The 144179-nt window shown below is 38.0% G+C and overlaps 1 protein-coding gene across 2 annotated transcripts; it reads left to right on the forward strand.

Annotated features, from left to right (window-relative positions):
- The first annotated feature begins 1023 nt into the window (after positions 1–1023).
- VPS13C (vacuolar protein sorting 13 homolog C) lies at positions 1024–103573 on the forward strand. 2 transcript variants are annotated; one of them, XM_068410787.1, is made up of 83 exons: positions 1024–1183; positions 2237–2280; positions 6209–6251; positions 7036–7131; positions 7880–7981; positions 14930–15039; positions 15902–15961; positions 16533–16592; positions 17323–17403; positions 21371–21428; positions 21757–21884; positions 22789–22895; positions 23551–23722; positions 24181–24243; positions 25438–25573; positions 26162–26256; positions 28127–28269; positions 29670–29862; positions 30019–30133; positions 30456–30592; positions 31306–31432; positions 32081–32198; positions 32537–32666; positions 32924–33002; positions 33980–34119; positions 34717–34870; positions 35303–35379; positions 35539–35598; positions 36178–36331; positions 37669–37785; positions 39089–39192; positions 39494–39661; positions 40470–40774; positions 41076–41223; positions 42051–42159; positions 42596–42729; positions 44737–44893; positions 45649–45728; positions 46605–46664; positions 47852–48017; positions 49065–49181; positions 49731–49834; positions 50300–50467; positions 50903–51207; positions 51598–51742; positions 52846–53002; positions 53897–54027; positions 55076–55245; positions 55796–56034; positions 57549–57778; positions 58560–58652; positions 59667–60032; positions 61293–61382; positions 61803–61958; positions 63008–63272; positions 64088–64248; positions 64761–64882; positions 65131–65425; positions 66790–67179; positions 68211–68315; positions 69099–69263; positions 69617–69745; positions 71330–71463; positions 71834–71960; positions 73417–73652; positions 73983–74133; positions 75190–75330; positions 76942–77023; positions 77123–77192; positions 78036–78147; positions 79195–79308; positions 80844–80980; positions 81243–81324; positions 81772–81885; positions 82138–82213; positions 82868–83031; positions 84313–84358; positions 85616–85739; positions 93322–93436; positions 98558–98649; positions 99922–100045; positions 100300–100383; positions 103052–103573. In XM_068410787.1, exons 1-83 carry the CDS (start codon positions 1084–1086, stop codon positions 103151–103153), a joined length of 11160 nt encoding a protein of 3719 aa, XP_068266888.1. In that variant the 5' UTR covers positions 1024–1083; the 3' UTR covers positions 103154–103573. The 2 variants fall into 2 exon arrangements, with proteins under 2 accessions (XP_068266888.1, XP_068266887.1); XM_068410786.1 differs by lacking the exons at positions 1024–1183; positions 2237–2280; positions 6209–6251; ... (11 more) ...; positions 100300–100383; positions 103052–103573 and adding an exon at positions 94286–94709 and having other exon boundaries at positions 23560–23722.
- The last annotated feature ends 40606 nt before the right edge of the window (positions 103574–144179 follow it).

Consider the following 144179-nt stretch of genomic DNA (forward strand, 5'->3'; position numbering starts at 1 on the left):
AAGTGCTCTTCTTCCATGAATTAATGGAGCTTCTATGAGTTCAGAATGACTTTACATAACCAGTTTGCGATTAGTCCCCCTGAGATTTAAAAACTTGTTCCAGTGTTGACATCGCTACCTGCGGGTTCACCACACAGAGTAGCATGCTCTTATCTACTTTCTCTGCAGTGCTGTTAAATACAAAAACTTATGATCAACATTCTTACTTGTGTTCCCTTTGTGAGTTTTCATGTCACTTGAACGGCTAGATTAACAGAAATGATAGTTTTCTTACGAACCACAAGCACGAGCCAGGTTCTGTCTAATCCCAGCTGAACCAGCGCAAACAGATGTTCATCCTGGAGGCTGCCTTCAGCATGTGCGCAGATCCTACACGACGGAAAGACGGCACTACCGCATCGACGCGCAGCGGCTGCACATCCAAGCTGTGAGGCTGCACCTCAGGTGCAAACGCGGCTTTCGGCGGGAATCGCCGGGGGGTGCTGAGGGGTACCAGGCCGGGCGCCTCCCCCGCACCGCCCCGTCAGCCTCCGGTCAGACCCGCATGCCTTTCCGGGGGTGGTGAGGAGGCGAGATGGGGGTGCCGGTAGGAGACAGGACGGTTTCCGAGGCTGCGCTTAGCACACGGCGGCCGCTTCGCCCCCCGAGGCGCCGGGGGAGCCCTGGGGGCAGCCGCGCCCCGGCGGAGGCACCGCGCCGCCCCGCGCCCGTTTGCCACCGCAGCTCTGAGGCGCCACCGGCTCTCCCAGCCCGGGGCCACCCTGCCCCGGTCCTTGGCCTCGGGAAACGCGCCCGCGGGTCAGTCCATGCCCGGGGACTACCGCGCAGCCGCGCCGATCCCGTCCGCCGCCCATCGCGGCGCGATACGGGCCCGCCGCCCCCTGTGCGGACCCGGCGCGAGGAGGCGCGCAGCTCCGCGCAGGCCCGTCAGGCGCTGGGCCGCGCCCCGCCCCCGCCCCGTCACCTGACAGCCGGGGACGCGCCCGGCGCTGGTTTACGCCGCGCCCGGCCGCCCTCACTTCGCTGCTCTCCACTGCCCTGCCGGTGGGCCGCGGCGGGCGTGTGGTGGGGCCCGCCACCGCCATGGTGCTGGAGTCAGTGGTGGCGGATCTGCTGAACCGCTTCCTGGGCGATTATGTGGAGAACCTGAACAAGTCTCAGCTGAAGCTGGGCATATGGGGGGGTAAGGAGCCCCTTCCCTCTCCCGTTTCCTCGTGCCGCGGCGGGAGCGGGTCTCGTCGGCTGCGGTCCCCCGTGAGGGGCTGGAGGGCTGTGAGACCTCTGTGAGGGGCCGTCAGTCACCCTGTGGCCGCGCACCTCCCTCCCTCCCCTTTCCCGCCTTGAGGGGCGGTCGGTCTGTGGGCTGCGGCCCCTTGTGAGGGGCCGTCGGTCAGTCTGTGGCCGTGGACCTGCCCCCCCTCCCTGCCCCGTGATGGGCCGTCGGTCATTCTGTGCCGGTGGTCTGTGGCCCCCTCTTCCTCCCTCCCCGTGAGGGGCGGTCGGTCGATCGCGTCGCTCTGTGGGGCTGCGGCTCCCCGCGGTGGCGGCGCCTTCCCCCCACCCCGCGGCGGGCTCTCCCCGGCGGCGGGCGGGGGCTCCGGCTGCTGGGCCGCCGGGAGGTGAGGGTCTGACAGTGAGGGGAGCTCTTGCCATGGTAGTAAGTATTTTAACATTTATAAATCATTAATACCTCTATTAAAAAAGGAATATAGCTCTAAGGAACCTGGCATTAAAGCATTAAGGGGTATATTATATGTGCTTTCCTCAGGTGGTCCTTCTGGAAATCCTATGATATTGACTGTGTGAGGAAAAGTTAATGTGTTTGTGAAAATAGGCATGTGTTTTTGTGGCTCTATGACTCATGGTTCTTCTGTTATGTAAAATCATCAAAAACAAGATACAGTTTTCCTAGTCTACCTTACCTTAATAGAACTGTAATTATCATTCACAACAAAGTCAATAATAAGAAAGGTTTCCTGTTATTGTAGGTGTATTTAATAGAGTAGAAACATGCAGATGTGTAAGTTGGTGATATTTCTGTAATCTCTTCCACCATAAAATTTTGTCTGAATAATCAGTGTTTAATGACTCTTACAAATCAGACATTTATTGTGTTATTCTGTAGCTAGAGTAAGGTTCTCAGATTTTATCCATGTGTATCTGGGAGGATTGTAGTTGTGTTCCTTGTTCCAACTCACATAATAGTTGAAGTCACTTGTTCTTTTTTTCTAAACAGGTAATGTGGCACTTGACAATTTACAGATCAAGGAGAATGCGTTAGTAAGTATTCTAATAATTTAAAAATTCTTTTTATGGGTCTAAAGACTAAGCCATAGGATAAAATATTACTTACTGTAGTCTCACATTACACAGTATGATTTCTTTACTTGTTATTGGAAGTAAGTCCTTGGTTAACTGCTTCTAATTTTGCTCATGTTACTGGAACAGAAGAGAAACTATGGGTGAAAAGGTAAGTGTGCTCCTTCAGAAGGGAAAAATAACTTCTGAGAAGTTAGCAGTAGGGTTTCAAAGTAAGTTTCCCAGTGTTTTGTGCATATGTGCATATACAACCTTTCCTAGTGTTTGAGGCTTGAAATGATAAAACTTTAAATAAGATATTGATGCATTTCTGTTACCATTTTGGTCATCCAGTAAAACTTAAAGGATTTAATTTCTGCTCTGACTGCTACTGTATAATCATATTTCTGTTAAGTCATAAGGTCTTTTCCTCGCTTTTATGTCCACGCAGTAGATGTTTGTATGTTTCTGAACTATTTACTCGATCTAATGGGTTTGCATAGGCCTACGTGTTCTTTTTTTTTTTTTCCAGCTTTTGTTGAATAAATGGATTTTCAAGGCCTGACTCCTGCAAATTGATGGATCTCATTAAAGTCTTCTGAAAGACAGTGGTTCATTTCTCAGTTGTTTGTGGGGGGATGAAGAGGGAAAAAGTTCATCCTGCCACACCAGCTAATGAGATTGAAACTTATGCTATGACTTTCTGTGTAAATTGGTGCTTATTTAAAACTGTCAGGGAAGACATTTTTAAAATGTCTATTCCCTGAAAGTAAATATGGTTATTCAAATGCTCTGAACCAAGAAATAACTTGCATTAAGTACCCATGTTCTTATCTGAAAAAAACTTGGCTGATTTTTGTGTTCTTTAATTGAGCTAATGAACATCTGTACTTCTGTGAGAATCTTACTGCAATCTTTAGGGTGCTTCAGACTTCACTAAAGAGAATAATTACCCTTCTGTGAATTGAAAACATATTGGATCTTTGTATGACCTAATCGTTGGTTTCTCTTCATTGTTCTGAAGTTTCATATTTTACATGCCCATTTCATCCACATACATACTTCTTTGTCTTTTAAAACTCTGGGTACAAATATGTTTGTAATCTGGTAGGTGAAAAGGAAGGAAGAAAGTGTTATCTCCTTTGTACATGTCTTTGCTTCTTATGATGACAGCAAGGTTGGTTATGGTTCTAGCAGTTCTGACTTAAAAAAAGTCATGTGGGTGACTGACCAGAGCTGAAAGAGAGCTAAGACAAATTCAAGAACAGAAAACGAGGGGTGTTTCTGACTGCTTTACAATTGCAATATGTTAGATTTCTATGCAAAAGTAATTAAAGGAAGGTTGATATTGAACACTGTTTTTAGAGAACTAGTCTATACCTTCTTGAAAAAGAAGAAATTAAAGGAATGTGGTATGGTCAAATGTTTTCTTTTCTAATTTGCCTGTCTGCTGCTATCTGGATTGTTTTTCCTCTTCAGGTTTTCCACTAGAAAATAACTAGCTTTTAATTTCTGTATATACAGTACTTCTCAAATGTAAGAAAAGAGAATCCTTAACAAAAGAGAGATAAGCAAATAGTTTCTTTCAGTGTTACCCTTGCTGAGTCTATTTTTTTCCTTAGTCATAGTAAAAGAACATTTTGTTAAAATGGAAGTTTGTCAGACCTCAGTCAAAATTTAGGCTTCAGCTCATGCAAAGTCAACTTAAGAAGATTAGTGTAAGATTTCTAAAATAAAATTGTACAAAATTATTTTACAAACAAATTCTTAGGCACCTTGAAAATGTAACCATTTTTTCCCCAAAATATGTTAGAGAGAGAGTTTGCTGACACAAAGAGCTGAAGTGTCAATCTGTGAAATACATACTTTTATCTTTCGAAGCTGTTGTTTTGTTTTGTGTGACTTCAGGTATAAAAATACAGAAGTATAACAGAGCAGTTGCTATTAGTGTTCCTTTTTTACTTTGTTAAAAACTTGTAGTAGTGATAGTAATGAATTCTTTCCAATGGATTTCTTCAGCTTTTTTCTATTTTTCAATCATAACGAAAAATGATTGGTGACAAACTATGACCTAAACTCTTTAGCAACCTGTTACATGTTTCTCAGCTTACATTATTGGAGTCACTACCATGAAAAAGCTTGAGCTCCGAGTTCTTTACTTGTGAATTTGTATCCAGTATCCAGTTTGTCACAGTTCTTAATCTTCAAAGCTAACATTGCCTCTTCCTTCTCAGTTATAGTCTTGAAGTATTTTCAGTAAATCATCTTTTTTCATGTTAACATCAAACCCTGGTGGTCTCATGGTTTTTAATTTATGCTAATCTGTTGTCTTTACTCAAGACCTTTAAAACATCTTTAATTTCTAGCCTTTCCTTCATTATTTTTTCCTCCTCTGGAGTTTAATCTTCTGAAAACTAGTCTTTCAAGGTCAAACTTGTGGTCCTGTCCTTTCAGCAGGCCGGACTGAGCTGGTCCCCCTTACAATTCAGCTGTGGGTCATAAATGCAGTATTAAATGGGGTGGATTTGGTTCCTGGTATCTGGTTCTACATGACTGCCTCTGGCTCTGTCAAGAGCAGAGATCTTTCTTTGCTCTCACAGTTTGTTTCAATCTCTTCTTACGTGTGTGTTCTTACTACTAAAAGTCTGGAGATCAAACTGTTTTAAATGAGCCTATTTTCTCTTTCTCTCCTGATATATTTCAATGAGAAACAAAAAAGCTTTCAGTTAAGCTTATTGACCAGATTTTTAACATGCAGCAGCCTGCAGGAAGAAACATTTGAGAGACCCTGAAGAGCAGTGGTCACCAGGAAGAATTTAAAGCATAAGAAAAAGTTTCTAGGACTATGCAGTTATAACCAGAAAGGGGTTAAAATATTCCATAGCTCTTGCTTTTCAATTGTTTCTTGGAGGTGCTAAAAAAGAACAAGCCGTAGAAATATTGTCAACAGTTTAGTCAATTAAAGTTGGATGATGTTAGCCTCCTAATTGCAGCTCAGAATGCTTTTTAAAAACTGTGGAAATCTGGCAGAGATGTTAATTTGGATATTAATAATTTTTTTTGGAGCAGCCCTGTGTAATGTTTTTAAGTCATTGGAAAAGTGGTGGTCAAGTTTGTTTTCTAGTATATTGGAAGAGAGAAGTGGTTAATATCTTTGGAAAAATGGGTTTGCTTTTTATAATCTTTGCGATTAAGACTTCTCTTCAGGTCTTTGAATTGTGGTTAACTTATCTAAAAAGAATACTGAAGTGGAAGACAGTTCTGGAACCTTGATGTTTTAACTTATTTTTTCCATTTATTTATGTATTTATTTAATCCTGCTTCCTCTTTACTTTGTTCCTCCTTTATGTCCTTGATATTCCTGTGGTTATATTCTTGTTTTTGCTGTACACTATACAGGAGAGGTACTTTGTGAGGTTTTAATTTATGGTAATAATGGTTCACTTGTCACATGTTCCTCATCTTCATGAGCCTGTCTTGTTTTTGATGTTTGGCAGACATTTTGCAAAGAACTTTTCAGTATTGTTAGTGAGACTTCTTATAAGTTTGTAAATACTAAGTGCTATTATCAAAAAGAAAAGACCTATGTGGCAAATTAATAAAAATGTAAAACTAAATTCTTGTATATAGATAAAATTTTACTTTTTAGTAACCTTTGGAGCAAGGCGTTATACTTGTAGGAGAGAATTGCCAGAAATGTGTGAATGCTTTGTTTTAAGGCTTTCTACAAGCCTAATCATATTTATGGATTCCTGAGTTCATGTGAGTGTTGCTCATGGAGAACTGTTCCTGTTCTGGAACTTCAGCTCTGGGAAAATAGTTTTAACAGAAGTAAAGATAAGCTGGTTTATACAGCAAAATTATTATCTTAAAAATACACAGATCTGTTGATTTTTTTTTTTCTTTACAGAGTGAACTGGATGTACCTTTTAGAATAAAAATTGGTCAGATAGGTAAGTTTTTGTTTCTATGTAAGTACTGAAATGAAAATTTTAGTACAGCCCTTAAGGTCAGTCCTGCCTGTGAATTTCTGTTATCAAGCTTTCTTAAGTGATCTCTGTAATTTTACTCGCTGTTGAAACTAGCACAGAAGTCCAATGTAACAGCCCTGGATAAATCATAAAACGTTATCTGGCAAACCCTGTTTGTGTAACTTTGTATGCTGGTATGAAAAACATGTCTGAGAGGTTCTTTCCAGATACAGGGACAATCAAGGGAGCTGTTTAGTATAGGCAGAATGTGTGTGGCTCTTTAAAGGACAGATTAGGAATATGACGAATTTAAGTAAGATTCCTGAAGCTGGAAAATATGCCAAGGGTTTAGGACCTCTTAGGTGTATGTTTTTTTAAAAATTCCTTTCCCTTGTGGTCAGCATTCCTTTTTCACATGAAACCTTTGTTGGGGATGAATGTGTGTTGTGTTTCTTCTTCTACTTCGCCGGGAAAATCATGTTCATCCCAGTGAATTGAACTCCAGTCATGATCTAAGGTTTTGATCTGAAGTTTTCTAACTCAAACTGCATCTTCTTGCTTAAATCTATGGCTTATATTTTCTTTGCATGTATTTTATCACTTCAAGAGTGTTGTAACATGTTTAGGCTCATACGGTTTCTCCTTACCTTCTAAGGTGTTTAGGACATCAAGGTATAGGGCTAATGCTTTTTGATGCCTGAGGTGTTGTTTCGACTAAGTGCAGCGTAGATTTTTGTTTTGATGTAACTGTATCTGCTTTGTTTAGATAAACTTACTCTGAAGATTCCTTGGAAGAATCTCTATGGTGAGGCAGTTGTTGCCACTCTAGAAGGCTTGTATCTTCTAATAGTTCCTGGAGCAAGTACGTAAACTCTTTTAAATAATGGAAGAGAAAAATATCTAAGGGTACCATGTAATTGAGTATATAATAGCAAGTAGTTCCTGTAAGCTGCCATTTCAGGGAAATTTCTAGACAAATGCTGGCAAGTTAGTGGAGAAAGGGTGGAAGAAAACAGCACCTGTTGCTTTTATGGAAATCCTTGGTTGTATCCATTCCAAGTTCAATTCAACAGCCAAGTTTCTTCTGAAGTGTGTTTATCCTGAATCCACTTTTCTGGCATGGTTTAGATCTTTTGGCTGTTGCATGATATAGTTCATCTCCTTCTAACTGACCGCAGTCAAAATTAGTAATTCCATTAGAACTGTTTTTAGGGAGAGGGAAGGGGATCAGAGAACTTGATTGGTTTTCTCTGAAACCAGAACCTCTGGTATATTAAGAAAACTTGCAAGTTTCTAGAGCGTGAAATGTATGTGTAGTAGAACTTACAAACCTGTATTATATTGCACAGACCACACTTAAGGGTCTGAATTTCCATGGAAAGATTCTCCTATGAAGTAATGCTTAAATGTTGGTATGATCCTTTTGTGTCTTACTGTGTAAAAATAACCATTTCAGAGGCTGGATGCAGCTTTCAGCAATTAAACGTAGAATAGCCTTTATCTCAGACAAGGTGTTTTGCAACATAATGCTGAATATGGTGTGTGTTGCTTGATTATGCATTTATATAACTTGAAATTTAGGATTAAAGCTGTCCCAACTTGGCTTACAGGCATTAAATATGATGCAGAGAAGGAAGAAAAATACTTACAGGATAATAAACAAAAGGAACTGGCAAGAATTGAGGAAGCCTTACAGAAAGCAGCAGAAAAAGGTACTAAGTTAATAATACAAATCTCCATTGGAATTTGGGGACTTAGACTGTGCTGTGAAAGAAAAGTCCTGTTTTGTGATTGACTTAATAATTTTGTTCTTTCGAGTGTCTAGCTAATCTTACTACAGTGCTTTGAAAAGCCTTTTTCCTCTGCAGCTTGAAAGAAATGTTATTTGTTTTGTTTACCACTCATTTATCCAGTCAGTTTCCATTGGAAATGGGAATTTGATAATCTGGTATGTCTCTTTTTTTTTTTTTTTTTAATTCTTTTTCCTTAAAGCTCTAAGGGAACAGGACCAAAGATGGAAACTGCATTGCGTGAGACTAGTGTTGTTATCTTGCTTTAGAACTTCGGTAATAGATGTTTAATAATGCATTTTACAGGTGCATGTGACAGGTTGTTCTTTGCTTAAAGGAAATTTTAAGGAGAGTAGTAAGGCTTGTAAATTTTTACTTGAACAATAATGCTTTTGTTTCAGTTTCTGCTGTCCTTACATGATGTACTGTGTTTTGACTGGTTTGAGAAATGGGACTCTCTTGAGAAGGAAATAATTCATGACATAAGAAAACAATTGAACATGCACATAGGAAACTTTACTTACACTTTTGATCTAGGTCATTAAAAATTTTTAAACTTTCAATTATAGGTTAAAATAATGGATCGTTTCAGTCCAGTTAAACTGATTTGTGGGTGTTTGGGGTTTTTTATTTGTTTGGTTGTTTTTTTGTCGTAACAAATACCTTTAACAAAATTATGGTATAAATTAGGTTTGTTTGGACAGAAACCAAGCTCAGAACCAATGACAGGTAACTACATATGGTAGAGGAAAAGGTTATTACTGAAGCTTTTGTCTGAAGTGAGACCTGTTTGTTGGGCGGTATAATGGTTAAGATGCATCTCTAGGATACGTGTAATGCTGCAAGTCATTTGCCTTGGACAAGTTACTGAAAATGAAATAATGCTTAGAACACCTGGAAAACAAGATAAGTGACTACAACCAACCTATTGAATTTTCCAGTTACAGGACTCTCTACTTCTTTGTTCCTGTTTTGCTAGTTTGAGGCGTACGTTTGCAGTTTCTTTCAAACAGTAATCTGGCAGTCCGTTTACAGTGAAGAAAGAAGCCTTGCTTTGTTTCTTGTCTTTAATATGCTGGAAACTATGAGAGCTAAGACAACTTCAGTGAATGAATTTTGCAGCCATTACTTCATATTGGGGCAAAGGAATGTTCGTAGATGTTTAACCTGGGTTGTGTAGGACTTGGATACTGTAAAGCATCAGTATTTCAGCCATTATTCTTTGCACTAGCAGCAATGGGATGAAGGGATAGTATAGCAAGAAGAATTGAACCTAATGGGCACTGCTTGAGGAATTCTAATTCTGGAACTTCATGTAATTAAGAATGAGTCTGTGCACCTGTGACAGTCATATTTTTTTTGAAAGAAACTTACTACATCCGGTATTTGTAAGGCTTTTGAAAAAAAATATATAAAAATGATGCTTCAGTAGCTCAACTCCTTATATAAAGAACTAGAACTAGATTTAGTCATGTTTTGCAGTTTTAAACTTTCAGACTTGTGAAAGAAAAGCTAGAGGAACATTCAAGCTGGATTATTTTAAAGTGTAGTTATCCTCTCATACTGCAGCATGATCCTTATGGGTCCCTTCCAACCTGAGATATTCTGTGATTCTATGATCATATTTCAGTGGTAGCTATTTGTGTTTCTGGTGTTGTAGTTGAATATTGTACTCAGGAGGACTTGTGTAGTTCTTGCATGAGCAGATCCGTTGCTTTTACTAGGTATAGAAGACTTAGGGCCCAAGTTGCTCTACTGCACCTGAACTTCTAAGAAATTCAGCTCTTTCTGTAGGCTTTAAGAGCACACAATAGCTGGTGAAAATCTAGGAAATATATTGAATAGAAAGTTATCAGGGTCCGTGAATTCTCAGCTGTATTTGCTTTTCTGATTAGTACTCAACTTACCTTAACCTGTCTAGAATCTTGATTCAGTACTTGCATTTATTTAAGTCTCTTAGCGTAAACAGTCCTGGGGATATTTTCTTTAGACATGCTATTCAAATATTCAGCAAGATGGTCATGTCACCGTGTGGTTAGTGTAGTGTCATGGGGAAGCAATAGCAAGCTCTCCTGACGCAAGCTGACAAAACATTATTTTCTGTTTTCTAAGGTATTAAAATCTATCAGTATCAAAACTCATATATGGAGACCAAAGCTTGCAGCTCTTGTCTTTTGCTGGTTGTAAGTAGAAAGAAAATTGCGTAACTTGCCTATGTAGATAATCTTTGAAACTAGATATTCTGAAGTGACTCTGGCTGTCAGATACTGTAATGGAAATACTAATGTATCATATGAGTTTTACAAACTTAACATTAATCAGGAGCTGATTTCCTTCTTTTAACCAAAATGCGTTTTTTTGGTTATTTGCTGCCATGTGGACCAAGGCACTCATTCACAAGATTCCTTGTATGGGTTGGAGAGTCTGGTTTACAAGGACACCAAGCCTGGTGGGTATGCATGGTTACATTTTGCACATGCATGATGGGTATGCAGCTTCCATTTTGAAAAGCAACACCCCTCCAAAGCAGCTAAATGTAGAAATGAGAAAACAATACTTGTTTAGTAAACATCCACATATTGGTGGTTCTAGAAATATGATTTTAATGACCGTGGATTCAAGTGGAAACTTGCAATGACTAGTCCTGTCTTAATTGAGTGTCTGCTCAAGAAGAGTAAGAGACCATTTAGAAAGATTTCCATCAGCCATGGCGAGCTCAAGAATGTTATAAAATGCTGACAACATTCTACTGTAGTTTTAAAACACTATCTTTAGGTGTTTTGAGAACAGAGGGTAATTACCCTTACTTAAAGCATCTGGGCTTAAGACAGTGGAAGTTCAGGCTGTCTGTAAACAGTGGACAGGCACAATGAACCATAGCAGATCGAAGGTGTTTAGCATGCTTTTCCCTGGTTCTGTTTATTTGGATTGCTCTCAAGTTAGACAAGGAAACGGTTTCCACTGATATTCAGAGGAACTGGTATTATGTTGTACCTGTTGTATTTTTATCTTCTTGAATTTCAGAAATTTATTTTTATCTAAAATTACTTCGTGGACTTTTATCTGAGTGCAGGTTTAAAATGAACTTAAAATCATACATTTAGTTTTTCCATAGTAATGGATGCGGGTAATCAAAACGAAAATCATATTGCTGAGTTTTGTCATACATGGGAGTGAAAGCCTGAAAACTACAAATTTGATAGTAAGTGAAGGAAGCTGTCTTTATTTAAAATATCATTTATAGTAGATTACTTGTACTGTTAAAAGGAACTATCCGAAAGAAAATGTTGTTTCTATTTGGCATAGTTTTTCCTTTTTGTTATTTGTAGGGTGATCACTTTACCTGCAAGACAGGTTGAAATCTTGGCAGGCACTTTTGCCTTCTGTGTTCAAACAAGCATGCAAATTACATAAAAATCAAGTTCTTCCCCGGAGTTAAATACAGTGTTGCACTTGCTTCCTTCTTGCTTTAGTAGCATACACCCTTCTCGTGCTACAACCTCTTAAAGTTAAGCACAGACAGCACTATTGCTGTTTTTTTTTTTTCCTGGTACGGCCAGAGAAGGGAAAGAAACAACGCAACTCGCCAAGCTGGTTTTCTTTAGAAATGCGGAAAAATATGAGCTTTAATTTAATTCATGAAATGGTTGTGATTATGTGGGTCATAATTCGTGTGTAAATAATAGAATTTAATTTCATATAAAGCTTTTAAAGTCTCGTCATTTTTGTATGCCTTTTTTGCAGTTAGTGATAACATTCTTTCAGATCACTTTCATACCGTACTGTTGATTAGCATGAGAAGCATATTGAAAAGAGCTCTTTGGGTTTCCGCGTACATCTTGAATATCTTAACTCGGTGGTTATGCCCCTGTATGTTAGAAGCCTCTTCTGGATTTAAACTTCCATGTTGTTTTTTTTTTTCCCCCACATGTGTATATTATTAACTGTTCAGTTATGACAATTATGCCTTTGCCTGAGGTCATTAAATAAAAACCAAACACTTGGATTACAGAGAAACTTATTCACCAGGTTTTCTAATAAGCAGTCACCACTCTGTTTTTAGATTTGTTTTGTACATAAGTGATCTGGAATTATGTTATGCAATGCATTCATGAAGAAGTCTGGGTATATATTTGCTGAGTAGCCTGGTGATTATTTGTAATTCCTCAAACTCTTGAGACATTACATAAGGAATATATGAAAGTTGAATTAAATGCCTTGACCTTACAACTGGCAGGACGATTGATCCAGTAGGAATTTGGATAGTTAATCTCAGGTTTTTACTGGCTACTTAGTTTACTTGGACTTTGCACTTCAATGACTTTAAAAAAAAAAACAAACCACAAACAAAAAAAACCCAAAAACAAATAAAACAAAAAAAAGGCAAGGCTTCTGTTGCTTCTCTGAAATAAATAGATTATGAAAAATAAGGCTCTGTACTGCGAGAAGTAGCTGATTGCTTCCTTAACAGATCTGAAATTCTTTAAAAGCTTTTAATGAGACCTTACTAAGGCATTCTGCTTTAAGACAAACTAAACTTTCTTTCATCTTTTCTTATGCTTTCATACATTTCTGCTTTACTAACTAGAATTTTATCCTTTTCCCAAAACATTGCTTGCACTGAAAAAGGACGTAAGCGTAAAAAGTATAAAAAGCATTTTAAGAGACCCTTTAAAGGTCACGGTCGTTCAAAAGGTGGGTGAAAGTTATGGCTTTTAGCTTTCTTTAAATACTTTTTTTTTTGCTTTCTGTTTGGATTAGTTTTTCTTAGTGTTGGATATACATCCATTGATACCTTTTTTCTCCTGTTTGAAAGAGAAGATGTAAATTGGAGAGCGCTCTTTTTTGCTGTTTATCCATTCTCTGAATCCAATAAAACTGAAGAGAGTCCTTATTTCTCTCTACTTGGGTAGCTGTGCCTGTTTCCTCAACTTGAGCTATCTGCAGCATTTCCAACAAAAATGTAGATGTTTAGTAGGCTGATTAGTGGCACTTCACTGTGACTGTTGGAAAAACTGGAGGTGGAAGAGGTATCTGTTTGTCTAATTTTTGTAATATTCCAGTAACAGCTATGTAAGGTATATCTGATACTATACTGATGGTATAGTAGTAAACAGCCTTTTTCAGCACTTTTTGGCTGCTGTTCTAAATAGCTAGAAGAGTGTTGTGACTAATAGTTTGACAGCAATGAAACTGATGTTTTTCCCCAAAAGGATAATTATTGTCCATAAGAACCAAACCATGCAGGTCTTTAGCATTAGCATGTGACTAAGAATGGGTTGCCATGTCCCATGTGGTTGTACTGTTAGGTATTTCATCTTGGAGGAAGCTGCAGAATAGGCTTGTAACTGGAGTGAAAACTTTGAGGGGACCCTAGATAAGCTTTGTAAGGTATCAAACTTTTATCGCTGCTGGTAGCTGCATCTGACTGGAAAAGTGTTAATGGGTTGCCTGCTTGCGCTTGAAGGTCATGAAGCTTCGATAAGCTCTTCTGCCCTTTTTTTTTTGTCTTTATCAGCGTTTTGTTAGTTTCTGTTAATAGGGAGTGGGAGTTTTGAAGAAATTATTAATAGGAGGAAACGTGAGTTGCGTGTAGAAGTGGTATAATGTTTTCATTTCTTCTCAGTTCCTAAGTTTTTTTTTTTTACTTGAAATCAAATGCTCCCTTGACTAAAATAGTGTTATATCATGTTCAATAGCGAAGTCTTTTTTCATTTTAAAAGGAATCTCCTGAACCTTTTGTAGAGCTTAAAAAAAAATTATTCTAATTTTTATAGCAAGATGTACAAAGTTATATATCTGTGGTGTTCAGCACGCATTGCATATTTAAAAAGTTACAAATGTTAAAGTGAGCCGAGAAGTCAAACTTGGAGCGCAACTCTAAACTTAATCAAAACCTGTAGTCCTTATTTCTCTCTACTTGGATAGCCGTGACTTTCTTCAACTTGAGCCATCTGTAGCATTTCCAACAAAAATGTACGAGCTTGGTGGGCTGATAGTGGCATTCCCTGGCATAGTCACTTTGTAAGGTGAATACTGAACAAGACAAGGCAGCCTGTAAAGACAGCTAGAGAACAAGTAGCTCATCTAGCTGTATTTTAGGTAAAATGTTAAGATGCTCAGCCTGAGATAATATTTTTAGCGTTATGTCAGTAAATATTCCCCCCTGCCTCAGCATGCATACATTTATTTTGGGTGGAATGCTGAACTTCTGTGGGTATTCAACTTCTGCTACCCTATCTTGTTCAGTGTAAGTTCAAGCATCACTATGTGGCGTAGCGAAGTCTGATATGAACCTAGCTTAAATGGTCACAGTATAAGTCCAGTGTGGAAGAAATGGAGTATTTCAGAGTAACCGTTCGTTTTCACTTATGGTGTGCCAGCTTTTTAACTTTCTCAGGCAGTGTTGTATGAAAGGCTCTAATGGACTGGTCTCTTACTCTGCAAATATCGTCTTCACCTGGTTATTCAAGGGTATTTTGTGCTAAATCAGAGTCTTACCTATTTGCTTGTTGAAACCACTAGTTAATTGCTGAGGGACTCCTAAGAGAGAACCTTTTACCTTGTAAGGAGTGTGGAGAAGTATATTAAACAAGAACTTGGTGTAAGCTAAATTGTTTTGACTGAAACTTAGATGTAAATTTTCTTATGGTTGTGTTCTGTACACACAGCTAACATCGCATCTTCAGAATATGGATGTACAGAAAAGGAAAAAAATGCAAATATGTGATCTAAATAAGTGAAAATGTAAATGTTAAGTATTCACATTAGAGTAAACATAAAATTTACATTAGTATAGCTGTTGGTGTGGTTAAACTCAAGATGCAACTACTACACTGAATGCTGACTTTTTAAAAATTATTGTTTTAGACAAACCAAAGGAGGAGAAGAAAGACACTTTCTTAGAAAAGCTTGCAACTCAAGTTATAAAAAATGTGCAAGTCAAAATCACAGGCATTCATGTTAAATACGAAGATGACGTAAGTATCTGAAACATATTCTTTTCATTTTAAATTGGACTCCAGTGCAGTTACAATTGTCTAGTCCATAGAAAGAAACTGTTATCTGCCACCTTGAAAAAGTTGCTGTGGTTTCTTCTGCACCTCTTCAAATAAAGTACCGCAGATATGACTGAAAGCCAGAAATATTTTGGGTATATGGAATAGATATTTTCTCTTTTGCCTTTTCAAGTGGTGTATTGCTCACTAAATGTGGGTGGTGGCTGTCTGTTATGTGTTAGTGTGTGCAGTTGACATACAGACTTTTTCAGTGTCCTGGATAAAGTCCAGAATGGCAGAAACTGATGGGGTTTTGGATGCATTGGAAGGCAAATAGTTGAAAACACTTAACTGATAAATGAGAATATTTATATGATCCAAACTGGTATTATAATAGCTTGTTTCCAGCTTCCTTCAGGAAAATGATCAAGCAGTTTGTGATAACATAATTGAATGTAAAAGAAAAGCATTGGATATAGAGTATTTATCAAAGCTATTTTGGGACTATTTTCAGAGACACTAAATTTAACAAGGTGGGAGGAATGGAAGTCATAAAATGATATAGCTGACTGAGATGTGGTACTCTGTAGTTCTTAGTTCTTTCCTGTATGAAGATTTTAGAAGCCAAAAGAAAATTTCCAGCCTGAATTAAAGTCCTAAGTCTTTACACTACAGCCATATTAGTTTTGGCCCAACTTAGGGGGTACCAAGAATGCTCCAGCTACAATAATTAAGCAAAGGAGGATCCTCAAAACAGCTGAGCATTTCAATCAACTTTGATTAAATGATACATCTCTGTTTGCAGCAAGAGAAATAAATTGCTGTTATTTTTCTATTTTTGTAGATCACAGATCCCCAGTGTCCGATTTCCTTGGGAATGACATTGAGCGAGCTTAGTTTACTGGTAATGTGTATGCGTGCATGCTCTTATGGTTTCGATTTACTTATCTTTGGAGTAGCAGGAAGGAAAAGTAACGTATGAAGACGATATGATTATTCGTGCAAATAGAAATTGAAGTTTGTGCAAGCAGAAGGGAAGGCGACTGAGCAACATTGCACTGTCTGAGACTAGTGATTTGTTCTTATGATCCAAGTGATCTTTAAAACTGAATATGTGTACTTTTCTAGGGCAGGTTATTTCCAGGACTAAAAAATAAATTAGGGCAAACCTTACATCATGATGAGAAAGAATGTGGTATTTTGATAGGCATTTTGAGAAGTGGGGGGAGAAAATTTCAGCTAACCCCTGTTTTCCTTAGATGTTAGGGATTTTATGGGTAGGATGAGGAGTTGAAAATCAAAATAAACTGACCCATTTTATATTGGATTTTGACTTGTGCGTATGCAGTCTAGAGAAACTGGCTTCTGTAATCGGGTAGCACCAAAAAGATGCATTCTCTGCTTGAAAGTATATGATAAAATTGCAAATGTGTTAAATCAGATGTGCAGAATGACTTATCACTTTGAACTTTTAGACAACAAATGAGAACTGGACACCTTCTATTCTGAATGAAGCTGCAAAAATAATATACAAGGTAATGCGTTTTTTTTTTTCCTATACAAGTGAAGAGAGCAACTCATCTTGGAGAGAAATAATCTGGGGTTCTAAGTAAAAATTGGAAAAATAGTTTGCTTCGCAAATTCTCCTGTTTTTCTTAATTTTGCTGCGTGTTTAAACAAAAGTAGAGCACAAATAACTGGCTTTATGTAAGGCATAACTTTCAACTCCATAGTTTAAATAATTTCCCTTAAATGCAAAAATTGATCCCCTCATTAAATGCATTATACAGCAAATCTGCATGGTAACTGTGACTGTGAAATTGCCATTTCACATTCCAGTTTGTATGCCTAATGTAACTGGGATTCTGGTATCTAAGCAGTATTTCTGTTTTCCCCGCCTCCCAACCCCATGCTGAAAGGAGTATGCAAAGATCTAAGAAATTATAGGAACAATATCAGAAGGGTTTAATAGTCCTGGCTTCTTTATTAGGTCAAATGTTGGTTTTGTGCACCCTTGCCCTTGCAATCCAGAGTAATATTAAACAGATGTGCATGAATTTGGTGTGCTTTAAGAACCTGCTTTTTAACAACTCAATTTTCACTTCAAAAATAGTATTATAAGATTAAATACATCTCAATGTTAATGGTGGATTTACTGTCTAGTCTGCTTTTGTTTGTTTTCTGTTTCACAAATGGAAAGCTAAGTTCATAGAATGGGTTGAATACTGACCGTGGAATCTGTTGAATGTTTTCTTTCCCGCGCAGCTTTTGTGCCTGGACAGCCTCAGTGCTTATTGGAACGTACACAGCGAAATGTATTATCATGGCTCCCGCGATCAAATACTGGTAACGTGGAAGACAATGCATTAAACAGTATTATATTCTGTAGCTGTTGTACTATTCAAAACTACACCATACTAATTTCCACCCTACTCCTCATACTTATGGTCAACTGTATTCTGATACCAGGGTCATATGTCAATCCATTGCACTGTTGATAGTTACTATTTGTGAACTTCATATGTTATCAGCCCCTATAGGTTTTACAAATGGTCAGAAACTGCGTCTGTAAAATCATGTTTTGTTGGCATATTCATCTCAGCTTCATGCTGCTTACGCGGTACTGTTTACTAAATATCTGGGCTGTATGAGCTATTACATAGCTACTGTAATGAAAAAGGTGATAATGAGGTAGTAAATGAGCATAGAATTAACAAAAATTCAGAATATTAGATCTTTATCAGAGCAGGAACTTACATCACATGTTATCCAGTTTACCTAAGGTGCATGGCTGAAGCTAACCAATAGAGTGAAGCCAGACAGAAGAACAAGAAGTTAAACCAAAAAGTTTTTATTGCTTTTTAATAAACCAAAGCGTAGGTAGAGATCCACTGTCAGACCTACCAAAAGGAACAAAAAATTGCGAAGGGGCTGATGTAGTAGTTCTTTAAGACAGCAACCCTTATTATGGGAAGTAATTTTAGCAAAATTTTGAAGAGCGTTAGTAGAATAAGTTATATGGATGGGTGAATGAGTATGCAGCTTTAAATGTGGGACTGAATAATGAAGACTTCTGAAAATGAGGTTGGGTGGAACATAATTAAGGTAGACGGTATGGAAAAGATGATGCTGGAAGTACTTTTTTTTTTTCCAAGTTGACTCAGGTTGTGTAGAGACTAGAGAAATAGATGGTGGTGCTCCAGTGCAGAAGATGAGAGGCAGCATGAGGGCAGTGTGGGTAAACAAAGACAGAACAAGAGGCAGATATCTTAAAATGGTAATTACAGGGAAAGAATAAAAATCAAATTTGTGGAGGGGAGCTTCCTGGAGGCTACATCTAGTTTTTCTGATTAATTCACATTTTGAGTAGCTGTTAGCTAGATGAGTAGTGGAATACTGCAACTTGTAATATTGTAAGTGTGTGAAGTACTTCCTCACTTTCATTTCATTGCTGTGCTATCCCCTAAGTCTTACTTTCCCAGAAGAGGAAGTGGGAACTTTGACAGTATGAATAGGGCAGTTACACAGACATAAATTGTGGCTGAGGGCACACATTCTCTTTTTGTATGACAGCAGAGGACTTCTGGGTTGCAAAAGCACCCATTTCATTTTACTGTGGAGAAGGCTAGCTGTGCAGTGTATGCTATCTGTATCTCTGTGTTCTATTTCTGGTGTGAGAAAATGCTCTCTGTACAAAAATGGTACATTTTTGACCCATTGTGTTTATAAAGGTAATACAGGTGTTCTGCGTGTCCTTGTACAATACTGCTTGTTTCCTTTTTTCTTTTGTGTTTGTCTTTTAGAAGTATCTTTATTTTTGTTTTATTCTCTCATTAACAAAATGTACACTTAACCTGGTGAGCTTGATACTAGTATGGAAGGTTGAATCAAAACTGTGAAGTGTTTAAAACCAGCTAGTCATTTAATGTTGTTTGATTCTTGTCTGTTAAGTGGGGCTTGAAACCTGAGTTATTTTATTTTTGTTCTAGTTTCCCCTTGTAGGGCACTGTTTATTGTCTCAAAATTTGGGTGTAAGTTCACCATGTGTAGAACATATTATGAATATGTTGATTTCTCTTCCTGTCTCCAGTCTCGTGCTTTGTTCTTTAAAGAGAGCAATTTCCTCAGAGCACTTCCACTTCTGCCTTTTTAGTTTAGCAGAAATGCTTACATATTTTTAATAATAGCCAAGTTACTTTAGCTATGAGAGTCTTCAGAATTACCTGTCTGTGGATGTTTTCTCTGTTGTATCTCAGTCTGAAGTGAAGTGTAAACACAAACCAATACACAGTTAGAATTGACAGCAGGAAAAGTCTTCGTGCTTTGAATGTGTCATTCCAGCACTGTCAGGAAGGTCCTTTGTGAAGGAGTCCTTAACATGCTTGTGGACAGATGGCTTTGTGGGCTTACCTGACACTGTCTGGCAGTTTAGATCTCAGTCCTTTTCAAGGAGACTTCAACTTACTATTGACTAAGCTGCAAGTGAAGGTGCTGATGTGGTTTTGTTGAACTTAAGTTTTATGTATCAGGAAGTACCACTTTATATTCTACCACCAAGCAAGTTTCTTACAGGTTCTTTCTGAAAGAACTGGGAATTTTGCCCTCCATGACTGTAAAATGGAGTTGCCTGTTTCCAAAGCCTGTGGCATGTCCTGCATGTAAACTTTTCTTTGAGTGCTGAGGTAGAGCAATTCCAGTGTAGCAAATAGTATCCAGTATTCTGAGCACCTATTAACTTGAAACATCTCACCACCTGCATTTTTTCCAGTTCTTGAAATCCTTAGCAATTTTGGTGCTGTATACTAGTATCACACTGCATACTGGCATCATCTCCATTATTTGGATTTTTTGCATCTTTTGACTGTTTGATGACTTGTTAGTTTAAATTTATCAGTTGTGATTAGTTGTCTTTGCATCCTGTGCCTAAAAGGGGAAGAGAGGGAGAGCAGGAACAAGCTTTGAACACATCTGCGAAGATCCAAAGAAGCACACGGGAAGAACGGAATTCATAATGGGCATAAAATTGTGCAAATCTTCTCTCCCACTTAAAGTTCTCTCTGCTTCAGAATTTTAAAACCAATACAGGAACTGAACAAATAGCAAATAACAAGTCTTACTGGGTAACATTATCTGCATTAAATACCTGAATACGTTTTATATGTAATTTTTAGTGTAGCTTGTTTCCTGGAAAGCTGTGTTCCATCCAGACAGGCTGTTTTGGTCTAAATTTTAAGCAGCATTATCGGGAAATCAGATTTGCCGTAGTAGCTAATTGGTCTATGTTGTAGTAGGAATAAGCTGTGTAATCTGTAGCAATCTGTTACTTTCCTGCAACAGTCTTTGTATTTAAATAACATGAGTATATGGCTGGTTATGAGATTAGCTGTTTTATACTTAATGTCATTGAAATTCAGCTTTTATTAATATAGATCAGCAGACAGGAAATAGGTTGAAATAGAAATATTTTTAATAAGAAAGTGTACCTTCTATAAAATACAAACCAATTTTTAAATAAGTAACTGGGAAAAGGATTAGATTGAAGAAATTTGTAGTTACAAAATTTTTTCTGTGTAAAAACAACTCTTAATAGTCTTTATAAAATATAATGGGAACAAGCACTTCATCTGCCTTCACGTAATAGCTAATATGTACATCTTCCTAAAAGCAGTCCTCCTGCTTTAACTGATTGTGCCATTGCAATTCTGAAACTAGATAAAATGTTTGGGCATGAATATAGCATTCCCAATATATTGCTGAAGAATTATAGTATTAGACAGACCTCATTTTGAATTAAGACTTGTTTCTAGCATGATGTTTCTCAGGCCTCTTGGGCTGTTCTGTTATTTTCCTGACTTATTTCTGTCTTTAATTCCTCTTGTACCTGCAGAATACTAGAAGGCTCAAGTGGCCTCCTTGTGTGCTAAAAATGAGGAAGGGTAGAATGTGAATAGATACTCCTGGTACCTTAAAGAAGTTTAAAAACAAATGCTTGATCTATTATGCTACATGTTTGAGGGTACATATGAGCTATATGATTCTAAACTAACACACATTAGTTGTTACTGCAAGATTTAGACAGAAGTTGAATAAAAACTGTACTAACCTTCCACTTGTTTTGAGAAACTTAGAATTCTTTTTAATCTGACGTATTTAAACCCTTCACTCTTAAGTGCTTGTGCTTAGCTTTCCCATTTAGGGGAAGGAGGCCCTTGTAAAATACACGTGAACTTAAGTTGGTCTACTCGAAGCTTAGAGAACTGTAAACAAGTAATGCTTTTCAGCAGTTTCTAGACAGTATCATGTTCTTTTACAGGATCAGCTGAAGAGAGGAATTCCATGTAGTGGTAACGAGCCTCAAGACTACCAATATAGTAAGTAAGCTAGGACTGAGTGAATATAAACTGTTCTGAACATGTTGGTATACAACAGCCTGACCTGATCATGCAGGCATGCCCATACTAACTTTATTTTAGAAAAACCTAAACATAATGGAACATATTAAAGCTTGTATGCTTTTTAACTACTGTTGGGCTATCTTAATTTTTGGTAAGAATTGCATCCTGGTTCTGTGACTATTGAGCATACACATTATCAGTACAAAGTGGTTGATATATCAGGCAGTGGAAATAAGTACTTGAAGATTGCTTCCCATACTTTAATTGTAAACATAAAATTAATCTCAATTTTTTTATCTTTAAGTTTTTAGACCAGTATCAGCCTCTGCAAGACTGTATATCAACCCATATGCCGAAGTAGAATTAAAAACTCCCAAGCTTGATTGTAATGTAGAAGTACAGAGAATTGTCATTGAATTCACTAAGCCACAGGTAAGATGGCTTGGTATCTGTTATCACTTATTTCAGAGTTTGTGGTGAACTGTAGGATTTTTTTTTTTTTTGCTGGAAAACATTCTTCTTTGGGAACTTTCTGCTTATATGCAAGTAGACTGTCTAAACTGTTAGGCAGTAACTGTGGGAAAAGTGTAGGATCATTTTTCCATGGTATAACAGTCACTTCCTGGTGCTAGATCCTGACACTCTGACCCTGTTATCTGGGGACCCTCTGGGGACCATCTTATCTGTATTCAGCCCTTCCAGTAGCATTGCTTTCACATAGAGAATGGAATCATGCTTATAAGTAGCCTTTATCTTATAAAACTGTAAGCCAACATTATAACTGCAGAGATGTCAAGATATAAGCAAGGGTGGGAATGAATGGAGTGTACTGGATTTGGCAACAAAGCACGCTGAAGTATCAAGGAACTCATTTAGATAGCTCCCTAGCAATGTTAGTGTTTTCATTTATTCTGTGATAATTTATAGTTAGTTTTCTAGATAGCTTTTTAGCTCTCATTGATGTCAGAGTGTAATCTGAGTTCAAAACAGTACCTAATAATGGTAACTAATTCAAAGGCAGTTCTAAAAATGGGGAAAATGTATATTGACAAATGAAGAGAATATGGTTGGTTTGAGAAAGCCTGAGACTTTATGCTGAGCAGGCTAACAGAAATACAAATTGTTTTTGTTCTTCAAGGAAACCAGAAGTTCATATGGTGGTGTCCTGTGAGAGCAATGGATGTAGTTGATTCACTTTTACATACTAATGAAAATGCATAGGCTTAAATTTCTGTATAGTTTGGGGAATACTGTAGACCATGGTATACATGTACTTTAAGCACTGTGTGCAACAAAATCTGAACCTCTGCTAAGAAACTTGTTGTTCTTTGTTTAGTATCTCAGCATGATAAACCTTCTGGAGTCCATAGATTACATGGTTCGCAATGCACCGTACAGAAGATTTAGGCCAAATGTCTCTCTCCATAAAAATGCCAGACAGTGGTAAGCTGTGTACATTTGTACATTCTTTGGGAGATGCTGGAGTCCTCTCCAGTCTCTTCGTACTTCTTTGTGGTTAAATGTGGTTTTAAAACTAGATTGCATATACCATTATGACTTTCACAGAGCTTTGCTTAGACAAGTAGAAAAGACTTGCAGAAGAGAACACATGAACGAACCAAGGGATGAAAATCTGACTTGCAAAGCTAACCCTGGTCCCCAAAATCCCTGAACAAAATGCTGATGTTATCTCTAGAGGTTAGAACATAATTTTAGAAGGACTAAAGAAAAAAAATAGCAGATATATTACAAGGGAAACATGTAAGTCAACTGCAATGTTTAAAGTTTTGAGCTGATGCACATTTTTGTGTTTTTTTTTCCTAAGTAGTAAGTGTACTTAATGCTGTTACAGTCCAAATTTGCAAACATGCAGAAGTCAATAGAGAGTGCAGATTTATAGTTCTTCAGGCGTTAAATACAAGCCCTCAGTCCGTTTTTCAGACGTGATGTTGAAACCATTAAAATTTTTATAAACAAAGTTACTCAAATGACAAGTGGTAAAGAAAGTATTTGCATATTAATAAACTACCTCTGCAACTTTTAAGTTGCAATGCACAAATGAAATGGAAAGTTGCTCACAAGCGTGGAATTATTGTAGGTGGAAATATGCAGGTAACAGTGTTCTTGAAGTTCACATCAGAAGACATACTCGAATGTGGTCATGGAGTAACATAAAAGAACACAGGCAGCTTCTGAAGAGTTACAAAAGTATGTACAAGAACAAGCTGACACAGAGTAAGCTGTCTGAAGAAACACAGAGGCAAATTCAGGTATGTGTTTTTTCTCTTTGGAGAAAGTATGTTTTAGTCCCTTTATTAAATAATTTTTTAAATATACATGACTAACCAAGGTTGGTGGCTTTACAAAAGCACAAGAGTTCTGTGGAAATACCATTTGAAGTTCAGTGTAACCTGTTGTAGAAAGAAAGAAAATACTGTAAAGTACAATTTAAATAAATCCTTTTTGGTTGTGGGTTAATGAACTTGCATGCATTTAATGAAGTGCAAGATTAATCTGTTTAAAAAAAAATTAGACTGCCTGACATCGGGTTTCATCTTCTAGTGAACTTCTGGTATACCCTTAAACTTTTAGTATATCCTTGGAAGAAAGGAACAGGTCTAGAAAGAAATTGGAGTGTAAATACAAAGGAGCTACTAGAGAATTTGTCGTGGTGAGCCTTTCCTAAATGTGTTTTAGAGGCAAATGATTTCATCATACACTTTTACAGGACCTAGAAAGAAATCTTGATGTCTTCAATATAATCTTAGCAAGACAACAAGCACAAGTTGAGGTAAGAAATATTTTTTTTTTTCAATAATACTGTAATATTTCAAATAGGATGGTTTTGTCATGGTAGTATCTTGAAAAAATCTGTGCTGATGAGTATGATAGGATAGGGAGGTGAGAAGGCAAGTTTCCTGTCCTTCCAGGACAAGAGTAAATCAATTTCCAAACTGGAAACCAGTTCCAAAAACCTGCCAGTGTGTGTGCACAGTGTTAACTGCTACTCACTTTGTACCATTCAGGCAGTTTCTAAAGGTGATGATTGAATGATTCTTTTCTTCCTTTGACTTCTGTTATTTCAAGACTGGTTCTGCAGCTGTTCAGGATGAAACACGTACAGCTGTTCCCATCCTGCACCTTTAGATACTCTTTTTTTAGGGGACAGCCAATCTAATTACAAGGCAATTCTGAGAGAATTGTTAAAAGGTAGATGAAGTCTCTAGCTGCATTTTATTTTGGAAGTTATTTGTGACACTTAACAAGGAGTTGCATGTTATAACATTATGAAAAGTGTTGGATCTGCAGTTAAGATCAAAAACACCTAGCACGCTGGGGGCAAGCTCAGAATAGTCATCTTGTGAGAAGCATGCTACTGGTAGCTATTTTCCTAACATGAAAATTAACCTCTGTAGTTGCATCATGTACTTACTGTTCATGCCAATGTAGCCTCAGTGTTTGTCTACACATCTGGAATGTACGTAAAATAAAGATGAAAAAATAATAATGATGTTTCTTATTTTTGAGATGTTTGTGGTCCAACATTGATTTGTAAAATGCAAAGTGAAAGCCTGTGTACAAATTAAAAGTTTTAAATGTATGTAAAGGTACAGGATCGGTCTTCAGGTTTGTTACTATGAGATTTAAGGAATGTAATTGCTTCTTATATCCTCTTAAATACTGTCTTTTTGTGTGGTTCCTGCCTTTTTGTAGTCTAAATGCTGGTGAAATGTGTAGAAAAACGCTGTCCAAAGTAAAAGTAACACATGCTTGTGTCCACACATGTGCACGCGCACACGTCCCCCGCCCCAATCCTCTTTTTGCTTCTGTCTGGTGAGTCAAAGTGCTCTTAATCCCTTGTGGGGTGGTGTTGCTGTCCATCAGTTAAGTGTCTGTTCAACATACATACATTCATGCATTATTTACACAAAAACAAATTATATAGTAACTCTATTAATTATGTATTTGAATGTCTGGTTTGTAGACAATAAGATCAGGACAAAAACTACTGAAGAAGAAAACCACTGAAGTGGAAAAAAAAGGTGGAGGATGGTTTGGTGGTTTCTGGGGTAAAAGAGAATCTAGGAAAAAAGAAGATGAAGAATCACCTGTTCCTGAAAGTAGGTGTAGACTGTAATGCACTAACTTCTACAGAGACTTCAAGTTTTTATATACATTAAGAAAAAAGTTACAGTATGTTTTGCTTCCTACTGTGCAGAAGGAGGGAGTATGTCATAAACAGTGCAATGCAGTATTGATTCATTTTATAGTATTACTCAGTGTTACTGAATATTGAGCTGGCAAATAAGGCATACTTCTGAAATGGCCATAAGCATTTTGGAACCTTGGTAAGGAGAAGAGTATGGAGCTTATAGCTGTAGTGTAAGAGGCGACGACTGTAATACTGTATTCTGGTGATTTGCTGTCTGGACCAGAGATTTGTTCTAATAGTACTCCTCAAAGCTATTTTCATCATTTGGAATTATGGGTACTCTTGTAATATAAATTATATTGATTTCTGTGCTACGTATGTAACACTATATATGAAGACTGCTTCTGTGTAAATTATTTTACAATATGGAACTTCATGCAATATGAAGAATTAAAGATGTGTCAGCAGAACTTAAGTACAGTAGAAAAGAAATGGAGGGGAAAATGCTTATTGTTACAAATTTAAGTGCAAGTTTTTGTGGGTCTTTGGCTTTTAGCTATTGATGAACTAATGACACCAGAAGAGAAAGCTAAGCTTTTTACTGCTATTGGATATAGTGACAGTTCCCATCACCTTTCCTTACCAAAGCAGGTAAGCAACTTCTTGTGGGGATAGTTTAAAAAACAAAACAAAACAAAAAACACACCACCAACAAAAAAAACCTTTCTGATGCACGTTAGCATTAAGATAAGCAGTAGAATGTATGTCAGTGCAAGTCAAATTATGTTGAATGTACCAAGAATATAAAAAACTTATTCAGAAAACACAAAGAATGGCTGATGTTTTCTTTGGTGTTCTTCTGCCTTATGCATAACCCTAATGTGGAGTGATTTAGAAATAACAGAAACTGGACGATAGATACCTATGCAACTTGGAAGAGAATAAAACAAGCTAACTGTAAATGAAAAAAGATTCTATGTTAGCTTTTTCATTGCATCTATTTCTTGCTACCTATCGTGGTGAAAACTAAATTAGTTTGTGTGGTCTCTTTGTTTTGTTTTGCTTTCTTTTTTAAAATATCCAAAGTCAGTTTGATTCTGATAGTTGAGTTTTGTTTGTATCAAGGTGAACATTAGCATGTGATTATTTCCTGTTTGACCCAATGTTTATAACTTTCAGGGATGCTTTTGTTAGATGGATCATGTTATGTTTCTATTAAAATGTTTGCCCTAACGATCAATGTTAGGAGACCTCAGTTGTAGTACTTTTTTTCTACTACACAAGGGAAAGCAAAAATTAAAAAAAAAAAATTTTTATGACAGATTTTTTTTAGCTTGTTAGAAATAAGAGAGAATTTCACAGGTATAGTATTCTTGAGAGGGCTTATAGGAAGAAAGCTAGAAAGTAGACAACTAAGACTGTGAAATGGTAAGGTTTCTCGCAGTATACTTTTCTGTGAGCACTATTACATTGTTATTTTAAATCTTAACATGACTGGTGGTTCTGCTTTAAGTTGCTCATCACTTACAGAAGCACTTTTTACATTAAGACTATTTCCTTCAAGGAGGATATTGTTTCTGCTCCCAACAGACCTCCCCACTCCCTAAGCCAACACTCCAACTTCCCAACCTTTAATATTTTTGTTAAATTTAATTATTATAAGCTTACATGTGCCCCACACAGGGAAGTTCAGAATTGTTTGAGTGGCAACAGGGAGGCCTGTGCGCTATTGTATGAACTGTGTTCCTGTCAAATTGAAAAGAGCATAGCAGCAGCAAGCATCTCTTACCAAAAAAGGAGAGAGACAGCCCAAACGGTGCCCAGTACTGGTGCTTTGTTTTTTTCTTTTCTGTTTCATGCTTTCCTTGCTTACCTGTGTAGAAAAAACTTCCATTTTTAATTTGGACAAATTAAGTGTAAAAGTGCTTTCATCTCTCTCATGAGACCTGAAGAAAGGTGCAGGCTTCAAATTCAGATAGGAAGTTTTATTTGATTCTTCTTAAGTTGCTGATTGACACAGTCATAAAATGGTACATGTGTCAGGAAGCCAAAACCTGTTCTTCTCAAAGTTGAGAGGTGACATTCAGCAGCAAGAACAAGAGATGATGTTCAGCAGCAAGAACAGCAAAGGCATATAAGCAATGTCTTCTAAAATGTAGTTATTTGATGGGATTATGATGATTTTATTTGTTGATCTTGCTAGCTCTCTACTGAGTGTAGTTTAGCTATGCTTGCTTTCATGGTTTAAAAAAAACTTCCATGAATCCTGAAGAGAGATACAGACTATATCTGCTCTGCATTTTTTGAAATATGCTGTTCTATGTTAAAGAAATGACTGATAAGGGTTGAAAGAAAGTAAAAACTCTTATGCTTTGCTTCCTACATAGGGATATGTTTCTTACCTTAGTCGACTGGAATAGCTTTAAATACCACATTTCATTAGATTTGTTGAAATTAGGAGTTCTGAAAAATTATTCATATTAAGATCACTAATTTCAGTTTTCTTTGTCCTTCTCACTAGTATGTTGCCCATGTTGTGACACTGAAGCTGTTAAGCACTTCTCTTACGATTAAAGAAGACAAGAATGTGGCAGAAACTCTTAAAGTACAGATAATTGATCTGAGTACCAAAATATCACAGCGCCCAGGAGCACAAGCCATTAAGTAATTGAATTGGTATTTTCTTTTGGTAGAAACATCTTCTTCCCCTCCCCACTCCTGACTTTTTACATCTTTTCTTGGATAGAGTTGGATATTAACTTTTAAATTTATGGGTGTTCTGCAATTGCACTCTTTTGAAAAGTTACGGTCATGTAATTTGGTGAATAACGTAGAGTGGAATGAAGAAAGGAATACTGTTTGTTAGTCTTCATAAACAATAATAAGCTCTTTCTTGAATCCAAATGTTGACGTGCTGAATAGTACTTTTGGAAAGTGATGCCTAAGCAGTGTGAAATGGTCTGGCTAGCACACTCCAGCCAAGCTACTCAATGCGTTGCTTACTTCCTACAGAAATGAAAAACTATGTGTGTTGTTGGTAGGAGATTAACCAGCATATAGGAAAGGGAGTCCTTTCTGTGTTTTAAGAGAGGAAACACCAGAAATATTGAACACAAATTATTGGATTATACAGTCAATGAATAAGGTTTTCAGTGTCTGGAAAATGAGTCTGTGTGCTTTTCATGCTTTCATTTTTGCAGTTCCTTCATCTAACTTTATGCATGAGATCACCAGCTCGGCTGCTGACTCTTGAAGTATTTTTGCGAAAAAACGTTTTGGGGAATATTAAAGGTGCAGCCTGGATGCTGCACAAAAATAAAAAGAGCTTTGAGAATGTTTTACACAAATACATGCCATATAATTTAATTGGCAAGACTGAAACAGTAGAACAAATATTTTTGTTGATTTTAGGGCTCTGGAAAAATGCAATTAGTTTACGTCAATGGAGACAGGCTTGTGACACTGTTTATGCCCAAACTGTGTTGCCTTCCAAAATCAGGGATTCCAATGGTGGAGACCCAGGACCGAAAATCAGTTTCCCATCTTATAGGTACTTGTAAGGACAAATGAAGTTTGTGTGGTTTGGTGGTGTTCACATGGCTTGCTCTCAGAGACGTTTTCTTACCAACTCCATGTAACACTATTGTCAGGGAAGCAGTGAGTAAAGAATACTCATTTGCACCAAAACAAATCTGGAACTGATTTTGAAATCAATATGTAATAGTTAACATTCCTACTCTTCTTTACCTATAGCATAAATATTCTGCCATTCTTCTCTTGCAACTCATTCTCTTAATAAACATGAGATGAAAGTTATATTTGGTCTACCTTGCAGATAACAGAAGGTAAAAAGAAAATAGTGCCCTTGTGTTGCTGTGAATAACTTGTCTCCTATTTATTTTTCCAACTTATTAATGTAACAGTTGTTAACCATGTGGTATGTTAGTCCTGTGAAACTAGTCATGTTTGGCTTTGTCAAAAGCTTTCTCATCTTGCTTGTCTTTCCTAGATGGAACTGTGTTCTGTATTCTAATTAAGTATATTTAACTATTCATCTTCTTCAGGGTTGAAGCAAAGCTTGAAAACTGGTACGTTACAGGCCTGAGACAAGAAAACATTGTACCATCTCTTGTGGCTTCCATAGGGGATAGCAAGTCTTCTCTACTTAAGATAGAGTTTAATATTAACCCAGAGGATAGTACTGCTGACCAGAGTCTTACTATTGAATCTCAGCCTGTGGAAATAAAATATGATGCGGTGAGTAGTAACCAAAACTCTTACTTCTTTTTCTGATTCTCCTTTCTCTGCTGTTACTCACTTTGCCCTGTCAAGATCTGTTTTTGAGTTTTTACTGAGTGACTTCTGTGTATATTGATAATTCTCATTTGTCTGGTTTTTTTTTTTTTGGAAAAGAGAACAATAAATGCAATGGTAGAATTCTTTCAGACAAGTAAGGGAATGGATCTTGAAAGATTAACATCAGCCACATTAATGAAGCTGGAAGAAATCAAGGAAAGAACTGCTACAGGTAAGATAATAAAAAAATCTCACCAGAGGTGAACCCTTGAATATCTTCAGATGTTTCAATATGATTTTTCTAAACACTTTGCTTATGTTTTGGTTGCTGGTTGTGGTTTTTTTCCTTGATTTTTTGACCTGGAGTATTAGTGGATGTTTTGTGGGGAGGAGCATTGAGTTTAGTGAGAAATCAGTAGAATGTTACAAAAGTAAGTCTTTACTCAAGATGCATTATCTTTTAGATAGATAGCATCTCTTTGTATGTCAGCTGGCACAAATGTTTCACTTCTGGATAGTATTTCAATTTTAATGTCCCCTCCTTTTTATTTAAGGATTAGTTCATATTATTGAAATGCGGAAAGTCCTTGACTTGAAGATTAATCTGAAACCTTCCTACCTTGTGGTTCCACAGATGGGTTTCTACCATGAAAAATCAGATTTGCTGATTTTGGACTTTGGTACATTTCAGGTATATAAATGACCTCTCTTATAAGCTCAGAGGAAAAAAATATTCTGTTCTCTTAACATAGCTGTCATCTGAAACTATGTTGTTTTCAGAAGGCAAAGATGATCATCTGTGTGAATGTATTTTAACTTACTATACTTCTTACCAAATAAAACTGCGTCAGCAATTTGATCAGTGTTCAGAGCTGTTAAGTTGTCTTTGACATACTTGCACTAGTTAATCTCCCCAGGAAACATTTTTATTTGTAATCATGATTGTAATAGCTTATCATTTAATATCTTTATTTCTTTAGCAAAACACATGAACTTTTGTTTCCTTTTTTTGCAAAATGATAGCCTTTTATTAATAAAAGAGAATATAATTTTTCTCTTGTAGTTTAAAAGTTGATTCCGTTGTTTCTATAAAATTTAAAGATTACAATCATTTAACTTTATTTTAGCTACCTGATTAATTATTTTAGTTGTACTCCAGCAGTAAACTTGTAAACCAATAAGAAAAATTCTTTTTGCATAACTTGAATTAAGTGCATTGATAGAAGTAACAAAACAAAAAAATCTACTTATTTTTGATGAGTGTGAAATTAAGGTATATTCTCTGTTAGAGTCCAAATCTCAATCATAAACTCCTATGAATCATCTTTTTCATCTTCACTAGAAATTGATAGCACGTGTATGTAAGTTTTAGAGTTAACTTTATCTTGTCCTTTATGTGTTTAGCTGAACAGCATAAATCAAGGCAGTAGTCAAGCTTCTAGCTTTTCATCTTTAGAGGAGATTATGGACAAAGCTTATGACAAGTTTGATGTGGAAATAAAAAATGTGCAACTTCTTTTTGGAAGAACAGGTAACAAAACAACATAGTTGGTGTTTACTCAAAAGGTTGATGAAGACTACCTACCTGTAATAAACAAATATGTGTTTTAAACAAAAAAGGCAAACCAAAACCAATGGTTAACTAAAAGATAGATTATAATACATGTCTGGTGTTAAACTGTGGAAAAAAAATTGTTTGTTTTTCTTCAAACAGCTGCTTGCTTTTTATTTGGACTTGTGTATCACCTCTTCACTTTGATGCCAGCAAGCAATATAAATGCATAGAACTATTATGTTTTCCACCATATGCAGGAAAATACAGCTAAAATTGGCCTTAATACTTCATTTGGACTTAAGTTTGTGCAGTTAACAGAATGTTAGGTTACTGTTTTATATTTATCTGTCCATGTATCGATCTGTTTTTTTAGGGTTCTATGTTCAGATACATCTTTTAGTGTAGAATTGGGCTTAAGGCTGCTAAGGCAATAAAGTGTTAGGAACTATTGAAAAGAGATTCAAAAGCTCTTAAAATAATTTACCCAAATAGTTCTAGGTTTCTCTAGTTTGTAAGTGGATTCTTTATCCTGTCCTAGTGATGCCATTTCATTACTTTAATGATACCTTAATCAAAGCAATTATCAAGCAATGTTTTTTCATTTAAATTTACTGACATTTGCAGGTGAAGACTGGAAGAAGGCTCGTTTTCAACATCCATCAACTTTGCACATCTTACAGCCTATGGATATTCATGTACAGTTGGCAAAATCGATGGTGGAAAGAGATACCAGGATGGCAAAGTAATATATTAATGTTGAAAGGACTTCTTTTTAATTACTGTGTACTTACAAAAAGAAAACTGTATTTTCCACAAAGGTTCAGTTACACTTTATAATTTGAAGGTAGAAGTAGCTTACTACTTTTTACGAAACCTTTTTTGGCTAGTAGTTCCCTGGTCATCTTCGCTGGTTACTAACTATACTGTTTAAACTGAGTCCAAGACCTGTTTTTAATACAGAAGCACTAGAGTTACTGTGATGTCCTCTTTATATATGCCTATAGATATTGGTAAGATTTAAATCAAGAATTGGTATACACTTTTTGATCTTGGAGTTTAATAAATTTTTTTTTAAAAAAGGTTTAAAGTGTCAGGAGGACTTCCTTTGGTGCATGTCAAACTCTCTGACCAGAAAATCAAGGCAATTTTTGATCTGATTGATAGCATTCCATTGCCTCAGAAGTCATCTGTGTCAATTCCAAGCACAAAGGTAAGCTGACTATAACTAAGAAAACTGAAATTAAAAAAATAACATCACTGAAGTGATCATTTTAAGTGTGAATTCCTGCTAATGTCTGTGTTGTTTTTCACTTGAAATAAGAGAAGTCTTGCCACGCTAAGTAAAGTGTCTTCATTATGATTTACCATGAGAAGATGCTGGGCTTATTGAAACAAGGCTGGCTTAGCCTTTGTTGTTGATTTTTTTTTTTTTTTTTTTTCTCCCTTCTTTTTTTCCCCTCCCTCTAGGTACCGGCTATTCCCACAATTCCTGTTGTTAGTAAAGGATTACTTAATACACCCCAGTTGTTAGCAGAAATAGTGTCAGGTAAGAAGCTACAGATACGCCTTTGTAAAAGTAGAAGGCCATCACTTATGGAATAGCTAACACTTTCAGGCTGCTATTGATCTTAAAACGTGTTATAAGGACACTAGAGATGAGTATGACTTATCATCTCTAACTTCAAGTGGATAAGAAGATTTGATGAAGATGCTGATGTTACCTCAGAATAATAAACTTGAGTTTTTTAAAAAGAAAAAGAACCTTTTTTGGGTTTAATTAATATTATGCATGAGCAACCTCTTCAAATGTGAACTATTAACAACTGTATTAGGATGTCATTAGCAAACCAATTTAATTATTCAGATGTCATGAGACATCTTTTTAGCAGGGAGTACTGAGGAACCTGTTATTTCAGAATTGACTTAAATCTAAAAATGGATTTAGCCAGATACTAATCTGCTGCTGCCATTTCAGGACACATACTTTGGGGTGGGCACATAAAAAAGGTGAGTAACATGTCTAAAGGATGTGTACACTTGCATTAAGCAGCCAACATGTGGCAAAAATAGGCTGTGTACTGTCCTGAGTGTTTTGCATTAGCAAACTCTCTTTTTTCTGAAAATGCAGAACTAGAATAACAAATGGCAAATGAATGTATTGGCGCTGTGGATTTGAGCGTTTAATTCCGCGGCTGTTCTAGAGAAGAACTTTCCTATAGTGGAACCTGGGAAACTTGTTTCCTGGAGCTTACTTTATAACTGGTTTTCCTTATATGTGTTCTTGAATGTCTAATGATACAGCTAAACTCTAGTGCTTTCCTTAATAGGGAAATTTCCTTAATTTTCTTAACTTTTCTTCCAATGGGTAAGAAAGCAGTATAGATCTAAAAAGTATACTTGGTCAGATCAGGTTTAAATTGCTCATACAGCTTAAACTCCCATTGGAATGGGAAAGAGAGGGTGGGATATTTAACCCTGTTTCTGGAAGAAGTTTACTAAGGGGAAGTCACTTCTCTTCTGTAGACTCTGAAGAAGAATATTATGATTTTGAGGAAAGTTCTGAACCAACTGACAGGTCACCGATTAAAGGAGAAGAAATAAGAAATAAGGAACCTACTAAAGAGGAACTGACAGATCTTCAGATGAAGTTTGAAATTAAAGAGGTATGTCTCTTTAATTCTGTTTTTACCTTCTACATAAAGAATATTTTTTAAAAATCCAGTATTCTATTACCAGTGTTCTCCAGATTTAGTGGATGCAAAAACATAGCCACCAAAAAAAAAACATGCATGTATATACGTATGTATGTCTATGTAGAAGATATTTATATACGGTATGGATATGAGGTTTTTTATATATAGTATATATAAAAATAAACTTGTATACATACTTCAGCTGTGTGTATGTATTTTTAAAAAAATCAGCAAAAATGCCCCTTATGGGGGTATTTCTGGTAGAAAATAGTAGTACCAAGTCATAATTTAGGGGTGGGAAATTTACACTGGAAGAACAAAGTAAATACCTAGGCAGATTATTTGCAAAGAGCAAATCCCAAAATATTTCTATGATATTTATATCTCTCACCATCAATCAATCATTATTTTTTTTCAATTTTTACACTTTAACTCTGTAATAAAAATAATATTTCCAGTAAAGCAGGCAAGGCATGAATTTTACACTTTTTTTTCAGTGTTGGTTTGAAGCACAAGAATACTACTTGTGGAAAAGATGGTATAACTGTGTATTTCTTGCTCATCCAGGTTTTAGTAGAACTCACCAGGCAAAAGAAAACTGAGGAAACGCTGCTTGTATTTGATGTAATGCATCTTGGGACAGAAGCTACTGTCAGAACCTATAATTTAGCAACTGTATCTTATTTAAAGCAAATAAGCTTGGATTACTATGAAACTGGAGGTAATAAGCAGTGGAAGAGAAGTATATACTAGTGTGTGTGTGTGTATATAAATACGTTAGTCTGAAACTGTGGCCCTCCTGTCTCTTGTGCTCACTGAAATCCAAATGTTGTTCTAGTTTTCCAGTTACAATACTTGGTATGCAACTGTCCATTGGCACAGTCCCCTTGGTACAGTTGATAAGCTCTGGACTCCCACCATAATGGTTATTAGATAAATAAATAGCTTACTGCTCAATCGTTGGATGGAGAAGGGGTAGAGACTTGCCGTTTTGGACTAATGAAGGGAAACCAGTGATTCCTATTTGGTAGTGCAATATATTTTAACAAATGGTATTAAAAGTTAATCCCTGTCTTCAAGGCACAAATTCTTTGATTCTCTGAAAGAACAGAAATTACCCTAATTCTTGTGTATTTCATGTGGTATGTTACAGGTAAAAAAGCACCCATTCATCTAATTAGTTCCTCAGATAAACCTGGGTTAGACCTTCTGAAGGTGGAATATATCAAGGTATATATAAAGCTTTTAAATTTTTTTTTTTAAAGCACTTTTACATACCATGAACTCTTAAACCTACTGTTCAGAGCTAGTGGGTTGTTTTGTATCTTCTGAAGAGCACAGTGACTGGTTGGAATTAATATTAACCTTCATGTGAATCATTATTTTCAGGCTGACAGAAACGGGCCACACTTTCAGACAATTTTTGACAACACTGAACAGATGATTCAAGTGAGTGCTTGCAGATTTTATTGCTTATTTTCTTTGTTTGCTTGCTTAGAAGGGAGGAATCAATAAGGGTTTTTTGGCTTTCCTGTTTCTCCCTGTGCCCCCCGCTGGCCTTGCAGCAGGGAGACTTAGAGTTAAAATGTACTTGAAAGTTTTTATACAACGTAATATAAAAGCAATATGTTAGTCTGTTTCTTAACTACAACGAAAAACTGTCTGGCTAGCTCATGTTGGTAAAATTCAAAATCACGAAAGAATGCATCTTGTAATGCATGTGAGATCATGAAGTTCAAATGCCCAGTATGGGAAAATATAGTGGGGTCTAGAAGTCTTTCCCTTTCCTGTCACATAATCTGTTTGTGTTCTGAGCACCACATAATCAGCACTCTTTTTGTTACTTAAGAAGTCTAAATCCATTTATGACTGACTTTTTTTTTTTTTTTTTTTTTTTTTGGTGGGTGGGAGGGAAGAGGGGAGCGTGTTCTAATTCTTCACTCTGAAATATGACTTGGGAGCTTAGACTTGGGAACTCTTAGACTTGTAAGTTATTTTTTTGGTCATATGGAGTCATGTTTTCAACAGGTAGCTTTTTCATCATTGAACCTTCTGCTGCATACAGAGGCCCTTATGTCTGCTCTCAGTTTTCTAACAGCCGTTAGTCCATCAGGCAATGGAAGCAGTGGAGACACACTGACTAAAGACAAAAAGCAAGAAGATGACACTAGACTGAAGAAAGGTACAGTTGTGTTTGTCAAACTGATGGTTCTGAAAGGATGTGTTGCATGCTGGCAAAAGGATCAAATCCAGAGAAATCTGATTAGTTTTGTAGTGTGGGGTGAAGATCAAAGCTCATGTGACTGTGGTTCACCAGACTGGAGGACTGATTTCAAAAAATCAATAAATGAAACAATGATTATGATCATAAGTTATGTCTTCAGGTGAACTTTCTATTCTTGTGTTTCACTGTCATTTCACAAATAGACTTGAATTTCAGTAAATGAGATTTCTGCGAGCTTACAGGACTCAAACAGCAGCATGATCTTAGTGTTCATGGTAAAATCAAGGAGATAAATAGTACTTTGATTATGCTGTGTTACTGATCTAGGCAATTTAAATATACTTTCAAAGAAGTAGTTAAGTCCTTTGCTAGCCTAATGAAAATCTTGCTGTTCCTGAAACAAAAAATGAATTTTTACCAAAATAGGCTCCGAGGGGAGCAGCTGCACTGTCTTTAATACTAAGTGCAAAACTCAAGCGTCAGGTGAGCTGGAAATAAGGTGTCTAGTGAAGAACATTCAGAACCACGTTATAATTTTAAATGGCCTGGGTTTGAATCTGCAGGCTGAAAAAGAAGCTACTACTGTGTACGGTTTAACAAAGCCCATAAATATTTGAGCTCTTGGTTTAACACTTTGCTACTCTTTGTTAGTGAAGATGCAGACCATCAGTGAGGTGTGATGGCTTCTGGTCTTCCTCCACAGATAGTTTTTGACACTTGTGCGTGACTTCACCTTATTCTTCCCAGCCTTAACACTTGCTCCTGTAAAACCTGGGTGTTGGCTGCTTGAAACAGGCTTCCGAGTTTTGCCATTTCTTATAAGCTTGAAGTTTAAGAGAAAACTTCCTACATTAGGATCTTGGAATAGGAAATAGTAATAACCTAAAAACCCACTGTTGTGAACTTACTGAGTTATTGACTTAGTGCTAAAAATAAGTATACTGTGCAATTTATTTCCTCTTAATCCAGCAATTACCCTTCATTTAAAAAAAGTAAAATTGTTCCAATAGAGTAATCAGTAGATGGGAGTAATATCAGACATGGATACAAGCAAATGCTGACATATTTTACTCTTCTCAGTAAAGTTGACTTTAGAGAAAGACTTGTTGCTCTGAGATCAGGTATTACAGACTTAATCATGATAGTGGTAAGAAAGAAACTATAGGAAACAAAACTTAAGTCATCTGAATGCCAAAAAAAACCCCCTAGACCAAAACAACCCTCAAATACTCTCAGGACTTTAAGTGAAAATATGAATTACATGTACCTTGAAAATCTTCCCCTCTCATTTCTAGTGGTTAGACCTTCCAAGGGTAAGGATGTCTTTGACTTCAAGCTTTTTGCCAAGCTGGATGCCTTCTGTTTAAATATTTGCGATGAAAAGAAGAACATTGCAGAGATCAAGATACAAGGTATTAAATTCTTTGTTAGTACTAACTGATCTAGTAGTTTAATTTCAAAGCGACTGCTAATAATTGGACTAAAAGATAATTAAGGTGTGAATTTTCAGCATCTGACTTTTTTTTTTTTAATTGTTATCTATACAAACATGGCTTGTGGTATTGTTTTCAAAATGAGTCTTCTAGACTGTCATAATGTTTTGGCCTCCAGCTAGAAAAGCATGATATTATTCTTCAGGTAATTAGGTTTATGTTTTGAAGGAGTTTGATTATGGGTGGTTTTTCATGTACTAAGCTGCGGATATTTTTCTGCTATACCTGAATTATTTAGGATAAAAAAAACCTTAGAACTGTTTTCTTTTGGTTTTGAACTCTTAGGGTTTGTTCGGATTTCTTGTTTTGTTTTTTTCTTCTTGATTTTTTTTTTTTAAACTCTTAGAGGGGCTATCAATAATTTTGTGAGAGGGAGGAATTTTCATTTCCAAGTTTGGCAATAGCTGCCAAAACTCTCTCTTAGTATGAATATTTAAGAATGTGTGATATAGAAGAATAGTAATGCAGTTCATAAAAAGTCTCTTGCTTGTGCCCACCTCTAAATGGTACGATGTATTCACACAAGATTTGGTATGCAAAAGTGTTGTATTCAAACACAGTATAGTAAAATCTTTTTTGACAGAAGATCTCAGTAACTAACTCGGTAGGTTGGTTATTAAGAGATGGATTATTGTCTGAATGTTTTTCTATAAATACTAACTCATTTCTTTCCAGTAATGATTGTTATTGAGACAGTATCTGTTTGGTTCAAAGCTGTAGTATGGTCACATTCTCAAAGCTTAACAGACAGCATAGTGTATGGACTTGGGTGTGAACTCTAGACAATATGCTTAGCTTCTGTGTCTGACTGATACAATGCAGAAAGACTATTTCCAGAACTTATAATAGTTTTTTTTTGTTTTAGAGAAGTTATGGTAGTTAGAGAATTACTTTTAATTATTCTGATTTGAATACAGGGAGACTAAAATGCCTTGGATTGAATAGAGCTCTTATTTACAATCCCTTCAGCAAGGGATGTGGTAACTGACTTATTTTGTTTGGAAACAGAGGAGAGAATAGAGTGTTTTTAGGTGTTTTTTGTGGGGTTTTTTTTTAAATCTTTGTTGAATTGAACAAACTGTTAACAAAATAATTGTTTGTTGCAATGTATAATTTCTGTAACTTTTCTCACCTTCCCTTCTGGTGTCCTGTGTCCCCATCCTGAAAACGAGTGTTACTTCTGTTTACACAATGCTACTGTTTCTCTCTTCATACTTTACAGGTCTTGACTCATCTCTTCTCCTTCAGCCAGGTCACACTGTATTCTTTGCCCGACTTAAAGACATAGTTGTCACAGATGTTGACGCAAGGACCCTTCATAAAAAAGTACTCAACCACAAGATTTTAAGTTTTATTTGATTTTGGGTTAGTTTTGTGTATATGAAAGTGAAATGTAATACATATTCTTATTCCACCCTTTAAAATATTTGATTTGTCATGAATACCTCGTATCAAATAAGACACATAGTAAAACATAGTTTTCGTATTAGAAGAATGGATGTCTAAAAGGTCTGTTTTTTTTTTAAATGTAACTTGTACATCTGATAGGCTGACAATATATTTAGTTCTTCTTTGTGTTAAGTACCTTTTTAGAAGCTGCTGGTGGGTGCTGTTTCTCTCTTTCTAGGCTGTGTCTATAGTAGGAGATGAAGTTTTCAGTTTCAATCTGACATTAGATCCATATGCTACTGAGGGAGAAGCCTACACTGACATGTCAAAAGTGGATGGTACCGTATCTTTGAAAGTAGGCTGTATTCAAGTAGTATACCTTCACAAATTTCTCATGGCTCTTCTGGTAAGTCTTTTTTTCCTTTGTATGTTTCTGCTGCATTCTCAAATTAGTCTTACTTGTTTGTGTCCTCAGTACAAGTGGTAACTTAAGTTTCTGAAAGAGAAAGAATAGGCTTTTTCATGTGTACTATTAAAAAACTTTGATAAGTAAGCCTTAACTGGGTTGAATTTCGAAAAACTAACACAGTGCAAATGGGTCACTTCCCACCCACTGCTTTGGAAATAGAGAAAAGCTTGGTGCTCTTAGGGTATTTTGGGGGGTTTGTGTTCACTGCCTTCTCCACCCTGGCAAAAAACTGAGTTCATTGCAAACATATCTGAGCTAACATTAGAGGAAAAACTTTCTGCAAGGTTAGGTGCAATGAGGACTGCAAATTAATCACCGTAAGTATTTGTACCTTTGTCAAGTATCTTAATGTTGACTTTTTCAATAAAGCCCTCGTGGGCTTTCTGTCAGTCAGTACTGGCTTTAATAGTAATTAGTATTCACTGGTGGCTCTAAAGAGGGGTTCTAAAAATAGTATGTGTTCCCAAAAGCTAATGAGATAAAGGAATCTTTCAGCTAATAAAGGAAGAAAATGTGGAGGTGGGTTTAAAATGAATGGATTGTACTGGTTAGTATGGTTTTGACCCTCTATTAGACATCATGACAGAAGGCACTCAGTTAAATTTTCTCTGGAGAAAGACAACACAGTAGGCAGCATGACTGGTGGTTGATGTTGGTTGTGGCTGGTATTGTAAAATGAGAGAATAATTTAGATTAAAAAATTGTTTACAGACATTTCTCCTTTCTCTTCAACCGCTTATTCTAGACCTTCTTGAGCAACTTTCAGACAGCTAAGGAGGCACTGAGTGCTGCTACAGTCCAAGCTGCAGAAAAAGCTGCTACCAGTGTAAAAGACCTGGCTCAAAGGAGTTTTCGGCTTGCAATGGACATTGACTTGAAAGCACCAGTTATAGTCATTCCTCAGTCCTCAGTTTCCCCCAATGCTATAGTAATAGACCTTGGCTTGATTAAGGTTCAGAACCAGTTCAGCTTGGTGTCTCCAGAAGGCAGTTCGCTCCCTCCAGTCATTGACAAAATGGATGTGCAGCTGACAAAACTGAAAATGTCTAGGTAAAGTGCACTTTACTAAGTAGTGCCTTAGCTAATTGGTAATATTAATGCTCTACAGGTTATAAATCTACTTGCTTAGAAACCATGATTGGTGACAGTGTCAGATATTTGGTGTTAAAATAGTAAACTGTTACCTTAAGGGCAAATAAATCGTTGGTAAAATAGGATACTGTTCTGCTCAGGAAGCTCTTTAAGCCTAAAGAGATATTACATTTGAGATTTTAAGATGTTACTTCGAAAATGTGACATATGACTTCTAACTTCCTCACTCTGTGGGGTTTTTTTTTCCCTTTGTTTTAAGGACCACTATGGAGACAGGTTTGTCACATCCAGATATTCAGATACTTCACCCTATTAATTTAAGCCTGTCTGTGAAACGAAATCTATCTGCAGCTTGGTTTCACAAATTACCGGTGTTGGAGATCACGGGGTATCTGGATACAATGAATGTAAGTCTTGTGAAAAGAAGGTGGTCAGAAGCTCATGATAATACTTAGTGTAAGGCTAACTTTTGTGTTATTTCTGGACACAAAGGTGCAACAAGCTGCAAATTTTTAGTAGCTGTGGAATGAGTTTCTGCGATGTCAACAGGGTTTAACTTATCTGTGTGAATGTAGAGGTTTGAAAGTGTCATATAAAACACTTGAACTACTGTGTACTTTTATTAAACTGAGAGAAAGAGAAAACTGAAAGGGATGTCAAGGAGCCTTGTTTATTCCCTGCCATGAGGCAGGACCAACTTAAATCAAATGTTTTTGTGACCAGTTCTCTGAGTGAGTCTTTTTTCAGTGTTGTGTTGTGTTTTGTTTTTAAAAAAACAATCTTCTTGAGTCATTTAAATTTATGCAAATATTAGCCTTAGTAAGTCCAGCTTCATAACTTCCTTCCTTGAATGACCTCAAGATAGTTGATTTATTGTGGCAATTTATATACTGTGGAAGAAGATACTGGGTACATCTTGGGTGAAACTGGAATTACAATATGAAGTAGCATGTCATTTACAGGAAAGTATTAAAAACATAGATACACGAAATAAAGGCTGCAATATATATCGATACAGTTTTGGAAGTCATAACCTTCTTTAATCTCCTAATCCTTTAACAATAAGCAGTTAAAAGAATTTATTTCATTGTGTTATTTAAGGGATGATGGTGCTGACAAAATACCTCTAAATAAGCACTCTTATTGCCAGGAAACATTGTTCTGCTTTGCTAGCTAGTGATAAGTTTAAAGAACAATGTGTTCTTCCTGAGAACTGTGATCTGCCGTTTTCTAGGTTGTGTTAAGTCAAGAGGATTTGAATGTCTTTCTCAAAGTCTTGACGGAAAACCTTGGTGAAGCAGAAGAAAAACAAACTCATGCAAAATCAGTACTGCAAAAGGAAGGTCAGAGATGGAATTTGTCATGAATAATAAGTGTGTTAGCTTTCAGGAATAATGAAAAGCATTTGTTATCTGGAAAGCAAGCTTAGATCTGAGTGTGTGCTGTGTAAGTGATAGTCTTTTTTTGGTTTTGCAAGGACAGTGTTCATACTTCAATACTTAAAAAAAATTGAAACATTACAAGACAAAATTTGGTAATCTTGTTGGCTAAATTGTCACAGAATTAGCAAGGTATTGAGATGTCAGAGTCGTCTTGTTGCTGGAACATGTTTCTGTTTCCTTTGCCTGAGATGAAATTAAAGGCTCTGCTTGTGAAAATGTTGCTAGCTTATCTTAAGTGAATGTAAGCCATCTAAATGAATAAACGAATTGGATATGTTTCTTGAGCTAAACAAATGGTGGCAATTTCAAAAGTTAACCAATTTATCGAATGCTTCAGGTAAAACCAAAGAAATGGAGAAATTGATTTTGACACAGGATAAGAGTGTTCCAGAAGGAATGCTGTCTGAAAAGAGAAAAAGAACATTAAATGAGGATGTAATCAACATGCTACTTAATTTTGAAATCAAAGAGGTATGTATCCATCTGTAAAATTTATTGTTACTGAATCCAGTACTCAAGTCTGTTTCTTAGTAATAGCGGGCTATAAAGTCAATTTTAACTGTTTAAAGAAGATGCTACATACCAACAAAAAGAAAACAAACAAAAAAACCCAAGAACCCAGATTCTTCAGCTGTTTCTTTAGCTGTTTTCTTTTGTCTATATTATATGATATTGTATTTATAGAATATTTAACATACACAATACATCTAACAGGGAAAACCAGACTTCTTTTAGATGTTCTGCACTCAGCCTTAATCCTTCATGACGCTGCGTATGATTCTCATAGTAACAAACTGTCTGAAAGAGTTAAGCTAGAACTGGTATTTTTCCCTTAGAGATACTAAGTCTGGAGGTTGTAGGTGAAGTAAAATGCACAAACAATCAATTAACAAAGATAGGTATGCATAAGAAATCATGCAAGTGGGGTTTTTCTCTGAAGATGTCTGTGATACTTAAATGTGAAGAGCTCAGCATGACTTTTCATTTTTTTCAAACGTCAGACCAAATGGCTTAGGTATGCAGGTTACTTTAACTGTGGGGTTTGTTGGGGTTGGGTTTTTTTTGTGTGTGTAATTCTTGTTTCGCTAAATCTCTGTGGATGTTTTTGTCCAATACAAAGTCTGGGTTCCTATTTTTTTAGACAGGAAAAAAAACCACCTTCAAACTCAAAACTATTCTATTGCCGAGTGAGAGTTACATTCAAAGACTAGAAACTTTCTGCTATCCCCAGCCACCAGGGAAACATATTCTGTGTGAGTGATATGAAATTATATAAGAAAACTTAGTTTTAAGGGCATTAGAAATATTTTTCCCACAACTGAAGTGTAAACAGGTAGCAAGTTGATACCACCCCCAGTTTTGGGTTTTCTCAGTTTTTTGCAGAATTACAGTTGCAGTTAGCTGATGACGTTATCTGTCAACAAACAGCACGTTGTTATCCAACACGTATCACTAGTCCCTTTGGCAGCTTCTAACTTTCAGATTTGTTTTCTTGGCCGTGAAGAATTTTTTTTTAATGGTAGGACTGAGGCATATTACAGGCTAGCCTGTAGTGCTCCATGTTGTCTTATTTAATGTATCTTATGAACAATTCTGTCTTGTTTAATATGGTTTTACACGTTTCACATGGAAGTTTTTACTCAAGTAGTGTCTGCATTGTTTGTGGACTGTATATGTTGGGTGATTAATGATAAAATGCTAATTTGTTAGTGTACAAAGAGTATGCCACATAATGATGCAGACAAAGTATTGACAAACTTGAATTCTTTAAATTGCTTTTGTGGTAAATTTTTAGGTTGAGGCACAATTTTTAGTTCCCAAGAATGGAAGATAATTAGCTCATGAAATAATTGCATTGAAATTAACATTGTTCATTAATAACTATATCTAGTTCTTCTATTTTATTTTTCAGCTACATTTAAAAACACTTTTTTTTTCTCATTTTCAACATTCTAATCAGTATAATGCTTAAAGTCTTATAAGGTTTAAACATTTCTGTGTCCTTGATTATTATTTGCTTAGCATCTGATAGTCAAAGATTAATTCATGTGTTGCTCTCTGTTCTCTACTGCCCCTCCTTCCAGACCAGTATGATTTGCAGTATGTTTTTTTCCATATTCAGACTCTGTATGTAGCACTGTGTAGTGTCTGATCACAAAAGTAAAGCATGGCTTGACAAGGTAAAGAGGTACTGCCAGGCCAACAAAATTAAATTCTAGCCAAATTAATAGACTTGGGATTTTTGTTTTGTTGTTGAGGGAGTTAAGAAGTGATTGGTTGCTTGGCCAAGAGGAACAGAGTGGGGCAAAATCTTTAACAAACTGGTGTTGTAGGTTCTCTTTGTAAAAAGGCAAAATGTCTAGATTAATACTATTTTTGAAGCTTAGCTGAGGAGATAATGCTGGGTTATAACAGCATACCATAACATCTGGACAGTTTTACTGAAATAGCGAACTTATCTCCCTTTCCATATTCAAGGTTGTAATAACCCTGATGAAGCAGGTTCAGAAGGAGAGACATCCATTACATATTCTAACACTGCTACGGCTTGGAACCGAAACCAAAATTAGAAATCATGAATTGGCTGCAGCAGCATATCTGAAAAAAATTATTATGAGATGCACTGAAATAAATGGTAAGTCTTCTAGAAAATAGGTATGCAGTCAGTATAGTGTGTGCAATCAGCTTTTGTAGCAAGAGGATGGCATGGTCGCTAATAATAATTAGCAGAGGGCGGGGAAGGGCAGGAGGTTGTGTGCCAAATTCACTTAATGATGCTGTACTGTGTAATTTAGATTCAATTAATCTGTTTTATTTGATACCATGTTTTACTCCTGTTGCTAGTGTTAGCTTGAGTTAATTTGAGTTAGTTGCCTACTTTGAGTAGGAATGGTCATTGCTGAGAAGTATTCTATCTGTTCAGAGTGTTTTGATGAGCTTCTGAATCTGTGCTTTATGACCAGTTCTGGCAGCACTGGAAATCTAATGTGCTTCCTTGGTTGGTCAGGAAACAATTCAAAGTGATATTGAAATAATAACTGAAATAGCCGTGTATTGAAAGTAGAAAAGTATGGTTTTGAATATAAAAACCTAAAGACAGGAATGCAAAACTAATTATAGGAATGCAGATAGCTTTGCAATTTTGATTTTTCTTTCAGGACCAAGATAAGTTAATTATGACTAGTTTAATTAAAAAAAAAAAGGAATACAGTATTTCCCAAGGTAATACTTAATCTGCAGCTTCTCAGTGAAAAGAGATGTTTACCTTCACTGTTTCAGCAAGAATAGTGTATAATTAGTATGTAATAGAGAATTAGAATGGAGGCATTCCATAGGTGGAGTAAAGCTTGTGAGTGGAAATACTTTACAGTTATATTTCTTTATTTGCAGACTCAAAAGGAGATCCTCTTTGCATTATTAATTCTTCAAGTGAGACAGATGAACATCTTCTGAAAATGGAATTTATCAAGGTTTCAATACATCTTAACTAAGATTATATGGGGAGTAAAATAAGGCTTCCATAATTGGCTTGTGTTAGATTTTTTTTTTTGCTTGTTTTAAAACCTGTAGAATTTGTATCTAAAACGTATCTAGGTCTTCTCCCAAATACCTGTTTTTCAACTTACTGTTTCATTTCACTCTCCACTGCTTCCATACAGCACTTGCTTCATAAGTCAACACAATTACTGAAATGAAGCCAAATGTTTGTATGCATTCTTCTCTGTGAACAACACAGATTAGTACCTTTGTAAAACTTAATAGGTGAGATAATCTTTGCCTACACGTAAGTGATAGATGGCTCTCTACAGGTGGTAAAACTAGCATTTGAGGAGTGATATGTTGGTAGCTAGAGTTCTTGAGCTTTTATTTTAAAAAAAAAAAAGCGTACCATTCAAAAACTGCATGAATACTTGGGAATCTGATAGATTGTAGAACCAGTGGGCTACTCATACTCTTATCCATAATGACATAATTTTTACAGAGAGAAACAAATTAATTTGTTCTGACAAAGTACTAAGCATAAATTGATCCAGTTTAAATAGCACCTAGGTAAGAGAAAATTTTGTAGCTGGCCAGTTAAACTTTCACAAAGTATGTGCTATAAAATGTGACTGAGCAGAGCATTGCGAGTACCCCATTCTGGTTGCCTTGATCGTGTGCTTTATTTAGAGAACTTGTTTCTTCAGGCTTCATCGCTTTCATTTGTTTTCTTTTGCAATGGGAATAATCCTTATGTGTGTGTGTGATAAATTTAATCAATTCAGTTAATTCAGTTAATGAATTCAGTTAATTCAGTAGAGACTGACTGTGTGCATGGGCTTTTTTTTTTTTTTTCCTTCCTTCAGGCTGATGCTGATGGACCAGATTTTGTTACTACTTACAGAAGCACGAAGCAAAACATCAATGTAAGTACTGGATGTATTTAATTTTTTTTAAGTCTCTCACATAGTATAACAGTTGTGTTAACTTGTTAGTTGCCCACTTTTTCTCCTCTCATTGAAGAGGAAAAAAAAAAACCAAAAAAACCAAAAAAACACCACCCCCCAAAACCAAAAGCCTGAATCTCTCGTCATTAAAGCTTGCTACTTTATATTTAACTGCTTACAAAGAGAAATCCAGGAGGAAAAAAGATTTTTTTTTTTTTAAGAGAAGTATTGAGTGTATTAATTTTTTTTTAACTAGAAGCAGTACATTTTTAGCTACTTAAAATTTATAAGGCCCTATTTCTAACTGAGTCCTGTAGGATGTGTTTCATTTCTGGAGGGATACACTTAGCAGCATGTGCAACGAAGACCTAGTGTTTCAGAGCTTGAAAGTTCCTAACAGTGAAATTGAGATGCGAGATGAGATGTCAAACAAGCATTCTCAGAGGTCTTGTGTTCAATCAGTCCTTTTTTTACTTCTCCTGAAAACAACTATTCATGTGTGGTTTTCCATGGCTTCAGTGACTCCTGAAGTAAGCAGGGCATTTTGCTTTTAAAATGTTTCCTTTAAAGTAGTAGTGGTAGGTGGAGCTTACTTCTTGACAGCCATATGTGGCATTTGAAGTGGCTGGACTACTTGACAGTCAAGAAAGCTGACATCCCTCAATGTAGCAGTAAAACCAACATTTACCAAGAATTGCTTTGGGCTAAGATAAGTCAGCTAGCTGATGCTAGGCTTCACTAAGTAATATGGGCTAGAGGAGTTAATACTCAGGTGCTTTCTGTTCTGATTGCAAATTTTGAATCTTGTTGTTTTGTTGTATCGTACCTGCTAAAATATCTATACACGATTCTAAAGATGTCAACCGAAGTGCTCAATAGTCCACAATGAAATGCAGCAGAACTAAGAGAGCTTACTGAAAAAGCATAACCGCATGAAGCATCGATTTTTAAATTGGCACAGCTCCTCTGTAGCTGGCTTAAGCTTCCTTTCCATAGCTCCCTCATCTGTTCTGGAGCTTGGGTTGTGTTAAGTTAAAGGAGATAGAAGGGTGAGATACTTGTGAAATTGAATGAGACACTTTTCTCAATTCTATGACAGTAACTCTGAGCTGTTATAGACTGCTACTAAATAACTATGTTACTTTTTCTCCTTGCCCTCATTTTAGGTCGTCTTTTCATGTTTGGATATAGTACTTCACACAGAGGCTTTGCTTTCCATCATGAGTTTTCTCACATTCAGTGTTCCATCAGGTGGTCTTCCCAGTGCTGATAAAGCATCAGAGCATAAGCCTCAAATAAAAGAACAAGAAAAAGGAAGTACTCTTAGACCAGGTAATGAGGTATCTGAAAGGCCATACTTTTGTTGCTTGTTAGCATCTAGCCTTTGGTTTCAAAGGATACCATTTCAAGTGACAGCATTGCAGTCTATTTGATGGAAAAACAAGGCATGCACAACTGTACGTGGGGAGAAAATAATTTCATTTAAAAAGAAGACAGATATTTTTTCTGTTGCTTAATTTTACAAATTCTCCTTACTCAATATAACTTCTTCCTAGGTAGTGGTCTGACATTTATAATAGAAGTCAAATAAATGATGTTGCAGTGAACAGCACCAAAGCCTTTCCAAAGGTTTTGCTTTGGAACATGACAAAGCATGTGTCACAGCTTTGTTGCTTTCTAACCTGAAGGCTCTGAAGAGTGCTTACACTGCTGAAAATAAACATTCTTGAGCCCTGGGGAAGCAAAGAGAAGTTCTGAACTGAAGGGTGTTGTGCTTATTTTAATAACTGGTATCTGTAACCTTGAAATAGTATGAGGTTTTGTATGGAAGCTCCTTAAGAATGTTTCATCAAGTCCTGTGTGGTTGATTCTTGTGTTTGTAGTGCTGTTTGGGAAATTCAAGATTTTCTAATCCTAAATCATTGGGATTCAGTTTACAGTGGCTGGCTGTGACGTTTTGTGTTCTGCAGGCACCTTCAATTTTGCTGCGGAAACTTTTTTCACCTAATATGCCTAAATTGGCCTTGCTACTCTATACAGAAACGAACATTTCTCATGTAGATAGTGTTCCAGATAATGAAATGTACACTGTATTCAGCATACTGTTTGTGAAAACTATACATTAATGAGGAGAGTAAACGTCATCTTGATTGCTGTGTGCCTGCTTTAGTTGGTGAGTGTTCTTATGCCAGAAGAAAACCTAGTGTTAATAGAAGACTTACTTCACATCTTGACTAATAATTAGTGGTAACTTTTAGGGAATAGCTGCAGGTTGCTTTTTGAATAGTTCATATATGTACAAAACAAATAATCTAACATTTGTTTTAAAAAATTGACTTACAATGAAGTTCTTGTATGTCTCTTGTGTTTCCTGTCCAGTGTCTAGTAATGCAGCCCATGATGATATCTGTGAATTAAAACTCACTGCGAAGCTAAATGCATTCGGTATTACAGTGTGTGATCAGACCTGTAGCATTGCACACATTAGAATACAAGGTAAGGGTTTTTTATTTAAATATTAGATTAGCTGGTTGTAGCAAGAAATATGTTATTCCCCTCCATTCATTCACTTCTGAAAGGCTAGTGTGTGCACTTCAGATGTCTGTAACTTATGTTTGAATACATTTTGATTGTATGATATGATTGCGGTGAAGTACTTTAATAGCCAAAATGCCTGCGAGGGAAGAAAATGTTTGACTCGGAAAAATAAGGCAATTAATTTCTAAGTGGAGTAAATTAAAAGAAAAGAAGGCACTATGTTCTGAATAACACAAGCTTCCATTTTTTAATAGCTAGATCCTAGATAGTGTTGGGAATTTTTACTCTAGTTTTAGAGTCAATTTATGTTGGTGGATTTGCCATGTGTAGTAAGGTCACGACTTCTGTCTTGGGCTTAGCATTGGTTGTTACACAGTAGAATGCTGGATTCTAAGCTATTCTTACTCTTTATATTCACTAATAAATAATGCTTCTTTTTTTAAAAAAAGTGTTTACTTAATATGCACTTCAACAAATTGCTGTCTTCTTCCTTTTGTCTCAAATCAGGAATGGATGCATCTGTGGCTATGAAAACTAAAAAGATTAAAGTGTTCTCCAGACTTGAGGACATTGTAATTACAAATGTTGATCCAAAAACAATCCATAAAAAGGTGATGTGTTGTGCAGATTGCAAACAAGCAAAAAGACCTAGTTCTTTAAGTTGTTTAATGACAACACTGTAGTTGATTTGCTGTGTTGTATAATACTAAGTACGATGTAATGCACAAAATATTAAGTAAAATTTCATTGATTGATTTTCTTTATCTCGGGGAAGCAAAACATGCTTCTGTTCAATATTTAATTCTTTTAAATCATGTTTGCATTGATGCGTTTAATTCTGAATAACGTGGGTGAAATATGAAATGGTCTGTAGATAACCAAGTGAGAAGAGACATACCATAAAATAGCTGATTCAATTGCTTTTTATCCCTAGCATATATGTGTCCAAGTATTGCTGATAAGATGCAGTTGATCTTTTTATGGAAATATTTCTTGTTTGATAACTTAAGCAATAATTCTATCACAGATTACTGCCTGGGAGTAATAACTAACTTAATCTGGACTTAATCTTCTAGGCTGTCTCCATAATGGGAGATGAAGTGTTTAGATTTCAGATGTCACTTTATCCAGATGCTACTGCAGGGGAAGCCTATGCTGATATGTCAAGGGTGGATGGTAAAATGTCTCTGAAAGTGGGCTGCATCCAAATAATTTACCTACATAAATTCTTTATGTCTCTATTGGTAAGACATTAGTTTCAATTCTTTTCTTGACATTAAATTTTTTTTAAATAAAATAAAATGTAATCAGCTCTTTGTGACCTGTACCTTGCGGTGAGCTGATATACAAACATATAAAAGTATTTTGCTGAAGAAGTGTCACTTAAGTTGCACTGCTTTATAGAAGAATGCCAAATAAGGAGAAGGATGACAAAATAAGTAATGAATTGAGTTGATAGCTTTAATAATATCTTAAAAATTAAATAGGTAAGCAATGTCTTAGCTTGTGCATGATTTTAACCTTTTTCTCTTTTGAAACTTGCGTGGTTGAATTAGAAGTTTCATATTTCTGCCACAGCTGTACTATTTTTCTCAAACTTACATTTTGCCTGGGGCTTGCATTTTTTGCAAGGCTTATCTGCTCTCACAGAACTCTTATTTTTTACTGCCTATCAATAGAACTTCCTAAACAATTTCCAAACGGCACAAGAAGCCCTGACTGCAGTCACTGTCCAGGCAGCAGAAATGGCAGCTTCCAGCATGAAAGACTTTGCTAAAAAGAGCTTCCGCCTCTTAATGGATGTCAACTTGAAAGCTCCAGTTATAGTTGTTCCTGAATCTTCAACTTCATATAATGCTTTGGTAGCTGATCTTGGCTTAATTAGAGTTCAGAATGAATTCAAGATGGTGTCTTCAGATGAATCTTCTCTTCCTCCAGTCGTTGACAACATGGATGTGCAGCTAACTCATTTGAAATTATCAAGGTATACATGGGGTTTTCTTCTGAATTGAAAAGTGTTCGTAAAGAAAATGGGTCCATGTTCTGTGTGCAGCATTGCGCTATTATTTAACTGTGATAGGCAATGAAAACCAAAACAAAACCCAAACACCTTCCCCGCCCTGCCCAAAGTTTAGGAGTGCTTTTCGATAGGGACACATGTCCACAATATCTAAAACTTCTTGGAAAGAAAGGAGTGATAGGACAGTAACTGAGTTCATCTTAAGTGCGTACCTGGGTATAAGTGCATGTAAGCACACATTATTATTAATTTAAAAATAAGTATACCCATAATTCTGCTACATTAGTATGATAGTATTTGGGATTCTGCAACTATTAAATATTTTTCCTCTGCTGCTTCTGCTGTCTTTTGTAGGTGCATTATGTCCACAGATCCTCAACCAGATTCTGAAATTCTGCATCCTGTGAGTTTGACTTTACTAGTCCAGAGAAATTTAGCAGCAACTTGGTATCATAAAACACCAACAATTGGTATCAAAGGAGACCTAAAACCAATGCAGGTAATATCATGGCAAAGCAGAGCTACATCAAAAGTTACATATATTCTCAGAATAGTACTTAGCCTAGTTAAGGAGCTTGTAAACTCATTGCAATTTGTGTTCTTTACAGAATGTTAAAAAGACTTCCGGCTTGACTGTCCAGTTCATAGATCTGTTAGAGTTTTGATATTGTATCATGAATAGTTTTGGTGTAGCTGCTTACAAATGGAATAAAATAAATCTTTGTTTTTCTGGGGATCTGTTGGAGCTATCCTTTAACTCAACAGTCAGTAAAGTCATTGAGGTTATCTGTTGAGTTAACATATAAAATCTAGATTTAAGATTTTAAATGGCTTAATCTATAATATTCGGGTTATTTGAGTGTTTAGTGGATTTATTAGAAATTAAAAAGGTAGATGTAGGTCTCTAAGATACAACAGTTCAAAATTATGGTTGATATCTTTGCAGAGAGAGGGCTTTACTTTCTCTTTTCCTACATTAACCGTATGCATTCAAGTAGGTGAAAATGGACTGGGGGGCCTTTTTGTTGTTCATGAGCCCTGATTCATTGCTGTATCTGTGCTGTGGCCGAATGTAGTACTGGTAAAGCACAGAGGAATAAGATACTGAAGGACTACCAGTAAAAAAATGTAAATGTATCAAAAAATACATTTTGTCACTTACTACTGCTTATTCTTTTCACAATCATGTTATAATCGGATTCAGATTCATTAACTCTTTTAAAGGCCTACTAAATGACAGTTGCTTTAATGTTATCTGATCATGTTTCTGGATGACTGAATTGTTAAGAAGTGCTTATGATCATCAGTTATGCGTGTTTTTAGCAGACGAAGAGCCTTCTCAAAACTGGAAAGTGTTTATCATGTGGAGTGTTAGTTCTTATCTAACTCCTGTTCATAACAAGTAACAAATGGTATTTTAGGAAAAACAGGCAAATTACTTAGGGTATTTTGGCCAGGATCATTTTGACTAGACAGCTTGTTTATGGTGGAAGCGGCATGTTGTTTCTTCTCAACATTTGCATGCTATTGATAAGGATAGGGTTCTGTGTTGGAAAGAAATACTGTCACCAAAAATGAAGTTGTGGGTATATCACTTTACAGATTGCACTCAGTGAAGATGATCTAACTGTTGTCATGAAAATTTTACTTGAAAACCTTGGAGGGGCTTCTTCCCAGCCAAATACTGTGCAAGAGAACATTGAAGATACACAGATACTTAAAAAAGGGAAAGTTCCAAATGAATCTGATTTCTGTGAGGGTATGTTCAATTTAAAAGCTGAATATGTTTAGACAGAGGGCTCTTTGCACATTCGAACATCACATTTATCTGAAGGCCTTAAACATGTTTAAATAAATTCTTTTTCTTAATTGTTACATATGTATTGTGTACATGAGAAGTTACAAATAAGAATGTATGCACATACATGGAGTGTGAGCTATTGATAGTCAAAAGTTTTTGTAGCGTGTTTTTTGCAATTCATTTTATAGGGTGGTATTCTTCAGTCTGTATCAATGGCTCTTACAAGTTGCAGATGGTTTAAAAAAGAAAAAAGCTAAACCAACTATCCCGAAATGTTAATGCTCAGTTATAACTATCGGGGATGTTATTAGTATTCAAATAGTGTGTTAGTGTAAAGAGTGTATGTCTCTGGATGAAATATTGTTATGCTTTGCCAAAAATCTTTTTTTGTCCAAAACTTAACACTCTTGATATCAAAAAAAATTCCTGTTCGACCAATAGTTTAATTCCTCTACTATGAGAAGAAACTGGAATGAAGAGTAGTGCAAACTTCTTGAGCAGTCTCGGTACTTTCTGTAGTTCTTCCTTAAAACTACTAAAAAAAAAAAGTGAAGAACTGCAGTAAATGAAAGCTGCTTTTTTTTTAAGGTTCTTAAACTACTATGTGCTAGGTGATTTTTAGCATGCATTGAATAGAACAAAGTGATATTCAGTAAAAGTGCGAATTGTTCTGAGTATTCTTCCAGATTTAGCATTTTTCCTCTTTTTTATGACTTTATGATCTTAATTTAAAAAAAACAAAACAAAACAACAACAACAGAAAAACGGCAGAAAAACAACCCCAAACCCAGAAAACCACCCCCAAGCCCAGTGTTCTAATGAAGTGTAAAAATATTTTCTTTTCACTGACAGGTCCTCTTCCTGGTTTTGGACAAAAAGATGTTTCTACAGTTCAGTCTTCTGCAGAATGTTATACAACGCTTAAATTTGACTTTAATTTTGAGTCACTTTCAGTAACTCTCTACAATAGCGATATGAATCAGGTTGGTGACAAAGCTTTTACCATACAGATGGGGTGGGGAACTTAGGCTTCTCACATGGACAGAACTCAGGATAGAAAAACATTGTTTGTGTTGGCTGTGTAATGCTTGCCTTATGGAACTTATGTAGTTTATCCTGGAACTTTGAGGTTTTATGGGCAGAGAATGTCCGTAATTTGAAGGACATAAGTGCATTTCTAAAAATCACACTAAAAAAAAAAAAGCCAACAAAAAAAACGAACCAACCAAAACCACCCACCATTTGATTTGGTCATTCAAGCCTTGATTCCAGTTATCCAAAATGAAAATTTGAAAAGCAGGAATTGCTAGCCTAGATCGTGCTAGTTCTTTGCATGGTACCTATATAGTTAGTAAGCAGATCTGAGGTGTACGTGGCCCGTACTTCCCTCTTACATATCCCCGAGTGCGAACAATAATGAACATCCTTCCTATGCTGAAAACAGACGACAAAGATGTGCAACGTTACCTTGTTTTTATGACTTAATATGCTTTGTCCAGATGTGAAGGTTCTTGCTTTATAAGTCTTGATATATAGTGAACGTGTGGTAACTTTGCATTTAAAATAACTGTAATGCAGGAATTTGTGATGCTTTTTGTATGAAGGGTGTATAATTTTAAAAAGTTCTTGTGAAATGAGCATCTCGGGGAAGAAATGCACTGTAATGGGGTTTTATTTTAATTTCTTCTTACCCTTTCCACTTATTGCTGAGCTACTGGTTGTAAATGAGTTAGCATGATGGGAGCGGAGGAACTGGTAGGAAGTTCAGAGTTCAGATGGATTATCCTTCAGTTGCACGTTCCAAACAACTGTGAGAAATGCGGTGAAGAAACAACTTACTACAATCGAACTTGTTTTTTCTGTTTTCTGAGTGAGTTTCTTGGACTAATTTGTATGATTGGAGGACTGATGACAGCAACAGGCTAATCAGATCCTTCAATTCATGGATCAAAATGCACGTGGCTAGCAGCAAGGGAAACGTTGTATTACTTTGTTCTGTGGTAACTAGTCCTACTATTTCTCTTTATGTAGAAGTCTCTGCTTGTGCTGCATAGTGATACATTACGCCTTGGTGAACTCCGACTGCATCTCATGGCATCATCAGGGAAGATGTTTTCAGATGGCTCAATGGATATTAATGTTAAACTCAAGGCGTGTACACTGGATGATCTCAGAGAAGGAATTCAGAATGTGACTGCAAGGTAAATTTGAGTGCATCAGAAATGAAAGAACTCCATGCAACTTGTGAGGAAGACTGTTTCCATGTCCTATACTTTGTTTCACATGGGATTGATAAAACTTAGTAGGGCTGTCAGTTGCTGCCTTTCATACTGTGAGCTAAAGCAAGGAATGATGTAATTTTAATAGTGTTAAGCAAGTTTCTTCTTTTATATGTTGATTTCCCGGGTTATCCAAAACAAACAAAAAAAATAACTGGGAGGCTCGAGTATTATATTAAACTGTGTAGAAGAGCTGAGTAGAGAGAAAACAGCCTCAGCTAGAGGGTTCTATGCACCGAAACTTTAGTCTGATTGTTACGCACTGCATATGTAGTTCCAAAACTGTAGCACAAAAATTTAAAATTGAAATTACTCTTCTGTTAGAGAAGTCTATACCCTTCTATTTCTGGAGGAAACACTGATTGCTTATGTTGTAATTCTTTTTTATAAATGGCACTACTTACGCATTCTCGTTTTTCTAGATCCATGTGTTATGATGTTTGAAATATTTCTTATAAAACTTGTTTTCCAGAATGATAGACAAGAAAGATGACACAAATGACAGTTCTATGATAGATATAAGCTACAAGCAGGATGAAAATGGAACTGAAGTCGTTGCTGTCCTTGACAAGCTGTACATATGTGCCAGCATGGAGTTTTTGTTGACAGTAGCAGATTTTTTCATTAACTCAGTGCCGGCACCCTCAACTGAAAGATCTGCGCAGTTCCAATTAAAGCATGTTGCTTCTGGAAAATCCAAGCCAGAAACAGGTCTGTAAAACTGATTTCCAACCCCACTCACCTCCTTTACAGACTTCATACTGAAAATAAATCATCCCAAAGTTTTCAAGATGCTATGTTGCTATCAGACTTAAGAAATGAGTTTGTTCTTTATAATGTGTAAATTGGCCACTGATATCATAGACTGTTGTAAGCAGTAGTAGTTCTAAAACTGCTGTGTTAAATAGTGGAGTTGTGTTCTCCAGCAGAGCTAAATATTGAAAATCGCTCATGCTAAACAGGTTTTTTACCCATGTAATATTGCAAAGGAAGCATCCTGAGGGTAAAAAGCGCCACATAGATAGTAGATAAGGAAGTAAAAAGGACAACTTAGTCTTTAAATGTGAGTGGCGAAGAATGTCTTACCCTTACTTCTGCAAGTTGTGTATTTTGAAACTGTAGGTTATTATTTCAGTTCAGTTATGGAAAACTAAGTTTTTGTTGAAGATCTTTCCTCTTTTTGGTTGAAGACTGAAGGTAAAGCATGATGAAACAAGGGCAAGAAAGACCACTTCTGAGTGTTTTGTTTGTTTGGTTTTAAGTGATTGCTAGGCTTGCCTGAGTTATGGTCAGACCTAATCTGTGGCTGGTGTTGTCTAGCTGGTTCCCAACAGCCCTCCATTTCTTTTGGGGAACTTGGCAGAGTGCTAGGAGTGAGCCTTAGGTTTTATGAATTGCCCTAGTGATGTCAGCAGTTCACTTCCTCTCCTCTTTCCTTGTTGGAGATATGCACAAGTCCTGTGATGAGGGAGGGATAGTACACACTCCAGAAAAAAGGCGCTTGCAGGGGCTGCTCAGGACTACCCAAATGTGTTGCTGGCTGCAGCCCATGATGCCTGGCTTTCTTCGCTTTTGCTGTAGTGCACTGAGCCTCAGCTTGGCACCTGTTCCTTTGCATAGGTGTGATGTTCCGATATTTTCAGCAAGTGTTAGGTGTGAGTAACCCATATGAGTCCTGGTGTGCAGGAGGGTCACACACCACTATACTGCCTATCATTGAGAACCAAAGTGACTTGATCCATCACTAGGTTAGAGAGTCGTGCTTTTAACTGAGATAAATATAATACGATTCTCTCTTTCTGTTTGGAGACTGAGTAGATACTCAGACAAGAAATTGTATATCGATAATTTGGTTTCAGTTAGTAAATCTTCACTCTAAAGAAATTAGTTACTTTAGATACTAAGCCAGAAGGTAACTGTTTGCAACTTGGCTTTGTAGAGCCAGTGCTTACGTTGACTACAGTCTATAGCGCTAATGCTGTCTTGTTAAAATATTGCGACAAACAGTTTCTTGAAAACAAAACTCCTGACCAGTTTGCTGCTGATTTCTGGACACTGTGTGATATTGAGTTTCAGCAAAGTATTCCTGTAAAAATGGAGACATTATTTGTTAGATTTGTACCTCTAAATTCCGTAGCAATTTTCATGTGTCATTTAGGTATTATTTACATAATAATGCTTTCAAACCTTTTATGTTCAAGAGGTTTTTTTACTTATTTTCACAGAAATATCTGTACGGCCAAATATGACAGTAAAAGCTGTGATCATGGATCCAGAAATTGTATTTGTTGCGAATTTGACCAACGCTGATGCCCCCGCCTTAAAAGTTTCCTTCCAATGTGACTTTTCTCTGACATCTGGAAAGGTTGCACAAAGGATGACTGCTCAAGTGAAGGGCTTCAAGGTCTTGGCCTGTGCCTTTCTCAAAGAAAAACAGGACAAGAGTGTCACTACGGTAGGAAAACTTGTTTTTCATAATGAAAAAAGTAATGAGAACTGTTGGTAGGTGTGTCCTTTAGTTGGCATATCCATAGCACTCAGAAAATTCAGTTTTTGTATCACTGATTATTATGAAGATAGGAAGCGACTGTGCATTTGTGATGCACCATTTAAAGGTGAATCTTTTATCAGTAGGTGCAAGACTTCATCATGCAGAGCTCTGTCTAAAACCTGTGTAGTGCATTTGTAAATTAAATTAGAAGTTTCTTAGTGAAGAAATTATATGAGGGGTTTTGAAGACTAAGAATACCTCTCTGCAACTTTGTTTACTGCCTGTCAGTTTACTTGTTGCAGTAGAATAGGCTGATCAGCAAGTTGTCTGGAACTTCATCTACTCATTCCTGGCAGGGGGCATGGAGCCACAAAGGTGGCCTGTGTAGTTCATCTCGCACACGGTATCTTTCCTTATGCATTTAGTTTTCTTAAGTATTCAGGACTTTTTTGACTATACCATCAGTCTGTGTGTTGTGTTTTTGTTTTGTCTGGTTTTTAAGCCTTATGTCAAGAGCTTTTATTTCACTAATGTTTAACCTTCCAGTACAAAATGGCTTTTGTGCAAATTTGAATGCTGGAATGAAGCACAGTAAGGCTAGGGAAAGAATGCTGTTACTCTGAAATGTGTCGTTATCTTATGAGTTCAGCATTCCTTTGGCCTCTGGGATTAAAAAATAAAAGACTATTTGGAAAGGTTAGATTCCAGGAGTTACCTTATTAATCAAATTATATTTTTCACTCAGGTGTTACGGCCATGTTCTTTGGTCATGGAAAATATGATGCATGTCTCAGGGTTACAAACTGTGGTAGTAACAATAGAAGAACTCACTATAAAGGTAAGATTATTAAAACTGTCTTTGGAAGAACTGGTGTGTTTCTCAAGCTGTAGCTTTTTTTTCTTTTAATTTACGTATTGCTATTTAAAACTTCCATTTTCCCCATTAGTTTAATTCTAGAAATAGACATTTATCCTTTTTAGAGCTGCTCTGTGCTGGAAAAAATCATTACATGTTCCTTGTTTTGGCAATCTCTTGGAAAAAAAGGACTAATTTAAATACTTCAGGTAGGATTCTTCCTAACAGTTCTTCCAAATTTATGAAACGACCCTTCCCACTGCTGCCACCGCCACTATTTTTCTCTTCAGAGAGACTTACAAGCAGGAACACACACACAAGTGCATGTAAATTTAAGGCTGTTAACATGATTTCCAGAATGATATACAGTGTGAAATATCTTGTTCTTAATAAGTAAATTAACAATTTTATCCATAGTAAAGGTCTTTCTAAGTGTAATTTGCTATTTCTCCTATAAAAAGTTAAGAAATTTGCCTTTGTGATTGGAAAAGGTGGTCAGTGGTGAATTCTTAAACTGTAAGCAGTAGTACATTGTTCCTAAACCATAAAGCTTTTGACAGATGTACTGTACTGCTAATTGAAATGGTGAGGTATATCACTCTGCAAACATGCTTTTTTTGAACACCTTGAAGATCTTAAAAATAAATTCACGTTTTATAGTGTACTAGGGAAAAGGTTGATATTGACTGCTGTTATGGGAGTACCACGTATCAGTAAAAGTGAAATTCCAATCTGAGAGTTTTGTTCTTGAGCCTGTGCAATTGTGAGGGAGGAACTGGGCAATCTTGTAGGAAAGGAAAATAAGAGGATGTCCATGAATGGATTCTGTTTCTTCATTTTGGAATTTAAGTTGCATCTCTTATAAGGGCCTTTAATGCTGTGTACCTGTATGAAGAACCCAAGAGGTATTTGTCATTTCCATTTATCATACATTTTGTATGTTAATCAGTCTTAAAATGTTTTGAGCTATAAAGGATTTTTTTTTCTTTGTTCAAGATCTCACCAATAATTCTGAATACTGTGATGACCATTATGGCTGCCATAAAACCCAAAACAACAGAGGAGGATTCTAGAGGAGCAACTGAAGTTTCTGAGAATTTGTGGCAAGTGAAGCCTATAGATCAGTGCAGTGCTTGGTTTCTTGGTGTTGATGTAGCCACAGAAGCAACAGAAACTTTTAAGGACCGTGAACATATTCTGAAACAAGAGAAATTTGACATTGTAGTGAAATCAGTTCAGATCACCTTGGAATGTGGTCTGGGACATCGTACTGTCCCTTTATTGTTAGTAGAGTCTGTGTTTTCAGGTGTACTTAAAAACTGGTCCTCGCTGATGGAGGTCACTGCTGATATGTCACTGGAGGTACGTATAATCAAATTGTTAGCAGTTTAAAACACTTCTGCACATTTTATAATGTTCAAGTAGCTTTTTAGTACACTTTCCGTGTGGTAAATTAATAATAGGTTTAAATCGTAATGCTCGTAGGAGTTCTTTAGTAGTCAGGCAAGTATGACTAAGGATAATGAGGTTTCTACAGAAACTTTGCAATCAATAGTAGATTTTAATGGCAATTGCTACTGTGGAATAGTTTTGTTCTCTGTGTTTATTATTTTTGCATATTCACTTTTCGCTGTATGAACAATGTGCTTGGCTTAGTTGAATATTCATATTTAACTATTATTGCCCACCTTTTTTTTTTTTGTTTCTCTAGCATTGTGTTTGTTGGTAAGATAGAAGTTACACTGTTTTCTCAAAATCTTCTCTGCATCTTGGTTTGTAATCACACCATATTTGTTTTGCCAGTTATTGCAGCTCTTTTCCCCAAGATACGGTAAATTCTGAGATGGTGTAAGTCTCTTGCAGAGGCAGCATGTTAAAATTTCATACAACCAGAAGTGCAGCTGCTCTGTGCCATAGGTTAACTACATCTTAGTCATATTTTTGTCAGTTTACTACATGTACCTCATACTCCATTCTGTACTAGATATATAATTAGCCGCCTTTCATTGCTAAATGTGCATATCGTAATAGAGTATGGAAGATGCATGCCTAATCATATGCAATGGGGGGAATGCACTGTGGTTCCAGAAGAGGGGGAGGGATGAGGAAGAAAACTGAACGGGAACGTCCAGAACATTTGACCCACAGCTTCTATTCAGATTTGCAGTGGCTGAAGGAAAGTAAAGACTTGGTGTAGGCTAGATGACCAGTGGACCAGATTCAGACTAAAGTTTGCTCAGACTAATTTTTATTTCATAGCACAATGAAGTACTTGTGGTGCTGAAGTTTTTGATCTCTATTCTTAAACAGTGTAGGAGAGGATAGAGATTGCATTATGTTAAGCGAAGGTGTTAAAAAGATAGGAAGTTTCCAGGCTGACTGGTGGCTCTGAAAGCAAGCCAGGTAGTTATTCTTCAAAAATGATGTCACTTGCAAAAAATGTATGATCTCTTACACTTCTGTCTATTAATTTTTGAAACCATTAGAAGTTAATGCTAGACCTCTACAATGTGAAATGAAGATTGATTGTTTTCTTATTAATGTGTTTTGTACTAAATGCTATTGGAAGGAACTCGGTCTTTTATTTTTAGATGTGGTATTTAATTTTGATTCTTTCTTTAGATTCATTATTACAATGAAAGCTATGCAGTGTGGGAGCCACTTATTGAACGAATTGAAGGAGGAAAGAAGCAATGGAGTTTAAAGCTGGAAGTATGTAAACATACTTGAAACTATGTGAAATAGTTTGATTAGACAGCTATTTCTTAAATATGTGACAGAACATTGACCTTTCGAATGCTGTTGCTTTGAGGGAGCTATGCAATTTCACATAAAAAAAAAAAAAATCAGTCTTTAGACATCTTAAGGCTTTTCTGAGTAATGTTAATTGTCCAGTGCACGGGCAGAACATAGCGTGTAACCACACATACAGAGAGGAAAGAAAATAACTTGCTTGCCTTCAATGTTGGTATAAAATTTCGGTGTTTGTGTGAGGTGTCTCAGACTTACAAGGTCAAGTAGGTTTTCTTTTGCTAGGCAAAATTATCAAGTGTAGGTCAAGTTTTTTTCCTGGTTTAATATAGGAGACAGTAATCTATGTGTTCATAATTGCCTAATGAAATTTTTTTTTAGATGAAGACTAACCCTGTCCAAGAAAGAAGTTTGATGCCTGGGGATGATTTCATTGTTCTTCCTGAGCCACAAACTGCAGTTAACATCTCTTCGAAGGATACAATGAATATAACAATATCCAAATGTTGTCTTGCTGTTTTCAGTAATTTAGCCAAGGTAGTCCTAACAGGCAGAAGGTGCCAAATTATGTGGTTCTGTAGGAAGTTCTGATTTCTTTTTAAAAAAAGAACTTCCTGTGCTGCCAGTCACAAACTAGTGACTGTTCTGCGGCCCTGACAAACGTTATCTAGCAGGGCTGAGGAGTCATACTCTTATACTCTTAGTCCTTTGGGGTTAACAAAAAGGTGGTGCTAGCTTTTGAAAAAAGCAATTTCTATGTTAGAAAAACAAAGGTGCTTATGCAGGACTTAAGGAACAGTCCTACAAGCAGGCTGAATGAAAATAAAATCCTCCAGTAAACACAGCTATTTCCTAAAATCCTTTTTCTGAAATAGTAGAAGAGAAATTTACTTCCCTTCCATCTTTTCTCTTTAATAAAATACTAAGAAAAGTGTGCATTTTAGGATTGGCCTTCAAACTGCAGAAGTAGAATGTCCAGTGCGTTAAAAATATTTTTCCCCTATTTTTCTTGTCATAGTAGGTGTGCTTATGAATATCCTAGGCTTTTTTTCCCCTTTTTTATGGGGGGAAGAAATTTTGGTTACTAAATCCAGCTATTTCTACAGAATGTGACTTAGGCCTATTTATTTTTTAATTCTCAATGAGCAATAGTTCTCTAAGTCAGTACTTCCTTATACTGTAAGTCTCTATTGGCAGCCAGTTACCATGGCTTTTGTGTAATCAAACAAATGTTTGTAAGCATAAGTCATGGTTGAATATGAAGTATGTACATGGTGAATGTGCTTGAGACTTCTGTGTCCCGGATCTTATTTTACTCTTCAATCCAACACCTGTAAAAAATTCCCTACGAGGAGCATGAATGCTTATTGTAGCATAAACTTTTGATGCAAATCACAGAATAATAATGAAATTTTCTGGAAGTAACATTTACCTCCTTGAAATACTACTATACAAAGCATAGGTATTGCTGTATATTTTTTTTTTTCTTTAAAAAGATAGTTGCTAGGAACTGTCTTTTAAAGCTTTTGTATATATGTTATTGTGGCTATTTATGTATGATGTATTACATATGTTGTTAATTACAGGCATTTTCAGAAGGGACTGCATCCACGTTTGACTATTCCTTTAAAGAGACAGCACCTTTCATAGTGAAAAATGCCCTAGGTGTTCCTCTCAAAGTGCTTCCTAGCTCCAGTTTTCGGATAGTTGGTTCAGTTGAAAAAGAAAACATGAATGATGTAGAAATTGGTCAGAACATGGAACTGGATTACTCTGTTTTTGAAGCACCCCAACGAGGAAAGTTGTCTGCATTATACCGACAAGAAAGCTCCATCTTCTCTTTAAATTTAGGTATTATGTTAAGGAGCACTGTGTGTTATGACATTGAGAATGGGAAAATGAGGGAGTCAACACGGTTAAATTCAATGTGATCAAAATTCAGGTGAAGTACATTGTGTTGAAACTACTTTAGAATACTGATGACAATTTAAAAAAAATTAAAGAGCTACTGGACTTCCTAAAAAGATGTAAAATTCCTTCCCTCTGGTTTTTCGTAGAGTGAAAAGTACAGTATTTTTTCTTCCCCTTTGGAAGAAATGAAAGACATTCTAGTCATTGATAGCCCATCTTACAGACCCCTGGGATGTAGGCCTGTGGCTTCTGACTCCTGTTAAACAGGGTCTTCATTTCTCATATCCCTACTAATACTCAGATTTCTGTACTTACCCAGTTACTTGAGAGCAGTTATGATTTTCCTGTGTTTTTAGCTTTGCCAGAAAGTACTCCTAGGAGAATAGGATATAATAACTGCTAATACAAAATTTTCTGTGTTTTTTCCTTTCCGTCCCATCCCATATGAAGGTACTTGGCCACAATACAAAGACCATGTCCTCTTGCATTTTGTTAACTCACCCAACGAGTACCTTCGTTTAGTGTCTGGGGTATTTATCATATGTAAAAATCATAAAGTCATGGTCTTCAAAAGTATTCTGACCTTAAAGCTCTCCTTCAATGGTGCTCAAATATAATTTCAAGGTGCTTTTGCCAGAGTGTACTTTGATCTTGGTGGTTGCTGAGTTTGGAGAAGCTAAAGTATCATTCAAATAGAAAATGATAATGTGATTTGTTTTGCCTAATTAAGACTTTTGTGTATTTCTATGGATTAGAACTTCAAGGATATAAAGAAGTGGTAAACATTCCCATAGCCAAACCAGGTCGACGACTGTACAACATAAGAAGCCTTCTTGTTGATCGTTCAGACTCTATTATTGTACAGATAGATGCTACAGAAGGAAATAAGGTTATTACTGTACGATCTCCTCTGCAGGTAAAAAAACGAACCAGACAAACCAAAAGCTTGAAAGCAGTGCTGTTTTCTGAGTGACTTTGCTTTTCTTCTTTAGTGCACTTTTTTGAGATCATACTTTCCCAAAAAGTTACTTAAAGGCAAATGATGAAGTCTTTTACTTTATTTGTCACATGAATTTTTATCTGTATTCTGTATGTGTGTGTCTTCCTGATAAATGAAAAATTTGGTTTTTACTTTTAAGTTTTGGCTTTCTAATATCCTCAACGTTGAGGTTGCAATAGGTACTTTTTATATGACTTGGCATTTTAAGCATGTTTTTCAATTCATGGAACGTAGCATAATTTTCTCACGTGTGCTTGCATATTGTTCTCCTTCAGGATTTTGTTTCTTACTAAGATGCATAGAAGGCTTTCTTCCAGAGGAGTTTAATTGAATCTACTAATGTTGTTTTTCCTTATTGCTATTCATACTTTTTCCTTTAGAAATTTGTACCAAAGAAATGTAATTAAAATTATGCATTTTGACCCTAGATCAAGAACCATTTCTCAGTCCCATTTATAATCTATAAACTGGCTAGAGACTCCAAGTCACTGGAGCCAATTGGCATATCCAAGCCAGAAGAGGAATTCCATGTTCCTTTACATTCATACAGGTACCCTTTTTCTGTTCTGTAGGGCTAATCTTTGTGAGACTGATGTACAAATACAGCATTAGTGTGAAAGCTTAAATTTGCACTTGGAACTCTTTCTGACTGGGCTAAAAAAAACCCAAAATGCTACCTGAATTAGGTAATCAGTGTGCTGCAAAAGCCCTTCAGAATGTTAGCAATTACTTTAAAATGGGTGAAGTTAGCTGTCAATGCAAAACTATTGTGTACCATTACCTGTCTTCTTCCCATAGGTGTCATCTGTATGTTCGACCAACGGGAATGTTAGAGGGTCAGTTTAAAGAGTCCACGACTTACATTGCCTGGAGGGAAGAGCTACATAGGAGCAATGAAGTAAAGTGTTTGTTACAGTGCCCAGCTACTGAGACAAATTTCTTGCCTCTGATAATCAGCTCAACAGCTGTACCTGATGAACTAAATTATATTTCAACTTCTGGAGAGGAGTGGGATCCTGCCTACATTATCCACCTTTACGCTACACTGACTGTGAGGAATCTTTTACCATACTCCTTGAGATACTTACTTGAGGTGAGTTATTTTATGGTTTTATTTGTAAATCCTTTAATTGATTTTAAATGAGACCATATGTACTTAAAGGTGGAGGTGAATGTAGTGTGGAAGACACTTCATGTTGTTTTTTGTGTTTTCTATTGTAAATGAGTGAGTCAGCTGATTGATTCTGGGAGGTTTGGGGATTAATTGTTTTTAATTTTGGTGTAGCTGGTCAGTTCTGCCTTGCTCCTTAAATATGAATCCTGTACTGGATTGGTCTTTCTCTTTTATATTCTTGTGAGATCCTGATTGTGTTTTGCAAGACATCTTTTGTTTCACAGGGAGAGGCGTAAGAAAAAGCATCTGAAATTTCTGGAGCTTTTCTTCTATGTAGAAAATACAACTCCCCTCCATTCTGACATTGATTCTTTACTGAGGACTGTTGTGAGGTCTCCCTTGCACAAATTGGAAGATTTCTTTGTGGGATGCTACACAGACTTTTTTCCTCTTCTTTCAGTATTTTCAGTATTTAGTATTTCTTCATGAAAGCTGAGTGATTTTAGTAAATAGAAAAGGTGTGAGGATTTGAAACTATCATCCTAGTTTGTTCTGTTTTGTCTGACTTGCATGACTGTTTGTGGCATTCATTTAGATCTTTCTTTCACTTCTGTCCAACGTCCTAATGGCACTATTTTGAGTTTTCCTTACCTTCACTGTACTTCAGTACTCAGAGTCACAGAATGTAGAACAGAGTGCCATTGCCTTGATTGAGGAGCTAGAAACTAGTAATTCAAATCTATTTCTGAAGTCACTGTACCTGTAGATCGATATGTGCTTATTGTCTTCACATCCCTCGACTAAACAAGCCCTTGTCACTGTTCAATACAGTAAAATATACTGTTTCTCAGTAAAAATTAGGAAAGGTGCTGTTGTGGGATGCTACTGCTCAAGGAAAGCTGTGCTACCAAACACATGGCACAGCTATCAGCTTTCTGCCTTGGATGTTCTTTAAAGTGAAAAGTCCTGGCTGTACATCTGCAGCACAGACCAATTCAGTGTTGCACCCAGTATTGTAAGCGTATGAATAAGAACTCATTGCCAAAATTCTTCGGAAGTCATGGAGGAGGGAGGGAGGGAACAGAGACAGGGCATACATTGGAACTAGTTTGCCTTCCTGAAATCCAGAATGAAGCAGTCTTTACTGTCCTGCAAGAAAAGTGCAATTGATCTCAAATTATTCATAGGACCAGGCTCAAATGAAAGTGATTGGAGATTGGGACATGTGGTACTGAGATATCTGAAACATGTGCATCCTGCAAGAGAAGAATAAAATGCTGTTTTTTGAATACCTAAATCTTGTACATTAAAAACTTAATTTCTCCCTTTCAATTTTGCTACAGGGTACAGCAGAAGCCCGTGAATTGACGGAAGGGAGTGCTGCAGATGTTTTTCATTCAAGAATCAATGGAGAAATAATGGAGCTTGTGTTGATAAAATATCAAGGCAAAGACTGGAATGGGCATCTTAAAATTTGTGATGGGATGCCTGAATTTTTTTCTGTGTGTTTCACATCCCATTCTGCAACAGTGGTGACAGTGGATATTTACATACATACTAGGCGAATTGGAAACCGTATGATCTTGTCTGTGTTCAGTCCTTATTGGATAATCAACAAGACTTCCCGTATTCTCCAGTACCGAGCTGAAGACACTCATGTGAAGCATCCAGCAGACTACAGAGATATTGTTTTGTTCTCCTTTAAAAAGAAAAACATTTTTAGTAAAAACAAGGTATGCTCCTTTTAGGTGGTGTATGTGGCGGTGGTGTTTTCAAATCCTGCTCTGAGGGTAAAAAAACACGCACACACATTTTGTCTAAGGAATTTTTTTTGGCAGTATTTAAATCTGTAGGTTTTTATTTGGCTGCTGCTTTCTTCTTGTTAATAATACTTCTTGAACTAAGTAGAAGGGAAGGCAGGTAGACAAAAATCTATTGCAACTTTTTCCAGCCCTTGCACTACATCCCACTGGCTAACTTTCATCCTGGCCAGAAGCTGTCTGATGGTATAGAGTAGTGAGTATGTACTCAGTGGGTATCCTACCAGAAAACTGTTTCCTTGGGGAGAGGAATTTAATGTAGATATGTAAGTTAGGAGTGTGGACTCCTTTTATAGTCAAAAGGAAGGCTGCTCTGCAACTTCCTGTGGAGGCATTTTCCCCTGAATAAAGAGGAATCGCAGGCTTGTGTTTTACTCAGCTAGGTACTTTGACATTTAAAATGCACAATGCAAATATTCTGTCCTATGTTGAACAGATTTATTTTGATTTGATTTTGGTTTGATGTGATATTTGCATGGTCAAATGAAGAGTACTATAGTAGAGGATTTTTTCTGAAGTGTCTGTTTTAAATATCTTTTTTCACTGAACAATAGTTGAAGAAATGGTTGAAGAAACAGTTTTGATGACATGTTCTTTTTATTATTTCCACCCCCCTCTTCAGGTTTGTGAAGCACTGCAAAATTACAGGGTTTTTTCCCCATCTATGTGTGTGCGGTCATGAACATAAGAGTCAGTGAGGACCCCTCTATTTTGCTACCTTTTACTGTAACATCTTTCCCAGAACTCAGGCACGGACTAATAAATCAGAATATGAATACTGATACTACATGCTTCAGCTTACCTTAAATTGTAGAAGGTTTTAAAAGCACTTGTGTCATCTTTATGCTGCTACATGTGATATAATTGCACCTCATAATATGTGAACTATAAAATTAGAATTAATTTATTGAAGTACTTTCCACGTTGTTCTTTTTTGTGTGTAGATCCAGTTATGTATTTCAACTAGCACTTGGTCCAGTAGCTTTTCCCTTGATACCATAGGAAGCTATGGATGTGTCAGGTGTTCGGCTAATAACATGGAGTATCTGGTAAGATAGGTTTCTGTGTTTTGTGGAGCTCTCTTGGGGTTCTTTTGGATTGACTTCTTTTTCTCCGTAAGGCCTTTATTTCACTACTTAAACTGCATTTAAATCATGGAAGTATTTAACATCTAGGGTAATATTTTTTTTTTTATGCCCCAGCTATTCAGGTTTGTACCTGGCAACAAATAGTTTCACCAACAGGAGTTTCAGTATAATTCATAAACATGTGGTTTATATAACAAATGTGTAGTACTAGGCCGTTGGAAAATACGATGTTGGACTCACATAGTGAAGATAATTCACATTCAAAATTCATAATTGTTTGTAAGTGATCATCACTCAGCAGTCTTGTCTAAGGCTACATTTCCACAACTAAGCAGAATAAAGAATACACTTTATAATAATATGCAGATATGTGGGGAGTGGTGTTTCCATATCAGCAAACTATGCAACACAATTAACACAATGGTAAAGAGACAGTTTTAGCTGTAGCATTTTGCAGTTGTAGCATTTCTGGGGAATATCCAACAGGGTTGTCTTGATTTACCGTAGAGGGTTTCCTGTTGGATATTCCCCAGAAATGCTACAACTGCAAAATGCTACAGCTAAAACTGTCTCTTTACCATTGTGTTAATTGTGTTGCATAGTTTGCTGATTTTACTGCATGCTATTTGGTTCTTTCATTACAGATGTTCAGAACAGGAGTGTTGTGTGCTAGCCTTTGTAATTACAGTAATGTTGGCTTTTCTTTCCTTCTTGTTGTTTGCTCAAATTGTCCTTGTTCAACAGGTTGGAGTTAGCATCAGAATGAGCAGTTTTAACCTTACCAGGATAGTTACCTTCACTCCATTCTACACAATAGCAAACAAATCTTCTCTGGAACTAGAAGTTGGAGAAATTGGTCCTAATGGCTCTTTTCCAACTAATAAATGGAATTATATCTCGACTTCAGAGGTAATGTTTTAATTGTTTTCCTTTGGATGTTATAGTAGACAAACAACTGATCTCTAGCTGTCACTTCAGGAAAAAGCAGTTCTCTTACAGAAGCTCTGTCACTTCTGATGGCATGTTGTGGATACTTCGCATCTCAGGGCAACTTGAACAGCACAGGTTGCATATGTTAAATTGATCAAGTTCTTCAGTTAAGATAATTTCCTAAATGTAGATGAGATGTTCATCAGTAGATACTGGGGTAAGAACTAAGGCATTTGAAATCATTTTAGTCATGCAAGACTTTGTTTTACTGCTGGCTTACTATATTAAACATACACGAACTATTAAAGTCATGCATATTTCTTGTTTTACAGTGTCTTCCATTTTGGCCTGAAAACTCATCTGGTGAACTTTGTGTAAGAGTAGTTGGCTATGAAAGCTCATCCAAACCATTCCTGTTTAAAGCCCAGGATAATGGTACACTGCTGAGGCTGGAAGAATTGGTGAGACTGACTTTGTGTGGTCTGTTCTTAATACTCCATTGTAGCCTTATGGTCTTGAACTTAGGAAAGCTTCACTCCCTAAGATCATCAAGATTGAAGTCTTGTGCCTTAAAGTGTTGGTGCACCACACTTCAGTTCTGTTGCATAAAGAAGGTTGTGAATCAAGTTTGAAATGTTATTAATGTTTTCATAGCTGTGTGAAATGGTCAAGTTGACTTAGTTTTGACAAGCTTATAGGAAGCTGAACAGCTCTATTGCTATTAAATTTAAAATGGTATACTACACCTCTAAAACCTGTTCTTTTGCAGAGGTCATTTCTTAGATGCCTTCAGGTTGTTTAAATAGGTATCCTAAAATAGAATGTTTTTTTTTTTTTCTTGATAAGCTAATACATGTTGGAGACACACAGTTCATAGCTAAAATAATTTGATTCAATTAGTAGAACCTTAATTATTTCAGAACTCACCCTAGCCTAGCATTAGGGAATGTGTGTATAAATGTAGCATGTTCAGACATGTCTTTGGAGATAATGCTTATCATAAGTAGCTGAAATACAAGTGACTGTGAGGATAATCGATAATCTAGCTCTCCAAGTTTGAAGCAGTTTGAAAAAATGTTTCTGGAACAAGATGTTGTCAATGATCTGGTGTTCTGTTGATGCACTTAATTAGAATAGCGGATATTTTTCTTCACTGTTCTAAGATAGTAGATGGCTCACTTGGCAAGAGAATCCTTTCTAGTCCTGTATGTAGTGAAGTTTTGCTACTAATGTGTAGAGTGCTAAACATAATTTCTCACATCCCTCTGATGTGAGCTGCAGGATCTCTAAGATCATCTTTTTCGAAGGTAGATGTGTCCCCTCCCACCTCTTCTCCAGACTTTACAGCATAGCAAAACCATCAAGTTATCTTGCTAGAGAAGCGTTTGGGAAAGCTGTCTGAAGAGACTATCCAAAGGGAAAGCATGAGGTACCTCCTCTGTAGAAGCAAGTGAGAAAAATTGTGCTTTACATACCTCAGAAATATCTTCCAAATTTATAGGAAGAACACATGATGTTGAAAGCCATTAGAAGAAAGACTTATGATGGTTTCTTTAGAGGTTTAATCAACAGAACTTTTCTGCTCAGTGATCAGCTTGTTAGTACACTGTTTCTATATTTGTCATACCTTTAAAAACTTTAGCATGTTTGTCTAGTGTAGCCTTTCAGATTTTTGAAGAGGAGTATGCAGGAAATCGCAGTTTTAAAATACAACTTTAAGTTTTGTAACAGAAAGTGAAGGGAATGCCTGCCTATACTTATTACTGAACTTAACCAAATAAAGTTTTTCTTAAAAATGTTATAATTTTAATATAATTTTTCAATTAAGTTAAATCAGCAAATAGTTTTGTGGATGCTACTGATGTCTGTCTTAAGCTGGTGACCAATGTTTTTGAGCTTACTGTTACTAGATAATGTAGAGTACATTTCCTTCTTTTATTTCTAGGTAGCTGGTAAAAGACTGATGTAAAAATAACAGTTTAGTCTGTTCTGACTTTAATTTATACATAGAACAAATAATTAACTTTTTCTAACTTTCTCTCCAGAATGGGGGCTTACTGGTAGATGTGAATGTTTCTGAGCATTCTACTCTCATAAGCTTCTCAGATTACCATGAGGGAGCTGCTCCAGCTCTTATTGTTAACCATACTTCATGGGACTCTCTCAGATATAAACAGAGGTATGTGAAAGAAGCAATTCATCATTGGTTGTTTAACCAGGGGTATCCTTTGTGAAGAAAGTAGTTCTCTCTTACCATTATGGTACCTTGAAAAACAGAAAAACCCCTTTTATTTATCATATTCTTTTAATGAAGTATTTTTTTTTTCTATTTTTAAGCAGTCTTCATAGTTTGAGAAAGTGGAGAGAATAAAGTGGGAGTATAGATCTTAGTTCACCAAGAGCCTAGCTACAGCTGGACTTGTTTGGAGTGAATAGCCTAGGCCCTTCATGCCTCACCCCAGGAGGGTGGAGTATTTAGCACCGTGATCTGCTTGCACCACTTCGATCAGAGGTCTTAACCAATTTACTCCTTTTCTTTTAACCTGTAGTGGATTGCAAGAGGAAATGGAGTTGAAACCAAAGCAAGTATGCCTGTTTGCATGGACAGATCCAACTAAAACAAGAAAATTGACTTGGGGCTACTCCCGAAATTTTGGTGAACATGACCTACTTAAGGTACATTTCAGAAGGGGAGAAGTAAATGCTGAACCAATCTAGGACTATAACAAGATTAAAATTATTTGGGAGAAAGCTTCTTCGGTAACTTTGCATCTGTCTTGTCCTGTGAGAGACTTTTGAGCCTGCTCTCAAGTAGCAGGATTTTAGATGTTTAGATTAATATAATTGGAGGATTGAACACAAACTCTAACCTGCATTTTCTCCATGGTTTTCTTGGATATGAAAGAAAGATAAAGTGTATGAGCTGTGGATGTATCTAAATAGTACAGAGGATGAATAATTCATCAATTATCTTGCAGTGCTGCATTTGGCTTAAGTATCTCCCTAAAGATGGAGGAAACCCCTGACTATTGTGACTCTTGCTTCCTATGGGAAATGCTTGCATGGAGCAGAAAACTCGGAGTTGCTCACTAAGAGCTATTTTGGTGTTTGTAACTCATGCAATATTAAAATAGGAAAATGTGTGGAGTGGGGGCAAAATAACAACGACCAAGCTGGAAAATGAGTGGGGGGAAAAGGGAAATGATAACTAGAAGCAGAGGTAAATCTAGGATAAGACTGGGCAAGTATTTCGTTAAAGAATGGGGAAGCAAGCATTGATGGAGGAAGATTTTTGTCACTTAACTGGAATGTAGGCTAAATAAAGTCCGATGTGTCTGTCTCTAAATAGCAGCCCTCTTGCCCCTTTTACTAAACTCTGAATTCTTCAGAGGTGGCTTGGTTTTTCTGTTGGCTAGGCACATAGTTAAGATAAGCAAACTGAAAATATTATTATCTAAAAGGAGGGACAGGAAAGCGAGTTTGTGTTTCAGTTATACTGGGAATGGATTTAGTTTCTCACAGCTGAACTTTGACAGTTAACCAATTACAGTGTTTTACTGTATAAGCACTTTCTTGGGTCAGATTTTTTACATTTTAAAATATTTTTAGTTTGAAACTGATTTTCTTAGTATATAATTATGGTTACATTAATTATTATTTTGGGCTTTTAAGAAAAGGGCTTTAACTATTTCATTTTACCTCACAAATGAACAAATGGTACCTTGAACAAATATGTATTTGAAGAACAGAGATCTTGATAATTGTCTGGCTTTACTGTTTTGTGGTATATGATTTAATGCCTTCTTCCCCCATCACCTATGATTCTAAGTCTTTTCTTTTGCTGTGAAGGCCTTTGTTTCCTAATAATTTCCAATATTGTTTTCATCCACCAATATTGCTGGAATGCCTACTTTTCATAAGAAGAAAAAATCCCAACCCCCAACTTTTTTCCAGTGTTGGGGGACAAGATGCCACCAAATCAATATGACGCAGTAAGCTGAACAAACGAAAAAAACCCTGAGTTCTGGTTTGTATGTGTGCCAGTAAACTTTGCTTACTTATAAATATACAGCAACATAATGGATTTACTCCTGTAATGTGCTTATATACTTTTTTTTTTCCCCCAATACAGGATGAATGTGGCCAATTCCCTTACAATGCAAATACTCAAATACACTGGGTGTCTTTCCTGGATGGACGCCAACGAGTCCTACTTTTCACAGATGATGTTGCATTAGTTTCTAAAGCACGACAAGCAGAGGAGCTGGAGCAACCTGATCAAGAAATAAACTTGTCAATCCATAGTCTTGGACTTTCTCTTGTTAACAATGAAAATAAAAAAGAAATCTCTTATGTAGGAATTACTAGGTACTGCACGTGGAAGCCTAAATATTCCTTTGAATAATCAAAATTTGACAGCATGTTATAATTTTGGCAATACAGTTGAGCTGAAGGGGACAGCTTTCAAATTAAATTAAGTGAAACCTTTTGAAGTAAAATTAAGTTCTGCCTTTATTCCCATTGTGCAATTTGAATAAATAGGATTTAACTGCCTCCTTTCTTAGCTTCTATTAAAAAAAAGTAAATGATAGTTTTTTTTGAGCCTGAAAAATTAGGATAACATCTTTTTACATGGTTTGCATGTGTAAGAAAGGTTTAAGTACTTTCAAATTGTTCACCTTGTTTTTTGTCTTGCAGTTCTGGTGTTGTTTGGGAAATGAAACCAAGGCAAAAGTGGAAACCATTTAATCAAAAGCAAATAAACCTGTTGGAACAAGCCTATCAAAAGTATCTTTGTAAGAGTGCTTTCCAAGCTCCAGGTTGGCATAAACTAGACAGCAATATTGAGGTATGTTTTGAGCTTTCAGTCAAAATCATTTGATTGCAGAACGTGCAACAGTTAAAACAGACTTCTGTTTTGCTAAGAGTAGATTCTGTGTTAAGAGAAACACAAACAAAAAGCAAGCTTTTTTTGGGAAGAGTTTCACATTTTATATAGTAGAACATTTTTGTATTTAGGTAATACTGAGGCAGTATTGAGGTATTTTGCAGACTTTTATTATGAAGTAAGAATCTCAAAGATTTTTGCTTTTTTTGTGGTAGAAAAGATTACTTGGTATCTGCACGTTAGTTATGAAACTATAGTCTCATTGATGTAACTTAAATTCTTTGCAGAAATGTTGGCTTTAGCCTCTTAGGAAGCTGCTATTCTCATGACTTGATATGATAAAGGCACCTATAGCGTTCAAAGACTCTTGAAAGTAATCCACTTAACTGAGCTTTTTCAGACGTTAATTATACATACCTGTATTCCCCACATAAATTTAATGTGTTGAAATGGCTAAGTAAAATACAGGCATTTTATAGTACCATAATCAGACTTGTTTTCTGTATCATCCTTTTATTTGAAAAACATATATATATATATATACCCTCAGCTGTAGGTTTTGTGCATTGCAGTAGTGCATTTAAAGTACATGGTATCAAAAACTTGTATCTGTAAGTTGTTACATTTGACTTGGAATAAAGGAGAGCTTTTTCCTTTTGCTTCTCATAACTTGAATGTTTCAGGATCAGGGTAAAAGCATCAGCTGGGAAAGTAATCAGCAGCATGTAAATATCTTTAATTATGCTAGTGTAATATATAACTCATGAAGAAATAGTTACTAAGATGACACAGAGGTTCCTACTTGGGGCAACTAAAGTTGCAATATAATGTGCTTATCAGACTAACTTGTGGTTTTCATTACTTTCCATGCAGATAATTGGATTGAGTAATTCAGTAGCTGTGTGATCATGAAATAAGGAAAAATGCAGGTTTTCTCTGCTAGTCTGTTTACTAGTAAGATAACATTTTATTATTTCTCCAATTAAGTGTGTTAGCTCTGCTTTTTTATATTTCCAGGTGAATTTTAGTAAGGTTCCAATGGAAATGCGTCTCCCAGTCAGATGTAGCATCCGACGCAACTTCCTGTCAGGAATTCAGGTTGAATTCAAACAGTCGCCTCACCAAAGAAGCTTACGGGCTCAATTGTATTGGCTGCAGGTACCGTCTTTCATCACGTTCTATAAACTAAATGGACACTTAAAAGACTTCTGTTCATTTATATGAACAAGTATCGCAGAATCTTACGTATGTGGTGCTCTGCTCACTATGTCAGAGTAGCAGAAGTGCTATGAATGCTCCATTGATGGAAAAGTACCACAGAACTGCCATCCTAGGATTTTGCAAGTAGTATGGAAAAAAATTCAGAAAGCTGTGGATTAATGTAAAGCAGGGTGCTATGATGGAAAGCTTATTTCTAGAGAGGTGTTTTGCTGTTTTAAAACAAATGAACAAAAACTTCAACCTTTTTCGAAATGTGTTTACCATAGTTTGTATATAGTCATGTCGCATATTATTCTAGAGAGTGTGTCTATGAAGTTCTTTGGTACAAAGTATTACAAAGGACTATCTTTAGGACAAAAACTACCTGTCTAATGGAAAGTAGATAATAGGCATATAAATGCTCAAAAACAGTATGCAATAATATATATCTGCATGTAAGCTTAACAGTGAATTAATGTGCAACGCTTGCACCTGATTAGTATGCTCCAGTCAGTACTAACAGTGTTGCTAAATTAACCGATAGAGCGCTTGAGCAGGTACTAGTGAGAAGTGTTTAGTACTAGAGCAAAATAATGGTGAGAAATCATCATCATCATTGTCATCTTCATCTCCATCTCTTGGAGTCCCCCAGGGCTGGGCACTCATTGAGGACCTTGTTAATGCTTTTCCTGACCAGCTTTTCCTCTTCCCTTTTATCTTTCGCATTTTGTTTTCATTTTTGCCTGAAGGTAGTTTTCACTATGACAGTCAATGTATGCCATCAGCTGCAGGCCCTCTAAATGAATCTTTGTGAGTGTGAACCTCTGTAAGCATTCCTTGTGCAACACTTCCAACCATCTGACCTTTTATGACTAAATAGGCAACATGCCCAAATAATATCAGAGTAATAGAATCATAGAATGGTTTGAGTTGGAAGGGACCTTAAAAATCATCTAGTTCCAACCCCCCTGCCACAGGCAGGGACACCTTTCCAATAGACCAGGTCGCTCAGAACCCCATCCAACCTGGCTTTAAACACTGCCAGGGAGGGGGCATCCACAGCTTCTCTGGGCAACCTGTTCCAGTGTCTCACTACCCTCACAGTAAAGAATTTCTTCCTAATATCTAATCTAAATCTCCCCTCTTTCAGTTTAAAACCATCCCCCTTCGTCCTGTCACTCCATGCCCTTGTAAAAAGCCCCTCTCCCACTTTCCTGTAGGCCCCCTTCAGATACTGGAAGGCTACTATGAGGTCTCCCTGGAGCCTTCTCTTCTTCAGGCTGAAGAGCCCCAACTCTCTCAGCCTGTCTTCATAGGAGAGGTGATCCAGCCCTCTGATCATCTTCGTGGCCCTCCTCTGAACTCCCTCCAACAGCTCCATGTCCTTCTTATGTTGGGGGCCCCAGAGCTGAATGCTTCCTCTTCCTCTTTTCTCCTTCCTCCAAAATAAGAATTATGTTCTTCTTGAACACCATCTATAAACAAGTTTCTCAAGCCTTCTAAAATTAAAATGGTCTTTGATTATTGTGTCATTAAAATATTCCTGTAATTATGCAATAATTTTTTTAGGTTGATAATCAATTACCAGGATCGATGTTTCCTGTTGTTTTTCACCCTGTAGCCCCTCCCAAGTCGATTGCTTTGGATTCAGGTAAGAGAAAGCCTTTAGTAATATCAGATTTATTACTTGAAAGTAGTAACTTGGGAATTTATTTTTTAATTATACTTAGATTTTTTTTTTTCTATTTAGAACCAAAACCCTTCATTGACATCAGCATCATCACTAGATTCAATGAATACAGCAAAGTACTACAATTCAAGTGAGTTTAACAGTGTGTTGTAATACAATTTTAGAAATGTAACACATTTTGGAAGTGAACCTTGTTCTAAAATTCACATTCTCCTATGCGAACAACTCTTGACTTCGGATTGAGTTTTTAAATGTCTCCAGTGAAAAAACATCATTCTAATTAATTTTAGAAAGTAAGAACTGCCCACGTGAAGGGACTGTTAGGCAAATTCTTCAGTCATCAGAATTATTTCCTTCTTGTACTACAATAGCAGAGTTGCATGTCTGCCTGTTTGCTGTACAGTGCTGGATTTATTTGGTGCTCTGACAACAGACAGCTCATACAGTCTCTAATGTAGCCCAGTATGGTGTGTTCTATTGTGAAATGTATGTTCTTTAGTTAATATGTTTGTGTCTTGAGGTTTTTGTGCTAAAAATGAGACAAAAACATTATACTGATGGTTTCTAAGGCAAGTATCCGTACCCAGCTGGTGTGGATATAATATTTGAGGATGGTGAATTTTAATTAAAAAAATATTCAGTAATATGACTTTTGGAGAGAGGCAGTTAGATAAGAGGAAGAAATATGTTGTTTAGGTGATGTTATCCATGGAGCACATGGAATCATAATGTAAGAAGTATTTAGTGATGGTTAATATTTTTATGTAAATTTTGAAAGTGTTAAGATATGAATAATCTCCAGTAATGTATAGCTTTGTGAGGCTGATAAGCCCTTCGAACTGTAAATAGACACTTGATATTTAGATTGTCAGTCTTAATATGGAACATTGCATAACAAAGCTTCAGTTACGTAGGGTAGGCATGTGATATTTAAACTTCTACAAGCATACACTGTTTGTTTTTTCCATTTTAGATACTTCATGGTTCTTATCCAGGAAATGGCACTGAAAATTGATCAAGGATTTTTAGGAGCACTTGGTGAACTTTTCACTCCATCTACCGACCCAGAAGCTGAAAGACAAAGGGTAACGTATGAGATAAACTGATTTTTGCCAGAACATGGCCTTTATGGTAACAGTGTTGAGATTATCTGAATATTTCAGTTTAAATGACTGAATATTGCGTTTAACAACAGTGAATAAAGGGACATAGTGAGATAATTTTCAGTGAAGCATTGATATTTCTGTTAAACACTGGCTGTGAGTGTTACTAATTGACAAGTTTGAGTAACTGATACGTGGGCATGTGTAACTGTTTTCTGCTCTTGTCATTAATTGATGACACAATGTTTCAGCTGTGACTACAAAGTGTTAAGGGTGGTAGATGCAATAAAGTTAGGGTTTATAGAGAGGACTTCTAATTGTCTGTTAGTCTACAGAGTCTTTAGAGAGCAGAAGGAACAGATTTTTATGGCTCTAAATTAAGCCTTACACAGGTGGAGAGTATTCAGAAAGGTCACATTTGGTTCTAGTGTGCACAGGAGAGCCATTCTTACAAGTTTCTTTTTCTTAGAGATTATATCTTCAGATGTACTGTATCAAAATCCTCATTCTATGAGGAAATACGGCAATGTAAAGAACCTTGGGAAGTTAGTGATTTTACTAATATTTCTAAATTAATTTAGAAGTGATACCTTAAGTGATTGAGGAATTTAAGGGAATATCAAGTGATGTAGCATAAAATGGAAAAGTGACCCAGAAATTGTTGTGTGTGGTTTTTGTGGGGTTTTTTTTGTGGTTTTGTGTTTTTTTGTTTTTTTTTTGTTTTTTTTTTTTTTTTACCCTGGATTAAAGAAATGTATTGGTACAGTTATAATCTGGTACACAAAAGTAATCAGTCTGTTTCCAGTTTTGGAGGTGTTGGCTACTTAACTAGTTAGTTAACTGTTTTATTTTGGAGGTGTTGGCTACTTAACTAGTTAGTTAACTGTTTTATTACGTTTGACTATTATGATTATTTCTGCTGTTTATTTATATGCATATTTTTATAGTTATACATAATATTATTAATTATATTACATATATGTTGATGAGATAAACTTCTTGTTTTTCTTTTTTTTTTAATAAACCCAGACTAAATTAATTCAGAAAGATGTGGATGCACTTAATACTGAGCTAATGGAGTCTTCCCTAACAGACCTGTCAATGCTCAGCTTCTTTGAGCATTTCCATATTTCTCCAATTAAGGTATGTAATAGAGGTGTTTTTGGTAAATAGAACACTTGATATCAATGGTCTCTTAATTCCTTATAGTAAATACATCCTCAGATCAGCCTTCTAGGTAATTGAGGTCTTCGTGCTGTCTTCCTAATGGGGATTTTTTTAATGTTCTCTAGAACTTAATAGTTTGTTGGAAAACTTTCTTAGTTGCCCATAAGTACGAACAGACCCTTAATCATAGCTAAGTGGGAAGAGTCAATGGGTGTAATAATGAGAAAAGCTAGATAAAATGCTGCCCTGAAGGTATCCAAGTAATGTATGGTAAATTGTAATAAAATACACTTTCGTGGGCTACTCTTCATGTCTCTCTTGAACCAGTTAGATTTTTTGGAGCAGGAGAAGATAGATCATCAGTAATTATACATTATTCTGAATTAACAGAATGCTCCCCTAAGGCTATCAGGTTGAACAAGAATTTAGAGGAAAAAAAATTACTTACTTTTCACTGAACATATAAAAGACAGACATAAACCCCAATACAGATGATTAAATTCTGGCATTTTTTTCAACTTTTTACTTATTTCACTAGATATCTGTTAGGGTACGCTTAGATTCTGGATTTTTTTTCTAATATGGTTGTACTTATAAACTTACAAGAATGTGAAGCCAGGGAAAACACTAGAGGAACAAGACACTGTTGTGATATTTTAACATTAACCTTTAGCTTGTCTGGTTACAGTTATCGAATAAAGGGTTATAATTTTAAGTCTCTCTTGAATCTTTATTTGAAATGTCTAGACGTGCTGCCTGTTAAGTACAGGAAGGGGCTTCTTTTTCTCTCCTGTTTTTTTTTCACCTTACTTCAGTGACTCATCTCTATTCTAAACCACTGGATAGTGGGAAGACTGTGAAAATGGCTGTGTGACCTTTTGGAAAAAAAAAATTGAGCATCTTGAAAAAGTCAAATCATACAGGTTAACTGCTAAGCCTTCTTTTAAGTGAGTAGAAGGGAGCAGTATTGGTTACGGTGATAAACAAGGGAGAAGGAAAATAATTTTCTGTTGACCCCTACATCCTGAAGAAAAGTGTATGGATTTATTTTTAAAAAAGTGTCTTATCAACACTAAACAATCCCATTTTGCAGTGTTAAAGACAGTTCTCTAAAGTTCATGCATTTCCTCAAAAGAGCGATTAGTTGCAAAAACACGTATCAGCTAGTTAAGTAAATCAGAATTTAAAACTTGTACTGGGAATTAAGCTCCACCTATTTAACATGGTTTTTCTCTCATTATTTACACAGAAGTTTACAGATGTAAACATAACAAAAGTTAAACTTCTAGGGCAATTTGACATTTCTCTGTATGGAAATACCAATAAATACGTACATTATCAAAGTAATACTATTGTGAGTTCAAGCGTATTTGTTGAAATTGTACGTTTCCTCAAAGTGAGTAAAAATACACTTACTACTGTTTCACCACTGGTTTGTATACCACAGAACCTGTCTGTTTGTGTCTTTTTTTGTCTTGATCTGTATTGTTTTACTAATTCTGTCTTGACAGTTGCATTTGAGTCTATCTCTGGCTTCTGGGGGAGAAGCATCAGATAAAGAAGAAGAAATGATAGCCATCCATTCTCTGAATTTGCTGTTGAAAAGTATTGGAGCTACTCTAACAGATATGGATGATCTTATTTTCAAGTAAGCTAATGAAGATTTTTAATTTTTTTTTTTAATATTTTGAATAAAGCTGCTATACATTTAATAATTGGGTCCATGCTAAACTTTAACTGACTCTAGTATAAATGTGTACAGCCTTTGGGGATAGGGAGGAATGGCAGGAAGATGAGGTTTGGTCTCCTTTTTAAGAGAATAAGGATTCAGGATTATCTGAAGGAAAAAAGAGAACTGTTTAGAAGGAGGAAGGGTATCTATAACTAATGTGTGATTACTTGTCTTTCAGACTCGCTTTCTTTGAAATTAAATACCAGTTCTACAAGAGAGACCAATTGATGAAGAGAGTTGTTAGACATTATAGTGAACAAGTAAGCTTATTTAGTCAAGCCTTTGTGTAAAATTTTGTGTAAGTAACTTATAGAATGCAGAAAATAGGAAAGAAAAGGTAAATACCTCTAAAAGCTACTTATTTTTTTATTTAATGGTACTGAGGTAGGAATCGGGTGGCACATTACAAAAATGTAAGTACAAAAGTGTCCTGAAATTGTGTTTTAAGACTTTTAAGTGATTGCTTCTGTTCTTTTTATTTATATTTTTCTTTACTAAAGTATTCTAAGAGTTATCTATACATATACTGCATCTTTTGCCTAAGCCTGTCGTCATTCTAGGAGGAATACTTAGTTGAGTACTCTAACACCTTACTTAAGTAGTACATTAAAAATTTTACCAGCCTTGGGTTCTAACATGGAACTATGTGTAACAACAGCTAGTAACACTGCTTTTGTTTTTACCTTTTTCCCCCACTCGTTATTTAGCTCTTGAAGCAGATGTATGTTCTTGTACTTGGGTTAGATGTTCTCGGAAATCCATTCGGCCTAATCAGAGGCTTGTCTGAGGGAGTTGAAGCTTTCTTCTATGAGCCGTTCCAGGTGTGACTTCCTGATTCTTCAACTGTGCATGAATAGCAGGCTGATTGAATATACTGCTAGGGTTGTGGCTTTGTTGTCACTGTACTATACACCCTGAACTGTTAAGAAAGCAGTAATTTTTAATGTTAACTTTAAAGAAAGAACATATTCAAATGGCCTGACTTTCATCAGTGTAAAGGAATTGCTAGTTTTTCTTGAAACAGATACATAAATGTATAGTTTTCGGCTATTCATAATAACCTTTGTTTTTAGGGTGCTGTTCAAGGACCTGAAGAATTTGCTGAAGGCTTTGTAATTGGTGTTAGAAGTCTTCTTGGACACACAGTGGGTACGTATAAGAATGTTATGGTTTTAATAAATTTGGTTAACTCATTAATTACATTTAGATTTTTTCTTCTTATTTTGAAGGGAAAGCTATATTTTAAAAATAGCATGGTAATTTTTTGAGGAGTATTTAAGTTTGTCAGATACTATTGCCAGTATTCGTGATACAGATCATTCATACCTAACTTACTTGATACTGTCTAAATGTCTGTTTTGTAGGCTGAGCAAGCAAACAGAGGAGCATTGCATGTATAACTGAACTTGTAACATGCTGTGGATGAGTAAGGAAGATAATTCTAATGGCCCTAAAATGTCTGGAGAAGCCTGAGAAGGGTTCTTAGGACCAGCTACTGTTACAGTTACCTTACATTTTTATTTAGCTATGTGTTACAGTAATTAGAGAAAATATGATTCCATCCAGTATGCTATATAACATGTACTGAAGCGATCTAAGAGTTACCTTTTGCTGTATTTGTGGATTTCAGGCCAGATTCTGGAGTCTTCTCACAGACAACATATGGTAGTCACTCTGTGTAAATTTGTAATATGTAAACTGAATACGAAGGGAAATCGCTATGAACTTTGTGGCTTCTTGTATGTTGTCTGCTGTTAAATTGTGAAAGAACAGTAAGTTCTGCTTTCTGCTGTGTTCCATCAGGTGGTGCAGCAGGGGTGGTGTCTAGGATCACTGGTTCCGTTGGAAAAGGCTTGGCTGCTATTACTATGGATAAAGAATTTCAGCAGAAACGGAGAGAAGAAATGGGTCGGCAGCCAAAAGACTTAGGTGACAGCCTGGCCAAAGGAGGAAAAGGCTTGTTACGGGTATGAGTTTGAAGCTGAGGGTATGATGTGGCAACTCTTAATCCATGCTTGAAAATTGTATGCAAGCAAATTTTACGTCGTCTTTATCAGTTTGTGAACTACACAGAAAAGACAAGCAGGTAGTTGGTTTATAGGAGATTCAGTATAGTTTATCAGCTTTAGTGTTTGAGGTCGTGGTTTTGGCCAACCTGAAGAATTGAAGGTAGGGTCTTGAAAAGGAAAAGTGTGGGAAGTAACGCTCCAGTTTCTCCTGTGAATTATATAAATAAACAAATAGTTACTCACATTCAACAAATGTGTTATCTAATTAAAGTAACTGGGCCTTTAGTTTACCATGCAGTCAATTCTGTTGTTAAAGTCAGTTGGTTGTGAATTATGAGCTCGGAGAATGTGCTTCATAGTAGAAATGGCTTTCTATATGCTGAGGTCTTATAAAAACTGCTAGGTTTTTTTAACTTAAAAGAATGTGAACATAGAGCAAGTAGGATGTATGTAAAAGTACTACATTGGGTTGGAGAGATTTTTCTGAAATAGAAGCTCTGCAACCCCTGTATTTTTTAATAATCTAAAATCTGGAACCTTTTCTGCTGAAAGATCAGGTCTATTTCTAGTGAAAGTGTTAAGTATGAGACAAACCTCATGTAAACAATTACTGAGAGGTGTGTATTACCTGAATGCAGATTAAGTCTTCTAATAAATTCTATCACTTTCCATTCAAAATAAAAACAGTCAACATATTCCTAAGTAATTTTAAGTAATAAACATTGTGGAGTTGCTTCTGATACTGTTTGCTGAAAATTGCCTTAGTGTCATTAAACTGTTTGACCTTTAAAGTCTTCCAGAGAGTTATTTGATGCTAATTTGTCTTGAATACTTGGTATCACTCACTCAAGACTGGGAATTCTGGCAGCTTCCTGTTAGTAGTGAAAGTGAAATAGTGACTTTCTTAATTATTACAAGACTGGTTACTGTACAAAAGATTTGTTAGTCTTTCTTGCCAGCATAAATGTTCGTTCAGCCATTTGAGGTTTTCCCTTCTCTCTTCTTTCCCTCATTATAATTTTTCTAAAAATTTAAAGTGTTTTTTTTTTTAAAAAAAAAACAAAAAAAAACAACAACAAAAAAACCCAAAACGAACCAAAAAACTCCAGCCAAACGGTGTTTCCGATATTGAATGTCATTATAAAGTTTTAAAATGAAGGATAAGACACAACTGGTTGCCCAGGTGGGCTATAGCAGTCCTGTTTCTGAGTGGGAACTTAATTATCTTCTTTGTTTTAGGGTGTTGTTGGAGGTGTGACAGGCATAATCACTAAACCTGTAGAAGGTAAGCACTAAGGTTGCACTGCTTAAATGGTTTCCCGGTACTGTACAGTTTATGTTATAATTTTAAAGAATAACAATCCTTTTAAGGAATATCAATCCATGTGTGGTGATGCTAAGGTGTACCAAGATTATTTTTATATTTCTAATCCAAATGTGACCTTATATGATGATTTACTCAAATATATTTATAGCTGTTATTGGCTTACCACCTTTTCAGCCTGTGTATGCGTTAAGGAATGGTTGTCTTTGAAGGTAACTGAACACTGGCACAGGCTGCCCAGAGAGGTGGTGGAGTCTCCTTCTCTGGAGACATTCAAAACCCGCCTGGACGTGTTCCTGTGTGATATGGTCTAGGTAATCCTGCTCCGGCAGGGGGATTGGACTAGATGATCTTTCGAGGTCCCTTCCAATTCCTAACATTCTGTGATTCTGTCTTTGTGATATATTTTGTTAGGCCTGCTGTAGTACCTAATTTATTGTTTAAAGCCAGAATAAAGATACTAAAAATAATAAATCAGAAAACACCAATTGAAAAAGTTTTTTGGGACTCCAAAGGTTGGAGAAACCTTAAAAAACAAATTTGGTTTTATGCCTGAGATCAGTATCTGTTTTTGTGAAGACTGTCACTTTATCAGTATGATAGGTTATGAAAAAATCCAAGATAAAATGCCTCTTATTAAAATTTGTGTCAAAGTGGTTTAAATGTTGGAAGTTAATTGATACTGTGTTGTATTATATAGGTTATTGGCGGATACTTTGAGGTGTAGTCCTTATCTCATTGCTGGATGAACACACATGCTTTCTAAATACTGTCTTGGCTCTTCTGTAGTTATGTATCACCAGAAACTTGTAATTTTGAGGTAGAAATAATTAACTTCCATTATACTTGTGCATCTTAGAGTCGTCTTCAGACCATTTTGTTACTACTGTCAACCCATAAAAACTGATACATTGGCCTACAGTTGAGACTGAAAGTGTGTGAGACAAGAATCTAGTTCACATCTCAGTTATGCTGGCTTTGGAGGCTGGTAGAGTGTTAAGTGAATAGCAACAAGTCTGAACAGACTAGGAAGCAATGTGTGACTTTTCATAGAGAACTTCTTTTATAGGTGGATTGTACGTAATCAATTGCTGTGGGCTGTTTCCAATACAAAACAGTTCTAGTGCAGCCTGGAGCAGTGATGGCTTAATTCTGTGGTTAATGTCTTCAAAGTAGGTCATTAAAACTATTTCTTTTTCTGTTCCCTTTCTTTTAAAGGGGCTAAAAAAGAAGGCGCAGCTGGATTCTTTAAAGGAATTGGAAAGGGACTAGTAGGAGTGGTAGCCCGCCCAACGGGTGGCATCGTGGATATGGCAAGCAGTACCTTCCAGGGAATTCAAAGGTAAGATGTCGAGAGGAAGTTTTGAAGTACTCTCCATATGTTGCATACCAGGTGCTAAAGTGGTCCAGTAGCGCCACTCAATTACTTGTGTTAAATACAATGTGCAGTAGGATATACAGGGTTGAGAGATGTCTAGTAGCCTATAACGAATGTATTTTATGGTGATCTCCGGAAATTGCTGCTTCAGAATTGTCCTGGTTTGGCTCAAACCAGGCCAAATAGTCTTAGAGAACCCAAGGTCACTGCTTACGAGTAAAGAGCCGAAGGGGGTTGTACCTGCAGGGAGTAGTGGACGGGGCAGGTGACCCAGGATTGACCAGCAAGGTATTCCATCCCATACATGTCATTCTCACTTTCCTGTTTATCACTAACCCACTGCCTCCTGGAGGTGGGGCCCAGGAGGGAGGGGCCCTCCTGTCTCCCACTGATTGGTACCAGCTTTGCCAAATCTCCAGTTAAAAGCCTGCAGGTGTGATGGCAGTGGAGCTTTTGCATTTTGCCCTCTGCCCGTGCTGGGGGGAGCTACTGCCTTTTCCCCTCTGCCTGTACTGGGGGGAGCAATTCTGCCTGAGGAGGATTTCCAAGCTCTTGATCTTGGTTTTGTACATATTTGTATATATTTGGTTATTTCTATTATTATTGTTATTATATTCTTTTTCATTATTATAGTTTATTAAAACTGTTTTAACTTTCCAACCCATAAGTCTCTCTCCCTTTTCCCTTTCCCTTTCCCTTAGGTGGGGGGGAGAGGGTTAACAGAGAGCATCTGCCACCTGGTTAATAGCTGGCCCAGCTTTAAACCGTGACAGATTTATTGGCGCCCAACGTGGGGCTCGAGAGAAGCTCCAACAGGTTGCTCTGATAAGTTGAATCCTGGCTCTGGTGGGAGGAGACCCAGAGAGCTCAGCTGAGAGAATATCAGATTTCTTCCTTTGAGATTTACGAGGGGTTGGAAAGTTAAAACAGATAGTGAAGATGGTGATGTCATTTTTGAATGCTGTGTTATCTCATCTTTTTATGGAGTTTCTTTCACAATTGAGTATTGCAATGATGCCTTACCTGCCGTGGGCACTGTGTTATTGCTTGCTTCTTATGAATGTTTACATGCAGTTTAGCAGTGGGCGCTGGTCGAAATGTATTGTTTTGGTATGGGGTTTGATACTGATTTATGCTGTGATAAACTGGGCAGTTAATATTCCGATCTCTTATCTCTATGACACAATGATGGGCAGCTTTAATCGCGAATCAGTAGCAGCAACTTCATCTGCACGCTCCAGGCGCCCTTTAGCTGATTCTGTTAATGATTACACTTCCAGTTTTACTTTGGGAAATAGTACCTTCTCCTTTTCTGCCAAGCTGATTCCACTAGATTTTGCGAAATTAGGATGGTGCTGTCTAGGTGGCATGTTTTTATTTTTGGTTGTCCTGAATGTGTTTCTGATGTGGGATAAGATTAAATATCGGTGCAGGGACAGTTGTAGGTGTTATGCAGCCACCTCAGATCCTACAGTGTGTACGGCTGCTACAGCCACTCAACCCACTGAAACCTTGGCAGCCTGTACCACAGCTGCTACACCCCCCAAGATGGCCACTGCAGCTACTCAGACTCTCAGCACTCCCACGACAGCCACTGCATCTACTCAGACCCCAGCATCTATCGAATCTGTACCAATTGCTCCTGTAACCAGGAAGAAATACCAAAAGAAATCAGCTCGTGAAGAGAAGGATGATGACTCAGAGCCTTCTAAGACAGAGCCATCATATGACCCAGGTGAGGGCCCTTCTCAGGCAGAGTTAGGGCCCGACACAGATGGGGGTTCCCTTGATTGTCCTTTTAAAGCAGACCCATCACAGAAGAAAGGCCCTTCTAAAGCAGAACTATCACAAGAGGACTCGGACGTAGAGATAACCTACCACTCCTTATCCCTGAAGGACCTGAGAAATATAAGGAAAGACTTCAGCCGTTATGACAGTGAACCTATTATTACCTGGTTGCTCCGATGCTGGGATAATGGGGCAGACAGCATGCAATTGGATGGCAGAGAAGCCAGACAGTTGGGATCCCTGTCCAGAGATGGTGGTATTGATAAAGCGCTCGCAAGAAAGTCAAACACTGTCAGTCTCTGGAGGCGACTCTTGTCAGCTGTAAAGAGCAGGTATCCCTATAAAGATGATGTTATGAGCCACCTAAGCAAATGGACCACTATAGAAAAAGGTATTAACTACCTTAGAGAACTGGCTGTGCAAGAGATCATTATAGACACCCACGGGACATTGTAGATCCTGTAGATCCTGATGAAGTGGAATGCAACCGATCCATGTTCCGGAAGGTTGTGAAGAATGCTCCACCGACATATACCCATACATTGTCAATATTAGTATGGGGAGAAGATGCTATGGCACGATCTAGTGTGGGCGAAATGGCTAACTGTATGCGACAGTATGAAGATAGTATTTCTTCCCCACTGCAGGCACGCATCTCGGCTGTGGAAAAACTGACTAAGGAGAACAAGGACTCATTTAAACAACTGTCAGACAAACTGTCCATGATCGAGAATAAACTTGACTCTCTACCTACACAGGCGCGCGTTGCAGCTGTTAAGAGAAAACGTTCTCCTACAGGACCAGCTCAAAGGAAAAGGAACACATCACGAGGTATCCTGTGGTTTGCCCTGCGTGGTTATGGGGAGGACATGAGCAGATGGCATGGACAACCTACCAGTACCCTACAGGCACGAGTACGTGAGTTGCAAGCTAAAAGAAATACCAGAGAGAATTTTTCTAGGAGGATGGCTGCTCCAGTTACCAGTGAGCAGGACCCCAGTCAGGGGAGATGGGCCTCAAATCACTTTTTCCCAAGTGTGAATAGGAGAAATGAAGGTCCAGTCCCTGTGAGCAGCATGAATCCATTTCTTAATTAGGGGGGCCCTGCCTCCAGCCAGGTGGAGGAGAGGGACAACCGGATTTATTGGACTGTGTGGATTCGATGGCCTGGCACATTAAAACCACAAAGGTATCGAGCCCTGGTAGACACTGGTGCACAGTGCACCCTAATGCCATCGGATCATAAAGGGGCAGAATCTATCAGCATTTCAGGAGTAACAGGAGGATCTCAAGTGTTATCTGTATTGGAGGCCGAAGTGAGCCTAACTAAAAATGAATGGAAAAAGCACCCCATTGTGACTGGCCCAGATGCTCCGTGCATCCTTGGCATAGACTACCTCAAGAGAGGGTATTTTAAGGACCCAAAAGGGTACAGATGGGCCTTTGGTATAGCAGCTGTAGAGACTGAGGACATTAAACAGCTGTCTACCTTGCCTGGCCTCTCAGAAGATCCTTCTGTTGTGGGGTTGCTGAAGGTTGAAGAACAACAGGTGCCAATTGCTACTACCACGGTGCACCGACGACAATATCGCACCAATCGAGACTCCCTGATCCCCATTCATAAACTGATTAGACAATTAGAAAATCAAGGAGTGATTACCAAGACTCGCTCACCCTTTAATAGTCCTATATGGCCAGTGCGAAAGTCTGATGGAGAATGGAGATTAACTGTGGACTATCGTGGCCTAAATGAAGTTACGCCACCGCTGAGTGCTGCTGTGCCAGACATGCTAGAACTTCAATACGAACTGGAGTCAAAGGCAGGCAAGTGGTACGCCACCATAGACATTGCTAATGCATTTTTCTCTATTCCTTTGGCACCAAAGTGCAGGCCACAGTTTGCTTTTACCTGGAGAGGTATCCAGTACACCTGGAATCGACTGCCCCAGGGGTGGAAACACAGTCCTACTATTTGCCATGGACTGATCCAGACTGCACTAGAAAAGGGTGGAGCTCCAGAACATTTGCAATACATTGATGACATCATTGTGTGGGGTGATACAGCAGCAGAAGTTTTTGACAAAGGGGAGAAAATAATCCAAATTCTTCTGAAAGCTGGTTTTGCCATAAAAAGGGGCAAGGTCAAGGGACCTGCCCGGGAGATCCAGTTTTTAGGGATTAAATGGCAAGATGGGCGTCGCCAGATCCCGATAGAGGTGATCAACAAAATAACAGCAATGTCCGCACCAACTAACAAAAAGGAAACACAAGCCTTCTTAGGTGTTGTGGGTTTCTGGAGAATGCATATTCCAGATTACAGCCAGATTGTACGCCCTCTTTATCAAGTGACCAGAAAGAAGAATGATTTTCAGTGGGGCCCTGAACAACGACAGGCTTTTGAACAGATTAAACAAGAGATTGTGCATGCAGTAGCCCTTGGACCAGTCCGTACGGGACAAGATGTTAAAAATGTGCTCTACACCGCAGCTGGGGACAATGGTCCTACCTGGAGCCTCTGGCAGAAAGTGCCAGGGGAGACTCGAGGTCGACCCCTAGGATTTTGGAGTCGAGGATACAAGGGCTCCGAGGCCAATTACACCCCAACTGAAAAAGAGATACTGGCAGCATATGAAGGAGTTAGAGCTGCTTCAGAGGTAATTGGTACTGAAGCACAACTTCTCCTAGCACCTCGACTACCAGTACTAGGCTGGATGTTCAAGGGTAAGGTTCCCACTACCCATCATGCAACTGATGCGACGTGGAGTAAATGGATTGCATTAATTACGCAGAGGGCTCGAATAGGAAACCCTAATCGCCCAGGAATCTTAGAAGTAATCATGGACTGGCCAGAAGGCAAAGACTTCGGAATGCCACCAGAAAAGGAGGTGACACGTGCTGAAGAAGCCCCACCATATAATGAACTACCAGAGGATGAGAAGCAGTATGCGCTGTTCACCGATGGATCCTGCCGTCTTGTAGGAAAGCATCGGAAGTGGAAAGCTGCTGTATGGAGTCCTATACGACGAGTCACAGAAGCCACAGAAGGACAAGGTGAATCAAGTCAATTTGCAGAAGTAAAAGCCATCCAGCTGGCTTTAGACATTGCTAAACGAGAAAAGTGGCCAAGGCTGTATCTTTATACTGACTCATGGATGGTGGCAAATGCCTTGTGGGGGTGGTTAAAGCAGTGGAAGCAAAGCAACTGGCAGCGCAAAGGGAAACCTATTTGGGCTGCTAAATTGTGGCAAGATATTGCTGCTCGGCTAGAGAAACTAGTCGTGAAGGCACGTCATGTAGATGCTCACGTACCTAAAAGTCGGGCAACTGAGGAACATCGAAACAACCAACAAGCGGATCAAGCTGCTAAAGTGTTCCAAATAGATTTGGACTGGGAACACAAAGGTGAACTATTTTTAGCTCGGTGGGCTCATGACACTTCAGGTCATCAAGGAAGAGATGCAACATACAGATGGGCTCGTGACCGAGGGGTGGACTTAACCATGGACTCTATTGCACAGGTTATCCATGATTGTGAAACATGCGCCGCAATTAAGCAAGCCAAACGGTTAAAACCTTTGTGGTATGGGGGACGGTGGTTGAAATATAAATATGGGGAGGCCTGGCAAATTGACTATATCACACTCCCTCAAACCCGCCAGGGTAAACGCTATGTGCTTACCATGGTGGAGGCGACCACCGGATGGTTGGAAACATACTCTGTGCCCCATGCCACTGCCCGGAACACTATTCTGGGCCTCGAAAAGCAAATCTTGTGGCGACATGGCACGCCAGAGAGAATTGAGTCGGACAATGGGACTCATTTCAAAAACAGTCTCACAGACAACTGGGCCAAAGAGCATGGCATTGAATGGGTATATCACATCCCCTATCATGCACCAGCCTCTGGGAAAATTGAACGGTATAATGGGCTGTTAAAAACTACCCTGAAAGCAATGGGGGGTGGAACCTTTAAAAACTGGGATAAACATCTGGCACAAGCTACCTGGTTAGTTAACACCAGGGGATCTATCAATCGAGCTGGCCCTGCTCAGTCAGACCTTCTACATACAGTAGAAGGAGATAAAGTCCCGGTGGTGCATGAAAGGAATCTATTGGGAAAAACTGTCTGGATTCTTCCTGTAACGGGCAAAGGTAAACCCATTCGTGGGATTGCTTTTGCTCAGGGACCTGGATGTACTTGGTGGGTGATGTTGCAAGATGGTGAAGTCCGATGTGTCCCTGAAGGTGATCTGATTCTGGGTGAGACTACTTAATTTTGAACTGTATGTTGTTGCTGCATAAGTGTCTTTTAGGTTAAGACAGTGGTGATGCGACCGGAGCTAGCTTCATCAAGTGGCGTCCAGTAACCTCCTCGAGTCTGACATCTTTAACCTGCAACCCGTGGGCACGAACCATGACAAAAGAGAGACTGCTAGCCAGAAAGACTGCTGAGAGACTGCTAACCAGATGCAAACCCACAATCCTGAACCAAATGAACTTGATGGACTTTTTGCATAAAGATGAATCATAGACTAGTGATATGTATATATATATTTGAAAATGAAAAGGTAGTGGTGATCTGAGTATGACATGAATGGTATGGAATAAGGGGTGGAATGTCCTGGTTTGGCTCAAACCAGGCCAAATAGTCTTAGAGAACCCAAGGTCACTGCTTACGAGTAAAGAGCCGAAGGGGGTTGTACCTGCAGGGAGTAGTGGACGGGGCAGGTGACCCAGGATTGACCAGCAAGGTATTCCATCCCATACATGTCATTCTCACTTTCCTGTTTATCACTAACCCACTGCCTCCTGGAGGTGGGGCCCAGGAGGGAGGGGCCCTCCTGTCTCCCACTGATTGGTACCAGCTTTGCCAAATCTCCAGTTAAAAGCCTGCAGGTGTGATGGCAGTGGAGCTTTTGCATTTTGCCCTCTGCCCGTGCTGGGGGGAGCTACTGCCTTTTCCCCTCTGCCTGTACTGGGGGGAGCAATTCTGCCTGAGGAGGATTTCCAAGCTCTTGATCTTGGTTTTGTACATATTTGTATATATTTGGTTATTTCTATTATTATTGTTATTATATTCTTTTTCATTATTATAGTTTATTAAAACTGTTTTAACTTTCCAACCCATAAGTCTCTCTCCCTTTTCCCTTTCCCTTTCCCTTAGGTGGGGGGGAGAGGGTTAACAGAGAGCATCTGCCACCTGGTTAATAGCTGGCCCAGCTTTAAACCGTGACAAGAATACATCTTGCAGTGTTGTAGTTCAGGTAGCTGATAACTAGTCCATTTTCTCTTTTCACACCCTCCCCTGATCAGAAAGTAATTAAAAGATCAGGTGTAAATTTTACTTTTGAGGTAGGTTTGTGTACTGCTGAATGCGAATGTCTAAATGTCATTTAAACTTACTGTAAAAAATAGACCATTGAAATTTTTGGAGAAAAACTTGCCAGTTTGAAGTTTGGTTAGCAGTGCACATCAGAGGCTTCTTGTGTTTTAAGGGGACCTTTGGAAAGTGTGTTAGTAAACATGAGAACCCTTAGTGAATTATCCACGGTTGGGAGTAAATTTATCCAAGTTATTTTGTAGCTGTCTAATTGGCTAATGTTACTTTGGATTTATTACTTGCTATTTACATCTGTAGGGTACTTGGGAAGTGTGAGTAGGATATGTGGCAAGTGAAATGGTGACTTTTTAAAGATATATTGGCGAAAGCCAGAATTGTAGTAAGCTTACCAGAATACTGTTCCACTGTCTATGACAGGGTGGCAGAATCAACTGAAGAAGTGTCTAATCTCCGTCCTCCACGTTTCATTCATGAAGATGGCATCATCCGGCCATACGACAGGGTGGAAGCTGAGGGTTATGATTTATTTGAGGTATGACTTGCATTGTAAATACAGTTAAAATTCTCTAACCTCCAGGGTTCCATGAAGGATTATGTTACAAAAAAGCTGCCAGGGATTTGTGGCAGTTACCTGTAGTAAAAGTTTGCCCCAGCCTATTTCATAAGGCAAGCCTGTATAGAAGAGAAGACCCAGTGCTTGGAGTAAGCTGAATACAACAAGAAAACTGCAGCATTGCTGGTAAATGATCTTCTGCACTGGAAGGAGGTAGTAGGATTAAGAATTAGTAGGATTAAGATTTGACTATGTGGAAACAAGAAAAACATTTTGATACTTGGTTCTAATGTTTTGCTAAATAGCAAAGATAAGGCTGTTTTACAAACTAAGCAACTTTTAAATAGGATGAATAGAGCTTGAATTGTTTGACATATAATACAACTACTGAAATTCCTTTTTTTTTTTTTTTTTGGTGATATCAGCAGTTGAAAAAACTGCACGAATTCTCAAAATACCACCTTTTAGTATTTCCTTATGTTCTTAATACCAGTATGTCATAGCTACAGGCATTGTGTGGACATTTAGCCTGGTTCTACATCTGGATGTGGCTAACATATGGAGGATGAGCAACAGTTGTTTTCAAGTCCTAGATAATTGGAATCCAGTTAATTTGTATTTTGGCCTTCACGTTCTTAAAACTTACCTTAAAAAGTTTATTTTGTTGCTCAAAAGTTAGAGTAAAATAACTGTCCACATTAACATTTTAAGACCAAAATTTGCATATTTGCTGCTTCCTTCTAGGTGTTCTTTTAATCCTATTTTTTTAAATTTCCTATTCTGTTTCTAATGTTTCTCTTCTTTCTCTTTCTCTCCTGGCATGCGCAGCAAGAACTGGAATAACGGAGTAAACATTTTCCATATTTCTTCTTTATTTCCATCACAGTCTTTTATCTGCCTTAAGTATTTAGATTAAGGGCATGATTGCATTTACCTTGTCCTCTCCCCTTCATTCATATCTTATCTGTGTAGCAGTTGAATAGAACAGTGTTTCTTGTTGTCTGTGCTAAGAAAACAAACAAACTTGAACAACCATCTTCAGTAAGATTAGATGAGTAAGATGAGAGAGACAAGGAGCATTTGTTTCCTGTATATTTGTTTTTCTAAGGATGTTTAGCTCCTTATGAGTGGCAACAACAGAAGGTGCTTGGAAAAAATGTCGTGGTGTAGGGTAGATGCTGAGTTCATTCATTTATTAGTGTTCCCATAGAACTAGGGCTGTGGGTGAAGGGAGAAAGCAATATTTTGATACTTGTGCAAAATTTAAAGTAGTGATATTGAATGGAATTTTCTTTTGTGAAAGTGCTTATAATGTCATGATCTAGAAATACTGTTTTCATATAAAAGCTAAGAAAGCTTGTATTTGTGTTTCTGTAATATGCCATAGGCCTGTCATTTATACATCTGATGAACCACTATCACTTCAAGTTACTACTACTACTTTACAAAATTTTATCAATTAAATATAGCCGGCTCAGTGGACTCTGGTTTCATTCACAGAATCTTCTGGGGCTTTGCTGTTCAACATACTTAAATGTAAACTTTCATCTGTTAACATGAATTTACGTGTATATATATATATAAAAATACATATATATTTCTAAATGAAGTGATGCCATAAATTTCATTTCTAATACAATATCTCATAAATTAACAAGCTAAGCTTAACAAGCTGTTCTCAGAGCAAATTGTTTGGCTATCATACATGAAAAAAACATTGAGCAGAGACATCTTTCTGCTGCTAATGCCGTCTTAGAATTTAGTGGTCAGTAGTCAGTTTATTTAATTTAAAATGGTTTATAAACAATAAATTATTTAGTGAATTTTTATTTTAGCTAATTAAATGAAATGAAGTATTTCTGATATAGTAAGCAGACCAAATTTCTTCATGTAGTGAGATTTTTTATTTTTATTTTTTGCATTGTATTTCTCCCATCTATCAAAAAGGAAAACGTAGCACAATTAACACTGAGAACTGGATATTATGCAGTTCGTGCACATCTAGTGTTTGTATTTTTCTTAGATCTAAGTGGTGTAGATTGGAATTGTGTACTAACCAAGAATGAATCCTCTGTATAGTTCTCTTAAATACAGTTTCTCCCTTTCAGAATTCAGTTAATTGAATACAGGTTGGTTTTTTTAACTAACTGATTTTGATTATTATGCTAGAGGTTAGCGTTGGGAAGGTTTTGTTTTCTAATGTAAATTACGAGCAAGAGGGGGACAGGACAGTGTCTTTACAGGAAATAGTATGTTTAACAAGGAAGATGAGTCAAAGTCAGTTTTATATGCATTTACAAATGTAATAGCAAATAAGCCAGCTTACAGGTACTAGTGCTGTTTATTTTTGGATCCAGATTTGACCCAATGTTGCAAGTAGTTTAACCAAATCCCCACACTCTCATCTATCTTAACAAACTTTAATGCATATGCCCCTTTAAAATATATACACGCTTGCAAGGTTGAAACCTTGTAAGGTTACCTTAAGACATGGATGCCTCAATGCTATCCAGTGGTTAGACAAAAAAAAATGTTTCAGTTAAATACTCACTTGTACGTGAAATATAGACATTGGTAGACATTAGAGCTTGGCTTAGGAAGAGCATATATGTAGGTCTTAAAAGACAAGTTTCTTTTTTCCACTTGGAGGTTATTTTGTGCAGAATGAAGACAGTAGCCAGATAGAGTAGATCAGTTCGCTTGTGTAAACTTGTTTACACGGTGCATTTTCCCAGAAGTGCTGCATGTATGTGGGCTATATAGGGATCTGCTCAGTCAATTCAAAACCTGGAAAGTCAGAGTTGATGTCTTGCAGGCCATGTCTGTAGCTCATGCAGTGAGGCTTACTAGTACAGAATGCATTTTGTTAAATATAAATGCACAGTATGTAGAGCTGGAGAAATCAAAGAACAAATAGGGCAACTCTAGGCAAATTGTTTTCCAATGAGTAACTTCTCTGGAGCTTTAATCTTTGTATGGTGAGTGTTTGCAGTTGATGAGATTTGCTGTAACAGGTAACGAATGCCTTTGGCTTTGTTAATCTTTGCCTTTTAATATACAGGTCTTGCTGCCTGCTCTGGTGAGGAGACTGTCTTCTCACCCCAGCACTTAGGGTCTGACATGGTGCAATTCGTACATTATTCAATGTCTATGGCATTAATTTGTTTCATTTCCCAGTTAAAGCATGGAGCTTTATAAAGAATGCAGAACACTTAATGAATAATTGAGACATGATGGTGAGACAGCATTGTGTGGCAAAGAGAATACGATGCTGGGCTTCAAGAAACTGCAGATTCTATTTCTGGTTGAGTCACTGTTCTGCTGTGTAAATTTGCACTGGTTCTTTCATTTCCATGTAAAATAAGAATGAGTAGAACTTCTTTGAAGTGCTCCAGTACTTTCATAAAAATAAAAGCTTTTGATAAAGATGCCTGAATTGTAAGAGTGTGCAGATCATGGAGTAATTTGCAGCAAGTGCAACCCTCTTTTTACCTTGTGCCACCACTGTTGTGCTGACGTCTGTCAGGTGTATTGAGAAGAGCTCTGAGAAATATTGCATCTCTTAGGCACAGAGCTCAGTGGGAACTCTTACTTTAGTAACATATTGCATGTAAAATCTAAAAATACTATTGAGATTGTTTCTGAAGTGATGAGAAACAGACTTTCTCTCCAAAGCTTTGAGTTTAAATAGAGGAACATGCTTATGAATAAATCTGTTTCAGTATGTGGCATGTCTAATTTCTGCATATCAACAAAAGGATTCAGAATGTGCATCGCAGCCTTTGAATTGCAGTCTTACATGGCAGTGGATTTTGTATGTCTTAATTTTTACTTGTTTTTAAAATACCTGTGGTTCAGATACAAAATGTGAGTTTGTATCTTGATTTCAGTCATACGCTGTCATCTTTATTCTGATGTTTTGAAGAGACACGGAGATAAGCAGTCTTTCTGGCATTTTTTTTTCCTTTCATGTATGTCTTACAGTTTCAGAAATTTTTAAGATGGTCAGAAAGTGATATTTTTTTTATAGAACATGTAGACTCGATATTTTTGGTTGCTGGAAAATGCTGAATTAAAATGTTTTTCAAAATATCACATCACTAGGGAGCAAATCCAGGAAAACACTACACTGTTGATTTAAACTCTTGAATATTAATCCATTTTTGAGCTTAAAGGATTTTGGGGATGGGTTGCAACGTATGATCATGCTTTAAGACATTTGTTGAACTTTTAAATATATGAAAATAAAATGCAAATATAAATAAATGTTGAAGCCTCTTTTAGTTGAATCTGATGTAAGCTGAGCTGACAAAATATCTTTCTGTTTTGGTTACTTAAAACTACATAGAGTTCTTATCCTGCATCCACTAAAATTAGGGATGACCGTGAGACTGTCTTCTGTGCTACTTTTTGTTGTTGATGGAATATTGTAAACCTGGTGACATGCTCTAGAAAATATTATACTTCAGTTAAACAGCATGTACAGAATAGGAAATCTGAAAAATACATAATCAAAAATTAATGAAGAACTGAAAAAAATAGGAAGCACTTCAGTACTTTATTTTGAAGCCTTTTAAACCTCTGTATTCATAGTTTGTCACTTGAGTTGTAGTTGTGTGACAGAAATGTGATGAGTAATTTGATCTATACCTTGTTATACCTCTTATTTTGGATGTTGAATAGGCATGTCCATTCAATGTTTCAGAAGCCTAATCATGGGGTGCGTTTGAGTATTTGTGACTTGATAGTCACAGTCTAAGGGTCTGGGTCATGGATTGCCACCTTTTAAAGGTATTGTTGCAGGGTTTTCACTCTTGAATCAAGTCTTCAGAATGGGATGTAACAGAATGAACATTACTAAACAACTATTAGCACAGAAAGGAAAACAAAGCTGAAGAAACAGTCTGATATTGCAGTGTCAGTGTTCCACCTTTTGAGTGGAACAGATCAGACATTTTGGTCACTCAGCTTCAGGAGGGAGAGCTCTGAGAGCCTGCCTTAAAGAACCGGTTCAACAAGGTAACTTTTTAAAAAGCTTTTGAATTGAAAACACTGCTTTGAGTTTTCTTTTTACAAGCCAAAAATTATTTTCTTTTTCAGAAATTGCATGTGAGAAAGCTGGAAAAAGAGAGCTATCGATACCACTGTGCGCTTCCAGGAAGCAGAAGAGCAAACCTTATTGTTACCAATAGGTATTAAGTTTTGAAGGCTTTCTAAGGGCTTGCCTTGGTTTCAATTTAGGGATTAGACATCTGGCTAAGTCTAAACTGATTGCTATTCTCTGCATATACACTTTCCTTATCCATTTTCTTATTGTTTTTTTTTTTAAATAATTTGTTTCCTTTATGGGAAATGTAATATGGTAATGATGTCAATACTAGATACTAATTTAGGAAGGCAGTTTACTCTGAGGTCAGTGACCCTTTCATCATACTGGAGGGAAATACTCTTTTTTTCTCTCTTTGTTTCTGATTTTTTAAATTAGCTTGTGATGTGTTTGCAGTCAAATCATCGATTTGATAATGCACATGTTGATGATCTTGTTAGTTAAAGGATACTCTAAATGGAGTCTTAAGTTTTTGTACAAGTATGAAAATTAATATTAAACTCATCAGACAATTTTTAGAATTCAAGGTGTTATCAGTCCTGTATACTCAGTTTGAGGACTCAAAATTTCTAAATACATTAGATAATGAAAGGAACCCATGGATTATGATCCCCACATCCCAAATGTCACCAGTTTCCACCTTGCCTGAATGTATGACATAGGCTCGTCCATAATGAGACTATGGTAGGAGGCATCCCACTGTGTTTGTATTATAATGACCTAGCATACCTCAAAATTCATACTGCAGCTGAACAAGCCTTTTCAAGATACTGACAAAGTCATTTCATGATAAGTGATTTAGTTGTTTGCAGCTTCAGATAAATGTGCACTTCTCTCCTTATCCCAATTCTTCTCCACATGCATAAAAGTTCTAGTTTAACTCCATTCAAAACTGCCACCTGTTTTTGTGTGAGGGTGCTGGCTGACAGTGGAGCTTTGAAGTAATTGTAGGGGCAGCTAGTTAGCAACTGTGAACAGTAGCAACGGATCATTTGTCAGTCTGGTGTCACTGTGTAGCTAGTATGTGGCTTTCATCTGGTAGAGGCTGGCTTGGAGGAACTGGTTTGAATTAACTAGTATCCAATTCTAGTAAAATGTTTGGATTTGGAGGGCTGGGTGGGTTTCGATTAACTTGGCCTGCGCATACTATGCGATATCATAGAGCGTCAATGAACCTTAAGGACAAAGTAATTATATATATTTAAGAAATATCATTCCACTGTGACTGACTGGGTACTTTTAATCCACATAGAAAATGCCTTCTCAGACAAATTTATTTTCTTCATTTTGTTTTGTTTTTCTGGCAAAGTTCTAGTCCCAGGGAGAAATGGAGTATTAACTTTTTCATTTTGAACAGGAGAGTGATACATGTAAAAGAAGTGGAAATCTTAGGCCATTTAACAACAGAGTGGGATTACTTATTTGAAGACTTTACACGCTGTCCTTCCTACGAAGCAAATGTTTTAAAAATAACTGTTTTGGTAAGAAAAGCATGTAAACTTCTTTTTAATTTAACACTATTTAGAGGTCCAAACATGCTCTTAACTTATTTATGGTTCTAACTGCTGACTATGGGACGGGATTTACTGAAGATTTCTTGGAAGTATGAGTTGGGTTGGACAGAAGCCACAACGAAGTCTAACCTGAAGTTGACATTCAAGCCATTTAAGTATCAGATTCTGCATTCTTGTTTTGTGAGTTACCTGAAGTACGCTTTTGTTCCCTTCTGCAACAGGATCAAAAGATGTTCCAAAGGAAGGACAGTACAGGTCATGAATGTGCAAAGACAGTTCAGCTTCAGGATGAAACTACAGCAAGGGTATATTCTTTTTTTTTTCTTTCATCTTCTTTCCTTATGATATTGTTAACAGTTGTTGAAACTCAGCGTGTAAAAAAGATGGTAACGTTCCGAGACCTGTTATAGAATAGGCTGCTGTGCCTGAGGATCATTTACCATACTTTCATGTTGAAAAATGAGTTTAACCAGGAGAATGATGAGACGAGATAGTCTAAAGCATTCAAAAGAGTATATGCAACAATAATTTAAAGTTGAAGTTGCATAGTCTTGTGTTGTATATTAAACCTCATTGAAGGAAAATAATTCAAATACCTAGAGTACTAGGGTAAGTTCATTGTAGTCTCCAGGATTCAACATACCTCTGAATTCTGCTACCTCCTCATTATTTCAGGATCACTGGACTAACCCAATAAGCGTACCTTGTGTGAAAACGCTTACTTAGATTCCTCCCCCCACCCTCCCTGCACCTGGACTTTCTACCATTTATCTCTAAATGTTTCTTCATATTAATGCTGGAGAGACTGATTTATTTTGGGAGCTTTTGCTCTGTGGATGGTTGGGTCTCACAGCTAACTCACATAAGCTGAACTAACAATTTTGTGTAAATTCCAGGGTACTTCGACAATAGAAAATTTTACCTAGGAAACCATGCGCTTTACTGTAGTTTTGTATCAGATGATTGGAGAGGAGGAGTTCTCCCTGACACCAAAAGTGAAATCAATTAGATCCACAGCATCTTGGAAGCACACTTAAAGTTGTAGCTTCAGTAAATGGCAAGTTGGCAGCTGGAATCAGAATAGGGGCCAAATTGCTTCTATGAAATTGATCAAGCCTTCTAAAAGAATGGGTTAGACTGGGAAGGAAAAAAAAATGCTATAGTTTTGAGGCATTTTTTTTATCTACTGGAAGAGTCTATATTATTTCTTTATTATCTCTTGTCTAAAGAAAAAGTTCCTTCAGCTTTTTCTCACAGCATGTCTTCCAGTTCCCACTTTTGGTTAACTAATTTAAATCCTTTTAGTTTGTGTGTATCTTAGTGTCATGGACAAAGCTGGAACTGTGTACCAAACATGCAAATGTCTTTAAGATCAGGTTAAGGTTATCTGTAGTGTCCTTGTTCTTTCTGTCTCCCCTAAAAAAAACAAACAAGGGTTTTAGGTTTGTCTTTCTTTAGTCCTCTGAATCTTTCCCCAGCCTCCATGAGTTATCAGAAGTCCATAAGTGTTTGAAATACTTCAAGTACACCTGATGCATGTTACTTGTCCATTCAGCTTAACTTACTCTTTATTTTAATTTTCATAGTTGTATAAATGAGTTTTACTTTTGTTGAAATTATGGATGTAAAAGCCCTCACAAGCATTTCAAACACTTTAGCTCTCACTAAATGCTGGAATTACTCAAGGAAAATCAGACTGACCATCCAAGCTACCCCAGTACCTTTTGGTTTGGTTTGTTTTTTTTCCCCTAGGCATTTACGCATACCATACTGACATTAGTTTTCTCAGACTAGAGATATATCACTATGTTAACATTATGTATACACATTTTATGCATAATATACAATATGTTTAATGTTAGCTAGTTGAGACGTGGGGTTTTTTTTAACTATTACATTGTTTGGATTCAGGAATTAAATGAAAATGGCTGGTTTAGTTGCACTGCTTTGTTCAGTTGTTTCTAATTTTAGAATTATTGTTAGCTTCTATTTTAACTTATCCTTTTGTGGATTTCAACTAACTATCCAGTTTGAGAGTGCTTTTCATTGTAAATATTTTCAAAAGTGCCTGCGGTCACTTATATCTTCTTTTAATTATCATGAATAATTCTCTTTATTTCCAGACAATGAAAATGCAAACCTCTCGGTTGCTTGGCCTGAACATAGTCCTCTTCTCAGGCTCTTTACCTCAGACTGAATCTAGTACTTGTAGGCTTCCAATACTTTTCTGTCCATTTTAGAAGAGGAAAAATTGCTTCATTTGATCTGATACTAAATTGTTCTCAAAAGACCTTATTCTTGCGCCATTTAAACTTTTGCTAAGAAGAATGAGTAGCAACAGGAATAGAGAGGTTGCCAAGAGCTGACACGTGCCGATTAATGGATCTAGTATGTTGCAGTGCTTGATCAGTATATTTATTTAACAGACCTTTGATCCCATATATTGAAAATTCAGCAAAGACAAAAGGAATGCATCCTTACATTTGTGTTAGTGAATATTAAGTGAAATGTCTATTTAAATGCTAACAGTGTATGTGTGTTAATAGTACAGGCTGTAGTTCCCAGTTGTGTAGGCCAACTGGACATGAGTTTAATGCTGGATCTTTAAATGGCCTGACTTTGAAAGCCTCCAGAGCATATAGTATTGGAAGTGTCATTTGCTTGTCTGGTTAAAATTGGATCACTTGTATTGGGGTGCTGCCTGAGGAAGGTTTATCTAGTTAAGTGTGAATAACATCATGAATGTTACTACTTAAAAATAGGAGTAGATTGGCAGTATCACTGAAGGTTTTTCTGGGTTGAATATTATGCACGTGAATCACAAGCTGTGTATCTAACTTAAGGCTCATAAACTAGCCAGCGTGTATGTAGGTTTTAATGTTTGTTGAATTAGCCATTTTTAGTAGTATCTTACGGAAGAAAACTGCAGATTACATGCTTTCATTGTCTGTCTTTAAATGTGTTGCTTTACAGAGGATTTGTTGTGCCATTCAGGAAGCCCAGGCAACAAGAAAACAACAAAAGTTGGTGAAACAAGCATCATTGCAGTTGAAGAAACCACAAATGCTGTCTTGATAATAACAGGACTTATCGGGTTTGACCCCTGGTATGCAATTTTATCCCTAAAATTGATTAGAAGCAACATGGAAACATTGTGCAGAAAGTTAAGATAAAGTATCTGAGGTCTTCCTTCAAAGTTAACAGCCATAAACACTTTATTTTAAGAAGCTATGCCTCTTTCTAAATCTATGGATTTCATTTTTTTAAAATATGCATTTAAGTTTAAAAATTACGACTTTTGCTGATATGGTTTCCCACTCTGAAATTTTCTTTTCTGCCCTTTTTCATGTAAGGAGTTCTTGTAAATGCATTCTAAAATAAAGTGGTTATCCGATTTTCACTCTTAAGTTTATGGTTTACAGACAAGTTGCAGTAATTGTGGTTCTAGCATTTTGCAAAATAAAGTACTTATGTTACTGATTGAAACATTAAAAACTTCTATTTTGGGCAACCTTCTTTTTAAATTAAGAAAGAAGTGTTCACAATTTAGCTACTATAATTTCATCTCTGTTTAGTATTAGAAAATACTGCACTGGAGCAACGTAAGAATGAATATGTATGAAAGAAATAGGCTGTTGTTGTCTGGAAATGGTTACTTCAGAATGTTGTCACAATGTAAATGAAAACCTTCACTTCAAAAATGTAAAATGTTATTCACCTGTCATGTCCATCTATATGATTTTGATTGTATCACTGTAGCTTAAAGACTTCTCCAGGAGGAACAGCATGCTGGTTTTAGACAGCATTGTGTGTCAAAAGCTTAAATCAAAGTAATTAGCTCTCCATGTTTCAGTGTATAGTTACTCCACTGGAATAGTGCCATCTCATTAAGCTAAGTGTCACTTCTGATACAATATTTTTGTTGCAGTTTCTCTTCCTGAAGCCTGTTAGCATTCAGTTTAGCAAGATGTTTAAGCACATTTAAAGTATATGCCTAGTTCTTAATGGTATGAATAATCCCACGAACTTCATTGAAATGAGTTCCATTCTTAACACTAGGCACATACATAAGTAACTGTCTGGGTCAAGGACTATGTGAGGAAACAGATTGTAGTTCAGTGATCAGTAAACTAAGAGCTCTTGCTGTCAGTCTTTGGCTCTTGAATAAGTTATAGAGTGTCATTGCAAATACTTATGAAAATTTGCTCTTGCGGACTTACTTCACTTGGAAAGAATGATTTCTGTTTTTTTATTTAATTTTGTGCTAGATAATAGCTACAGATACGATCTCAATGAATAAAAATGGCAATATTCTTGCATAGATCCTATTCAGTAAGTGCAGCAATCGTGACAACTAGGCCTGGATTTTTAAACCCTTTTTATACTCAAGGGGTGGTGGATTCTATAAGTGTACTCTTAACCTGTACCTATGATCTTGACAAAATCAGAAAGCTTAAGGTATTTGAAAGAAAGCTGCCAAACACAGAACTTAGAGAGCATCTGCAGACATGATTTTATTGCTGTTGTATGCACATGGCTATTGATCTCGTTTGCTATGATGGAAAAATGTGGTACGATCTTTCTCTGTGATATCACGTGTTTTCTAGAAAGCTCTGCTCAAACATTAACTAAATTAGCTGTCTAGGTTGTATGTATTTCAAGCCCATGTTTAAAAAAAAAAAAGACAATAAATTTTTATGTGCAATTTGTGCTATGATTTTAAACATTGCTTCTAAAATAAGTTATATGCTGTTGGTTTGCCACACGTGACTGGCATTATATGGAAGAGGTTGCTGCAGTACTAGTGTACTGCAGAAGAGCTTTCTACAGCTCAGCATTTCCTTCAGCTTGGTGTCTGACATAAGGGATTCTTGTATGTGTACTGCCTCTTAATTCATAGTTGAAAATAGATATCACTTTAGTCTACTCTCAGTACATGTTTAGATGGTACCATGTGCCTTTTATTGAGGTGGAGAATTGGATCTTAAAGCAGTCCTGATGACACGTTTCTGATTCTAGTTTTCTGCTTGATTCAGTTCTGTACTTCCTCATTCTTACTTGTGAACTTTCTGGCTTCAATTGTAAACAGTAGATATTTTATTTTCTCACTTTGTATGTGATTAGGTACAATGAAGTAGCTTCTGATTTAAAATAGTCTGAAGAAGCAGTTTTTTATTTCGAAATGCGTGTTGTTGCAGTTTGGGTTGCTAGCTGAGTTTGAACTGGTAGATGGCACTAAAACTTCCAGCTGAAGAAGTAATGGAAGAGCTTTTTTACCACTTGGATCAAGCACTCAAGGGGCCATGAGAGAGATAATTTGCTAAGGAATTTGATTTCTTGCTTAAATCAAGATAAATGTTCAGGTCCAATAGGTTTCCAATGCTTGTCCTGTGCTTTCCTCAGGTGTTCCATTCCATTTTACCATGAGTTCTTCTGTGTTTGCTCTTGTGGTTTTTTGTTCTGTTTTGTTTGTTTGTTTTTTCCCCAGCCTTTTGCATTGCTGCATTCTCTCCAGCTGCAAATGCTGTTGGCTGTACCCAGGCTTTGCCCTCTGACTTCAGCAACTTTCTTCTCCTGTTCCCTTTTTGCCCTTTTCCTTAAGCTGGTGCATCTTCTTGAAGTGCTGGCTGAGGGAGTTAAGACAAGGAGGGTCTCCTGTCTAGTCCCTAAGGATATGTCTAGCATAAGAACAACGGCAGAATTAAACCCTGTTTAAATGATCTGTGTGAACCGTTGTTGGGGTAGAGTGCATTTTAGGACAATCTTTAGTGATTAATTTCAACCAGGTGCTGCAATGCAAAGCGAAAGAGCTTTTTCAAAGATTTTGGCTTTTTTTTTTTTTTTTTAACTGTCTGGCCAACTTGTGTGCTCAGTAATACTGAGACTCTAGAGCTTCACAGAAACGTAAAATCTTAAAGGTGTGGGAAATCACTTTGTTGCCAAACTGTTGAGATTTTCGCAGAGGTTTTTGCTGTCTTAAAAGCCAAGTTTTACTGAATGTAAGACATGGAATACTAGCTTGTTAATTAGAACTCCAAGCATTTAGGTCAGGCCTGGGTTCTTGCTTTGCTTCAGTTTCTCCATTGCTTTCTGGCTCATCATAGGTTTCTCTGGCTCTTCAGAAGCATTTTGTATTTTTCTTACAAGACCTGGATGGGTCTTTAGTCCTTGCAACTGTTTTCTTGGGCTCTTGCTTGAGCTGTAGCCTCCTTTCTGAAACTTTCTCGGTCCTTTCTGTCATGCCCTCCCTCCCCCAGCATGCTCAGTTGCTTCCTCGGTGGAGAACAGTATGTCCTTCCTCAGTGTAGTTCTGTCTCAACCTAGTAACCATTTTAAAGGACAGTAGCAGAAAATGATGATAAACCGTTTCATGTTAAAACATGTTAATATGCTTTTGGTTATGATTTTAGAACCATCTAATGCTTTAAAAAAAGAGAAAAAGATGAGAACTTCTGGAACAGATAATGGGTATACATGGTTCTTCACAGGGTGGTGCTATCAATTCCACTTAACTGTGGGCTTTTTAGGGAGTTTTTTACTTTGGTAATTTTCATTGCATTTTTGTCCGATCTGGAGACTGGCAAGTTCACAGGCTGAAATGTTGTATTTTAAAAATACAGGCAGCTTCTTTGCTGATTTATTACGTGAGCTTGGTCCATTTTGCTGTTAACTGTTCAGAGGGATTTTAAGGATCTCTTTCAATGGGAATTTTAACTGGATTTTATTCAGACTTTTCCCTCTTAGAAGTACTCTATATTAATGATGTTTACTACTACCAGTCATTGTCTACAGAATTACAATAAGCCAACCACTTAAAACTACTTAAGTGAACTTTTAAAAGAAGCAAATATCATCCTCCACTCCCCTCAACATTCTTAAAAACACTCAGATTGTGGAATCTTCATTCTCATAGATATTAACAACCTGAGTCGGTCCTGGACAACCTGCTCTAGCTGACTGTGGTTGAACTGTGCAGCCTCAAGAGATATCTTCCAATCCCATTGTTCTGTGATTCTTTTGCAATAAGAAATCTGAAATAACCCCCCTCTCCCCCAAAAAAGAAAGAAAAACCCCAAAGATGTGAGGTTCTATGTATCCTGGGTTAATTTAAACTATACCCATCAAAACAACTTTACACCTTTCACCATCATGTTTAACCATTTTCTCAACACTTGCAGAGACTGGAAGAATGTTTGGTTTATTATAGACACTGAATAGGGAGTGTTTGAGTAGTAAGAGATGAAATAGTTTTAGAGGGGATTAATTGTGAAGTTGAAGGAGAGGAAAAATTAAGTAATTCGGCTTAACAGTCAAGGTACCAATATTTTTTAATTCATTGCTGGCAGTAAATATGCTTTTGTTGTAGTAGAGTAGCATAGTGATTACACTACGTATAGCCTAATCTTGGTCTTTGGTTGACAACAAGGATTATTTATACAAGGGGATCTTGGTTCACTCAGAGTATTTAAAAATAAAATAAAAAAGATTTAATTTTAAAAGTGAAAAGTGACTTGTGAAACCTTTTGAAACTAGCTAGCATCTGTCTGACAACATAATTCTTTCAACAGCTTACAAAGTCGCGTTTATTCAAACCTGACAACTTCAAGAGAAATCTTAATATAAGAAACAAGTGGGAGGATTTGAGAATCAACATATACAACTTCAGGTTCCATTGGAAAAATCAGAGCTTTAGTCTCTTTTATAAATTGCCTGGACAAAGGTATGCTTTTGAGAGGGCAGTTTTCGGTTAAACATACGATGCCACACAGCACATGAAGGGCAGATTGAAGGGGGAAAAAAGGTTATGAGACATCTAGATATAAAATAAATTTTGTTCCAAGTATATGAATATTGTTCAGTTTACTAATGATCCTAATGCAATTCCCTTCCTTGGATTAAGGATCTCATTTGCATAATCACTAAATAACAAGGATGCAAACACACAGATCTCCAGACTTTAGCATTTATTACCTCTGTGCTGCAATTTGCTCGTGTTTTGGAGTTTTCAAGATGTTTGTCAGCATCTAAGATGGTAGCTTAATCTAGTCACCTGACTCATCTGAAGGAGAAAAGATTAAGTATGAAGGGAGAAATAACTCCAAAAAAGGAAAGAGCTGACCTATCGAAAGGAACGTGTGAATTTAAAACTTGATTCAGTTCATTGTGTCCTCATCCTTCCTACATGTCAGCAAGTAAACTTCTACTTTGAAATTATCCTACATTATTTGTTATTTATTTTAGAGTGAGAATGTTCACTGTCTATCCTGATGTAGTCTTCAGATTGCATTGGGGCTGGGAGGTGAGGGAGGTGGAAGGAACCCTGTAATATTGGCATGGTAGGTTGGGAGTGAAGGAAAGTGAAAGCAGGACGGTGATAAATCTGTAAAATGGCTAACTCTTTAGAGGTAAAAAATTGGTAAAAAGCTATATTGATATATTGAAATCCTGCTACAATTCCTTTTACATCAGTAACTGGGAAGATAACCTCATCTAGTTATGAAGACAAACTGTGCTACTTGCAAACAATAACTGTGTTGGAATATTAACAAGGAAAAGAAATGTTTGTTTGGATTTCAGTCAGGGAGGCAGAGAGCTGTTCCCAGACACTTTACTGGAGTCAGCAGATGGAACACTGAAAATCCTCTTTGCTTGTAATATGACAAGACTCAAATTCCAGTGTTCATCTTCGGTGTGTGTCCACATTGTTTCTAGACTCTGCTGTTTATCAAAGGTAAGCACAGTAAGGATGTATAATTCTGAAAAATACTTGTCCAAAACAAAGACATGAAAAATAGGGAAGCTGCTTATGCACTGTATAATGTAGTGTTCTTCTAGGGGTTTGAAATGTTTCCCCATCAGGTATGACATAAACTCCTTTCATATACAATCAAAGCTTTATAGGTAAATCACTGAGCTGTGCAGGTCCTAGTCTCTGCTCTGATAAATGTGGCCCTGAATCTGCCTTTGACTTAGTTGATGTATGAGGACTGTATTGTGCTTATAAAGCTTCCTCTTGTGTGTATTGCTGTCTTTGCCCTCTGGCTGCGCTTTCCATTTCCCTGCTGGAAAGAAATTTGCTGTAGACTTTTAAAGAGCTATGACATTGGGCTAAGATGTTCTTAAGGAGTCCCAAAAGACTTCTGCAACTAATCCCATAGGATTGTTGTAGGTTAATTATCAGTAAAAGCAGCACAGAAAGTATCTTGAAGTCAGTAACTTATACTTAAGCAACCCAGCTTTAGGCCTCATCCGGTCTTGACAGGTATATAATCAAATAACAAGAGAAAATGAAAGTTTAGTATAATGACATTTTGACAAACACATTGGGGAGCAATTGTACAATTGTTTTTAAATTAGATATCAGTAGGCTTGTCATCGGGACAGTCCTGGAGAAACTTTTAAACGTAAACCCCAGTTAGTTAACTTTTTTTCTGTACAGTTAAGACATTCTTCACATTTCAACAGAGTGCACCAACCTTGAGTAATTAATAACTGATGCTGGTAAGATCAAGAGAGTAGACATGCTCTAAGTTTTTGTGGAATTTTAAAAATAGAGCATATTACCTAAATAAACTTCGAGTTAATTGCAGAGTTTTTTTTAAGTTTGACTCACTGTGGTATAGCAGAAATCTATATGTGCAATTTGATGGATGAATATGTGTCTAGGTTACAAATAATGAAATGCCACTGTAAATTGTCATTTCAGTAGTTACCCACAAGGTGGGGGAATGAGTCTTGGTATCTTACTGCTGTTGTCTTACAGCTTTCCTACCCACCCTCCTCCTGCCTGGGTACCATACTGTTAAAACGATCTAGTTGATATGGTCAATGCAGAGCACAGAGGTATAAATAGAGGCTGTCAGAAGCTTTACAAACTGTAGATCCAAGCCTGGAGTTTTAGAAGTGTTGAAAAAATATTCTACAACAATCGTTCACATGTTATTTCTTAATTATACATGGTGTTATAGGAATTGGTGCAGATTTTTATATGTACACATTTCTTTAGCAGGTAACATTTTATAGTAAAAGCCTTTCCGTGCGGTTTTTACTCAAGTGCTCATTCTGCTAATGCTACTATTGAATTGCAGAAATTGATCTGAAGATGGCTGTGTGACAGACACTGTCATATAAGGTATGTCCTGTTTTTCTTCTGTGTATCTGGTAATTTTGGAGGCATCTAAGGCAGCCCAAGAAGCCATCTCAACTGTTTAACAGGATTGAATACATTTTCTTTGCACTGTTTAACTAAAGTTAATAAAAATCTCATTTTTCTAGACAAGAGCAATTACTTTATGGCAGATATTACATCTATTTCAAATAGTACTTAAAAACTAATACTTGCAAACAAAGCAAAAATTAAAAAATAAGCAATACTTTTCTGTATTTGGGTCATGACAGCCTCTTCTTACTTTAGAGACTGCCACTACAAGATGCTGCTAAAGAGAACTAGTCTTCACTCAACTTCTATAGTTCAGTTGTAGGAGCCATTCTTATACTTGTGAGTTTCCATGTATGTTCCTTTGCAGCGTGCAAGAACTGAAGATGTATTAGCCCATTGCTCTTTTTATGTCTATAAGCATCCTTTTCTTTGTCTGCTTTTAGGATCCTTTCCAATTCCTACTTTCTAAAGATTCTCTTCCCACTTCTATGGAAAGAAATACGTAAAACAGGAAGGTAGGTAAGGCTATCTAAGTGTTTAGGAATAATATTTTTGCCATATCTTTTTACTGGCAAAACATTTAATGAGAGAAGATCTTACTGGGAGGGCATATGGGAGAAAAGGCAATCTTAATTTAAACATTTTGAATGAGGTTAGTTCTAGTGTTATCAGGCATACAGTGCTCTCGGTGCTAGCTTCTGAGGGCTGCTCAGTTCATCCTGGCATCCCTCACAATTTCCTAACCCTGTAGCATCTAGGGCTTGCAGGCAGGGGCTGAGAACTGAGGAAAAGAAAGGAGAGTGAGAGAAAGTGCTTGCTTACTGCCAGCACTTGCAACAAGATTGTTGCCTTAGTCCTTTTCTCGTCTTTGCTTAGCTAATCTCATCTATGCAGGAGAAGACAAGACCTTGTGACTCTGTGTCCCATGTAGTATATCCTGGGCAGTCAGCAAGTAACACATGGATTGAGTTTTAATTCCCAATTTGGCCTTTTTATTCTTGGAATTCTGCTAGACATTGTGTTCTGGGTTAATATCTAGCCTTTTCCAGCAGAAACTTCATGGCTTCCATTGGCACGAAGGGCAAACTGAGCTGGCTGCAATGGCACTGACACGCTTTACATATGCCAAGTAACAAATACTGAATGGCTTCTCATTTCTTTCTAGTCATTTCCATGGCACCTGCCTAAGTAAACTAGAGGTATTTGAAGGATTTAGGGGCTTAGAACAAAGGAAGAATGAGGAATAAAAATGGAATGGAGAAACCTGGATAGGCCAGGAAATTTTTGAATCGTGTTTTGCCTCTAGTACTTGTTCCCTGTGATCTGTAGTCACAAGGTTTAAAGCCCTGTCACGGTTTAAAGCTGGGCTGGCGATTAAACCTGCAGCAGACGCTCTCTGTTAACCCTCCCCCCCCCCACCCGAAGGGAAAGGGAAAGGGAAAAGGGAGAGAGACTTACGGGTTGGAAAGTTAAAACAGTTTTAATAAACCTATAATAATGAAAAAGAGTATAATAATAATATTGGAATAATCAAGTATATACAAATATATATACAAAACCAAGATCGAGCTCCCCCGATGTCGGCAACGTCACCACCGGCACTGCAGGGCAGGCTCCGGGAAGGCCCAGGCTGGGCCTAGCGACGGTCGAGAGCTGGATTCAGGGATGCACAGATCAGGATCGGGGGCAGCAGGAAAACAGTCGGAGTCCTCCTTGGACACCGGCCATAGCAGAAAGAGCAAGAGCGAGCAAGAGGCGAGAGACCCTCGTGATCCCCCCGCTTTATACCGAGAATGACGTGTATGGGATGGAATACCCTCGTTGGTCAATTTTGGGTCACCTGCCCTGTCTGCTCCCCCCTGCAGCTGCGACCCCCCCTTCAGCTTTTCACTTGTAAGCAGTGAGGAATCCAGCGGTGACCTTGGTTTCTCTAAGAAAAAAGTACAGCAAGAGCCTTACTGCACAACATCCCTACCGGTGCCTCAGCGATAACTACAAACTTCGAGCGTTATCAGTCCTGGAAGCAGACACTGTCTGCAAAAACATGCAGTTAGTTTCAGAAAGTGCAGTTATTTAGAGGAGACTTAGCTGAAAGTAAAAATCACTGAAAGGAAAATCGGCCTGGTTTAGGCCAAACCAGGACATTCCACCCCTTATTCCATACCATTCACGTCATACTCAGATCACCACTAACTTTTCATTTTAAAATATATACAGATAACATTAGTTTATGATTCATCTCTATACAGAAAAAAAAAAGTTCATCAAGTTCATTTAGTTCAGGATTGTGGGTTTCCATCTGGCTAGGAGTCTCTCAGGGCAGGAGACATGGTATGAGTTTTGTCACAGTTCATGCCCACGGGTTGCAGGTTAAAGATGTCAGTCTCGAGGAGGTTACTGGACGCCACTTGCAGTTAGCTCTGGTCTCGTCACCACTGTCTTAACCTGAAAGACACTTATGAACACTGTTAGTATTATGCAGCAATTAACATCATACAGTTCAGAATTAAGTATTCTCACCCAAGATCAGATCACCTTCAGGGACACATCGGACTCCACCATCCTGCAGCATCACCCACCAAGTACATCCAGGTCCTTGAGCAAAAGCAATCCCATGAATGGGTTTACCTTTGCCTGTAGCAGGAAGAACCCAGACAGTTTTTCCCAATAGATTCCTTTCATGCACCACAGGGACTTTATCCCCTTCTACTGTATGTAAAAGATCTGACTGAGCAGGGCCAGCTCGGTTGATAAATCCTCTGGTGTTGACTAGCCAGGTAGCTTGTGCCAAATGCTTATCCCAGTTTTTAAAGGTTCCACCCCCCATTGCTTTCAGGGTAGTTTTTAACAGCCCATTATATCGTTCAACTTTCCCAGATGCTGGTGCATGATAGGGGATGTGATATACCCATTCGATGCCATGCTCTTTGGCCCAGTTATCTATGAGACTGTTTTTGAAATGAGTACCATTGTCCGACTCAATTCTCTCTGGTGTGCCATGTCGCCACAAGATTTGCTTTTCAAGGCCCAGAATAGTGTTCCGGGCAGTGGCATGGGGCACAGAGTATGTTTCCAGCCATCCGGTGGTCGCCTCCACCATGGTAAGCACATAACGTTTACCCTGGTGGGTTTGAGGGAGTGTGATATAGTCAATTTGCCAGGCCTCCCCATATTTATATTTCAACCACCGCCCCCCATACCACAAAGGTTTTAACCGTTTGGCTTGCTTAATTGCGGCACATGTTTCACAATCATGGATAACCTGTGCAATAGAGTCCAAAGTTAAGTCCACCCCTCGGTCACGAGCCCATCTGTATGTTGCATCTCTTCCTTGATGACCTGAAGTGTCATGAGCCCACCGAGCTAAAAATAGTTCACCTTTATGTTCCCAGTCCAAATCTATTTGGAACACTTTAGCAGCCTGATCTGCTTGTTGGTTGTTTCGATGTTCCTCAGTTGCCCGACTTTTAGGTACGTGAGCATCTACATGACGTACCTTCACGACTAGTTTCTCTAGCCGAGCAGAAATATCTTGCCACAGTTCAACAGCCCAAATAGGTTTACCTTTACGCTGCCAGTTGTTTCGCTTCCACTGCTTTAACCACCCCCACAAGGCATTTGCTACCATCCATGAGTCAGTATAAAGATACAGCCTTGGCCACTTTTCTCGTTCAGCAATGTCTAAAGCCAGCTGGATGGCTTTTACCTCTGCAAATTGACTTGATTCACCTTGTCCTTCTGTGGCTTCCGTGACTCGTCGTATGGGACTCCATACAGCAGCTTTCCACTTCCGATGCTTTCCTACAAGACGGCAGGATCCATCGGTGAACAGGGCATACTGCTTCTCATCCTCTGGTAGTTCATTATATGGTGGGGCTTCTTCAGCACGTGTCACCTCCTTTTCTGGTGGCATTCCGAAGTCTTTGCCTTCTGGCCAGTCCATGATCACTTCTAAGATTCCTGGGCGATTAGGGTTTCCTATTCGAGCCCTCTGTGTAATTAATGCAATCCATTTACTCCATGTAGCATCAGTTGCATGATGGGTAGTGGGAACCTTACCCTTGAACATCCAGCCTAGTACTGGTAATCGAGGTGCCAGGAGAAGTTGTGCCTCAGTACCAATTACCTCTGAAGCAGCTCTAACTCCTTCATATGCTGCCAGTATCTCTTTTTCAGTTGGGGTGTAATTGGCCTCGGAACCCTTGTATCCTCGACTCCAAAATCCTAGGGGTCGACCTCGAGTCTCCCCTGGTACTTTCTGCCAGAGGCTCCAGGTAGGACCATTGTCCCCAGCTGCGGTGTAGAGCACATTTTTAACATCTTGTCCCGTACGGACTGGTCCAAGGGCTACTGCATGCACAATCTCTTGTTTAATCTGTTCAAAGGCCTGTCGTTGTTCAGGACCCCACTGAAAATCATTTTTCTTTCTGGTCACCTGATAAAGAGGGCGTACAATCTGGCTGTAATCTGGAATATGCATTCTCCAGAAACCCACAACGCCTAAGAAGGCTTGTGTTTCCTTTTTGTTAGTTGGTGGGGACATAGCTGTTATTTTGTTGACCACCTCTATCGGGATCTGGCGACGCCCATCTTGCCATTTAATCCCTAAAAATTGGATCTCCCTGGCAGGTCCCTTGACCTTGCCTCTTTTTATGGCAAAACCAGCTTTCAGAAGAATTTGGATTATTTTCTCCCCTTTGTCAAAAACTTCTGCTGCTGTATCACCCCACACAATGATGTCATCAATGTATTGCAAATGTTCTGGAGCTCCACCCTTTTCTAGTGCAGTCTGGATCAGTCCATGGCAAATAGTAGGACTGTGTTTCCACCCCTGGGGCAGTCGATTCCAGGTATACTGGATACCTCTCCAGGTGAAAGCAAACTGTGGCCTGCACTTTGGTGCCAAAGGAATAGAGAAAAATGCATTAGCAATGTCTATGGTGGCATACCACTTGGCTGCCTTTGACTCCAGTTCGTATTGAAGTTCTAGCATGTCTGGCACAGCAGCACTCAGCGGTGGCGTAACTTCATTTAGGCCACGATAGTCCACAGTTAATCTCCATTCTCCATCAGACTTTCGCACTGGCCATATAGGACTATTAAAGGGTGAGCGAGTCTTACTAATCACTCCTTGATTTTCTAATTGTCTAATCAGTTTATGAATGGGGATCAGGCAGTCTCGATTGGTGCGATATTGTCGTCGGTGCACCGTGGTAGTAGCAATTGGCACCTGTTGTTCTTCCACCTTCAGCAACCCCACAACAGAAGGATCCTCTGAGAGGCCAGGCAAGGTAGACAGCTGTTTAATGTCCTCAGTCTCTACAGCTGCTACACCAAAGGCCCATCTATACCCTTTTGGGTCCTTAAAATACCCTCTCTTGAGGTAGTCTATGCCAAGGATGCATGGAGCATCTGGGCCAGTCACAATGGGGTGCTTTTTCCATTCATTTTTAGTTAGGCTCACTTCGGCCTCCAATACAGATAACACTTGAGATCCTCCTGTTACTCCTGAAATACTGATAGGTTCTGCCCCTTTATGATCCGATGGCATTAGGGTGCACTGTGCACCAGTGTCTACCAGGGCTCGATACCTTTGTGGTTTTGATGTGCCAGGCCATCGAATCCACACAGTCCAATAAACTCGGTTGTCCCTTTCCTCCACCTGGCTGGAGGCAGGGCCCCCCTAATCAAGAAATGGATTCGTGCTGCTCACAGGGACTGGACCTTCATTTCTCCTATTCACACTTTGGAAAAAGGAATTTGAGGCCCATCTACCCTGACTGGGGTCCTGCTCACTGGTAACTGGAGCAGCCATCCTCCTAGAAAAATTCTCTCTGGTATTTCTTTTAGCTTGCAACTCACGTACTCGCGCCTGTAGGGTACTGGTAGGTTGTCCATGCCATCTGTTCATGTCCTCCCCATAACCACGCAGGGCAAACCACAGGATACCTCGTGATGTGTTCCTTTTCCTTTGAGCTGGTCCTGTAGGAGGGCGTTTTCTCTTAACAGCTGCAACGCGCGCCTGTGTAGGTAGAGAGTCAAGTTTATTCTCTATCCTGGACAGTTTGTCTGACAGTTGTTTAAATGAGTCCTTGTTTTCCTTTGTCAGTTTTTCCACAGCCGAGACACGGGCCTGCAGTGGGGAAGAAATACTATCTTCATACTGTCGCATACAGTTAGCCATTTCATCCACACTAGGTCGTGCCATAGCATTTTCTCCCCAGACTAATATTGACAATGTATGGGTATATGTCGGTGGAGCATTCTTCACAACCTTCCGGAACATGGATCGGTTGCATTCCACTTCATCAGGATCTACAGGATCTACAATTTCCCGTGGGTGTCTATAAATGATCTCTTGCACAGCTAGTTGTCTAAGGTAGTTAATACCTTTTTCTATAGTGGTCCATTTGCTCAGGTGGCTCATAACATCATCTTTATAGGGATACCTGCTCTTTACAGCTGACAAGAGTCGCCTCCAGAGACTGATAGTGTTTGACTTTCTTGCAAGCGCCTTATCAATACCACCATCTCTGGACAGGGATCCCAACTGTCTAGCTTCTCTGCCATCTAATTGCATGCTATCCGCCCCATTATCCCAGCATCGGAGCAACCAGGTAATAATAGGCTCACCGTCATAACGGCTGAAGTCTTTCCTTATATTTCTCAGGTCCTTCAGGGATAAGGAGTGGTAGGTTATCTCTACATCCGAGTCCTCCTCCTGTGATAGTTCTGCTTTAGAACGACCTTTCTTCTGTGATGGGTCTGCTTTAAAATGACGATCAAGGGAACCCCCATCTGTGTCAGGCCCTGACTCTGCCTGAGAAGGGCCCTCACCTGGGTCCTGTGATGGCTCTGCCTTAGAAGGCTCTGAGTCATCATCCTCCTCTTCACGAGCTGATTTCTTTCTGTATTTCTTCCTGGTTACAGGAGCAATTGGTACAGATTCGTTAGATGCTGGACTCTGAGTAGATGCAGTGGCTGTCGTGGGAGTGCTGAGACTCGTTAGAGTCTGAGTAGCTGCAGTGGCCATCTTGGGGGGTGTAGCAGCTGTGGTACAGGCTGCCGAGGTTTCAGTGGATTTAGTGGCTGTAGCGGCAGCACACGCTGTAGGATCTGAGGTGGCTGCACAACATCTACAACTGTCCCTGCACCGATATTTAATCTTATCCCACATCAGAAACACATTCAGGACAACCGAAAATAAAAACATGCCACCTAGACAGCACCATCCGAATTTCACAAAATCTAGAGGAATCAGCTTGGCAGAAAAGGAGAAGGTACTATTTCCCAAAGTAAAATTGGAAGTGTAATCATTAACACAATCAGCTAAAGGACGCCCGGAGCCCGCAGATAAAATCGCTGCTACCGCGGTCAGAATAGTAACAGCCCAGTTTATCACGACATAAATCAGTATGAAACGCCATAACAAAACAATGCACATTGACCAGTGCCCAGCAGTGATAAACTGCACATAAACAGTAACAAACAGCGCATACGGCAAGTAAGGTATCATTACACTTAACTCTGTAAAAGGCTTTATAAAGAGATGAGATAACACAGCATTCAAAAATAACATCAGCATCTTCCCTATCTGTTTTAATTTCCAACCCCTCGTAAATCTCAAAGGAAGAAATCTGATACTCTCTCAGCTGAGCTCTCCGGGTCTCCTCCCGCCGGAGCCGGGATTCGACTTATCAGAGGAACCTGTTGGAGCTTCTCTCGAGCCCCACGTTGGGCGCCAATAAATCTGTCAGGGTTTAAAGCTGGGCTGGCGATTAAACCTGCAGCAGACGCTCTCTGTTAACCCTCCCCCCCCCCACCCGAAGGGAAAGGGAAAGGGAAAAGGGAGAGAGACTTACGGGTTGGAAAGTTAAAACAGTTTTAATAAACCTATAATAATGAAAAAGAGTATAATAATAATATTGGAATAATCAAGTATATACAAATATATATACAAAACCAAGATCGAGCTCCCCCGATGTCGGCAACGTCACCACCGGCACTGCAGGGCAGGCTCCGGGAAGGCCCAGGCTGGGCCTAGCGACGGTCGAGAGCTGGATTCAGGGATGCACAGATCAGGATCGGGGGCAGCAGGAAAACAGTCGGAGTCCTCCTTGGACACCGGCCATAGCAGAAAGAGCAAGAGCGAGCAAGAGGCGAGAGACCCTCGTGATCCCCCCGCTTTATACCGAGAATGACGTGTATGGGATGGAATACCCTCGTTGGTCAATTTTGGGTCACCTGCCCTGTCTGCTCCCCCCTGCAGCTGCGACCCCCCCTTCAGCTTTTCACTTGTAAGCAGTGAGGAATCCAGCGGTGACCTTGGTTTCTCTAAGAAAAAAGTACAGCAAGAGCCTTACTGCACAACATCCCTACCGGTGCCTCAGCGATAACTACAAACTTCGAGCGTTATCAGTCCTGGAAGCAGACACTGTCTGCAAAAACATGCAGTTAGTTTCAGAAAGTGCAGTTATTTAGAGGAGACTTAGCTGAAAGTAAAAATCACTGAAAGGAAAATCGGCCTGGTTTAGGCCAAACCAGGACAAGCCCTAATATAACTTAACTGTTATAACACTTATGTGACTTGTAAGAAGTTATTTAAAAGTTTTCTTAGGCTGAGATAACACTGATTTTTGTCCTAGGTAAGAGTACATGGAGGATTTCTTCGAGTTTCTCTGTAGATGTCTGTCTCATAACGTGTTCTGCCTCTAACAGCTGTTTTCTATTTGCACATTTGCAATTTTAGAGATAAATTTGTACCTGTACACACACATTCTTGATGTTGGAGGTTATCTGTTTCAAGTCTTCAGAATTCTATGCATATGTCTTTGAGAATAGATATAACATATAATAATACGTGGAAGTACTCACAGAGCTACTAATGTGATTGGTTTTGTTTTTTTTTCTGTGAGCACAAAACTTCATTTCCAGAGCTAACCATCTATTCTTTTGTATGCCCTCCTACATGGAGGCATAGGTAGGAGCCCTCCCTAATCTAAGGACTTAAGCAAGCTTGTAGACCTGGGAAATACATAACTTAGCTGAAAGCACATTTAAGGCCGTGTTGGCAAATAATGAGCGTTAAACAATATGGCTGAAGTGGTATTAAAGTCAGGTAGGCAGGCAGTCTTACCAGTGCTGCAGTTCTGGCAGGGAGGCACTGATACTCATCACAGGTCTACCTTACTTTTTGTTTTGGTCCTTCTGTGGACCATGGCACATGGAACAGGCTGTTGTGTGACAATATAAAGCATTTAGCAACAATATTGGCTTGTGGAGTTCAAAAGGAGTCCAAGCCACTCATTCCTGTTTCTGTGCTGTACCCTCAGTTGAGTAAATCCAACTGTCCATTGAACCAAACTCTAAATCACATCAGGAAACTTATGTGGCTTAACACCAGTGAAACCTGTCAGTGGTGGGACTGAGCAGTCAGAAGAAGTAATGAGATTGCCACCAGATGATTTGTAGTGTCAAATCACAGACTTAGCCTAAGTAGCTCTTGTTTTGTGGTTACTCTTCTGACATGTCACGCTTATGTACATCAGAATGAGAACTTGGAGTTTTTAAAGGTTATTTCTGTTCTCAAGCACAAGGTATACACAGTTTATCTATCCTGTTACATCTTTTAGGGAAACTACTCAATTATCTGTATACTTTAGGATTTTGGTTACTGCAATACAGTGGTTAAGTCAACAACACATCAACAGCCTTCCTCCTCTGTTTTGATCATTCACAGCAATCAAAGCACCTATGCACCAAATGATTGCTTTTCTCTGTTTTGGTTCAGCAAAACATAAGGCAGCCTTGTGTTTCTCACCTTGGCAAAAGGTGCACCAAAATTCGTGTATCACTACATAGTATATGTGTGTAGTTTATACCATTGCATGGTTACAATCCTGTAGGCATTAGTATGCTTGACACAGCCTATATTGGATTGATCAGAGGACAGCTATAGAAGACTTCTGTGCTTTAGCTATTCTTCAGCTTCTCGTAACCTGTAGAGAAGATAGATGTTTGTTCGAATACAGACTGCTTGTAAATTCATATGAGTGGCATGATTTAATGTTGGGAAGAAACTAAAGTGGTACCAATTGTCTTAATAACTGAGATCAAACAAACAATGGAAGGGTGGGAAATATACATGTTAAATATTACTCTGTGCCTACACATTAACTACTGTGATACCAACGCCTAAAAACAATCAACAAAATTATCCGGAGTGGATTAGTTTAGTAAAGGCATATTTCACTTTTCCTATGCTGGATTAATTTTCTACCATGTTAACAGTCAGCTGAGAGAGGAAGGAAAGGGAGAGGAGGGGAGTAAGTGTTCCCTTTGGATGATGGCAAGCTGTTAGGTTGGCTCAGCTTCATCCCAAAAGTTAGTAGTGCTGAAGAATTAGTTGAAATTTTTCAATTGAAGCTGCACACTAAAGATGTGGAGTTTGATTTGAACTAAGCTTTTAATTGAAAAATTACAGCTTTCCACAGTGTTTCCATTTTTGTTGTCATTGAGGAATTGAGTACTAGAAAATAAATTAAAAAAATATTCCAGCTGGAAGCTGAAATACTCTGGTTTGGAAGTGTTAGTGTTGTCTGATATGAGGTGTTACTGTTCGGGTGGCTTCATTGCCTCTGTTCTTTTTTATGTGCTGAGGTCTGTGACCTGTTTCTGGGGCAGATGAATAATGCTCACATTGGCAGAGTGGAATCAACAAAATGCCCCAAAACCATAGGCAAGAAGCAAAGAAGGGAGTGTGAAGCGCTAGCAGAGAGGCTGTTGGCAGGCAGGCAGGCAGTTGATTAATCCACCAACAGATACACAAGTGTGTGGCATTTTCAAAGGTCTGTGCCAGATGAGCAACAAGTAGGCAGTTAAACCTCCAAATCCTTCCAATGATGTTAGTCAAACAGATGCCAGTGTGCAATAAATAGGGCATGATTTAACATCCAGTCACCAGCGTGCCTAGTGAAGGTAAATTGAAATAAAAGCTTTGCAGGATGAAGTCCATCAAAGGTGTGAGCATACCTACACATTTGGGATCAGGGCAGCTATCCACTTGCCATGAGATAATAGCGCTTTCCGAGGAGTTTTGGGAAGAAAGACTTCTTAACGTTTCAAGTTTATAAGTATACAAGGACAATGGTGTGAGAGCGCAGCATGTGTCTGAACTGGGGCCACCTGAATTTCTAGCAGTTCAGTCAAGACACTTATTGTGCATTTTCAGTGGAACCTGAAATAGATTCCATTCATAAGATACAAAGCAATAGAGGGCAGAATAATAGCATTGCCCTTTCGACACAGATGAGTGTTTCTACTATCAGTTTTTCTTAAGAAAACATGCTGCTTTTTAAGCATCCTGGTGGAGATCGTAGCATAAGTGAATACGTGCATAATATATTATTCAACTGTTCCACTAAGCCTCTGCTATTACAGGTGATAAGGGCTTGGAAATAAAGTCTTTGGGGGAATGCATTTCCACTTGGGAAAAACCTTTATAATTAAGACTATTACAAACCCTGCTTTTAGCATTCATTCTGGACTAACACTGTTGGGGTGGGGTGGGGGGACGGGAGGGGAGAGAGCAGGGAGGGGCAAAGAAGCAGCCCAGTATAGTCTTGCATTTCTTCAATAAAGTTACAATAAGTGTTGTAAGGGTGGATTGTAGGGGAAATTACTTCTATGTTGAAACTTTTAAATGTTAGAAGACGATTTGTATGAGTGATGAAGGTGCCATATGCTAGTGAGTACTACTTTGTTTGTGTGGTCTGTATTAGAATATAGTGATAGTGTTCGAATATGAAATTAAGGGAGTTTTATGTCTTTTACAATCCTATCAGCTTGTACAAGCTAAGTGACATACAAGATGAGTTAGCTGAGATCTCCGAAGAAGTGCTGACGAGAATAGTCTATTATGGAGCATAAAAAACTCTTTCCGCTTGGAGCATGGGAATGCTGTGAGAGCAGCAGACTTCTGCAACGAAACGTATGGAAGTGATGGTCATTTAAAGGTATCTTAGCCACTTTATAATCAATACCGTAGCCACTGATCAAAATAATTTAAAGTTTCCTTTCACAACTGGTTCACCAAGGCATTTGCTTTTCACTGAGAAAGGATGAGCTGGGGATTGCAATGCTAGTTTGGGATAGTTGTGCAGTTACTAACGCTGTCCCAGACTTCTAGTGCATCTTGCAGCAGAGTTCTTATGTGCTTTTTAAAGCCTCACCCTTAAACATGCCAGTTTCCCATTTGGCAAAGAGGATTGCAGTGCTTTTGTAACTGACTAGTATTTGCTGTTTAAAATTGTCAAGTAATCAAATGTAATTATGCAAATATTGTTAACTGAAGTTAAATCTCAGTTCAAGTGATTCTGTGCATTGACAGTGCAAGTATGTCAGTAGCAAAGTATGATAGATATTTGATGGTCCTTTGATGTTTTATAAACATCAGAAAATATTAATCCCTTTACACACATTCATTTTGGCTGATGCTTGTAAACTAAAGCATGCCAAATAAATTCTGTCTATCTCTTTGTACACCTTGCCTTTTCCTTCTGTAACGATTACTTGGAGAGTTCTTGTGGGGCACTGGAAAATACAATAATAATTCCTGAACAATATTTTAATCAAAATATATGGATTCAGTGAAATCTTAAAAATCGATGGGTTATGGAGAAAGAGAAATGGGTTTAAAGACAGACTGATCCTTTGCTATCCAGACCTCCTACTCATTGCCTGATGAGATCTAGTTCCATATTATGGCAGCACACAAATCTTGGAAATGTTGTTTTTTTGATATGTGAGTGTTTTCAATCCCAGTGAAAACAAATATTTAAAACTTGAGAATTTCTTGCAAAATTGAATGAACGTATTGAGCCAAAACTCTGAGAGAGCACACAAATTAAACACACTGGCTTGTTAGCCTTCTGAATAATGTTATGAAAAAAAAGTTTAGGAAAGAGTTATTGTTGAATTTTCATAATTAAAAGCAGAAATATGTTGACACATACTGACTTGAAGGAGGGTTGCTCAGATCTAGTTAAAAACTAAAATCAAAACAAGAGACTTCTCTCTCCCTCTTCTTCCCTCAAATAAGAATAGTAACATGGTGGTTAGAGCACCAGTCTCACACATTCCAGGTAACCATATGCTGATGAAACTTTTTTCTTTCTTTGATTGCATCACGAAACCTTCAAAACTTAGTGGTTTTGTCCTAATGGGTGATGGAGGAAAAAGTGAAAAAGGTATTAGTGGAACAGGAAATCAGATTTTCTCATAGCTGTGAATCTAAGCTGGATTTTAAATTCCACTTGGTCCTGTTATCTTGTCCTAGTATGCCTTAGAAAAAAATTTTCTGATGACTACATCAGTTTTCCCATGATACTGTGGAATGGAGAACCCAAGACAATGCTGACTTTTCTTCAAGATACCAGTATTCTGGAGAGGGTGGAGCTGTATTTCTCGTGTGTGGGTGTTTGAGCATTTGAAGTGGCCATCTGTAGGGACAGCAAACTGCTTAAACTTTGTTTTCTTCTTTGTGAGATATTTCTGTAACAGTCTGAGAATTAAACCAGAGTTGTAATCTACAGAGGAAATTCACATGGGTAGCCATTCTGTTTTACAAAATATACAATGCTTATCTGAAGAATTTTCCTAAGAACTCTAGAAGGATTGTAAATAAAAGCAGTGAGTATTTTTAGATTGTATTTAAATTCAGAAGTATTTACTTTGTGTGTTCTGAAGTCTACATCGAGTTAGTTAAACTTGTAGCTCTATGATAGTAAGTAAATTCCTCAAAGATTTTCCACAAAGTTTAAAAAAGCCTTAAACTTTGAAAAACAAAAATTAGCTGATCTGTGTATTTTTCCCTTGTTTCTATCTTCAATATTGTCGGTGCTGAACCAGTGAGCACTGTTTATAATACTTCTAATCTAATTCTGCTTGCTGAAATTCACTTTCTAATGTATTTATTTCATATATGCTATAAGAAAATTGGCTTTTGCTCTGACTAGGCATAGATTTCCCAAGACTCTTATTTCCAGTTAGCGATGAAGCTTAGCATTTGTCTCATGTAGAGTTTGTACAGATACGTGCTCATTAGTGAGCTGTCATGAAGCTTAAAAGCTCAATAGCTTGCATAGCCGCTGGTTGACTTAAGTTCAAAAGTTTTTGTGAAAGACCCTCAATTCCAAAGCTTTCTGCTTTTGACAGTTCAGTATCTATCTCAATTTTCTGTTTCTTTCCAAAGAGACAATGATTTAAGATTCACTCTAAACATAACGTAAATGATCAATGGTAGCTGACAGTTGCCATTGTTTGTTTGTCCAAACAGGTTATGTGTGCAGCAAAGTCTGAACAATTAGTCCCTTGTTCAGATCTCCTTTGGGCTGAAGCTAATTTTGTACACAGTGTTTATTTTTCTTGTTGACCACACAGAAAGGTGTTTTTCAGTGGTTTAGAATCTAGGAAGTATCAGCACTGGCAGTTCTAACAAAGAAGTTGTGATATAAAGTTGTAACTACCTTGCAAGAAGTTAAAACCTTCTCGCCCAAAATGAGCCTATGGAGGGGCTGATACTGTTAATGATAGCTTATGATAAAATTACTTTAAAAACAAATTTTCCTTGGTTTGGTGTTAAATTCCTACACACAAGATCCTTATGTTCTATTTGTATTCTACTGTAGACCACAATGTCTTGGCAGTGGCTCATTTAAGGAAATCCAGAAACATTGAGAAAGCACACAGCTGTCTTTCCTTCTGGTCTGTCTTCAGGTTCCCTTGTAATTTTGAATTTCATCTCACTTGTTTTCCTTTTCCTGCTTAATAATTAGATCAAGATCATTGGTATAATATAATATGGCAGTTATGCCAAGCACACACACATGCATGAAAAAAAAACCCAAACCAAAACAAAAAACCCCACCAACTGCCTAGCCTGAAGCAGTAAGAGATGGGTAACGATTGTTTAGCATACGGCTCTTTCTTTTCGTGGAAAACATTGTTTACAGACTGTAATGAGAAATTGAGACTATTCCTTAAGGTTGTTTGCAGTGGCCCCATTTTAGCTGCTTTTCTTTCAGTCCTCTCTTGGTTATCTGCCATTACATGAACTCTTTTTCTGCTAGTGGACATTCTGGAAAAAGATGAAGTAGAACTTCTATTGGCATTGTTATGACAATGACCTGTATTGCTGTTATAACCTGTCATTTCCTGCACTATTCTTTAAACATCTAATTGAAATCCTGAAGATTTCTGTGACTATGAGGAGCAGTTAACACACAGTTGCAGGATTGTATAGTTTTGGCTTGCCAGTCAAAATGAATATTTTGAAAAGATAATATCTTCTTCCTCCTCCTCCGCAAGTGATTTATATCAGTTGTTTTAACATGATGGCTCAAGTCACACACTGACTAAATCCAGTGACCAGTTTTAGTGCATAGGAAGTCAGAGTCTCAGGAGGGAAAAGATTGCATGCTGCAGTTTCAAAGGGCATGACACGCATTTGTATAACATACAGACCAGGTAGTAATACAATGCATACAAAAATGGTTGAGTCTGCATAGTTTCAAAGAGCTAACAGGGTAAATGCAATGGCATAGTTGTTGAAGATGGAGGTTAGCAACTTCTCTGGAGCCGAGGGGCCAGAAAGTCTGTAAAAACCAGATACATGCATTGACAGTTGTTTGGAGAGGAAGTCTTGCTTTCTTGTGTTAGGGTCTATGTGTGTCCATTGCATTAATGAATGCTGCAGGACGCATTTGTCATCAATAATGCTGTACTGCCCTGGGTAAAGGCTGCCAGCCTCACCTAGCTTTGTCCATGACAGGTCCTTCAGGGCTGGAATGAAGCATTGTTATGTGATGCTTGTGATATTTCAAGTGTGTGGATGAGCACACTTGGGTTAAATTAGTGAATGGTCATGGAACACCTGAAAATGGCCAACAAAAGGTTTTTGTGTGCATGTCTGGGATGTTTCTGTATCTATCTGCTAAAAAAAAAAAAAAAAAAAATCAATTTGGTCATCGAGCCCCTATAGATTGTGACCTTTTCTGAAGAACATCTATTTTGTAACAAGTATCTGCTTTAAAATGAACAAAACCTTTTCTTGTCAGAACTTCATTGTTAGTGAGAATTCAAGTAAGGACATTTAAATAAAGAATAGGCATATAGCTCTATTGCCCACATTCTGGTTAGGTAAATGTTGGATTGAAGGAGAGTTTTCCTGCTTTTTTGCTAATACTGATTTTCTCAATACTACCTGTCAGTGACACTACTACCTGCTTTGTTTTTAAATGAAGATACAGTAAACACTCCCACCTTAATTTGAGATAATTAATTCCTGGAAACTTTTAGGACTGTTGTATTATTGGGGTACTCTATTTATACTTACGCAGCCAGTTGGCACTTCTTTTGTTGGCAAATATAAAATAGAGCATATTTAAATATCCCTCTTTTTGACTCTGAGGCCTATCTTATTACTGCTTATTAGCCCAGTAAATAATTTCTGCAAGTAGTAATGTCAGAGAGAAGGATGCCCAGTAGCTTTCAAGCTGAGGAACACAACTAAGCTTCTTATATAAATTTAACTTTATTGAAGCGGCTGGGTTTTTTCGGTTGAGCACTGCTTTTTTCTTCTCTTTTTCTTTTTCTGAATTTATAGCAAAATTCTCTAGAAAAAATATTTTAACTTGGCTGTTATGAAGTTTATCTGGAGAAGATGGCTAGTAGAGCCTCTTACTCAAATCACAGCATACTTAATTCACCCTTCATTGTGCTACAGCAGAAACGGTAGTTTTCATGCAGGCTCACTTGCTGAAAATTTTGAGATGCTGTTTGCTTTACACAGACCTTTTGAGGACAATGGTTTGTATTGAGTTTGCTATAGTAAAATCCCTTGTCCTCTGTTATTCTATGAGTGTGGTGCAGTTGGCTGGTACTCTGAATTTAGGCAAAGCACTGTGTAGCTGGTTTCAGAAATACTTGTGGTCATTTTATGTGAAGTGATGTGAAATACAGTGATATTTGTGAAGGTCCACATTTGGGTTGAGTATAATCAGCAAGAGTGCAAGCTGTCCTAGGGAGACAGTGTTCTACGTGGAACGATCTGGTTGTAGAAAATATCTTCCGGGCTGGATCCTGTGTTAGCATCAGGAGAGGAGCTAGCAGTAAGGTGCCATTTACAGGGATTAAGGAATTAAGTTCTGGTTTTGGTTGGGTTTGGTTTGGTTTTTTTTTTTTGAATGTTCATGTTTATTTCATGAAGCCCAATTAGTAGACTGTTAACAATTTGATCTTAGTGAAATGAGTAGTTAATTTTATAGCAAATCTGTGAAAGCAGGACTACATACTGACTGGGCTCATACGAATATGAGCTTTTGAAAACCCATAAAGAATTTCACTATTCCAAGAGCCAGTTCTGCAAAGAATGGCTTATAAACCATTCTTTGTTACAGTGGTGGCAGCTGAAGTTTGTATAATAGGAACACTGCACTGGTTTGGAGATTTCATTACTTAAAATAGAGGTGAACTTTAAAAACACCTTTCTTTGTGAATAATTGCTCTGTTTCTGGTGATCAAGATATACTGATAGTTTAAAAAAAAAAAAAGAAAAGAGAAATCTTTCTAGGAAGACAGCGAGTCCTGCATGTACACCAAGCACAACTTAGATTTCATAACAGGTTTCAGTATTAGCTGATGGTTAATATGTTTCAGAAAGAACTTTTGAATTTTCTGCTGTATTGCAGCTGAGAAAAACAAATGGTCAGAATTTTCGCTGGTTTTGAGTACCTCCAAACTACTGATATGGGAGACATTAAAATGCTGGGTTCCACATTTGTAACATGTTGAGCTTCCACCCAATATGTTTACGGATTGATATGAAAAATAGTCTTGGGTTTGGTTAAAAGTGAAAAGGGGTGCTGTAGCTTCGATGCAGTTTCCAGAGTGATCACATTAATTATGAAGGGACGTGTAGCCGTATGCTCAATGGCTGACTAAGCTTGAACATCTCCCAGTGCTGCTGAAGCTCTTGAAGGTTGTTGAACTAAATGCAAATGCCTTTTTTTCACCATGCTGTCCCGTGATGTTTGAGCTGCCATAAGCTGATCCAAGTCTGAGATCTGAAACTGCACTACTAGTGTTGTTTTTATGGTAGCGAGGAAGAACTTAAGTCAGACATAATGTTTAAACTGGAATTTGATTGCATTGTTATAGTTGAGGCCTTCCAGAACCTGAATTTCAAAATTCACAGCAGCTTGGATCAGTACAAGTTGGGTCAGTGTGTGCTTTGTACTTTATATAATTACAAAGAATCATCTTTCCTTGGTCCTTACAGGCTGCTTTTGCTACACATTTCTTCTGCTTTCTATTCATAGTTTTTACCACTGCTTTACTTCCTACTGTCCTCCTTGGACATTGCTTCATTCTCAGCTTCACTAGTACCCACTAGCTATTTTGCTAGTTGTCAGAGGCAGTAATACACTAAAAAAACCCAGCAACATTGCAGTAAAGTTTGAAATGATAGCAGATACCTGGCAATTACCAAACGTGCCAGTCACTGCTATGCGAAGGGCCATGTGAGTTAACACTATGATTGCTTCAGTAAGTAATGATCCTGCTGCTGATGCTAGCTGAATGTCTTCCCACGTTATTCGTTTGGTTGTGGCAGCACCACTGTTTATGCAGCTATGCTTGTGAACAAAGTAAGTAAATGTTAAAAAGAAGTAAGTACTTTTTAACCTGGGTCAATTTCCTTACCTGATTCACAGTCTGGCCTTGCAGACAGTTGTATCAGTGCAACCAAATGGGCAGCCTGAGGGCAGAAGCAAGCAGCCAGTTGGAACCCCTTTAAGTCAATATGACTATGAAGGTGGTATCTGGAAGCATACCCTAAGCAAGACCAGTTAAAATGTTCTGGTTTGTGAACAAAGGTACTCTCTGGTATAGGATGAGCTGTTTTCCTAATCATGGCTGATTAGGAACACAGGAACTGTGTATATTCTTTGTAAGTGATATCATATATTAGAGAAATACCAGATTTGCTCTTGTTCTCTTCTAGTAGGAACAGACTGCAAGACCCCCAAAATTAATTAAAGCAAGAAGCTAGAGAAAAGAGGCAATAAAATATGTCTGGAAACTTAAAGCTCTAGTCAATGAACTGAAAGTATTTTACTAGATGCAGACACACCAGGGAAGCCAAACCATGGTGTTTCTACCCACAAAAAAATATTGCATTTTGCAGTGTGAAAATTTGCAATGTTATACCTGTTGTGGCAAAGAAATATGAATTTTGCCCCTGCAAATTGATGCATTTCTGTGCAAGTTGAGATGAATGTGCGTTAGTGTAAATAATAAGACAGGCAGAACTTGCCATGAAATGTTATTTTTTTGCATAAGCTTGAAGTATGCCATAAATATCATATTCAACAGCACTGCAATTCCAATAAGTTCAAACCCACTGTAAACCAAAGCTGAAGAACACCAACGGTAAACGTCTCCTAACTGGTCTGTAAGGTAAAACAAAAGACAATATAAGTGTTGACTGGATGGAGGAACAGAAGATGACAGTAGGATGAAGACTAATCAGATGCAGTCGTAATGCACCCAATTGCCCGTCCAACATCAGGCAAACTTGCCATAGATGATTTTTAGGAGTGGTTCGCACACTCTGACATGGGAACTGGCAAGAGACATGTTTGATTTCTGATTAAAACAAAAATGTATATTTGAAATATATATTTAAATCAGATTGATAGGATGACAGAGGTGAATAACTTGGAAACAGTGTGATTTGTACCTATGTAGTCTATTACTTAACTCATATTACAGCTGCTTGAGAAGCAATTGATGCGTGTAGTGAAGGTGTTATGCAATGGTATCATCCCCATGGCTTTTAGCCTTGCTGACTTGCAGTGTGGTCATATCTGTGCCATGATTCACGTTTGACTATCTAATAAAAAAGCAGACTGAAGTTTTTGTCTGTGTTCAGCAGCACATCAAACTCAGGTGGCTGTTACTGTCGTCAGTTGTCCTCTCTGCTCCTTTTCTGCTAGTCACCACGCGCACCAAAAAGGCTGCTGAAGATGTAGTGTAAACACTTTTCTACCTTCTCTGTTTTAAAGTTATTTCATTAATAGGGTTTTATAGTAATATGTCAGATACTTAGCATCTCTTAAGCTGACAAGGGCTGTTTTTAGCTGTCCTGCTCGTGCTGTAGTTTAGATGCTAGTGAGAAAGCAAGCAAACTGACACTGTTTGTAGTTGGAGTCTCGCAGGGTGATGTTGATGAGCACTGCTTTACTAAATGAGAATGATTTTGTTGCTGTTGCTGTGACAGGAACCTGTGGCAGAGGTACTGTTTCAGTCACCCCACCTTAATCCGCCCCCAGTAGAAGTCGTTACCCCATAGGGATATTGAATGGTATGAATTTGTCATGATGACTAGAGACAGTTACAAACAAGAACAAGGAACAACCATCCCCTACTGAAAGGTATTGAAGGGGATTGACTTATCTCACAGCTAGTATCCCATAAATTAGGTGACAGAAAGCTTTATGTAAAGCTCCTTGGAAAGGACACTTATGAGAATAACCTTATAAAGATAGGTATTAAAAATGTGAGACCAAATACGTTATGGAGGCAGAGAGCTGTTAAGCTGTTTGTGGTCTTACTGGGAATAAATGATACCATCTTATGTGCCAGGCAACACCAAGATTAAATCTTAACTAGCCACATAGCGATTTAGCATCTTGTCAGTGTGCGTGCATGCACTCCCAATTACTGTTAATAGGAGTTACATGAAAAATCAAGAAGGACTGGAAAAAATAGTTGTCCTGGTGTCCTAGTGCTCATACACAAGCTAATCTTTTAAAACTAGTTTAGAGCCTTAACTCAATTCTGTTTCTATGCATGTATATGAAAGAAGCAGACTTGGATACAGGGAAGTCAGTGGAAGGGAATAGACCTGTCCTTGCATTTACATGCCATGTAGCTTTACAAAATGTTCCCTTTTCTGAAAAGAAACAGGGACATAGAACCCAAGGCCGAGGCTGCTTTGTGCAAATCTGAGGTATGTGTTGTGAAGCTTTCCCTTCTCTCTCTCCCCAGATGGGGATTTACACAAAATGCAGAGTCTCTCTTTGTGTTTCTGATAAGCAAAACAAATTAGCAATGCTGTCAGGCATTTCTTTGATATGGTCTTACTTGCTTACAAATAATGTATACAATCCTACTTCCTTGAGCAAAGGAATCCAGTTCAGTGAGGAATGCATGCACTATCTGCAGTTACAAATAGTGGTGCTATGGTCCTGTATATTCTTTTTACATTAAAATATGTTCAATGAATTGTTATGACTGGCCAGATAATGTTTGAAGACAGTAAGATGATGTAAACGAAATGTTTGTTAGTGACTGTTAATACAGTGTTCTTCCAAACACAACTTGAAAGGCATCTCTAACTTCAGTTGCACAACTGAAGGGAGAAGAATGCTTTCTGGAAGTGCATGAGGGAAGAGAGCACTGTGTCCTAGACCTTGAATTTTCTCATAGTTGTGCCAGTCTTAAAAGCAAAGAAGCAAAATTCCTGAGGAACTGCCCTGGCCTGATAAGGATATTGAAGTGGACTTGGCTGTCCATGAGGGATGTTATAATTCATAACATCATCATACAGATGAGCTAGTGATTCAATTAAACTAAAAGCCAAAGTACGAGGTGATAGAAGTACAGAGCGTCATACGAAATTCTTATCCTTTGCTGTTCTGAATTGAGACACATATTTTTTTTTGTGAACTGTCTCAGTCTTTCCTGTCATATGGCAGAGAGCTGTAAGGATGCATTTGCTGCAGTAATAGGACGGATCCAGGAGGTGTTGCTAGGAGCCATGGGGAGGGTTCTCTTTTCCTACTGACAGGAGCACTGTCCGAGTAGAAGTTACTGTGTACTTGTATCATGCAAACACACTGAGGGGGCCTGTCCGTCTGGTACACCAAAGTAACAACAAACAGGAGATGGCCTGAGCCTGTGAACTCAGAAGTATTTGTAAGCTATGTCCAGTGTTGTCACTATTGCAGCTGCAAAAGATATGAATGAGAATGACCCAAAAAAGTACTTCTTAAGAAGTCCTCAAAAATCACCACTTTCAGGGAAGGTCCTTTGTCCGGAATAGTAATTCAGAGCTGAGATGAATCAACCCTCAATATTGTTACCTCTTTCTTTTATGATTAATTGAAATAAAAACTTTTGCGGCCTGATTACAGGAATCACTTCATGGGCAAACTACCTGTGGGATGTTTTATTATGAAAAGATGTCAGACTGACATCTAAAAATCAGTCTAATACATTAACATTGTTACCATCTAGCAATGTATTACTTGGATTTCTGGGGTGTTTGTTAAACCAACAATTCTCTGTATAAATCTGTATTTATATGTTAAAAATGAATGAAAATATGATCAGATATCATCATATATGAAGAAGTTTCAGTTCACACTTGACCAATTATTTTTATAATCGTAATAATTACACTTCTTAAAAGAAAAGCATTAACTTGGCTCAGATTCAAAGTGGAATCATATCTTAAATGTCATTCTTTAATGTGAGGGACCAGTGGTGTAAAAATGGAGTAAAGTGGAAAAAATTTTAGTTGACTATATGGCTTTGAATTTTTACCTTGCAAGTAGCCTAACTTTCTGAGCAAGAGTTACCATTGGTTTGTCTCCAGAAATATTGTTAACAAGTGGAAATATAAAGGATATATGAGGAGTTTTAAAACTTCATTTCTTATCTCATCAGTTGTGTCTTCATGTAGAATACCCAGAAGCCTTTCCTCTACTGTATTATGGGAGTGTATTAAATTGCATGGAAAAGGGAAAGAGCTTACCCAAGCTTTATGCTTCATGATTGAGAATTTTAGGTAAAAATACTTCTGGTGACTTCAGTCACCATTTTGTAATCATTACTCTACAGTTTTCTCCCAGATATATTCTGAATTTTCAGATGCAATAAATTCAGCATCTGCTATACTTTCTTTTTAAGAAAAGCTGTAAATCTCTATTAAATAATGCCCACAGCAAACATATTTGCCTTTGGCTTAGCCTCTAGCTGGAAGACTGTCCAAAATTTGATGTTACTCAAGGAGCGTGGTTTCCAAGGGTTTTGCCATGTTAGTGCTAAAACATTTGTATACACTGTGTTTGGGTTATTATAAACTTTGTGATTATCCCAAATAGTGAATTTTCCTAGTAGTGCTGAAATAGATTTCCCAGTCAATGAGACTGCATACTTACTATAAGGGATGCACAGCCTGACTGGTGTGTCATTTGCATAGTTATTTCTGACATGGGATATTTTATCTACTTCTGTATCAGCTGACTGGTTTAGCTAGTCTGAGTGAGCGTTTCTTACCTGGAAAGCTCAATTAGCAGGTGTTGTCCAGTGGCGTTCACCAAAAACCCCAAAACAAAACCCAACTCCCCCTCCCCAAAAGAACCAAAGCAACACTGATTTCCTCACCTGGGCTGTTGTGTTGAATTCTGTTATGTTGAGTCATCTGATATCTGCATTTTAATCACAATAACTGAGGAATTTTTCCTCTGAGCTGTGTTTCACACTATTTTAGCGGTGGTTGCTAAGTGAGATACTGAGGTGACATTTTGTCTTAACTTTGGCATATTATGATTACATCATAAATCTCTCTGTCCCAACTACTTTAATTCATTTTGTCTAAAATTTGGCTTGTTTTCACAAATGGGCATAATGATAGTCATTAGTATTGGTGAGACTCAGCAGCTGCAGGTTTCCTTAGAGCAAAGTCCCTACTAATGCTGGCTATTTTTCCAGTAGAGTGTGTGCTTCATTAATGCAAGGTCATTGCCATTTCCTTCTTTCATTTCTCCCTGTCCCTCTGCATCCCTCAGCAGGCCAACTTAAATAAATAAACTAAATTAAATAAATGATCTTTCCTTTTCAGCTTCACTTAATGTACCATGATGCTACGTAATTTTAAAAGTGCCATTTCTAAGTGATGGCTGCAAACAGCAGGGAATCTGAATGCAAGGTCACCTCTGCCTACATTTCTTTTAAAAGCCCCTATCCTGGAGTCTATACTCTTAAAGTATACCAGCCAAAGACTTCTTTCCAGTGAAGCTGGAGAATGGGTGTGCACGTCGCAGTGCGTTCTGCAGGCTAACAAATATGGTTTCCATTGAGCCAATGTGAAGATATTTATGGAGGTATTCACAAAGGCTCTTTAGGCTCAAGAAGCTGTCTCCTTAGGTTTCTTTCATAGCTGACAAAGAGATCCAGCTGATAATGATGCAAAAAAAGGAAAGCAGCTGTTCCTCAAGAATGCGTTGTCCCTCAGTACTGTCTGACTTGGGTAGGACCTGTGGCATCCTCGCAGGAAGGTTTTGGAGCTGGAGCGTGCTGTGTTCTACAGGCAATGAGCCTGGGGAGGTAGGACTGCCTAGTGACCCACAGCCTAGTGGTGGGCTCGTGGCAGACGGGGCAGCTGTGAAAAGGAGCAGGCTGTCTGCGGGCAGATTTTGACAGATAGCGAAGAACTAGGTATCATTTCAGCTACTTGATCCTACTGAGTTGGAGCAACTGTATCTATTGTAACCTGCTGGCCTTAGAAGGGAACTGCACTGATGACAAAAGTGGCATTAGGTAGATTAGCCACCCTTGGCTGAAGTTAGACTCCTTAAATACCTTTCTGAGTTACAAATTAGATATCTTCTTGGTAGAAAGTGTTGGGTCACTATCTGGGTCAGTGCTGTCCAAGCAAGTGGGCAGTCATCAGGGTAGCAGTGGCACAAAGAATTTCTGCTTTAAAAGTTCAACAATAACTTAAAATGCATCTTTGCATTGTAGTTAAAAGGTGCAAGGCATGGCATATTGGTCACATACATTAACCTGCAAGGTGCTTGAACTACTATGATCAGCTGTGTACAATGTTAAAATACTCTTCCAGCTTGTTTTGAGGAATAACATACGGAAGCAGGCTCATTTTAATAACGGTAGTAACAGCATCCAAAAGCCAAAAAATAGTACCATATCCAGGTTTTAAAATAGTTGTATGCAAGAGGGGCATTTCCCTGACAATGTATTCAGTTGTTGTCTCTCTTCAAGTTAATACCAAGTTACCTCTCAGCCTTTCTATTTGCCATCTCAGCCTGATGCAGGATACGCTCTTCAGCTCTCCACTTGATTAGAGTATGAGAAAGAGGTAAAACTAGAAATTGTAGACACTTGGGCTGTCAGCTGTGTCTCAGCCTCCTGATGCTTTGGTATACCACTTAAGCATGAGAGGGGATTAAAACAGGCTTCTGTGGCATCCAGCCTGGGAGAGGCTTTATTGCGGAAGACAGTGGGCCAGGATGTGACCCATCCAACATATCAAGACAGGTCTGGAGTTTCTTCTGTGTTTTTTCTGCAATGAACTACAGGCTTATCAGTGAAGTGGGCATGAACAGTGGTCTCAAAAACAGCTTACAGAGCTACACAAATGTCCAGAGATGGAAGGATGCCATCTCCTTCTTCTCAAGACAGTAGAAAGTATTATATAATTCGGATGGGAGCAGTAATTCATCCAGAAAATGTTTTTATCTCATAGCATAACTTCTGTACTGCGTTCTGAAGCTTGAAACAAAACTGATGGTTAGGGAAATACCTGCACCATGGATTCCAGCTATTTCAAACTTTTTGTCAAAATCATTCAAAAAAAGTCCTGGTAAAAACAGAAAGTTAGAATCAGTATGGGAACTGGTCTTTTTCAGCAATGACAAAATAACTGGCTGTTAATTGTTCCATGTAAGCTGGAAATGGTAGTGGCACTTCATATAGTGTATTTCTTTTGTGTTCACAGAGCATTTGGTTAAAACAGAAAATCTAGTTAAAAAGGACACTGTTTTCTTTTGACTTACTATTGTGAGTTAAACTAGTTGAGCAACTTTTGCATGAAACTCTTATAACTTTAATGCCCTGTTCAGGCATTGTTTACTTGACAGGCTTGTAACAGCTACACTGCTTGAGCTCCTAGAAGACAAAATTTGTTTCATACCTTGAGGGTGCAAAGTCCCAGGGCAGCAGATGGCCCTATGATTATTATTTCCAACCTGTCTTACCTGACCATTCCTTCCCTGTATGAACAGCTGTTTCATTCACTTCAGTGCAGCCCAGCCTGATCGGCTATTTTTCTTCTGCCCTTTTCTTTGCACATAACATAAATCTCTTCTTTCCTTTGACCTGGCCTGCAGTTCCATCCACCTGTGCATGCCTTAAGCAATGTTAAACTCTTGCCAGATCCACTTCCCTTTTTCTAGATAAATTCTTTTGAAACTAAACTTTTTTTGCAGCAGTGCTGAATAGATAGAAACGGTCCATTCGCTTCTTAGATACTCATTTTTTGACTGCTCGGTGGGTGTGAGTTTAGTCAGCTCGCTCTGTTTCGGTGAACTTAGCCCATTGATTGAGTGGTATCAGGCTAGTGATGTTAATCGGTGCGGGGGCCCACTTTCTGCAACTTGCAGGTTTTCAGCTGTGCAAAGCACTTCATATAAGCCAGTGGAGTTAGTTTCATCTCTAACATTGCAAAGGCAAATGTTCAAATGAGAAAATGTCAAAATTAAGATGTTCCCATGCAACCTCAGTTTGGCGTCCTTATGTGCAGATGCACGTACGAGCAGCTTTTCAGTGTTTCATTTTGTCCTTATTGCACAGACTATGGCTCATGTCCTGTTTACTGTGCAGTACTCACGCTGTGCTGAATATGGAAATACTGATTTCTGTAAGGACACTCATCATTCACATTTAAGAATTTATTTTTGGAATCCCACTTGTAGACAAGGTAAAAACATCCTCCCCCCCCCCCCTCCCCTTTATGATGAGGGGGGCAGATGAAAGTCTGGTACATACTCTACCGAATGATGACATTTCTAGAACCTCAGTTGCCAATATTGCAGTTTTTTAACCATAGTGACAGCTCTTGTAGTGATTAACAGTGCTCAGATTCTGCAAATCAAATGACTCAAGCTGGACCTCCATAGTGTGAAGAATAAACAGAAACCACGTATGTATGTGACAGTAGGAACAAATGTGCTTATTTTTGATAAACATGTTAATTTGCAGAGTCAAAGGTGTTGCACAAGAGTGGTAGACACATTTTAGTAATACTGTTAAGTGACATGGTCTATTCTTTCCCTCTTTCTGAAGCTATATTGATAGAAATAAAAGTTTGTTTCCTGTAATGACCTGGATTTAATTTCCTGTGTAGTAATATGCTCATCTTACATATACAAGCACCTGTAAAGTCTTACAGATTACTTAAATGTGAAAGGCATCTGTTTTAGACCTACGGACATGAGAACATCTTGCATGTTATTTGAGCTCTGCTACTTTTTCTAGGAAGACAAAGTTGATTTTCTCTGTGCTATTATACTGCAGAATCATCAATGGAAGTGTCAAAAATTATTAACAAGTATTAAAATAATAATGAAAAAAATCCTGAACTTTTAAAAATAACTGAGTAAGGAAAACTGAAGTAAATTTTAAATGTTTGCACTGTATGTACAAAGTTGTTTTTTCAGGCTCAGCTGTTGAAATGCAAGTGCCTGTCATTAATTCAACAGAGATTTTTAATATGCTCATTTGAAATTATTTACAATTAGAAATAATTTTTTAAACATAGGGTTTTTTTTTTTCCCCAGGAAGGATGAAAAAGCCATGTCATGTTTTAGCACCCTGCCTGAACTTCACGCCATGAGGTGGTGACAGATAATATGGTTTTTACTTGTAGAATTAACTATGGAAATGTTATGGAAACCACTGAAAGTGAGAATAAGAACAACATTTAAAACATTTCTCCTACTCTGCAAGCAGTATCAATTACTTTTTGTCTAGCCCATAATTAATTTTCTTTTTAGGACCACAGGTCAAAAATTGCTTTTGCTTTTCTCAGGAAGTTAAAATATCGGGACATCAAATTGTGAGGGCCTGATAGCCTTCCTAACATATTGGCTCAGTATGGATATCTGAGATTTTGAGCTAACTGTTCTTAGGCCACTACAGATACAGAGAATTCCTTAGCATTATTCATTAAGGATATTCCTTAATACTGTCCCTTAATGTTTCTGAAGTTAAACATTTCAGTAGTTAATAGGGCTATTTATTTAGTAAAATTTGGTATCACATCTTAGGTATTTTTAAGAGTCAAATGTATATCAACAGTGTGTTTCATCTGAAAGCTGGTGGCAAAGTGTATGTATGTGCTTTATGATATACTTCACTTAAGATACCGAGTCTTGTTTCTTCCAGTGTTGTCTGTAAATACTGGTAAAAGGATAAAATATTCTTCATGAGACTACCTGAGATTTTTTTGATGAACAGCTGCAACTTATTTAGTAACATTTGAAACAAAGAGGGAATGTTTGTGCTCATTCTGTGTTTTAGCTGTCAGAAATACAGAATGTAGACAACAGGGACAGTGGTTTTGCTAAGCATCTTAGAAGCAACTGGTCTTGCATTTGTTGGGACTTTTCAGAGCTCAAAGAAATGTCCAGTCTCAGCGAAGAAAGCAGGTAATAGAAGTTCTTTGGTATAACTCTGAATGCCGGATAAGGAAAAGTTAGATGAAGTACAGAGCTGATGACTCAGAAAGCAATGACATGATTTTTATTTACTAAATCACTTCTACAAATGCAATGTATTGAGACACCGGGCAGTTCTTCAGTGGAGCTGTGTCACCTGTCTTGAAAGGGTGTTTCCTAACTAAACAAAACATGATTTGTTGCATCTAGTTTTGAAAGCTGGGGGTTGATTAAAGTCTCTGTGACACTGGTGGTCACTTCCTAAGCTGCTAGAAGTGGTGGAAGTCGTAACAAAAATATGTAGGCAAGGCTTGGGAAGGCTACTTGCTGGGAAGGGTTGGAGGGTATTTGCTTTTGATGCTTCTCTATTTCACAGTGAAATATAGGCAGTTCACTGTGGAGACTAGATACAGTGATTGAAATCCAGCCAGGAGGAGCACTCTTCTAATTTGCTCTCTACACTGCTCTTAGTCATTTGTAGATAGGCAGAACCTTGTGTATAAAATGAAAGTTGTTTGGTCTTTCATTTCTCTTGCCTTTTTTACCAGGCATGTGCTCCCTCTTTTTGCTTTTTTCCAATTCATTCTTTTAAGGTGGAAGTTTAAGGGTGTGCATTTAAGTTCCAATCATATTTGTAAAGGAAGTGATTAGTGCAGAGAGGATTTCTAGCAAGAAATTCCTAGTGTGGAGAGAATAACTAACAGTGTCAGATCCTGTCTGTGTGTCTGTTGTCAGAGGTGGAGTTCCTTTTCAGAATACTGTCTGCTGTGGAGCAGTCCTTCTTTTTTGAGATCACCTGTTCCATGAGAAAGTACATTGGGAAATCTCACTTGTAACCCTTTGTAAAAGGCAGGGATGGATCCATACACCTTGCGAAGAGCATGTGATGAGTTTGTCATGCATTCTTCATGCAGCAAAAGAACTGGAATGGTTTTGCAGTGTGAAAAAGTGATTATCCTAAGTAAGACCAGTTTGGAATTCATTCACACTCTTCTTAAGATCAGGCTCGTGTGCAGAACTGACAAAGTGTGGGGATTTTCTGCTCGTCTGCTGAGCTAAACTGCCAATCAGATATTTGTGGCTCCCAGAGGAAGAAAGCCTACCCTTTTTGATGACACAACCGTTTAATACAGCTTTATTTCATAAACCGCATTGTTATTGGACAGCAATTAGGATAAAGAGAAACTCGTAATTAAGGCTTACACATGGAACTCTCTCTTGGGGTGCTGTTGAATTGCACCTAGGTCTATTTAAACTAAGCTAATCTGATGCTTCTCATCCCGACTTTAATGAAATTGTCTGTTCTTCTAGGATTTTGCTAATTTGTGTTAAAAGTATCATGAGCTATCTAGAGTTAACACATAATCATGCCAATATATTTGAGATCTGCACTGACAAACTTTTGAAGGTGCAGCTAAAAACCAGAAAATAGAGGACAGAGTTAATAGCAAAATGCCGAGTTGACGTTTGAATCAAAATGGATTTGTTTTAGTGGCTTAACTTTGCAGTGTGAATTTAGACCTCTTTTGTATTGCATCTATACTGTACGAATACACTGGCATAAGGTTGTGTGGTAAGAATTAAGAAGGAAAACTTCAACATTAGAAGTAACATAAGATGAAAAATGCTAATAAACATAAATGGGAATTAGAGGAAGGCTAATAAAGCCAGGACACCAAACTTCTAAAATTAGGGTTGTGAAGTATTAAAAATAATTGATGTTAGTGGAACAATGCCTATTCTGAAGTTTTTTGAAAGATATTCCTTCTGAATTAAGGTCAGAGCACTTGCCCTTTTAAATGAAAGTTGACATTGTTGTACCATTTCAAGCTTTCATTAAGTAGTGAAAATGTATGTTAGGAAGACTTCAGTTTCCCTAATCTAGTACTTTTAACAGGAGCGAAAGTTAAAGGGGAGATGTACTAGCAAAGCTACTTCTTAAACTTAGACCTGAAGTCTGCGTTGCCTTGAACAAATATGTTTCTAGGGATAATTAGTTATTCCATCTATACATGATATTATCATAGGGTGGAGGTTATAGAAAAGGACAGGGGATGAAATACAACATCTGTTTAAAAACTGTCATCGTAGTAATGCCAAACCAATATTGGGTCATGTGTATGCTATTAAAGCCAGAAATAAACTTGTCCATAGAAACCTCTGTGTGAGAGACCATATGTTAATTGCCTTTGGGTTTTTTCCCAAAGAATACCTCAATAGCAAACCAGAAGTTTAATCCTCCCCTAAACTTTCTTCTTAAGCTTGTTTTTCACTTAAAAATATTACACCGAAATTTCTTGGATCTGAATTCAACCAAGATTCAACCTTGCCTTCTCCTACTTGTAATAAAACATGTCATAGCTCTATCTTGACTACATCTGTAGAAAGAGTTAATATTTCCCTGACAAGCTGTGCTGGCTGGCTAGATAGCCCAGTCACCCTCTTATCCGGATGTGTGTGAAATGATGCTATTGACAATGGAGAAGTGTGGGTTACAAAACACGCAAAATGTTTCCTATCATAGATTATTCTTCTAGATCCAGTTCTCTCCAATTAGCTCGGCCGTCTTCTTTCCTTGTCTGAACATACGAAGGCACACAGAACATCAGAGGGTGATAAACTGTGATAACAGTTGTGTAATGATTTTAATCAAATAACGTTTGCCATAATAGCTGTTCATTATTGCTTTTGGGATATTTGAGTTTCTGATTCTTCTTGGATTGTTCTAATTTACTTGAGGTAGTTTTTGGAGAGCTTTTTTTTTTTCTTTTTGGCTGTGAGGACAGCGGCGGCAGCAGCGAAAAGCGGCGGCAGCAGCGAAAGCGGCGGCAGCGACTTAAGGTTAGTGCGGGGGCGAGGGCGACATCGGGCTTAACCGGGCGGTTTTTCGTGCTCTGGGCCCCCCCTGAGCCCCCCGCGAGCATCAGCCCCGAGCTGCTTCCCTCTGACCCCGGACCCGGACCCGGAGGTTCCCGGCAACGAATCAGGAGAGGAGGGGGCGTAGCCGGAGGCACCGCGGGCGATTTAAACGCGGTGAAACCAGAACAAACAGCTGACAGCGGCGGCAGCAGCGAAAAGCGGCGGCAGCAGCGAAAGCGGCGGCAGCGACTTAAGGTTAGTGCGGGGGCGAGGGCGACATCGGGCTTAACCGGGCGGTTTTTCGTGCTCTGGGCCCCCCCTGAGCCCCCCGCGAGCATCAGCCCCGAGCTGCTTCCCTCTGACCCCGGACCCGGACCCGGAGGTTCCCGGCAACGAATCAGGAGAGGAGGGGGCGTAGCCGGAGGCACCGCGGGCGATTTAAACGTTCCACCCCCTGTTATCGTTGATAAAGAGCCCCCTGGAGGGCAGGGACTAGTCCCTGCCCAGAAGGGAGAGACTCAGCAGTGCCTGTGTGAGTCGGCAGTGACTGGGTGTGTCCCAGGGCAGGAGAGGCTCCTCCAGGGCAGGAGAGGCTGCAGTCGTTTGCAGCTCGTTGGGGAGGGCGCTGACTCCCTCCCAGTGCACAAGGCGAGGAAGGTGCCAAGGAGCTGTGAACCAGGGGTGGCACCAACAGGTATTTCCCAGCTCAGTGGAAGAACAATGGTCTCCACCCGGTGGAAGAAGACCAAAATGGATGTGGGAACCCAGACAGAGCTCCCACGGAAGGAGGCGATGGTGCAGGTCGCAGGCTGCAGGGAATGCTACAGCGTCTCTGTGGTGTCAGGGGGCTGTGTGCGCTGTGAGCAGGTAGATGATCTGCTTGGCCGAGCGGCACAGCTGCAAAGCCAGGTTGAAAGGCTTCAAGCCGAAGTAGAAAGGCTTAGGAGCATTCGGGAGGCTGAAATGGAGATAGACTGGTGGAGCCAGGCTCTGCCCTCCCTGCAACAAAAATGGGAGCACCTGCCGGAGAGCTCCCAGGATCGAGGGACCCCTGTACTCTGCCCCTCTCAGGTGGAAAATGATAACCTAGAGGAGAGGAGTGAGTGGAGGCAAGTCTATGGCTGTGGCAAAAGGCGAGTGCCCTCCTTGCCTACCTTGCCTCCACAGGTGCCTCTGAGCAATAGATATGAAGCCCTAATGGAATACAGCCCGTCCATTGGGGATGTGGTGGAGAGGCAACCTATATCAGAGGTCCCACCACAGTCAGAAAAACCTGACAGGCGTATAGCTACCTCCTCCACAAGGAAGAAGAGAAGAGTTTTAGTGGTTGGAGACTCCTTTCTAAAGGGATCTGAGGGCCCAATATGCAGAGCTGACCCCCATCACAGGGAGGTCTGCAGCCTGCCTGGAGCCCGAATCAGGGATATCACCAGGCAACTCCCCAACCTGGTGAAGGCCACAGACTACTACCCCCTGCTGATCTTCCAGACAGGTGGGGAAGAAGCTGCATCCCGTAGTCTGAGGGGGATGAAGAAAGACTACAAGGCCCTAGGACGGTTGGTGAAAGAGTCTGGGGCGCAAGTTGTTTTCTCCTCCCTCCTTCCATTTTCAGGTGATGATGTGGGATGGAACAGTAGGATTCTTGCTATTAACGCCTGGCTACGAGACTGGTGCTACAGGCAGGGCTTTGGGTTCTTTGATAATGGCTGGTTTTATAAGGCAACAGGCGTGACAGTGGTACATGGGAAAGGTTTATGTCGTAGGGGCAAAAGGGTTCTGGGACAGGAATTAGCAGGGCTCATTCGGAGAGCTTTAAACTAGATTCGAAGGGGGATGGGGTGATAGCTGGGCTTGCACCACTGGGGCAATGCTCTAGTGTTGAGGTAGACCAGGAGGCCCCCCATCCCCCTGGGGTGAAGTCAGGGGGTGAATCTGGGATGAAACCGCTGTGCCCAGCTCGCTCCCTGAAATGCCTGTACACCAATGCACGCAGCATGGGGAATAAGCAGGAGGAGTTAGAAATCCGTGTTCGGTCGGGGGGCTATGATCTAGTGGCAATTACAGAGACATGGTGGAACGCCTCGCATGACTGGAATGTGGTCATGGATGGCTATGTCCTGTTCAGGAAAGACAGGCCGCTAAGGAGAGGTGGTGGAGTTGCTCTTTATGTGAGTGAGCAGCTAGAATGTATTGAGTTCTGTCCAGAGGCGGATCAGGAGCGAGTTGAGAGTTTGTGGGTGCGAATTAAGGGGCAGGCTGGCAGGGGTGATACTGTTGTGGGTGTCTATTACAGGCCACCAGATCAGGATGAGGAGGGTGATGAGGCCTTCTACAGGCAGCTGAGAGCAGTCTCGCAATTACAGGGCCTGGTTGTTGTGGGGGATTTCAACTACCCTGATATTTGCTGGGAGGCCTACTCAGCCAGCCATCCTCAGTCCAGGAGGTTCCTCCAGTGCATTGATGATAACTTTCTGATGCAAATGGTGGATGAGCCAACTAG

Source organism: Nyctibius grandis, chromosome 11, assembly GCF_013368605.1.
Source record: "Nyctibius grandis isolate bNycGra1 chromosome 11, bNycGra1.pri, whole genome shotgun sequence".
Lineage (NCBI taxonomy): Eukaryota > Metazoa > Chordata > Aves > Nyctibiiformes > Nyctibiidae > Nyctibius > Nyctibius grandis.

Excerpts from the sequence above, each read along its gene's own strand:
- VPS13C (XM_068410787.1), top strand. The coding sequence starts at position 1,084 with ATGGTGCTGGAGTCAGTGGTGGCGGATCTGCTGAACCGCTTCCTGGGC. Across the intron at positions 42,160-42,595 it reads ATCAGTACTGCAAAAGGAAG|GTAAAACCAAAGAAATGGAG; the intron begins GTCAGAGATGGA and ends CGAATGCTTCAG. Across the intron at positions 49,835-50,299 it reads CAAAAACAATCCATAAAAAG|GCTGTCTCCATAATGGGAGA; the intron begins GTGATGTGTTGT and ends TTAATCTTCTAG.